This window comes from Lissotriton vulgaris, unplaced genomic scaffold (genome assembly GCF_964263255.1).
Source record: "Lissotriton vulgaris unplaced genomic scaffold, aLisVul1.2 SCAFFOLD_2699, whole genome shotgun sequence".
Classification (NCBI taxonomy): domain Eukaryota; kingdom Metazoa; phylum Chordata; class Amphibia; order Caudata; family Salamandridae; genus Lissotriton; species Lissotriton vulgaris.
In genome coordinates, this window is record NW_028245175.1 from 127,246 (window position 1) to 271,424 (window position 144,179).

The 144,179-nt window shown below is 47.7% G+C and overlaps 1 long non-coding RNA gene across 1 annotated transcript; it reads right to left on the reverse strand.

Moving 5' to 3' along the window:
- Positions 1-18,537: 18,537 nt before the first annotated feature.
- On the reverse strand, positions 18,538-112,434 carry LOC147666506 (uncharacterized). Its single transcript, XR_015304760.1, has 5 exons — positions 112,281-112,434; positions 102,200-102,255; positions 85,059-85,109; positions 83,777-83,895; positions 18,538-19,474 (listed from the first exon to the last, which is right to left on the reverse strand). It is a non-coding gene; the product is annotated as an uncharacterized LOC147666506 (long non-coding RNA).
- Between the last annotated feature and the right edge of the window lie 31,745 nt (positions 112,435-144,179).

Here is a 144,179-nt window from a genome sequence, read left to right on the forward strand (position 1 = left end):
TTGAGATCATAGGAGTACCATGGCGCGGAAGGCGCAGACAGATGGTTAGTTTTCAGTCTAAAAGGCCCTACTTGACAAACTGACTGGTAACAATGTGCGAGGTGATTAGCCTTGAGTAGCTCAAGACTTTCACTGATCAGAAGTAGCTCTCACCTCAGAAAAGGTTGAAGACCCCTGTTGTAAACACTTAGGAAAACGGGACTGCCCGCCTTAAGGGCGGGGGCCCAGCGTCTGCATTAGGATGCGCCCACCACAGTTGGGGGCGCATCCCCCATTTTTAACATTGTGGCGGGCGGTGCTCACAGCATCGCCTGCCACAATGTTAAAAATGAATGCGTGCATTTGCATAAACAAAGTGGCAGGCACCGCGCGGTGCCTGACGCTTTGTTTATGCAAATGCTGGGGGGCACCACAGTACCCCCCCCCATGTGCATCCCCACCCCTCCTTCACTCTGGGGGCCCGCAGGGGGCCCCCAGAGTGAAGACCGCATGCCTTTGCGTCCGATTTGGCCCATCATAATATGGCTGGCGGTGTCTATTAGACACTGCCACCATATTAATCCTTTTCAGCCCCGGCCGCAAGGCGACCAGGGCGGAAAAGCGGCGGACAGTCTTTCCATCTGCAGCGGTCACCCCGCCATACTAATATGGCAGGGGGACATTTGGGAGAGGATGTCGGGCGGATTGCCCCCGCTAGGCCGGTGGTAACTACCGCCAGCCTGGCAGGGGCAATCGGTCCGACATCCTAATGGGCCCCTTAATGCCCAAAATCAAATAATTTGAAAACTACAAAAAAACTGAAATGTGCTACAAAACAAAGAGTTTCTGTTGGGCTAGGCCTGTGAAAGGGGGCCTGTTTTCACACTTGCAACGATTGTCTAGGATAGATAGGGTAGGCATGATGCAAATTGTGAAAGGGAGATGGGCACACGTTACTTCCACCCTCTGCAAGTGGGATTTCAAAAATATGGATCCATCCCACAAGGTTATGAGTTTCCCAGAAGTGTACTGAGCCCCACACCGACCGGAGCCTTGAAGCAGCAAGAGTATATTGTAGTTACCAGACAGCCCAAGAGCTCTAGAACCAGCAGAATCTACCCTCCAAGACTCTATACAAGAACAAAAAGAAGTTAGAATAGCCTATCCCTTTTCCATGTTACCCTACCCCACAGCACTGCCACCAACCCCACCCACCACCACAGCCCCTTTCCCCAAAACACGGCCATCATCCGTTCCAACAAAACACTGGCCTTTTCTGCTTGCCCTAAAGCTACTCACCCACACTGCAATCTACCATCAAATCACTACATGGCTACACTGTCTACTTCTGCCATATCACTACCCTCTATCCTGCCACCCCCACCCAAAGTGACCCCTACCCTACCATTGTCCCTATTGCCAAACACTAGCCTCTACACTCACAATTGTATCCTGAAAACACTGGACCCCCACCACCAAAACAGTAGAGAGATAAAGCTGGATGAGAAGGGGTGAGTGGGAGCCACCAAAGAAAGGCCAGAGGGCTCAATCAGTTTTTAGGTCTTGCCTGTCAATGCGCTTGCGCATTGAGCTTGCGAGAATATAGGGGCTTAACGAGAGTTTAACGAAACGGGCGATTTGATGCAGTGCCCGTGAAAAGCAAGCTCAATGCGCAAGCGCATTGACCTAAAGCGCGTGCACATGAAAGCCAGCCATCTGCCGCCAGCCATCTGCCGCCAGCAGCATCCGCTCCGCCCCCTGCTGCATCAAAGGCTTTTATTTTGCACTTGTCACGGCCGCCAGGCCGTGTTGCATTTCTCCTCCCCCCTCCCCACAGCAATGCCAAGAGCTTGTTTTTTTAACTTGTTTCTCAAGCCGCCCGGCACCCCGCGCTTCAGCAGTGCTGCTCTCCAGGACTGTCTCTCTGCCTGCCCTCTGCTCGTTATGCCTGTGTCTCTGTCTGATCTCCGTGCCCGTCTGTCTGAGTGCACTATGCTCACCAGGGCTGCCTCTCTCTGTCTGTCCTCTTCCTCTCCTCTCAGTGACCGTCTGTTTGAGTGCCTTCTGCTCTCCAGGGCTGTCTCTCTGTTTGCCCTCTGCTCTTCATGTATGGCTGTCTCTTTGTCTGTCTCCTTTCTCTCCACTCAGTGACCGCCTGTCTCAGTGCCCTCTGCTCTCCAATATCTCTGTCTGTCCTCTGATGTTCATATCTGGCTGTCTCTTTCCCTTCTCTGTCCTCTCAGTGGCCGTCTGTCTGAGTGTCCTCTGCTTTCAAGGGCTTTCTCTCTGTCTGCCATCTGCTCCTTATATCTGGCTGTCTCTCTGCCTGTCCTCTTCCTCAGTGACCGTCTGTCTGAATGCCCTCTCCTCTCCTCCAGGACTGTCTCTGTTTGCCTTATGCTCTTCATGTCTGGCTGTCACTTTGTCTGTTCTCTTTCTCTTCTCTCAGTGACCGTCTATCTGAGTGCCCCCTCCTCTCCAGGACTGTCTCTCTGTTTGCTCTCTGCTTTTCGTGCCTGGCTGTCTCATTGTCTGTCCTCTCCTCTTCTCTCAGCGGGCGTCTGCCTGCCTGTCTTCTGCTCTCACGGCCGCAAGGCCGTGTCTCGTTTCATTTTAACTTTTTTTTTAACTTGTTTCTCAAGCCGTCCGGCACCCCGCGCTTCAGCAGTGCTGCTCTCCAGGACTGTCTCTATGCCTGCCCTCTGCTCGTTATGCCTGTGTCTCTGTCTGATCTTTGTGCCCGTCTGAGTGCACTATGCTCACCAGGGCTGCCTCTCTCTGTCTGTCCTCTTCCTCTCCTCTCAGTGACTGTCTGTTTGAGTGCCTTCTGCTCTCCAGGGCTGTCTCTCTGTTTGCTCTCTGCTCTTCATGTATGGCTGTCTCTATGCCTGTCTCCTTTCCCTCCACTCAGTGACCGCCTGTCTCAGTGCCCTCTGCTCTCCAATATCTCTGTCTGTCCTCTGATGTTCATATCTGGCTGTCTCTTTCCCTTCTCTGTCCTCTCAGTGGCCGTCTGTCTGAGTGTCCTCTGCTTTCAAGGGCTTTCTCTCTGTGTGCCATCTGCTCCTCATAGCTGCCTGTCCTCTTCCTTAGTGACCGTCTGTCTGAATGCCCTCTCCTGCAGGACTGTCTCTGTTTGCCTTCTGCTCTTCATGTCTAGCTGTCACTTTGCCTGTTCTCTTTCTCTTCTCTCAGTGACCGTCTATCTGAGTGCCCCCTCCTCTCCAGGACTGTCTCTCTGTTTGCTCTCTGCTTTTCGTGCCTGGCTGTCTCATTGTCTGTCCTCTTTCTCTTCTCTCAGCAGGCGTCTGCCTGCCTGTCTTCTTCTCTCTATCGTCGCCGTCGCTTCTCTGTCTCTAAACAGCTTGACAGGGCCTACTCATTGACACTGTCCCATCATTCACCGTTCCCCAGTCTTTCGGTCGGCTCACAGTGTTTCCCCAACATGGCACTTTGACATCAGCCTTACTAGTGTGCCCCCAAGCTGCCTCTCACTTTTACCCTTTACTGTGGGCTCATTGGGAAGTGAAAATAATAAAGTCACGCCACTGCCTGTGGGTTGCTGCTCTCACATCACCTCTCCCTTTACCCCCTTCATTCACCCGTGGCCAGCCCTTCATGCTTCCCCAAACATGTACCTCCCTGCATCTCTGAAGCTTCCCCAGTATGCGCTCGGCCTCAGGCATTCAAACTTGAAGGTTCCCAAGCGCGCGCTCAGCCACACTTCTCCTCCCCCCTAATTCACCCCTGCTGTTGTTGCCCACGGCTGTATTTCACTTTAGCTCTAGCTCATTATGCCGAGAGCTTAACTTCAAAGGGGTCTCAGGATGGCTTCTTGCAGTAAAAGCAAGCCGACCTTTCTTTGAAGAGGGTAGACTGCGCTGCCTGTGCAGAGCAGTTGAAGCCCTTTCGTTAATAACTCGAAACAGCAGGCATCGATTTGTGATAGTCCTCTCGACCCAGATGACTAGTAAAACACTCGAAAGTTCTCGCCCAGCCAAAAAGCTCCTCCCTTCTCCCCCTCTCTCCCCCATGCCCAGTGCACGTAATTTAATACTACTCCGGAGGTGGCCAAACCTTCAGTGACACGTGGCAGCCCCCCTCTCTTTGCTGTCACGTTTGTGTTAGAAGGGGCCTCTGCTCTCTCTTCCACGAGTCTACGATACGATTTCTCCGCCTCTCTGCTCCGTTACTGAAGTTACTTTCCAGGCCTCAGTGCCGTGACGGTCAATGTCTTAGAACCGTCTAGCTCTGGGGCACACTCTGCTCTGCTTGTGATCTTCAGCACACACCACTCTGCTCTCCGTCTCCTCTGCGATGCTCTCACATTCCATTTCATGGGCCACCCCTTCTTGTTCGTGCCTTCTGCTCCTCTGATTGTACTCGTTTTTTTTCTTGCCTTCTGCTCCCCTGATTGTACTCGTTTTTTGTGCCTTCTGCTCCCGATTGCACTAATTTTCTTGAATTCGGCTCCCCCACTCCATCCATCCATCCATCCATCCCCCCCACTCCATCCATCCATCCATCCCCCACTCCATCATTCCATCCATCCCCCACTCATCCATCCTTCCTCCCACTCCATACATCCCACTCCATCCATCCATCCATCCCACTCCATCCATCTATCCATCCATCCCACTCCATCCATCCATCCATCCATCCCACTCCATCCATCCACCCACCACTCCATCCATCCATCCATCCATCCATCCATCCCCCCACTCCATCCATCCATCTCCCCACTCCATCCGTCCCCCACTCCATCCATCCATCTCCCCACTCCATCCATCCATCCATCCCCCCACTCCATCCATCCATCCATCCCACTCCATCCCACTCCATCCATCCATCCATCCCCCCACTCCATCCATCCATCCATCCATCCATCCATCCATCCCCCACTCCATCCATCCATCCATCCCCCACTCCATCCATCCACCCCCACTCCATCCATCCATCAATCCATCCCACTCCATCCATCCATCCATCCCACTCCATCCATCCATCCATCCCACTCCATCCATCCATCCATCCATCCATCCATCCATCCATCCATCCATCCACCCACCCCACTCCATCCATCCATCCCCCCCATCCAATCCATCCATCCATCCACCCACTCCATCCATCCATCCATCTCACTCCATCCATCTATCCATTCCCCCACTCCATCCATCCATCCATCCCACTCCATCCATCCATCCATCCCCCCCACTCCATCCATCCATCTCACTCCATCCATCCATCCCCCCCCCACTCCATCCATCCATCCATCCATCCATCCATCCCCCCACTCCATCCATCCATCCCCCCACTCCATCCATCCATCCATCCCCTGATTCCATCCATCCCTCCCCGCCCCACACTCCATCCCTCCCCCGCCCCACACTCCAATCCCTCACCCGCCCCACATTCCATCCCTCCCCCGCCCCACACTCCATCCCTCCTCCGCCCCACACTCCATCCTTCCCCCGCCCCACACTCCATCCCTCCCCCGGCCCACACTCCATCCCTCCCCTGGCCCACACTCCATCCCTCGCCCAAACTCCATCCCTCGCCCTCTTGCCCTGCCTCTATCTCTCACCCTGCCTCTATCTCTCGCCCTCCCTCTATCTATCCTTCGCCCTCCCTCTATCTATCTATCCTCCTCACTATCCATCGCATCACCACAGCATCACTCAGGGGCACCACAACATCACTAAGCGCTACAACAGCATCACTGAACGCCACAGCATCACTCGTCGCCGCCACAACATCATTTAGAGCCACCACAGTATCAATCTGTGCAACCATTCAACAACAACTGATTCAAATATGTTCTCTCAATGTTTCAAACTTTATTACAAATGTCACAAAAAAAGTTAATATTTCACTTCTGTTCTTGTATTTTCATCACAATAAAATACACTAAACATAATCTTCCAAAAAGTTATTTGCAAAAGTTTAAGCTATTGCCATTATAAATTACAATAACTTTTATTTAAGTATTAAATATTGGACAAAATACAACCCATTGTTATTTTTAATATTAATACATCTAAGTCATGTAAATACAACACATATTGCATTACAAATGCTATAGGTGTCACGTTTGCAAAAGTTAACACTATTGGCATTGTAAATGACAAAGTTATTAATTTTGTTATTTTCAAACAAAAACATAAAAAAATGTGTCATTTACAATACTAATACCTCTAACTTTACTAATGCGAGCCCTATTGCATTGCAAACGTATTATTTATAACATTTTAAAAAAAATTGTGATTTGTCAAATCAATACATGTAAGACAGGGGAAAACTAAACATGTACCTTTACTAATGCTATAGATGTAACATTTGCTAAATTTATAACTATTGGCATTTAAAATAACAAAATTAATACTTTTATAATTTGCAAAACATAAACAAAAATTAAAAAATATTTACATTTACCACACCAAAAGCTCAAACTTTTCTATTGCGAGACCTATTGCATTTCCAATGCTTGTTTTTCAAGCAGTGGACAGGGCACTGGCACGTTTGGTGGGCCCCTTTAGAAAAATATTGGCCCACTGGGCCCGGTGTTCCACTGCATTTAAATCTTGCCTTGTCCCCGGTCCCACCACATCCCCCATGGGAGCTGGGCCCCTGCATTAATATACTGCCCCCTTTTAGGGGCCAATATAACAAAACAACCGCCATGACTGAGAATTTCACTTGGCCAAATGAATAATTCAAATAAATAGCTGTTTTGAATAAAGCAAAAACAACTTGCTTAGAACATAGCGACATACACATTTTTAATACTTATTTTTGGTTTTCTTCACCTTTTTAGGACACTTATTTTTTAGTGCATGGAAATACAAAGTATTTTTTATGTACACAATGTATACAACATTTACAATAATGAAAACTAATAACATTTACACACTACAAACATACTTGGCCTAGCAATCATACATAGCTCATTCAAACACAATAACAAAAAACGGGTGAATAAGAAAGATGAGTAGGTCCCCAAATCTGGTCTGTTGTTAAGAACTACTGGAGAAAATCCGTTTGCGTTTTGCCAATATTTAAAGTCTTTTCAAACGCCACTCAACAAGAGAATTAACTTCTCTAACTTGTTATGGGACCGTTGTAGAAAGTTAGAGTTAAGCCAGATGCGGGACCAAGCTGGTCGACGCGTTTCGAACCCCTGACAGTTGTGGGGTTCTCCTCAGGACCAAAACAAGGCCTGTAACAACAGGAAAGACACTATTTTAGAAATATTGAAAAAGAGACTAGCTCCCTGTGTCTGTCATAACCAATAGCCTAATCATACCTTGATATCTTGACCCGTGGTCTGAATTGTCAAAGACTAGTATTTCCAATAGAAGTGCGCGGGCTGTGGAAGAAGCAAAATAAAAAAGCGCATTGCATTTAGACACCATTCATTCTCAGGAAATCAGTCTAACTAAGCGTGTGCGAAGGATGTTTACCTGCTAGGAATCGGGCGTCCCACTCGCCATTGTTGTGATACAGGCCTTGTTTTTGTCCTGAGGAGAACCCCACAACTGTCAGGGGTTCGAAACGCGTCGACCAGCTTGGTCCCGCATCTGGCTTAACTCTAACTTTCTACAACGGTCCCATAACAAGTTAGAGAAGTTAATTCTCTTGTTGAGTGGCGTTTGAAAAGACTTTAGATTTGGGGACCTACTCATCTTTCTTATTCACCCGTTTTTTGTTATTGTGTTTGAATGAGCTATGTATGATTGCTAGGCCAAGTATGTTTGTAGTGTGTAAATGTTATTAGTTTTCATTATTGTAAATGTTGTATACATTGTGTACATAAAAAATACTTTGTATTTCCATGCACTAAAAAATAAGTGTCCTAAAAAGGTGAAGAAAACCAAAAATAAGTATTAAAAATTTGTATGTCGCTATGTTCTAAGCAAGTTGTTTTTGCTTTATTCAAAACAGCTATTTATTTGAATTATTCATTTGGCCAAGTGAAATTCTCAGTCATGGCGGTTGTTTTGTTATATTAGTTCAAGTTGACTCAGCCGTGCTGAGTAAGGAGTCAAGGCCCTCTTTTGTTGTTTTGACTTTAGAGCGGGCAATTGCTTGCGAGGTCCTGTTGTGCAGGCGATTGGCTGCCTCAGGGTATTAGTTGGTTCTATACAAACTTTCTTAGCCCACTGTGTGTGGTTTCCACTCTTTGTTTGATTCCTTTTCTCACGATTTTTTTGATTTGTTTCACTTTATGCTTGTTTTGTGTGTTTTTATATGTGATGGCTGAAAAAGACACTCTAGCTTATAGCGAGGAGCATATACAAAATTTGATAAGAGACCCCCCCCCCCCCCGTGTTTGCTTCGGCTGCCCTTAGCCTTACAGCCAACACCCAGAACGAGTCAGACAAATTAATCTGGCTACGCAAAAAACAAATTTGGACGGACCTCCATGGTCACTTCCTACTACAGCATTTACGATCAGGAACTATCCCGGCAGGACTTCAAATTCGCAACATCCCTGTCGTTTTCACTGAAGATCCCGACTACAAAAAAGGTTTTAGTGGAATTGAAACGAAATGTAGTCGGGACCTCATGCTCCTTACTATTGAGACCGCGCATAGAATATCTCTTAAGGAATTAGAGGAAATAGCAACACTACAAAGGGAAATTGAGAACAACCAATTGATCACGGACTCTAAAGCACTGCTGGACAAAATTGACAAAGAAATCTTGGAATTTAAGGATTTCACGGTAACTCAAAAAAACAATATATTCGAGCTAGACAAAAAGAATTTTTCACTTGAGTCGACCTACCCTTATTTGAATAAGGACTTTTATACACGCTCTGACTCACGCCGTTTCCTACAAGACAATCAAGGACGTTCACGCCGAAAATTTGTGACATTCTCAGATACCACTTCATCCTCAGAAAGCGACTCGGACAACACTAGTAGGCCCTTTCAGAATAGAAAAGGGAATCCGCCGGAACATCAGCAGCAACAACAACAAAATCAAACGCCTTTTTTAGGGCGAGGCCTACAGAGAGACAGAGGCCAAATTCGTTTTCCCCAGCCATGGGAGATGAGAACACGTCGACAATATTACAGGAGCTAAATAAATCACCGATCTACAATTTATCTGACAGGATCCTTACATCAGCGGAAACAGCAATTTTGACTAAAGGGCTTAATTTCGTGCCATCTAGACCGACCGACTTTGTTAGGATGAAACTTGAGACTTTAGAATTCTGTCGCAAGATTCGGCTTAAAACATTCTTTCAAGAATCTGATGTAGATCAACATGAGTAGGTCACTGGCCTCAAGAGAAAGTCATCCTTTTGCCCCAAAAGGCCTAAAATTCCTAAGGAGGTGATAATATTTGAGCGTACCGTATTATCCGGAATTTCATCAATTGAAAAAAAGAAAAATTTTGTGAAATACAACTTACCTAAAGCTGAAAAAGAGGCTTTAGCAACTATAAAAAATGACAATACAGTGGTGGTGAAGCAGGCCGACAAAGGCGGAGCTATCGTGATCTAGGACATTGCCAAATATAAAACAAGAGGTCCATCGACAACTTAATGATAATAACTGCTACAGGCGCATTGGAAAGGACCCTACCATTGAAATAAAAAATCAAATGTTTGAAGTGATCCATAAAGGCTATGAGCAAGGCTATGTTGGGCCCAAAGAGTTAGCCTTTCTACAAAACAAAAATCCCAGAACACCAGTATTTTACGTGCTTCCTAAAATGCACAAAGACGAAATAAACCCACCAGGCCGCCCTATAATTTCTGGCTGTGAGTCACTTTTCGAACCAGTGGCCAAATACATTGATTTCTTTTTAAAACCATTCATTGATTCCATCCCAGCCCATTTAAAAGACACTACCGCCTTTTTGAACAGAATAGCCACCATTCACTTTGATAGTGAGAGACAGCTTCTTGTGACACTAGACGTGGTGTCACTTTATACTCAAATTCCGCAAGAACAGGCACTTGAAACATTGTCAGTCTTTTTGGAGAACAGGGAAAGACCAGTTAGAGTACCTACTGACTTCATTTTAGATCTGGCGCGCTTTGCATTACAGAAAAACTTTTTCACTTTCGACACTGAGTTCTTTTACCAAATAAAGGGGGTGGCGATGGGTTGTCCCTTCGCCCCTGAACTAGCAGTGATGTTTATGGGACTATTTGAAGAGAAATTTGTTTACAACAATAACCCTTACAGTAACTGCATTTCCAACTACATGCGTTACATAGACGATATTTTCTTTACCTGGACAGGAGGATATGAAGAACTAAACCAATTTGTTGGCTGGCTTGGCACAAGAACTGCCGATATTAAGTTCACAGTTACGGCATCTAATGAATCAATTACATTCTTGGACGTGAAAGTTGAAACCCATGAAGGAAGCCTAAGTACCACCTTGTTCCGAAAGCCATCAGACAGGAACAAAGTTTTACACTTCACCAGTAACCACCCACGCAGCCTAAGACAAAACTTACCATTCGGACAATTTCTCCGAATCCGACGAAATTGTTCAGGAAAAGAAGAATACTTCAAACATGCTGGCATTTTAAAGGATCGTCTTATTCAAAGAGGTTACCCCAAAAAACTGCTTAAAAACTCCCTCAAAAGGGCATGGTGGACCCCACGAGAGACCTTACTTGAAAAGAAAATCAAACCCGATCTGAGAAGACTGGTGTGTGTCACTACCTTCTGCCCAGCAGCAAATCAACATAAAAAACTTATAATGTCAAATTGGCATCTATTGAAAGATCTCCACGAGGACTTCACCACCCCCCCACTATTTGCGTACAAAAAGGAGAAAAGTGTGGCCAACCATATAGTTAGAGCTGCCCTCCCAACTGTCAAAACTCCAACTTTGAGAAGCTTATTCGGACTACCTCCTATTCAAAAACATCACAAGTGTGGCACTTGTACCTGTTGTGATGAGACTATAGAAGACTCAATTTTCACATATGATAACATCCATTGGAAGCATGAAACTTTTACGAACTGCAAAACCAAAAATGTGGTTTACGCCATGGTCTGTCCTTGGCCATTGGTTTACATTGGGAAAACCACACAAGAAGTCAGAAACCGTATCACGCAAAATAAGTCTCGCATTCGCAGAAAAGTTGATAATGCACCACTTGTAAACCACTGGAATAATCTCAAACATGAACAGACCGATCTGAAATGGACAGTCCTCTCCAAGGTGGAAATGGATCCACGTGGCGGTGACCTTGATGCCAAGCTATGCCAGCGCGAAGGGCTGTTAATAATGAAATTTAATACAGCATTGAGGGGCCTGAACGAGATCTATGAAATATATAAACCTAACAGTTAAAACCCCCAACTTCTCTGCCTTTGAACCGCCAGCACCTTTGAATCCCAACTGAACTGCACCTTGATATTTCAAGTCCTTCTCCTTCATTTTACCCCAGGCTCCAGTCAACACGCAGACTAAACCACATTTCCCAGAATCCCTCACTTCAACTACATATCCCAGCACTGCTAATGTCGGTTTTCCAACCAGGAAGTCACAGTAGCGGCAGATCAGCGAGTGAAGGTGATTCATCCCGCACGCTCGTTCTAAGTGCCAGAGCTGCCTCTAATCGGTATGTTAACTTTGATCCGGTGACCGCGATGTTCCCACAGCGGTTTAACATGCAACAGGCTGACTCATTTCCTCTCCGCTTTGCTTACAGCCAAAACCCCTCAGCAACGAGGAAGGCTTTCACAACAATGGCGAGTGGGACGCCCGATTCCTAGCAGGTAAACATCCTTCGCACACGCTTAGTTAGACTGATTGCCTGAGAATGAATGGTGTCTAAATGCAATGCGCTTTTTTATTTTGCTTCTTCCTCAGCCCGCACACTTCTATTGGAAATACTAGTCTTTGACAATTCGGACCACGGGTCAAGATATCAAGGTATGATTAGGCTATTGGTTATGACAGACACAGGGGGCTAGTCTCTTTTTCAATATTTCTAAAATAGTGTCTTTCCTGTTGTTACAGCACTTGTTTTGGTCCTGAGGAGAACCCCACAACTGTCAGGGGTTCGAAACGCGTCAACCAGCTTGGTCCCGCATCTGGCTTAACTCTAACTTTCTACAGCGGTCCCATAACAAGTTAGAGAAGTTAATTCTCTTGTTGAGTGGCATTTGAAAAGACTTTAAATATTGGCAAAACGCAAACGGATTTTCTCCAGTAGTTCTTAACAACAGACCAGATTTGGGGACCTACTCATCTTTCTTATTCACCCGTTTTTTGTTATTGTGTTTGAATGAGCTATGTATGATTGCTAGGCCAAGTATGTTTGTAGTGTGTAAATGTTATTCGTTTTCATTATTGTAAATGTTGTATATATTGTGTACATAAAAAATACTTTGTATTTCCATGCACTAAAAAAAAAGTGTCCTAAAAAGGTGAAGAAAACCAAAAATAAGAATTAAAAATTTGTATGTCGCTATGTTCTAAGCAAGTTGTTTTTGCTTTATTCAAAACAGCTATTTATTTGAATTATTCATTTGGCCAAGTGAAATTCACAGTCATGGCGGTTGTTTTGTTATATTAGTTCAAGTTGACTCAGCCGTGCTGAGTAAGGAGTCAAGGCCCTCTTTTGTTGTTTTGCCCTTTCAGGGGCCATCATCCTGGTTTGCCCATGCCCGCTTTGATTTCCTTGCCTAGGGCATCCAGAGCCCTTGGCGAGGATAAGGAAGAACGGGCAAGCTGTAGAGTGGAGGAGACAGGTGCACACTGCTGCAGCATGCCAGTATAACATACATGATATTCTTTTTGATGCCCGTTCTCCGACGTACAGTCTGTTCTCTCCTCTGGCTGGAGAAGAGTCCATGCTGCAGCCAGGAAGGTCCTACTGTCTGGTGGTGGAGTCCGAAGCCCTCCAGATGAATGCAAATCAGCAAGCAGGCCAGTGAGGAGTAAATAAACAAAGAACACATCACTTGCCTGCTGCTGAGACTACTCCTTTTATTAGCCCATTGGCGAGCGCTGGATCAATGCAAGAACGAGGTTGCATTCACTGGAATTTTTATGAAAAATGCAGACTTGTTACAAAACTGCCGATTTTTTGTTTTGCACATCACTAAATCCTGGAGGGTCTGAATGACAATGCTCCCAAATATAATCATGCCCTGTGGGACACAGTGGCCCAAACTCTGCCGGCGAACACAAGCTATTCAGGATAGATGTGTTGCAGCAAAGTTTGTACGATGTTGTGACTTGGACATAGCCTATTGCTTGGGTTAGGCGATTGGTAGTGTAGAACTACAGTGCATTGCCAAGAATAAGTCTATTTGGTTCTCCAAAGATAACCGAGCATCGTTAATGGACAAGGTATTCGATGGCTCTCACCTTTTAAGCAAGAAAGCGGACTAGGCCCCAGACAGATTCCTTTGGTCTGTCTGCCTCCGCCCCGCAACTTCATCACAAATCTCGTCCACTTTTGTCTACAGTAGGGTTTTTCAACACTGCCAGCGCCAGACCCTGCTGCAAACCCAGCAGATCTCCCAGTTCTTTCATGGCCATGGCACACAAAGGCAACGTCCAGGACATCATGCCACTGCGTGACCTGCCTCTACAACTGGTGCAGCTGCAAAACCTCTTTGTGCCCTGCTAGACACTGACTCACTCTATTAAAGGCAGTATCCAACATATTCTCCAGTGAATTAGATTATGCAAGTGGCAGACCCCTCTCCCTATTCCATCCAGACTTAACAGTGGCGACGGACGTACCACGTCTGGGATGGGAAGGCCATATGGGAGACAGAGATTAGGATACCCTCATCACCAGCAGAGACCCAACTCCACATCAAGCTCTTGGAGTTGCGAGCATTTCACTTGGCGGTGAAGGTCTTCCTGCCCACCATCACAGGAGGGCGGGTGCAGCTTCTCGCAGACAAGGCAGTCAATGACAGTGGTCTCATCAGGAAATGTGACACAAACGTGTTTGACATCGAGCCGAGGATTCACTGGCTCCCAGGTACGCCGCCCCGAGATACAGAACAATCCTTACTGGATTGTATTGAATATAGTGTGAGAAGCATATGGGAGAGACGGTGATCTACCATCCTGATGAGTCCACAGTAATTAACTTGAATGGTTGAAACATTGACTAAACAGGGACTATTTCATATAAATTATGTCCTCTAAGAATCGCCTTTGCTTAACTTGTATTGTACAAAAGCAATTTACAGCCCTGTTTTTGTGAACAAAATGTGGATCGGACGGTTTTATCATCATATCACTTTCATCTTGAGCACTGCACAGTCATCACTCAACAATTTATATATACCCTTGCTGCTGAGAATACAAGTAGAATTTTTGGAAATGAAAAGACCTCATCTGAATTCTAATCATGATAAAAATGGTGAATTAATATCTGCCCAGGGCCTGCATATGTGATACAGACCTGTGAGATAATGAACTCATAGACCTCTGTAGTTGTTCGCAGTGCGCATGGGAAGTGCTTCTATGCATCTACGCTTGTCACTTCTGGAGCAGAATGACGTTGACACTGAGCTGCGGGATGTCTCCTACTGCGTGCAGCAGAACTGCTTTAAAGTTTGAGGATCCAGTCTGGCACGTGGGGAATATTCACATGGTAAGGAATCTGCAGGTAAAAGAGTATCCACCAGAAAGAGCGTTTTCGAAGGTAAGTAACTGGTTTGTTATGTTTTTCTGCTGTCGTATATTATCTCATTCTGGGTGGTGAACTCTGCTGTCGGAGTTTTCCGTACTCCGCGGATTTCGCATAGTTCCTAAAAACTCTGCTCCAAGGAGCGTAGCGAGGTTTTTTTCTACGCTCGCGCTCTTCAACGTCATGTGCCGGAGCGGGGAAAATCCACCTCCTAATGAGATTTTTCCTTGCTCGCGCTCGCCATAGTCTAATTGGCGAGCAAAATCAACCTCCTTGGGCGATTTCTCAAAGCGGGTCGTCGGATTTCTCAATGCGAGTGGTCGCGGCAGGTCACAACCACTCGCGTTGAGAAAACTTCCTTTGCATTGACAAAGCTGCCGCTCAAGTAGAAGCAGCTGCACCCTCTTGCACTGCACATGGTGCCTTTCGCGATTATTTTTACAGGGCGGGACAAACACCAGGATATCAAAATCACCACAAACGGCATGACCCTTACGCACTCCGCTGCTCGCGGAACTCCGCGTAGACCGCCAGAGTTTTTTTGTCACTGTGCGGAGGAGTTCTTCATTGAGGAACTCCGCATATGCTTAATTGTATCATGAAAATATAGATATCAGTCATATTATAAGAAACAAGGGTGAATAGAAACCTTTTGGGTGGAGTAAAATTTAAGACATTATTATTGTGATTTTTTGGGCAATTAGTTGATTTTTGCAAGCACTAACACTTCTCTGTGTAAAGTAAAGACCTTGAGAGTTTTGTAACTTTCAGATACTCAAATTGTGGATTCTGTTGCAATTAAAAATATTTCCAGGCCTGACATTTCTTTGGAGGTTGCATATGGGCAGCCTAAGTTATCCTGCAAGAGTTTCTTGATGAATCCTATCGCAACTACAATATGTGCTCTCTCATGTAAAGTCAGGTTGTTAGAAGCTTTTCTGCAACTCAAGATACGCCTTACTTTTCACCTCATGTGGATGCATTTTTCATGTTTAGTGAGATCTCCTTTTTCAGTAAAACGTTTCTGGCTTTCCCCTCCTGTATAAGGCTTTAGTCCAGTGTGAATTCTCATGTGAAATTACATTGTATTCAAGACTAAACCTTATCTGACATTCAGAACACACCAAAGGCTTTATTCCCCCGTGTGAGTTCGCTCATGTCAAGTGAAAAGTAATTTGTAACCAAAACTTTGCTTGCATTTCGAGCACTCATAAGGTTTTTCCCCAGAGTGGGATCTCTCATGAAGCATAACACTGTCTTTCAGATTCAAGCTTTTATGGCATAAGGATTTTCTCCAGTGTGGAGTTTCTCATGGTGAGATAGCGTTTTTCTCTGCAGCTCTTCTGGCATTCAGAGCACTCATAAGGTTTTCATCAGTATGGAGTCGCTTATGGTTAGTGAGGCTGTGCCTATCAAATAGGAATTTCAGGCATTCACAGCGTTGGTAATGTTTTTCCCCTGTGTGCGTCTGCTCATGTAGAGTGAGATTGAGTTTAAAATTGATGCTTTTCTGGCATTTGGAGAACAGAATTATTTTTGATGGTGTGTTTTCTTATGGCGCTTGTAACCATCTCTACCTCTGAATCTTTTCTGACATTTAGAGCACTGATACATTTTTTTCTCCAGTGTGGATTCTCACATGCTCAGTGAGATTGCATTTTTGGCTGAAACATTTTTGGCATTCGGAGCACTGATAAGGTTTTTCCCCAGTGTGGATTCTTATATGCTTAGTGAGACTGCTTTTTGCACGGAAACATTTTTGGCATTCGGAGCATTGAAAAGGTTTTTCCCCAGTGTGGGTTCTTATATGATGAGTGAGACTCTTTTTGGAAATGAAAGATTTCTGGCATTCGGAGCACTGATAAGGTTTTTCCCCAGTGTGGGTTCTTATATGCTGAGTGAGACTGATTTTTTGACTGAAACATTTGTGGCATTCAGAGCACTGAAAAGGTTTTTCCCCAGTGTGGGTTCTTATATGATGATTGAGACTGTTTTTTTGACTGAAACATTTGTGGCATTCAGAGCACTGAAAAGGGTTTTCCCCAGTGTGGGTTCTTATATGCTGAGTGAGACTGCTTTTTTCACTGAAACATTTTTCGCATTCAGTGCACTGATAAAGTTTAAACCAAGTGTGGGTCCTTGTATGTTTAGCGAGTCTCATTTTGTCAATGAAACATCTCTGGCATTCGGAGCACTGATAAGGTTTTTCCCCACTGTGGGTTCTTATATGCAGTGTGAGACTCCTTTTTTCACTGAAACACTTCTGGCATTCAGAGCACTGATAAGGTTTTTCCCCAGTGTGGGTTTTTGTATGTCGAGAAAGACTTCTTTTGCCACTGAAACATTTCTGGCATTCAGAGCACCGATGAGGGTTTTCCCCAGTGTGGGTTCTTATATGCTGCGTGAGATGGAATTTTTCACTGAAACATTTCTGGCATTCAGAGCACAGATAAGGTTTTTCCCCAGTGTGGGTTTTTATGTGCTTAGTGAGACTGCTTTTTTCACGGAAACATTTCTGGCATTCAGAGCACTGATAAGGTTTTTCCCCAGTGTGGGTGCTTGTATGCCGAGTGAGATAGATTTTTTCACTGAAACATTTGTGGCATTCAGTGCACTGATAAGGTTTTTCCCCAGTGTGGGTTACTGTATGTCGAGAAAGACTTTGTTTGTCTCTGAAACATTTCTGGCATTCAGAGCACTGATAAGGTTTTTCCCCAGTGTGGGTTATTGCATGTCGAGAAAGACTTTCTTTGTTACCAAACCTTTCCTGGCATTCAGAGCACTGATAAGGTTTTTCCCCAGTGTGGATTCTTGTATGTACAGTGAGTTTGCCTTTGCAACTGAAACATTTCTGGCATTCAGAGCACTGAAAAGGTTTATCCCCAGTGTGGGTTCTTCTATGCTGAGTGAGACTGGATTTTTGACTGAAACATTTCTGGCATTCAGAGCACTGGTAAGGTTTATCCCCAGTGTGGGTTTTTATATGCTTAGTAAGATTGGTTTTGTAAATGAAAGATTTCTGGCATTCAGAGCACTGGTAAGGTTTTTCGCCAGAGTGGGTTATTACATGTCGAGAAAGACTTTGTTTGTTACAAAACCTTTCCTGGCATTCAGAGCACTGATAAGGGTTTTCCCCAGAATGTATTCTCATATGTTCAGTGAAATAAGATTTACGGTTGAAACTTTTTTGGCATTCAGCGCACTGGTAAGGTTTTTCCACAGAGTGGGTTAATTCATGTAGATATAGACTCGCTTTGATACTAAACCTTTTCTGGCACTCAGAGCACTGATAAGGTTTTTCCCCAGTGTGGATTCTCATATGCTCAGTGAGATAAGATTTGCGCCTGAAACTTTTTTTGCATACTTTGCACGGAGAGTGGTTTACCCCAGTGTGGATTCTCATATGCTCAGTGAGATAAGATTTACGCCTGAAACTTTTTTGGCATACTTTGCACTGAAAGTGGTTTTCCCCAGTGTGCATTCTGTCAAATTCTGAGAGATAAGATTTATGGCTGTATCTTTTTTGTCACAAGTAACTTTTTTCCCCAACTTCAGTTATTTTGCCTCGATTGAGGCGGGTTTGAACACTGAATTTGTTCTCACAGTCCGTGTTTTATAAGGTGTATTCCTAGAGTTAATATCTCTACATTTAGTTTTCTCTTGCTTATATGCCACAGTAAGAGTGAACCTGATTTTAGAGTCGGGCTTGTTTAGATAATGCTCAGCATTTATCTCTAAAATAAATTGTGTGTAATCTTCTTAACACTTGAATTGAGCAAAACATGTCTGGAAGCAGGACTGTAACACCTGTTGAAATTGTTCTAGCAGATAATAGTCTTTAGGTAATAGCCTCTCCGGCAGCAACTTAAATTGTGACTGAAGTTTTTCTCCAATCTATTTGTATAGGTTCTTAGCAATGCAGTAATAAGGTGTTGGTTTGATATTTAATGATTAAACTGATAAGTACCTTTTTGCACTGGTGTAATGGCAGTGACTGAGGGCGTTAGAACATGCACAGTAATATTGTGGCTCATCAGTCGCAGAACAACAGTTCCTTTTACCCGTTCTGTGTTTGGTGTAAGGTTAAGGATTGTAGTTCTGAAGACGAGGATTTATTTACATTAGCTAGCGCAACGGTGCTCATCTAATTCATTTTTATATTTAACAGTTTTACATATCACTCCTGCACAACAGATAATGTTGAGGCGATTTACATAGAATTACAGAACAGTACACAATAAAAAGGAAACAATATGAGATGGTCATGAACACAATAAAGTGGTGAATGTTTAAGGTTGTCCCAAGAGTGAGCAGTGTGGGTCTTGGTGTTCTATCCAGAGGCAGATAGTCTCAAACCCCTGCGTAACTGGTTAAAAATGGTTGTTGAACAAAGGTGATTTTCCAATCTTTAGCTTGTTAACGTGTCAGCTTCAGAGTCTTCTTTCAGCGACTTTTCTTTGATGGTATGCAGAAGATACCTTTTGTTATAACTTTCTTTTATGCAGTGTGTGCTTCCTCTCTGGAATTACATGATGCTTTAGATGAACCTTATTCTGTTATGCTGATGCAATTTGTCTTTCTGATAATATTTCAGATGAGGATGCTGAAGTGGTCTTTCTACATTATTTCTGATGCCTTGTGCACAGATATGGCTTTGCTCTGGGTTAATGAAATGCAAAATTAGAGACTTCACTTACAGGTATAGTACTTTCCCTGCCACACCTAGATTTTTCGAAATTGTTTAAACGGAGAATGCTGGATGTCCTTCAGTTTTTCAAAATAATCCTTCTTATGGCACTGACATTCAGTTGCTTAGTGCTAAATCTTGCTTTCTTCGTCCGTAATTTCAATCACCTATAGTATTAAAATTAATTAGTTAATACATGTACATTTCCAAAAATATAATTTACAAGCCAAATCAATGCAGAATTTTGAAAATGTTGTGCTGTTTTTCAGACAGAGCAGAGTGTAGAATGGTAGCCTGAGAGTACTTGGATGTAGGAGTGAGGATTTGTAGAATTTTCAACATTTTATTAAGCTCACAAAGGATACATGTACCCTATGGAGTTGTAACATAGAATCCCAAAGGCAGATATTAAAGTCATATGGACTGGCACCAAACAGATATATAAAAATATATACTATTAATTAATTTGTAATGTAGATTTCTGGGATGGGAATTACTAGTCCATGGACAACAGGTGTTTTCCCCTGCCCGGAGTTACCACCTACTTGTATCTGGTTTCCTGACTTTTGAGTTTTGGCCTCTGCCTCAAGCAAATCCATTGTGTGCTGCGAGGACTATGCCTAGACCAATCCCTCAACTATGGTCCAGAGTATGAATCAAGGGCAATGAAATTAAGGCGTACTTTCATGTGTTCATTTTATTCCACCTGATTATCAGTGGTTAGGTTTTTCTGCACCTGGACTTACTGGGTGCAGAAAAACCAGGACTCAATTTTTTCCAGACAGAAAAATTAGACTGCAAAGACGCATAAGACTCTGGGTGCAGCAGAAGCAGCCAATATAAGCTCAAATACATTTACATTTACACATACAATTCTTCCCTCTGTTGGTGTTCAAAGTCGTTATCGGCCTGTGATTCGGCATTGAGTGCAGAGCGTATCGATTAGAGCAGAGGGGCCGAGCCGAGGAGGAGTTGACGAGCAAGCGGAGTGCAGCCTGGGATGACTGCCCGGGTTTGTTATGTGACCAGTTCCTGCTCCCGAAGGTTTCTCCCGCTTCACCCGAGTCCTGTTATACGGGCGCTTTAAGATCTACAGATCTGCTGTGGGGGCAGGAACGGCCGCTGCCAGCACCACGGTGCTAAGGCGCTGCTAGTGCTGCTGGTGCGGCGGCTGCTGCAGGGGTCGAAGGAGCCTTGGCCTGCGGTGCTGCTGGTGCGGCGGCTGCAGCAGGGCACAGAGGAGAACAGAGGAGCACAGAGGGCACAGAGGAGGCTTGGCCTGATGCCTGATTTTACGTATTTACTAAGCATTGAGCAGAGCAGAGCAGAGCTGAGCGGAGGAGTGGAGGGAAGTGCCTACATCTGCCGTCTGTAGTGGGACTGGCTCTGGATCCCGCTCTTGCTCCTGAACGATTGCCAGCATTCTCCCTTGTACTCTTGTCTGCGATGAATAGCAACCAACAAGCAATGAACAGTGAGTGGTGAGTGACAAGTGGCAAGAGGTGTGTGGAGTGTGGCGGGTAGCTAAGGTTGATCGGTCCGTAAGTCGCTGAGCCATTGGAGTCTGTAATAAGTCTGTAATACAAAATCTGAGAAATTATGCAAAGGGGAAAGTGACAGTAGACTTTGACCCTCTTGAAGCACCCCTCGACCCCTGAATTACTTTGCATGCCTAGACTACAGCCCTACCCAGAGCCCGGTATTTAATTAATCGGTTAATTAATCAATTAAGTAACCAGCAGTATCGGCAGATTCTGCACCGAGGTGTGCTTTGGGGGTGTTTGCCCTTGGAGGTGTTTGGTGGTGTTTTTGTCCTATCAAAGCACCCTTTGGTCTTGTCACTGGCCCGTTTGATTCTCTGAAAGAAGCAAGACTTCTTCACCTTAGAGGGTGTATTATGAGGTCAGGAAAGGAGCGGCCACCTTTCCCTCCTAGCAAAAGGAAAAGAAAAATACAACACACACTAATACTAGATACGTTTAAAATAAAACAGGCAGGTGACATATAGTCCTTTAAATCATCTAAGGTCCATACATTTGAGAAACTAGGAAAGTCGCCATCAAAGTTTGATTTTATGAAAGATCCAACTGGTGCTATGCTAACATTGCTAACTAACCCATGTGATCTTCAAACTCCAATTAAACCACTTAGTAGAACAAATATTATATCCCCTAAGCAAGGAGTAAGTGAACCAGGCCACCCTGAGTCTGAAGCTGAAGTCGAATGAATGTCAAATTCAACTAAGGACCAAGTCAACCATTGGGGTCAAAAAACGGACCTAGAAATGTTAACTATTCCACTAGATACACAGCACTTACTACAAAGTAGGCAGCCAATGCCAATAGAAGAGCAAGTAAAAATCAGAAAAGCTAACGGGATAGGGGAACCATCTAATTTGGGACAAATAAATCAACGTGAGCAAGAAGCTCCAAATGAACTAAATGGTGGGGTGAAAATCATAAGGGAAGCCAATACCCCACTGAAATCGGATCTTACTCTGTCTAAAATAAATTAATTTAAAAAACAGGACCAGCCAAAATGTAAACGAAATAACGGATCTCAAATTAATAAGGACGAATATAACAGCAACCCAGAAACTCTGCAGCGTTGGAGTACTCCGTATCTAAAAGACGTTTTGAATAGTAGTCCACAATTCATTAATTCTTGTGACGAGGGACATGATTTTCAAGAACCACAAAAAGAGGAGTATAAGGACCTCTCATTCATAAATGGGCAACACCACAGCCCAGGTACTCCGGTACTAGGAAGTGGGAACGTGGGAGCAATTTAGGATTTATTCTTCAAAACCTCACAATTAACTCTGGAAGCTTTAACATATAAGTCCAACAAAAAGGAGGTCCAAATTGATCTCTTGAGCGCTACGGCATCCTCTGTTGCCAGAACTGAGCAGAAGATAACACAAAATAATTTAATAGTAAGGGCACAATCTCAGCCAATATCTACGTATGCAGAGTGTAGTTGTGCCTCACTAATTAACAAACTGACTCCCATTCCGGATATTTTAAAAACAATAATTGACAATGTAAAAGGGAATTTTCGTAATGTGGAATGTGACCGACTGCCCCTCTAAAGATACAATAAAATGTAAAGACAATACTGTTAAAGAAAAAATAGATGATAAAACAAAAGATCAAGAAGTGATAAATCTATGCTCAACACAATAAACAATGACAGACGCAGCTCCGGAAGTTTACCTATCAAAAAGACAGAGGAAAAAATACAACAACAAAAAGCAAAAAATAAAGCTTCTAAAAGTATAAAAAAAAATACAAATGCATCAGATATAGTGAGATTGAACACTGCAAACAACCATGACCAAATATCATATTGTGAAGGTGAGGGTAAACAAATGTCTCCAACAAAACCCTTTTACCCTCGATTTAATAAAGATCTATCGGAGGTACAAGCAGTTATGAAAAATAAATGCCTAAACAAGCAAGCTGATAGTATAAAAATGATAGAGTATGGGAAAATTCAGTACTTAGAAATGCTGCAAGTGGAAGAATGTAATGAACAGGTGGAGAATAAGCCATCACAATTGGAAACACATAGAGCAAAGAACGAGAGTATCAGAGAGGATGAAACGAATAGAGATTTGTTAAGAATCTGGAAGGATATTAAATTACCACAAGATCTCGAAACCGAAACAAATCAGTTACATAAACATCGACAATCATGGTCTCAAACTGTTAATAATCATAATGGAAGGTTAATTGTGCATGCTCAAGCTGAAAATAGCTGCAACAAATTAAATAAAATAACCGAGATCAAAAAGGAGTGGTGCAGGTAATTTCTACGCCGGAATATACATCTAGTGGTAATAATGATATCTTGACTTGTGGAAACATATTAAAATTGTGTAATGCAATACCCTCATTAAAGAAAATTAAATGTACCGACATAGAATCAATTGAATTCCACACATCAAGAATAATAATCGCGAATCAACATTAGTAATTTAGACATCTTCTACAGCTGCCAGCCTTATCATGCAAGAACATAATCTCTTTCAGGAGTGGGGAATAAAAATAACAACCCCCTTGCAACCTTCCTATCCTAGCCCTTTTGTTTCAACAAAATTACAAAATCATAACCAAATGAGAACCGAGAATAATAAGAAATACCCAATATTAAAAAAAACATAGGTATGACCAACGGGCATCTTTTAAAATTATTAGAGGTAAAAAAAGTAGACCTATTATTTGACACTGTCAAATTAGGTTGGCTAACAGCAGCCCTCCATAATGTCAGGCAGGATTGACATCTATAATCTGAAGTTCCTTTAAGGGGGCCAACAATTATGAATAAAAGGGTCAGATTATGTTCGTGGAATATAAATGATGTTCAAGCAAAGATTCAGAATAACCAATAAACTACTTTGTGCTGTTTTGAAATCATTTGTTTACAAGACACTTGGGCTTTAGTTCTTTTTAGATTGGAAGGGTATAGGGTTATTACTCATTAGCTAAGACAACAAGTAACTATGGCAGACCTTATGGGGGTTTGGCTATTTTTATATCAACTGAGCTAAAAATGGAAAGTGAAATGGACGTCCCAAGTCAAAATGATTATCTTATTGTCAAAATACGATACAAGGAACAAAATATAATTACATCTCTTGTAGTAATCAACGTATATAATTACGAAGAACAATGGCGACCAATTTGATAATTATGATATTGCAGCAATTGGACAATGACACCCAACCTGAGATTATTATTACCGGTGGTTATAACATGAATATGCTATGGTCTTACGATAGAGATGTTGAAATACAACGGCAAAATTACTTATGGTCAATTCCAAGTTTTTCCATCAACAATGGGTATGAGGGAACAAAAGAATGAAAACATCGTCAAGACCCTTGTAAAAGAAATAGAAACCATAGGTCTAAGATGTCAAAATGGGCGATTTCCTCAAGATTGGCCAAAAGCATGGACTTTTCAAGCAGGGGATCATAGTGCTAGAATAGATTATACCACAGCATCATTGAATCTATTTCATAAAATGTTGTCTTATCGGATAGAGGGAATATATATAAATGACCACGATCAACAAATAAACCTAAAAGGCCTAAGATTTGAAAACTATAGGTCACTTCCGGGAGAAATAACGACAGTAAACTATAAGAAACTTTATTGGTCAGATAACACCAAAGATTCTTTACCAGTCAATCTCAACAATATGCTAATAAAGGTCAGTGGAGGAAAAAACACAGCATGTTCGTTGGTGAAAATTTCGTTTGAAAGCCATCAATTAAAAAAAGGACGTAACAGAATCCTGAGATCGGTAAAAAAAGTTCGAAGTTAATTTAATTTACAGAGTAAAACTTAAAAAGATAAATAGAGGAGTAAGGAAAATGATCTGGAAGGACAAAATGCAAAAAAAGCAATATTTGTGGGCAAAAGCTCTATATGCTTGCAAAAGGAGTAAGTCAAGAGGCTTCTGGATTCTATTAAACAAATTGAGTAGATCTAGTAGGAAATCTATTTCATCAACAGTAACTGAATCTGAATGGGTATCGTTCATAGATGTGCATTTGAATCCTACTCCTAACATGGCTGTGAATTCTCCTGATTGGGCTATAAATAGAATAGGAGGAGAAAAGAATAATAACTCAGTAGAGATAACAGAAAAACAAGTATATAAATTAATAAAGAATCAGAGATCCAATGGTGCCCCGGGCCCAAATGGGATTCCCGCTGTGTTGTATATGGAGAAAGCATCATATTAGTCGAGCTATCTAACACCAGTATTTATTCATGCTCTCCAATCCGTCCTCATGGCATGGAAGGGATCTATAATTTCTCCTATATATAAAAGTCGGGACTGGTCCCTCCCTTCCAATTACAGATTAATTACGCTCCAAGATATCGAAGCTAAATTAGCTGCATCTATTCTACTTAAGGAGTTAATTGATTGGGCTAATGAAAACCATTTAATTCCACCAAACCAATCAGGTTTTGTACACGGTCAAGGTACAACAACAAATGTGTTAACACTGGGAATTTTAATGGAAAAATTTAAAACAAAAAACAGCCATTATATTTATGTTTAGTTGATTTTAAAGCTGCCTTTGACTGTGTAAATAGGCAGATTTTATGGAGGAAACTGGATCGTTATGGCACTAGCTCCAGCCTTTTGAATGCAATACAATTGTTATATACTGATACCTGGACAAGAGTCCGGCTAGGGAATGGCTCAAAGCTTGAGAGGGAAATTTAAAAAACTCAAGGCCTAAAGCAAGGGTGTGTTTTAGCTCCATATTTATTTAATCTATTTTTATCAGACTTTACCCTTGCAATGAACAGTTAGCAGACTCACCAAAGCTGGCTGAGAAACAAATATCAAACTTATTATACTCGATGCCGTCGTCCTGCTAAGCCAAACAAGGATGGTACGGCAGCAATTAATAAACAAAACATCAATGTATTCAATTGAGAACAAAATGACAATAAACGAAACAAAAACAAAAGTAATGGAAGTCAGTACCAAGAATCGGAAAGGCAGTCAATACAAATGGTACCACCAAAAGCGAGAGCTAGAAAAAGTTCAATGTTATAAATATCTTGGGATACTGTTTGACGAGAAAGGATCTTTTTCATACCATAAAATGGAAATGAAGAAGAGCCAAAAGTCTACAAGGGGCTTTTCACCTACTTTATAGCTCCTTGGGAGGCCCAACCTTTACCCCATTAATAAAAGTAATAAAAGCGATATTGCTCCCGAGGCTTATAAGGAAGTGAAATACTCGTGGCTTGATGCCGCCCAGGCGGCGTGCCACAGCCCTGAGACGCTGGCGCTGCTTTGCCAAAAGCATACCGAATTCTCGGATGAAGCCGGCCGTAAACTGTCCTTCCTTGGTAGAGAGGGTCGAGCGCGCCGCTTTGGGGAGGTGGACTGCCCGGGACGTACCCTTGCTAACCTCCTACCTCCACTGTGCGTTGCCTCCTATATACCTGCTCTCAGTGATGGAGCCTGGACAGGACCACCTCTCCGGTAGATATTAAATTCCGTTTTCTCAACTTTTACTCTCACCTCTATTGTACCGGCACTCCCTTGCCACTGGAGGAGTTCGACCAATGTTTTGAGTCCTTCGCCCTCATCCGGCTCGAAGTCTACCATAGAATAGTTCTTGATGAGCCATTTTCCAGGGAAGAAATATTGGCAGACATCAACAGCTTACCTAGCGACAAGGCCCCTGGCCTGGATGGACTGCCTGCCTCGTTCTACAAATTGTTTGCTGACATCCTGGAACCGCATCTGGTGGCCATGTATAATGAGTCTTTCGACACCGGGCTATTCCTGCAGTCCCTGCACAAAGCATTGATAAATTTGCTCCTTAACCCTGACAAGCCTGCCGACCGTCGTGACTCCTACCGTCCATCGTGACTCCTACCTTCCTCTTTCCCTAATAAACATACATAATAAAATCTTTGCCAAATCTCCCAGATCAATCTGGCTTCATACCTGGCAGGGCAACCTCACATAATCTTCGCACCATTTTCTCTGTCCTGCATCAAACTTAATCCTAACTTGCCGGCAGTGGCCACACTACTCGACGCACCAAGGCGTTCGATACGTTGGAGTGGCCGTTCCTGTTCAACATTCTACCGCGTATGGGGTTCAGCGCTCACTTTCTGCGTAATATCAAACTCCTTTACACCAGTCCCTCCGCACGTCTCCGCATTAATGGTCAGGTATCTGACCCGATCATCATTGCCTGTGGCACTCGCCAGGGGTGTCCGCTATCGCCCATGCTTTTTGCCATCGCCATGGAGTCCCTGGCTGCCAGGCTACGGCAGCACCATACACACAGGGGCATTGGTTTCCCTTCCCGCTCTCTCCTGGTCTCAATGTATGCGGATGACGTCACCCTATATGTCCGCCACCCCCAGGAAAATCTTTGCAATCTGGTTCGGTAAATCATATATTTTGGCGGGTTTTCAGGCATCCAGATAAACTGGAGTAAGTCGGTCCTATTTCCCCTGACTGATGCTACTGTTCCCTTCACACTGGACTTTCCATTTGTGTGGGCATCCGGCCCCATGCGCTATTTGGGCATCTGTTTAAGTAGAGATTTGGATGAATTGTGGAGGTCGAACTTAATGCGGGCTGATGATTGGCTTGAATCGAGAATCCCTTCGTAGAGCCGACTTCCGCTATCCTTGGCTGGCCGTATTGCCATAGCAAAAATGGTGGTCCTGTCTAAATTCCTCTATCTCTTCTTGAATATACCTATCCCCCTCACCTCTCATTTCTTTCGCAAACTTGGCTCTCTAGTCATTTCGCTTATTTGGGCAGGTGAACAACCCAGGGCGGCCTACGATATCCTCACCCTCCCTGCCGGTGGGATGGGTGCGCCTGACTTTCGGATCTACGCCTTATGTGCCCAGGCCAGCTTCTTGCATTTCTGGACCCACCCCATGGAATTGACATTTTGGAGGCCGACTGGTTGTAATCAAACTAAAAAGTTGTCCCCGAATTACCGGCTCCGCCTGATCCACTTCAAGTACTTGCACAAACTGTATCGCACCCCAGTGCTGCTCCACCGGTTCGTGCTCACCAATGGAGATACTTGTATGCGTTGCGCTGCTCCCGCTGCAGACTTTACCCATGTAGCTTAGCTCTGCCCCAAGGTCTCAGAGTTCTGGCAGGCGGTGTGCTCCACCGTCTCTGACATCACCGGTACTGCAGTGCGCCCAGACCCTCCCCTGTGCATTCTTGGCTTTGTTAAGTTTTGCCCTGATGCTTCCCGCCACCTGATTTCGATGCTTTTGGTCCTCGCCAGACGTAGGGTGGCCATGTGTTGGGGTCGGCGGCCCGCTCCTAGGGTCGAGAGTTGGTTGGAGGATGCCTCTCAATGCCAGACTCCTCTCTGAGTTTTTGGATTTAATGCCTGCCAGGTCCAGCCCTGTCGACATTTGGGCCCCCCTGGTCGCCTATCTCCTTTTCCCGCTCCCACCCCAGCGGCACTACCTCTCCCGCGCTCCTCGCCGGGCCTGGGTCCGCAGCGGCTGCCGGTGTTGGTTAGTGAATGCTCCCACCTCCCCATCTGCACCCCTGCTGCTTTAGACTTTCATCTGTTATTGTGCTTCTATGCATGCTTCCCCTTGGGAGGCTGTAGCCCTGGACTGTGGTTCTGTGACTTTAACATTCCTGGTTTTACTGAATTGCTGTAAACGTAACCCAATTGCAACTCAAAGTATGTATTGTAATTTATCTTGCTACCGAGCGTGGCGGTTCTGCACGGGGTATTGTGTCTGCCATGTTGATATTCCTTAATAAAGGTTTTTGAAAATAAAAAAAATTAAAAATGTCACTTTTAAAAGACAAAGAACTGTTTATTAAGAGATCCCACGCTTGGATGTTGGTCCAGGAATATACGAGTCTTAAGGTCAAACCATAATTAGAAATACCATGGTTTCTACAAATCAAAAACACCTTTATGAAAGCACGATTCGGCAACTTACCCGGCTTAAAACATGCAGTGCCCTGGTTGAGACCATCTAAGCCGACTATGCAACCTATAGGACGAAAGTATTTTGCATTTTGTTGTATATGTGTAGTAATGATGGCGGAAAGAAAACGATATTTGAAAAAACTGCTTCATTGGCAGAGTTGTTCGTACCTGCAGACATGCAATAATAGTTTTTTTAGACCATCGGGTATTAAAATGAACGCCAATTTTACTACATTTACAATACTTGTTAAAAAGAAGTTGGATACTTGTGAGTTGCCCACAGTAAATCTGGAAGTCTAAGATAATTAAGGACAACGCGTACGTGATGCCAGCGAGGTCACATAAGTCCCACCCTGGCGTGCCTAGAACTTTTCCGCGCCACAATGCGGAGCCAGCAGAGAAAGGAAGGGCGTGCCGTGAAGGAATCTGCGGCTAGAATCGTCCCTACCAGATACATCGTTACCGAAGGTAAGTAACTCGTACATCTGATAGAGACTACTAGCCTCAGATTCCTTAACGTAGAATATCCTAGCCGAATCCACGGGAAAGGAGGGTCTGCGGAAGGACCCCACCTGCCTGGACATAACAGAGGGTCCCACATGGGACTAGTCCAATGGACAGGGGGAAGAGCCCCGTCCTCCCAGGCAAGGGGGGGAACCCCCACAAGCAGAAAACCACTGACCCCAAGAGGAGTGTGGGAAGAAGAAGAAAGAAGAAAGAAGAAAGAAGAAAGAAGAAAGAAGAAAGAAGAAAGAAGAAAGAAGAAAGAAGAAAGAAGAAAGAAGAAAGAAGAAAGAAGAAGAAAGAAGAAAGAAGAAAGAAGAAAGAAGAAGAAGAAGAAGAAGAAGAAGAAAGCCCGTTCACTCTCAACAGAGGAACCAAGGGCAAGGCCAGGGAGGCCGAAGCACCCTACGCCCCTACAAGGCAACAGAGCTTCGATCCAATGAAAGAGGCAGAAGAAAAAACTAGAGGGGCCAAGCAAACAAGTAAAAAGAAGGCGAGCCCACCATAGATGGAAGTGGTACAAAAGTGGGTGGTGATGGACGGAGCATCTGAACCAATCAAACACTCACACCCAGTCAACAGATCTGGGTTTAATCCATCACCGTTCTTGAGCCCACTCTGCCACTCCAGTTCAGACATGGCCATATGCAAATCAGTCTGACCCTGTGCCTCATGGGAACAGTCCAGCCCGAACTGCCAAGCCATGCCTTCCCTGGACCGGAAACAAGCTTCCGAGGACCGGTTTCTGGCATTTCAGGCGTCTTCAGCCCGGCTTGCTTGAATCCAGTGGAAAAGTGAGCTAGGGACTCACGTCTGAGCATACCCTGCCAACTTATGGCGAACAAAGTGGTACAAAAGGGGGTGGTGATGGACGGAGCATCTGAACAAATCAAACACTCACACCCAGTCAATATATCTGGGTTTAATCCATCACCGTTCTTGAGCCCACTCTGCCACCCCAGTTCAGACATGGCCATATGCAAATCAGTCTGACCCTGTGCCTCATGGGAAGTGTCCAGCCCGAACTAGCAAGCCATGCCTTCACTGGACCGGAAACAAGCTTCTGAGGACCGGTTTCTGGCATTTCAGCCGTCTTCAGCCCGGCTTGCTTGAATCCAGTGGCAAAGTGAGCAAGGGACTCACATCTGAGCATACCCTGCCAACTTATGGCGAACAAAGTGGTACAAAAGGGGGTGGCGATGGACGGAGCATCTGAACCAATCAAACACTCACAACCAGTCAACAGATCTGGGTTCAATCCATCACCGTTCTTGAGCCCACTCTGCCACCCTAGTTTAGACATGGCCATATGCAAATCAGTCTGACCCTGTGCCTCATGGAAACAGTCCAGCCCGAACTGCCAAGCCATGCCTTCTCTAGACCGGAAACAAGCTTCCGAGGACCGGTTTCTGGCATTTCAGCCATCTTCATCCCGGCTTGCTTGAATCCAGTGGCAAAGTGAGCAAGGGACTCACGTCTGAGCATACCCTGCCAACTCATGGTGAACAAAGTGGTACAAAAGGGGGTGGTGATGGACGGAGCATCTGAACTAATCAAACACTCACACCTAGTCAATAGATCTGGGTTTAATCCATCACCGTTCTTGAGCCCACTCTGCCACCCCAGTTCAGACATGGCCATATGCAAATCAGTCTGACCCTGTGCCTCATGGGAACAGGCCAGCCCGAAATGCCAAGCCATGCCTTCCCTGGACCGGAAACAAGCTTCCGAGGACCGGTTTCTGGCATTTCAGCCGTCTTCAGCCTGGCTTGCTTGAATCCAGTGGCAAAATGAGCAAGGGACTCACGTCTGAGCATAACCTGCCAACTTCTGGCGAACAAAGTGGTACAAAAGGGGGTGGCGATGGACGGAGCATCTGAACCAATCAAACACTCACAACCAGTCAACAGATCTGGGTTCAATCCATCACCGTTCTTGAGCCCACTCTGCCACCCTAGTTCAGACATGGCCATATGCAAATCAGTCTGACCCTGTGCCTCATGGAAACAGTCCAGCCCGAACTGCCAAGCCATGCCTTCTCTAGACCGGAAACAAGCTTCCGAGGACCGGTTTCTGGCATTTCAGCCGTCTTCAGCCCGGCTTGCTTGAATCCAGTGGCAAAATGAGCAAGGGACTCACGTCTGAGCATACCCTGCCAACTTATGGCGAACAAAGTGGTACAAAAGGGGGTGGTGATTAACGGAGCATCTGAACCAATCAAACACTCACACCCAGTCAACAGATCTGGGTTTAATCCATCACCGTTCTTGAGCCCACTCTGCCACCCCAGTTCAGACATGGCCATATGCAAATCAGTCTGACCCTGTGCCTCATGGGAACAGTCCAGCCCGAACTGCCAAGCCATGCCTTCCCTGGACCGGAAACTAGCTTCCGAGGACCTGTTTCTGGCATTTCAGCCGTCTTCATTCCGGCTTGCTTGAATCCAGTGGCAAAGTGAGCAAGGGACTCACGTCTGAGCATACCCTACCAACTTATGGCGAACAAAGTGGTACAAAAGGGGATGGTGATGGACGGAGCATCTGAACCAATCAAACACTCACACCTAGTCAACAGATCTGGGTTTAATCCATCACCGTTCTTGAGCCCACTCTGCCACCCCAGTTCAGACATGGCCTATGCAAATCAGTCTGACCCAGTGCCTCATGGGAACAGGCCAGTCCGAAATGCCAAGCCATGCCTTCCCTGGACCGGAAACAAGCTTCCGAGGACCGGTTTCTTGCATTTCAGCCGTCTTCAGCCCGGCTTGCTTGAATCCAGTGGCAAAATGAGCAAGGGACTCACGTCTGAGCATACCCTGCCAACTTATGGCGAACAAAGTGGTACAAAAGGGGGTGGTGATTAACGGAGCATCTGAACCAATCAAACACTCACACCCAGTCAACAGATCTGGGTTTAATCCATCACCGTTCTTGAGCCCACTCGCCACCCCAGTTCAGACATAGCCATATGCAAATCAGTCTGACCCTGTGCCTCATGGGAACAGTCCAGCCCGAACTAGCAAGCCATGCCTTCCCTGGACCGGAAACAAGCTTCCGAGGACCGGTTTCTGGCTTTTCAGCCGTCTTTAACCCGGCTTGCTTGAATCCAGTGGCGAAGTGAGCAAGGGACTCACGTCTGAACATACCCAGCCAACTTATGGCGAACAAAGTGGTACAAAAGGGGGTGGTGATGGACGGAGCATCTGAACCAATCAAACACTCACAACCAGTCAACAGATCTGGGTTTAATCCATCACCGTTCTTGAACCCACTCTGCCACCCCAGTTCAGATATGGCCATATGCAAATCAGTCTGACCCTTTGCCTCCTGGGAACAGTCCAGCCCGAACTGCGAAGCCATGCCTTCCCTAGACCGGAAACAAGTTTCCGAGGACCGGTTTCTGGCATTTCAGCCAGCCGTCTTCATCCCGGCTTGCTTGAATCCAGTGGCAAAGTGAGTAAGAGACTCACGTCTGAGCATACCCTGCCAACTTATGGCGAACAAAGTGGTACAAAAGGGGGTGGTGATGGACGGAGCCTCTGAACAAATCAAACACTCACACCTAGTCAACAGATCTGGGTTTAATCCATCACTGTTCTTGAGCCCACTCTGCAACCCCAGTTCCGACATGGCCATATGCAAGTCAGTCTGACCCTGTGCCTCATGGGAACAGGCCAGCCCGAAATGCCAAGCCATACCTTCCCTGGACCGGAAACAAGCTAACGAGGACCGGTTTTCGGCCTTTCAGCCATCTTCAGCCCGGCTTGCTTGATTCCAGTGGCAAAATGAGCAAGGGACTCACGTCTGAGCATACCCTGCCAACTTATGGCGCACAAAGTGGTACAAAAGGGGGTGGTGATTAACGGAGCATCTGAACCAATCAAAAACTCACACCCAGTCAACAGATCTGGGTTTAATCCATCACCGTTCTTGAGCCCACTCTGCCACCCCAGTTCAGACATGGCCATATGCAAATCAGTCTGACCCTGTGCCTCATGGGAACAGGCCAGCCAAAATGCAAAGCCATGCCTTCCCTGGACCGGAAACAAGCTTCTGAGGACCGGTTTCTGGCATTTCAGCCGTCTTCAGCCCGGCTTGCTTGATTCCAGTGGCAAAATGAGCAAGGGACTCACGTCTGAGCATACCCTGCCAACTTATGGCGAACAAAGTAGTACAAAAGGGGTGGTGATTAACGGAGCATCTGAATCAATCAAACACTCACACCCAGTCAACAGATCTGGGTTTAATCCATCACCGTTCTTGAGCCCACTCTGCCACCCCAGTTCAGACATGGCCATATGCAAATCAGTCCGACCCTGTGCCTCATGGGAACAGTCCAGCCCGAAATGCCAAGCCATGCCTTCCCAAGACCGGAATCAAGCTTCCGAGGACCTGTTTCTGGCATTTCAGCCGTCTTCAGCCCGGCTTGCTTGAATCCAGTGGCAAAGTGAGCAAGGGACTCACGTCTGAGCATACCCTGCCAACTTATGGTGAACACAGTGGTACAAAAGGGGGTGGTGATGGACGGAGCATCTGAACCAATCAAACAGTCATACCCAGTCAACAGATCTGGGTTTAATCCACCACCGTTCTTGATCCCACTCTGCCACCCCAGTTCAGATATGGCCATATGCAAATCAGTCTACCCCTGTGCCTCATGGGAACAGTCCAGCCCGAACTGCCAAGCCATGAATTCCCTGGATTGGAAACAAGCTTCCAAGGACCGGTTTCTGGCATTTAAGCCGTCTTCAGCCCAGCTTGCTTGAATCCAGTGGCAAAGTGAGCAAGGGACTCACGTCTGAGCATACCCTGCCAACTTTTGGTGAACAAAGTTGTACAAAAGAGGGTGGTGATGGACGGAGCATCTGAACCAATCAAACACTCCCACCCAGTCAACAGATCTGTGTTTAATCCATCACTGTTCTTGAGCCCACTCTGCCACCCCAGTTCAGACATGGCCATATGCAAATCAGTCTGACCCTCTGCCTCATGGGAACAGTCCAGCCAGAACTGCCAAGCCATGCCTTCCCTGGACCGGAAACAAGCTTCCGAGGACCGGTTTCTGGCATTTCAGCCTTCTTCAGCCCGGCTTGCTTGAATCCAGTGGCAAAGTGAGCAAGGGACTCACATCTGAGCATACCCTGCCAACTTATGGCGAACAAAGTGGTACAAAAGGTGGTGGTGATGGAGGGAGCATCTGAACCAATCATACACTCTCAAAAGATACATAGACGGAAGGCAACAGACCAGACAGAGCGAAGGCGGCAGTAATGAGCCGCCGGAATCAGGAAGAACAGCCCCGGGACCCAGGAAGACCGGGCAGGCTATGCCTGACAGAGGGAGAAACACAGAACCAACCCAGGCTCCAGGAGAGGAGCATGAAGGCGAGGAAATGCGCGGACACACTACTAGGAGGGGTCCGCGCACACGACCCAAAGAAGCATCAGCAACATATATAAGTGCCGTGGAGAGCAGAGACCCGAAGGCCACCAGAACTCCGTAGCAAAGCGCACAGCTACTACTACCCCACATCGGGAACCCTCTTTGGAAGAAACTTCCGCAGCAGAGGAAAAAATGAAAGAGCCACTGGGGAAAAAAACCTGCAGAAGGCTTGTCAAGCAGCCCAAGAGAAAAACAGAAGGCCTAATCTCAGGGCCAATTCTGTGCGGATAACTCAAGCAAAAACAGACACAGTCAACAAAGGTCAGTTCAGCAGCCAACAAAGCCACAGTCTCGGCAACGAGGACTCGAGTGGCCATACCTCACAGCTAGGGCAACCTACCCAAAAGAAGGTCCAAGAACCAGATCAACTCAGCAGTCACTAAGGGGGAGAAGGAGGAGGAGGAGAAGGAGAAGGAGAAGGAGAAGGAGAATTAGAAGGAGAAGGAGGAGGACAGAGCCCTGCCAAGAACCTCTGGATGGCGGAGTCTGCCGAGGCATGGAATAACAGAGTGCTATCGAATGGAAGATCAACCAGCCGCTCCCGAACACATCAGGGAACACACCGTCCTGAAGCCAAGCATGCGGACAGAGGGCGACCGAGAAAGCCATGGCACGGCCCAGCACCTCTGAGATGTCAAGAGCGGAGCTGAGAATAAACGCTGCTAGCTCCCGGCCATCCAACGCATGATTCCGTAAGTCGACCTGAACAGTCTCCTGTGAAGTGGCGCATTCCAAGGACTCAGCCGAGTCCTACAAAGAAGAGGTGGCTCTAGCCACACACATAAGGTGATAAGGGCTCGCAAAGCATTGCTGGTCGAGGCGAATATGTTGCGCCCCCGAGAATCCAGGGGCGCCTCCCGGGACGGCGGAGACAACAGTGGCGGCTGGGAGGAAAAAGCAGTCCTCAAAAGTTGACTGGAGGCAGAGAGGTGGAGGGAAAGACATGCCGGGTCACGTGGCGCTGGAAGGTGCCAGTGCAGGAGGTGTTGGGGCACCGGATCGCCTGTGGTGGGACGCTCCCAGGTCCCCATCAGGGAAGAGAGGAGCGACAGGAGAAGGGTGGCTCACTGGTTAGAGGAGGCAGACCTGGAAGCAGAGGTCAGCCCGGGACCAGGGTTAAATTCCCAGCTCGGCGGGGTCTTGAGTCCTAAAATGTCCACGGACTCGACAATTCTCGCTCCGGTGCCTACTCGATTCATAGGTTCACACTCTGCGACTCTGGGCAATAGCTTGCTTAATCTCCACAACGGCCCCTCGCGGTGGGATGCCTGGCTTTCACCTTGTGGATACCCTGCCGGGGTTATCTCACAGGGGAATACCAGGACGGGTTCCCTAAGCAAGTGCCTAGATTCCGGGTCGGTGATTTACGCTATATAAATACATGTACATTTACATTTACATTTACCCTCAAAGGGTAGCAATAGCTCCCTCCCACCAGAGCCCTGGTGGAGAACCTCCAAAAGATGGTCTGCCGGGAAATTAGCAACCGGGTCACCCATGCGCAGAAACCCACAGCCGTGGACCCTGCGTGAGCAAAGGCTGCACCCGCCTCCATAGGGCCCCGCAGTGGAGAAAGCAGCTCCTCTGTGGACGACCGCTGTAAACTAAGGTGGCCGTCCCCGAAGCCAAGTGGGGCGGGCAAAGGCCAGACCTGGAAATTAGAAGGAGGAACCAAAGAGTGGGGGACCTGTTGCACGTCCGGCAAACATCGCGGACTCTAGAATGGCGGGGAGCCGCCTTTTGATGACACTGGTGAAAAAGCCACCACGCGGCGGCCTGCCTCCGGTGAGGATGACACTAGCAGGAACCCAACCACCGGAGAAGAGGGAGCGTCCGAAGACGAATCCGCGACTAGACGCCTGTTCGGCGCCGTAGAGTCTGTAGCCTGAGGCAGGACGTCATCACCATCCGGCGCCAAAAGAGACGCCGGACAGGGCTCCTCCAAGTCACGCAGCGCTGGGGACCAGAGCCGAAGTGGCCAAGGGGCAGCGCCGGAACGGCACTGACTCGACCCCAAATGAGGCAGCCGACTGCGTGGAGGGATGAGAGGGACCTGGGGAGTGACAAGAAGCCCTCCGCCAGCCTCGGCACAGAATGTGACGTTGGTGGTCTGCCAACCCATGCGGCGCCACCGGGGCCGATTCAACCTCCGACTCGACATCCAACGAGGCAGCCGCCTGCATGGAGGGACGAGAGGGGCCTGGAGGGGACGGAGGGTCCCCGTCCAGCCTCGACCCAGAGCGGGATGAGGGGGGTCTACCGACCCCTGTGGCGCCGCCTGGGGCAGCAGGCGGCAGCACTGTAGCGGCATCAGCTCAGCCGTGGACAAGCCGTCGCCTGTCTAGAAGGCCGAGCAGGGCTTGGGGATGCGACCCGAGCCCTGGTGACCTCCCGCGACACCATATGGACTCCCGCAGGAGTTTGCGGCGAGGCAGAGGCGTCGTGGTCCGAAGGAGGGACCCCCGAAGGGCCAAACCCCAACACCACCACATCCTCCAAACCTGAGCCGAGCCAGTCGACGCCGGCGATGCTGCGGAGGGCCCCGCCAATACAAGGGATCTGCTGACGTCCCAGGAGGGGAAGGAGGAGGAGACGCCAGCAAAGCCTGCAAAGCCGCCGCATATGTCTCCATCTGGACTCTCGATGCCCCCTCACCAGGAAATGGTGGATGGGAGGACGACATCCGGGGACGCATCACCTGCGGAGAGCCCACACCCCTGGCAGGCCTAACTCCAGCCCCCAGGGACAAGCTGCGACACTTACCCAAGCATCGCTCGTGCGACATTGGGGAGGGATGAGGACGCCGACAAGGATCTCCGCCTCTAAAACCGTCTGCCGAGGCCGATCGAGGGGATGTAGCCGATCTTGAGAGACGTGCCGAGAGTAGTTTCTTCCGGCGCTACTTCGGCTTCAACTGTTGGCACACCTCACAATCAGTGGTGTCGTGCTCTTCCCCCAACACCACATGCAAATGAGGTGAGGGTCCGTCGCTGACATAAGGCCCCCCTACGACGTGCAAGTCTTAAAGCCCGAAGGCATTCACACACTGTTCCACCAAAAGATATCACAATGATGAAAGAAAAAGGCCCGAACAGACACCGGATCAGCGTTGCACGCGGAAAAGGAAAAAACGGACGTAGGCGCGCCAGGGTGGGATTAATGTGACCTCGCTTACGTCACGTACACGGAGACGCCTGGGCGGAGTCGCGTGATGCCATCTCCCCGGTGTGCATGGATGCTGTGGCAATAAGTTTTCCGTATCCAGTCTCACGCCTGGGAATAATTCTACGTTAAGGAATCTGCGGCTTTTAGTCTCTATCAGATACTGAGGCTTGTGTGTTTAGTACAGGTTTAATCTTACGGTGTGTGGGTTTATTTGAACCCTGTGGTTTAATCTGCACTTGTTGTTTATGCGGTGTTGTCACACCCTTGTAATTATAAAAGGTATGTTACAGGCGACCAGGTGTCCCTTGCCCGTGACTTCTGAGGAAGTAATGGTGCACAGTTAACAGCAGCAACATTGCAAAGTGTCAAGAGCCCGACTTAGAGTTCGCTGGCCGGGTGACTGGCCGGGTTACTCAGACAGAAACGTGACGGATATCCTGGCTGGGGTATTGCAAGCACTACTGAATATAATATAGGGGAGCCTTGTTTCTTTCTTTCGTACTTTCTATTTCTCTTGTTTTTATTATCTTTATTTTGCTCTTTTTTATTTCTTTCTTATTGCTTTTTCTGTTTCTCTCTATTCCTGGTGTATCTTTCTTTCATTTCTTAATTTAAGAGTGCTCAGCCTCCTGAACCATTTTATTTATTAATTTGTACTTCTTTTTTCCTGTCATGCGGATGACTGCACAGATATCCTTACTAGTAGGATCTTCTGCATTCTGCATGAACCTATTTACTAATGGTCCTAGTTGAAGGTGCCATTTAGAAGTTAAATATATGTTTCTGATGTGAGGTAGGGTGGGTATGAGTGAGAATGTGTGTGTGAGAGAGAGAGAGAGACAGAGAGAGAGTGTGTGTGTCTGTCTATGTCTGTGTGTGAGTACTTGAGCATGGGGAGCCGGTCTCACTATGCTATACAAAAAATAGGTATAGTGTGCAGAGAGTCCAGTGGATCCCCAGAGATTTTGCAGAGGCAAAAGTAGATAATACTTATGCTCTTTTGTGGTAGTGTGGGGGAGCAGTTACACATATACAAGTGAAGTTTTAAGCATTTGTTGTACACACAGTGGTAATAAATGACACACACTCAATGAATAAATCTGAGAACAATTTATAAAATGACACTTGGTTAGATTTATTTTGCGGAACCACAGAATTTCATCTTGAGTAAATAAGTTTTGCAATAGAAATTCTGGTCAATATAAAAAGTGGACAATTAGTGCAATTTTCAGACTTTCCAATGTTAACCTATTGGGTGAAGAAAACATTCAACATACGTAAAGGCAACATCTCCTTACAAGACCATTCTTCGGAAGTTAAGGTTAGTATTGGACAAGGTTCAGTTCAGAACCAACAGTGCACCACCAGCGGCAATGGGGCGTCCAGGTGCAAGTGCAAGTTCAAGGTTGGAAACCCAATACAAACTAAGGGGGACTGGGGCAATCGGACAGAGGCTGCTTACAGGTAAGTAACAGCGGCTTGGGGGAACTAGTCTCTGGGGGTTGAGGCCAACACTGGACATGGCCCAAGGCAGCACCATGAGAACACCACACCACCAGCGGCACGGGGACACAGGGTGCAAGATGCCAACACAGCATCAAAGACAGGCCAAGTTGGAAAAGGTCTGCAGGCTCGGGCCAGGAGGTAACATCGAGGAGTCCATAAGAGGTCAGCTAATGGTGGACTCTCACTCTAGACTGCTTGGGATCGATCCTCTAGAAAGGAGCTAATCCAGCTAAGGGATGAGCCCTGAATTCCAGCCTACTTGACACGATCCACCAAGATACCATGGTCGACCGTGTCAAAGGCGGCAGAGAGATCCAACAGCACCAGGGCCTGAGGAGTACCCCTGTCAGACTTCTCTCGCAGGGAGTCCAATAACGCCAGAATTACGGTCTCCATTGAGTGGGCAGGCTGAAACCCAGCTTAATGTGAGTCGCGATAGTTGGATTGTTCAATAAAATTGGACAGGCACTTCACCACCCACTTCTGCTTGACCTTTAGTGGTACGGCGTATTGTCCTGAGCAGAATAGACTACTGTAATGCACTCCTACTGGGTGCTCCAGGCTCCTTGTTAAAGAACTTACAAAGAATACAGACTGTGGCGGATAAATTGGCAATGACCCGGCCACGTGGAGCCTCGGCCTCTTTGGCCTTAAAAGATCTCCACTGGCTGCCTGTTGTACAGAGAGTACACTTTAAGGCACTCTGTATTGTCCACAGGGTTGTACACAAAACTGGGCCTAAAATCGTACAAAGGAAATTTGTATGGTATGCCCCCGCCAGATCCCTGCACTCTTCCTCTGCGCATCTACTTACAAGACCATTCTTCGGAAGCTACGGTTAGTATTGGACATGGTTCCGTTCAGAACCAACAGTGCACCACTAGCGGCACAGGGGCGCCCAGGTGCAAGTTCAAGGTTGGAAACCCAATACAAATTAAGGGGGACAGGGGCAATCGGACAGAGGCTGCTTACAGGTAAGTAACAGCGCTTGGGGGAACTAGTCTCTGGAGGTTGAGGCCAACACTGGACATGGCCCAAGGCAGCACCATGACTACACCACACCACCAGCGGCACAGGGACTCCCGGGTTCAAGATGCCAACACAGCATCAAAGACAGGCCAAGTTGGAAAAGGTCTGCAGGCTCAGGCCAGGAGGCCGGTCGAAGGAAACCAAAAGCTGTCATCGTAAGTTTCGATTCTCGAAAACGTAGCAAAACCTTTTGTCCTCTTCACCAAAGCCCAGGACGGATGGCTGCAAGGGTGCATTTTGGTGTCAGAAAAGGCATACCAGAGCAGGTCACGGTTGAGGGGGTCTCCTTGCAGATGCTGCAGGTAACGTTGAGGAGTCCAGAAGAGGTCAGCTCATGGTGGACTCTCGCTCTAGACTGACTGGGAGCGATCCTCTAGAAAGGAGCTAATCTAACTAAGGGCTGAGCCCTGAATGCCAGCCTCCTTGACACGGTCCACCAAGATCTCATGGTCGACCCTGTCAAAGGCGGCCGAGAGATCCAACAGCACCAGGGTCTGAGGAGTACCCCTGTCAGCCCTCTCTCGCTGGGAGTCCAATACTGCCAGTATTACGGTCTCCGTTGAGTGGGTAGGCCGGAAACCAGCTTGGTGTCAGTCGAGATAGTTGGATTGTTCAATAAAATTGGACAGGCACTTCACCACATGAGCCTCCAGTACCTTTGCCAGGTATGGGAGCAAAGAAATTGGGCAGTAATTCAACAGGATATGGGGTCTGCCCTTTATTTATTCAGAAGGGGAACCCCAATTGCCTCTTTAACTGCCTTAGGGACACAACCCTAGAATAGGGATTCATTCAGAAAAGAGAGGGCTGGACCCGGGACGCCGGTGAAGGCTTCTTTTAGGACTTGTGGTGGGCAGTGGTTCGTAGATGATCCAGATTTTACTTTAGACAAAAGGTCCTGGAACACCTGTGTACAGTAGTTCTCTACAATCTTCTCTGCTGGTGCACATCTTCTTAGGTCATCAGGAACTGAAGTTCATGGACTGGGGATGCCACCTAAAAACTAGATTTAAGGGTGTTACAAGGGAGTGACAGGTGGTGTCCAATGGGCCCTTTGCCTGGGGTGTCTACGCTCTCTAACATGCCCACCTTCTGGGAGAGGAGGACACAGTCCAAGCCCTAACTGGATAAGTCCCATCATCTTCAAGATGGTGGGCACTGAAAAGTGTACTTGACCTAGCCTCCAGCACCCGAGTGCTGGAGTTGCCAGAGGCACTTCTCTTCTTCAATCACAGGTTTCCCACCTGTCCTGCTGCCAAAATGGAGTGAGGACAGGATGGAGGCCAGCTCCTTTAAACAGGAGCGGCAAGACCTTTGAAGCTCCCCACCATGGATGGCTCTTCCTGTCCAGGGGAGACGTGAACACCTCCACCCAGGTAAGGCATTGTTCTCAGCCTCAGGCACTCTCCCCTGAGGTCAGAACACACTCTGGTGGTAGCAGGCTGGCTCAGGCAGTCAATGACCACACTAAAGATTGGTAGGTTTCAGGAGACCCCTCTAAGGGGCCTTCTGTGTGCAAGTTGTAATACAATCTACACTGGAATCAGTGCAAGTTTATTATGTTGAGATGCTTGGTGGCAAATATCACATATTTCAGTGAAGCCTTCATGGAGCTGGCGAACTCATAATGACGAGAGTCCAGCCTATGTACTCACTATGACTTCCCTGGTCACTTACAATATCCAGGAATCGACTAGGAAGGATATTGCAGGGGCATCAGGGGCATTTCATGCAGATATGCCCTCACAGGGGGGATAAGATGTGGTGCAGCAGCCAGACCTGCCGACTCGGGAACTGGGGATTCGGGTTCAAGTCTCTGCTTCAGTGCAGCATCCTATGATTCAGGGCAAATCACTGAATCTCCCGGTGCCCATAGACAGTGTCTGTAAACCCTCCCAGGTGATGAGCTGGAATGTATAAATCTGTGAACTTTAACTCACTGCCTGCGATATGTGTAAGACATCTCTCTAGCAGTGTTCATGGGAATGGCACACAGGTATGTGTGCCAGGTCAGCTCTTCAGTTTTGTCAGTAGGTGACAGAGTCTGAATTTAATAATTGTCCCACTCAGTAAGGAGGGCTCTATCAAGTCAAGTCAAGTCAAGTCAGAGAATTTATATAGCGCACTACATACCCAGAGGGTCTCAAGGCGCTTAGAAAGGGGAGGAGGATTACTTGTCAAATACCCACGTTTTAAGTTGCTTTCTGAATGCTAGGTGGTTCTGGGTAAGGCGAAGGTAAGCGGGGAGTGAGTTCCATGTTTTAGCAGCCAGGTATGAGAAGGATCTGCCTCCCATGGTGGTCTTGTTGATGCGAGGTACAGTGGCGAGGGCTTGGCTGGAAGAACGTAGTTGGCGGGAGGGGGTGTAGAAGGACAGTCGTGAGTTGAGGCATTCTGGTCCGATGTCGTAGAGTGATTTGTGTGCGTGGGTTAGCAGTCAGAAAGTGATCCTCTTATTGACGGGTAGCCAGTGGAGGTCTTTAAGGTGACCAGAGATGTGTTCGTTGCGTGGGATGTCTAATATGATCCTGGCTGAGGCGTTTTGGATTCGTTGGAGTTTCTTCTGGAGTTTAGCGGTAGTGCCTGCGTAGAGGGCGTTTCCGTAGTCCAGTCGGCTCGTGACCAGAGCATGGGTGACTGTTTTCCTTGTTTCGGTGGGGATCCAGCGAAATGTTTTTCTGAGCATGCGAAGAATGTTGAAGCAGGAAGAGGATACGGCGCTGACTTGTCTGTTCATTGAGAGTGAAGAATCCAGGATGACGCCTAGGTTCCGTGCGTGGTCTGTCGGGATGGGTGCTTTTCCGAGGGCTTCCGGCCACCAGGAGTCGTCCCATGCAGAGGGGGATGTACCTAAGATGAGGACTTCTGTTTTGTCTGAGTTCAGTTTCAGACGGCTTTGTTTCATCCATTCGGCAACTTCTTTCATTCCTTCGTGTAGGTTAGTTTTGGCGGTGCTGGGGTCATTGGTGAGAGAAAGGATTAGTTGAGTGTCATCCGCGTAAGAGATGATGTTGAGGTTGTGTTGGCGGGCGATGGCCGCGAGGGGGCTCATGTATACGTTGAAGAGGGTGGGGCTGAGTGAGGATCCTTGTGGTACGCCACAGATGACTTCAGTGGCCTCGGACTTGAATGGTGGGAGGCGGACTCTCTGGGTTCTTCCGGTGAGGAACGAGGTGATCCATTCAAGTGCTTTTCCTTGGATTCCGATGTTATTGAGGCGTTTTAAAAGGGTGCTGTGGCAGACTGTGTCGAATGCTGCAGAGAGGTCGAGGAGGATGAGGGCGACTGTGTCTCCATTGTCCAGTAGAGTTCGAATGTCGTCTGTTGCTGCGATGAGGGCGGTCTCAGTGCTGTGTTTTGCTCGGAAGCCAGATTGTGAGGAGTCGAGGGATTTGTTGGCTTCGAGGAAGGCGGCGAGCTGGTTGTTGACAGCTTTCTCGATGAATTTGGCCGGGAATGGAAGGAGCGAGATGGGGCGGTAATTTTTGAGTTCGGTGGGGTCCGCTGTGGGTTTTTTCAGAAGGGCGGTGAGTTCAGCGTGTTTCCAGTTTTCCGGGAAGGTGGCGGAGTTGAAGGAGCAGTTGATGACGTCTCGGAGGTGCGGTGCTATGACGGAGTCTGCTTTGTTGAAGATGTGGTGAGGACATGGGTCTGTGGGGGATCCTGAGTGGATGGAATTCATCAGGCGGATTGTGTCCTCAGTGGAGATTGGGTTCCAGTCGTTAAGGGTGTTCACGGGGGGAGAATGTTCAGCAAATGGTAGGGTGGGTTGGTTTCCGGGTTGGTTGTCGAAGCTGTTGTGGATGTCTGCAATCTTGTTGTGGAAGAATGAGGCTAGGGAGTCGCAGAGGGCTTGAGAGGGGGTGATGTCGTTGGAGTTGGCCGAGGGATTGGAAAATTCCTTGACGATGTTGAAAAGTTCCTTGCTGTTGTGGGCGTTGTTGTCAAGTCGATCCTTGAATGCTGTTTTCTTGGCCTTTCGGATTAGTTGGTGGTGAGTGCGGGTGGCGTTTTTGAAGGCGTCCTTGGTGCTAGTGGTTGGGTCTTTTTTCCAGGCCTTTTCAAGGGAGCGGCAGAGTTTCTTGGACTTCTTAAGATCATCGTTGAACCATGAGGCCTTTTTGCTGCCAGGTTTGCTTTGACGTTTTTTCAGTGGTGCTAAGGTGTCGGCGGTGTTGGATATCCATAGGGTGAGGTTGGCGGCGGCTTCGTTTGCGTTAGAAGAGTGGGCTGGGGTGTTTAGAAGGAGCGATGCGGAGATCTGGTCCGTGGTGATTTTGTTCCAGTTTCTTTGCAGAGTTGGTTGGAGGTGGTTGGTGGGTTTTGGTTTGTTGTAGGTGAAGTGAACGCAGCTGTGGTCAGTCCAGAGGAGATCCGTAGTGTGGCTGAAGGAGACATGATTGCTGGAGGTGAAGATGGGGTTGAGTGTGTGACCTGCGATGTGGGTGGGGGAAGTGACTAGTTGTTTAAGTCCGAGGTTGGCGAGGTTGTCTAAGAGGGTGGCGGTGTTGCGGTCGTTGATCTTTTCAAGGTGAAAGTTGAGGTCTCCCAGAAGGATGTAGTCTTTGGAGGGGAGCGCGTGTGGGGTGATGAAGTCTGTGATGTCTTCACTGAATTTTGCGCGGGGTCCTGGTGGTCTGTAGAGGAGGGTGCCTCTGAGTGTGGTCTTGGGGTCGATGTGGATCTGGAAGTGAAGGTGTTCGGAGTTAGCGAGGTTGGCGTCAGAGCTGGTTGAGATGCGGATTGATTTCTTATGGACGATAGCGATTCCTCCTCCTGTGTGGTCGGTGCGGTCCTTGCGTGTGATCTTATAGTCTTCAGGGATGGCAATGGTGATGTCTGGGGCGGAGGAAGCGTTCATCCACGTTTCTGTTAGGAAGGTGACGTCTGGAGAGATGGTGTCTAGTAGATTCCATAGGTCAATGGCGTGTCTGTGGACCGATCGAGTGTTGAGAAGGATGCACTGTAGGTGGTTGGGGTCGGGAATCTGTGTTGTGGTCGTAGCGGAGATGTTGTCGGTGCCGATGAATTTGCAGGAGTAGCAAGAGAAAGGTCCATGGGTGTGTCCAGGGGCGGCTTGGACGCAGTTGGGGGCGCGACCGGGGTTAAGGGCTAGGAGGGTGGCGGCATCGTAGGTAATGCGGGGGGCTGGGAGGGACGGGGGCCAGGGGGTATGGCGCTGGGCGCGGTCCAGGCGCGGACAGGCGTAGACGGGCTTACCTTTGGCGCACCTTCGGCGCGACTGGGGCGCGATCGCTGCGCGTGAACGCTGCACGCAAAAGCATCTGTCATATATGGATAGTGGAGGGGGAGGGGCGAGGGAGGGTCAGCAGGGAGGCGGGAGCGTGATTGGAGGAATGGGCTGGGACTACACAAACAACAAAATGGCAGCAGCCGTAAACAACAGTGGTCAGGAGCAGTGAGCACAATAATACAAGCACACAGCAGCGCTATAGTAACAGCGCGTTAAAGCAGAGTGCAGCGCTATTAAAATGAGGCAAAATTAAATGCAGACACTGCGCAGGAAGCGTCTAATCACAGGCACAATGCGGCGAGATTACAAGAAGTTAAAGATCACAAGTAGCGTCTAGACACTATGCACAGTGCGGCGCTATGAAATGAGGCTAGATGCAATGCGCAGCTAAATGAGCTAAATGATGAAAGCAAAGCCCAGGCAGCGTGGAGAAAAGCGCTACGATACCAGGAGGAATTGCGGGAGCGGCCGATTCTGTGCAGGACAGGACTCCCCTTCTTCTCTGTCGTCGTCAGTTGTGTGTGCGTCCTCCGGGTGATGAGACATCAATGCCACCGAAGGGGGAGGCCTGATGATCGATGAAGGCAGAGGAAGAAGAGTCTGTGGGACAGATGAGGCAGACTCCGAGGGAGGAAATCGGTGGTAGTAGTCATTAAGCACATGTTGCAAATTAGAGATGAGAGACACGGGTATCTGCACAGTTGGATTCTCAAGTGGTGGTTGAGTATTAGGCTCAGGTTAATAATCATATCCTTGCTCATCATAAATATCTTGCCATTTGATGAGAAGCTCGGAAAGAGTACGAGCACACGGAACCGGTCATCCTCTTCCGAATCCTCCTCATTAGCCCCATAGTCAAAAAGCTCCACAGAAAGATTTGGAGATGGTTGAATTGGCAGTAGATCCAAAGAAGAGTTCCTACGTTGAAGTAGGGAAATATACGTTGTTCCTGAAGGCAGCAAAAGTGTTGCTGAAGATTTCAAGGGGACTAGAGACATCAAAGTTGAAGGTGGAACCAAGGATGCTGCAGCCGACTCAGCGGTCGATGATGAAGAGCATGGTTGAAGTTCCATAAGGGAAGTCTTCTGTGCTGTCAACGAGGCAACTGTTGACGAGGCAACTGTTGACGAGGCAACTGCCGATGAAGCAACCGTCGACGAGGCACCCATCAACGACGAGGCAACCTTCGACGACAAGGCATCAGTCGACGAAGTAGGTAGAGCCTTGAGAGCCATCGACTGTTTCGTCGGCGAGGAGGCATCCATCAACGACCGACCGGAGACAGTTCTCTTTTTCCTCAACGTGATGGAGGTGGCAGACAAGCGAGGCTTCACCGACACCATGACAAACATCGACAGAGAGGGCGCCGATGACATAATCATTGTAGGTTGAGGAGAAGAGAAGGTGGAAGTCATCTTTGTAGCAGTGGCGACAGAAGTCTTCATCGGCGAGGAACCCATTTTTTTAGGCAAATTTGTCTCAAGAAGAGACTTAGATGCCTGAGACTTAGATGCAGATCTTGGAGGCGTAGAGGGCATAGGTAGTCCCTTAGAAGGAGCAGGAGCCCTTTTTGAGGAAGAAGTCTAGCCTTCATGAGTAGAGGTGTGGTCTTTCCTGAGCACCTTAGCCTTAGCAGATAACATTTCTGCCTCACCAGCCCTCTTCTTAGAGATGACAGTCCTGAGAGAGGAATCACTCTCAACATCTGATAAGGGATTATCCTTGGTGTTGAGTTTCTGTAAGCACAGAAGTAGACGTCCCTCTCTGGCTCTTAAAGTCTTTTGAGGAAAAGTCCTGCAGATTTTACAATCTCTCACCTGATGTTCAGGGTGGAGGCAGTAGATACACTTTTTGTGGTGGTCTTCGGAATGAAGCTGGAGTTTCCCACAAGACTCACAGAGTCGGATGAGTGACCTCTTTGTAGTAGACAAAGCAGTGAAGATATTCTGAAGAGTTTCTAAAGAGAAAAGGTAGAGGTACTGAGCAGAGCTCAGGGAGGCTCCCTTCACACGACGTGCAGTAGAAAATCTGGAAGCCTGAGCCTCTGAGGAGAAGGTTCCAGAGGGTGCTGTTTCCTGATTGGCTAGAGTTTGTACCATATCTAATGACATGGATAAGTTATTAAAGTGACAAGTTTTTTCCTATTAACCTCCATGTTACAATACTTCCTATTGCTCTTTTAGCTATGCTTTCGCTATACTATTGCTATATTGCTATTCTATGTACCGTGGGAATCTCACTTCGACGTCGGGAAATAATTCAAGCATGTGAATCTATGAAAGATTCCCCATTACTGGAGAACAGCAGATGTCTCACAACTGAAGCTCTTACCCAAGTTGCTTGAGCCTTAGTCATCTCTCACATTGACTACACTAACTCTTTACTTTGGCATTCCGGCATATCAATCTAAAAGACAGCAACTAGTGCCAAACCAGACTGCTAGATGAATCTATCGCCAGGCAAGAATGCAGTATGTCACCCGTCTTATGACAAAGTTACATTGGCTTCTGGTAGTCGAACGCAGTGCATTCAAGTTGGGATGCCTTCTCTTTAAAGCGCTCCATGGCAACTGCCCAGTGTCTGTAACTAAGCATGGGCGGAAAATCCGTTACGCTCGCGGATTTTGCGGATTTTCGGGAAATTCGCAATCCGCGAGATTTGCGAATTTCCCGCAAAATCCGCAAATTCGCACGCAGCGGATTTTTTTTGCGGCGCGTGGCGTTGGTGACACAATTTTTGCGGCACGCGGCGTTTATCATCGTTTGCCGAGTTGTTTTTCTCGATATTTTGCGAGTGCTGCGCCATTTTGGATCTTGCTGTGTGATCCCGCGGGAATTTGGCGAGCGCGATTACGTCATCGCGGCTTGCCAACTTGCACAGCGAGAGTTTGTCAACGCGAGTACGGCGAGATCACGTCTCGCGGTACTTCGCAATTGCGAGATTTGAGATGCGGCGAGCAGCAACAATCTCGCACAAGCGAAAATATTAAATTTGCAATTCTGCACAAGAAATCCACCAGCAAGCAGCATAAACCTTCTTGAAATGATGATTTTTATCTGAATAACTCCTTAGGTTGACATTTGCCTGCACTTTTTTAGCGAGGAGTCCATTTTGGGGAGGGGGTGAGGGGGTGGGAGGAAGGAAGTGCCCCACAGTCTTCAACTTCCTGTTCCTGTCCAGCAGGCTCCTCCCAGTGCTTTGTCCATCTCCTGGTCACTTTTCATTTGGATCTGGAGCTGGAAGGATTACTTTTTGTGCATGCTGCTGGATATTTGGATTTGAGGCCTTTTTGACTTTCTTTGGATCGCTGTTGGATTAGAAATTTTACAAGTAAGTTTGTTTGGGGCATTACAGTTGCTGCAACTAAAATTTTGGAATTTTCGATTTTTGGGCTGTTTTGGGGCCTTTTGCCCAGGGGTACTCAGTGGTGGGTGGACTGAGTCTTTCTGTGGGTTGTCTTGAACTTAAACATCATGGAGGGCATGGATGGATTGGGATTGTGCTGATTTTTCAGTGATTTTCGTTTTTTGGGGCTGTACTTGTGGCCTTTTCACCAGGGGTATTTGAGTCTAGCATGGGCCTAGTCTTTCTGTGGGGTGTCTTGAACTTAAACATCATGGAGGGCATGGATGGAATGGGATTGTGCTGATTTTTCAGTGATTTTCGTTTTTTGGGGCTGTACTTGTGGCCTTTTCACCAGGGGTATTTGAGTCTAGCATGGGCCTAGTCTTTCTGTGGGGTGTCTTGAACTTAAACATCATGGAGGGCATGGATGGAATGGGATTGTGCTGATTTTTCAGTGATTTTCGTTTTTTGGGGCTGTACTTGTGGCCTTTTCACCAGGGGTATTTGAGTCTAGCATGGGCCTAGTCTTTCTGTGGGGTGTCTTGAACTTAAACATCATGGAGGGCATGGATGGAATGGGATTGTGCTGATTTTGCAGTGTTTTTCGATTTTTGGGGGTGTTCATGGGGAGGGACAGGCCATGTGGCTGGGGGCCATTTTGAGTGCTGCTACAGGCCCTGGCCATGTGCTGGGAGGCAAGTGGCCATTTTGAATGCAGGCTTTGTTGTTAGGCCTGCAAACATTTTGCCTACTTTTCAACCTTTATGCCCAGGGGTAGTGAGTCTTGCATGGGCCTAGTCTTTCTGTGGGTTGTCTTGAATTTAAAGATCATGGAGGGCATGGATGGATTGGGATTGTGCTGATTTTTCAGTGATTTTCGTTTTTTGGGGCTGTACTTGTGGCCTTTTCACCAGGGGTATTTGAGTCTAGCATGGGCCTAGTCTTTCTGTGGGGTGTCTTGAACTTAAACATCATGGAGGGCATGGATGGAATGGGATTGTGCTGGTTTTTCAGTGATTTTCGTTTTTTGGGGCTGTACTTGTGGCCTTTTCACCAGGGGTATTTGAGCCTAGCATGGGTCTAGTCTTTCTGTGGGCTGTCTTGAACTTAAACATCATGGAGGGCATGGATAGAATGGGATTGTGCTGATTTTGCAGTGTTTTTCGATTTTTGGGGGTGTTCATGGGGAGGGACAGGCCATGTGGCTGGGGGCCATTTTGAGTGCTGCTACAGGCCCTGGCCATGTGCTGGGAGGCAAGTGGCCATTTTGAATGCAGGCATTGTTGTTAGGCCTGCAACCATTTTGCCTACTTTTCAACCTTTATGCCCAGGGGTAGTGAGTCTTGCACGGGCCTAGTCTTTCTGTGGGTTGTCTTGAACTTAAACATCATGGAGGGCATGGATGGATTGGGATTGTGCTGATTTTTCAGTGATTTTCGTTTTTTGGGGCTGTACTTGTGGCCTTTTCACCAGGGGTATTTGAGTCTAGCATGGGCCTAGTCTTTCTGTGGGCTGTCTTGAACTTAAACATCATGGAGGGCATGGATGGAATGGGATTGTGCTGATTTTTCAGTGATTTTCGTTTTTTGGGGCTGTACTTGTGGCCTTTTCACCAGGGGTATTTGAGTCTAGCATGGGCCTAGTCTTTCTGTGGGGTGTCTTGAACTTAAACATCATGGAGGGCATGGATGGAATGGGATTGTGCTGATTTTTCAGTGATTTTCGTTTTTTGGGGCTGTACTTGTGGCCTTTTCACCAGGGGTATTTGAGTCTAGCATGGGCCTAGTCTTTCTGTGGGGTGTCTTGAACTTAAACATCATGGAGGGCATGGATGGAATGGGATTGTGCTGATTTTTCAGTGATTTTCGTTTTTTGGGGCTGTACTTGTGGCCTTTTCACCAGGGGTATTTGAGTCTAGCATGGGCCTAGTCTTTCTGTGGGGTGTCTTGAACTTAAACATCATGGAGGGCATGGATGGAATGGGATTGTGCTGATTTTTCAGTGATTTTCGTTTTTTGGGGCTGTACTTGTGGCCTTTTCACCAGGGGTATTTGAGTCTAGCATGGGCCTAGTCTTTCTGTGGGCTGTCTTGAACTTAAACATCATGGAGGGCATGGATGGAAAGGGATTGTGCTGATTTTGCAGTGTTTTTCGATTTTTGGGGGTGTTCATGGGGAGGGACAGGCCATGTGGCTGGGGGCCATTTTGAGTGCTGCTACAGGCCCTGGCCATGTGCTGGGAGGCAAGTGGCCATTTTGAATGCAGGCATTGTTGTTAGGCCTGCAACCATTTTGCCTACTTTTCAACCTTTATGCCCAGGGGTAGTGAGTCTTGCACGGGCCTAGTCTTTCTGTGGGTTGTCTTGAATTTAAACATCATGGAGGGCATGGATGGATTGGGATTGTGCTGATTTTTCAGTGATTTTCGTTTTTTGGGGCTGTACTTGTGGCCTTTTCACCAGGGGTATTTGAGTCTAGCATGGGCCTAGTCTTTCTGTGGGGTGTCTTGAACTTAAACATCATGGAGGGCATGGATGGAATGGGATTGTGCTGATTTTGCAGTGTTTTTCGATTTTTGGGGGTGTTCATGGGGAGGGACAGGCCATGTGGCTGGGGGCCATTTTGAGTGCTGCTACAGGCCCTGGCCATGTGCTGGGAGGCAAGTGGCCATTTTGAATGCAGGCATTGTTGTTAGGCCTGCAACCATTTTGCCTACTTTTCAACCTTTATGCCCAGGGGTAGTGAGTCTTGCACGGGCCTAGTCTTTCTGTGGGTTGTCTTGAATTTAAACATCATGGAGGGCATGGATGGATTGGGATTGTGCTGATTTTTCAGTGATTTTCGTTTCGTTTTTTGGGGCTGTACTTGTGGCCTTTTCACCAGGGGTATTTGAGTCTAGCATGGGCCTAGTCTTTCTGGTGGGTGTCTTGAACTTAAACATCATGGAGGGCATGGATGGAATGGGATTGTGCTGATTTTTCAGTGATTTTCGTTTTTTGGGGCTGTACTTGTGGCCTTTTCACCAGGGGTATTTGAGTCTAGCATGGGCCTAGTCTTTCTGTGGGTTGTCTTGAACTTAAACATCATGGAGGGCATGGATGGAAAGGGATTGTGCTGATTTTTCAGTGATTTTCGTTTTTTGGGGCTGTACTTGTGGCCTTTTCACCAGGGGTATTTGAGTCTAGCATGGGCCTAGTCTTTCTGTGGGTTGTCTTGAACTTAAACATCATGGAGGGCATGGATGGAATGGGATTGTGCTGATTTTGCAGTGTTTTTCGATTTTTGGGGGTGTTCATGGGGAGGGACAGGCCATGTGGCTGGGGGCCATTTTAAGTGCTGCTACAGGCCCTGGCCATGTGCTGGGAGGCAAGTGGCCATTTTGAATGCAGGCATTGTTGTTAGGCCTGCAACCATTTTGCCTACTTTTCAACCTTTATGCCCAGGGGTAGTGAGTTTTGCATGGGCCTAGTCTTTCTGTGGGTTGTCTTGAATTTAAACATCATGGAGGGCATGGATGGAATGGGATTGTGCTGATTTTTCAGTGATTTTCGTTTTTTGGGACTGTACTTGTGGCCTTTTCACCAGGGGTATTTGAGTCTAGCATGGGCCTAGTCTTTCTGTGGGGTGTCTTGAACTTAAACATCATGGAGGGCATGGATGGAATGGGATTGTGCTGATTTTTCAGTGATTTTCGTTTTTTGGGGCTGTACTTGTGGTCTTTTTACACCAGGGGTATTTGAGTCTAGCATGGGCCTAGTCTTTCTGTGGGCTGTCTTGAACTTAAACATCATGGAGGGCATGGATGGAATGGGATTGTGCTGATTTTTCAGTGATTTTCGTTTTTTGGGGCTGTACTTGTGGCCTTTTCACCAGGGGTATTTGAGTCTAGCATGGGCCTAGTCTTTCTGTGGGGTGTCTTGAACTTAAACATCATGGAGGGCATGGATGGAATGGGATTGTGCTGATTTTTCAGTGATTTTCGTTTTTTGGGACTGTACTTGTGGCCTTTTCACCAGGGGTATTTGAGCCTAGCATGGGCCTAGTCTTTCTGTGGGGTGTCTTGAACTTAAACATCATGGAGGGCATGGATGGAATGGGATTGTGCTGATTTTTCAGTGATTTTCTCTTTTTGGGACTGTACTTGTGGCCTTTTCACCAGGGGTATTTGAGTCTAGCATGGGCCTAGTCTTTCTGTGGGGTGTCTTGAACTTAAACATCATGGAGGGCATGGATGGAATGGGATTGTGCTGATTTTTCTGGGTTTTTTTTCTCGATTTTTTTGGGGTGTATAACTGAACTGATGTTCCTCTGTCTTCCATTGTTTTGAGGTGCACAAGACTCAAGAGAACCACCAGTGCCAGGAAGAAGTCCTGCAGCGGTGTGTGTGTGCAGCATAACGTCACGCGACGTCACGTCTGGCCTCAGACAACTCTACAATTCGTGCAACTGCGGCCTGCTGTCTGACCTGCTCTGAAGAAGATGGCCCCAAAAAAAGGTGTCCGTAGCTCCTCTAGCAAGAAAGTTGCTAATAAGGAGCAGAAGAAGCAAGTTAACAAGGAGGCTGGTGTGCCAACCGCCACGTTTTTTGGGAGCAAAAAAAAAAGTACGCCTGCAGCAGCAGGATCTGCTGGGGACCAAGCTGGGAGCAGCACCCCCGCTCCATTGGTTTCAGTGCCTCCACCACCACGCCAACTTAAGTCAAAGCCCTTGAGTGCTTCAGAGGCAGTCAGTGTACTTCTCCAATCACCATCGACCAGTGATGTTGGCTCATCGCAAGAAAGTAGCAGCAATGTCCCTGAATCAACACAGGTTGTTGTAACTCATCTGACAAGTGTTGAACAACCACAGCCGCAACAACAACATGTGGAAGTAGTACAAGCCCAAGTACATGTGGAAGGAGAGGCAGCACAAGGAGATGCGCAAGTAGAGGTGTATGGAGGGTCACAACAAGTTCCCACAATAGTTGTCCCTCCCGAAGTAGGGGCACATCAGGAAATCGACAATCAAGCCGAGGTATCATTGGAAGCCACTTCTCCTGATGATTATTCATTGTCTTCCACATCCCTAGCAAGGAAAAGATCAAGGTTGGTGTCTACATCTTCTTCAAGCCCACCGCCTTGTGATGATCTGGATGACGAATGGGTACCACCACGGCAGCCTGAGAGTGAGGCACACCATGATCTGACAAAGATACCTAAGCGTAAAAGGAAGGTCGTCGAAAAACTCATACCTATGGAGTGTGATGAGGCTCAACAAGAAGTGACGCATACTGCTGCTGATGAAGCCCTTCAGGACGACGATCCAGTCATCATAAAGGTCACTGCAGCCCCAGCGGGCATGCAGCAAAGAGACATTTTGACCCTATCCCGAGAAGCTGCTGAGCGTGATGATGATGTCGACGAGGAGGCAATGGAAATGGAAACACAACAATCATTACATTTGGAGTTAACTAGTACACCAACACCTACCGCTTCCATATTTCTTCCTCGCAAGAAGGGACCTCCATCCACCTCGACCTCAATTCGTGGTGGTGAAAGTGCAAAACGTACCAAAGTTCGGCAATCCACATCCTCCACTTCATCTGGCATTAGCAGCAGGACCACCACCACCAGTATTACCTCCTCCTGGCTCCCAAAGACATTTCAAGTCTCCAGTTTGGGACTTCTTTAGTGTTTGCCCAAAAATGGAAAACGTAGCCATTTGTAGCATTTGTAAGCTTCGAGTTAGTCGTGGTAAGTTTGGTACCAACTATGGTACCGGAGACCAGAGAGGTCATCTTAGGAGAGCGCACCCTGTCCAATGGTTTCCGCACCTAGTGGCGGTCAAGGAAGCCGGAATTGCACGTAATGAAAACGTTGATTTTTCATCTGATGATGACGAGGAGGAAGAAGACGATTCAAACACTTCACTTACACCCAGTACCCCTGTCAGCAGCACACCCCATGTGAGGCACACTAAGAGTGTGGGAGAGAGTGAAACATCAATGCGGAAAAGTTCATCAGCGAGCGTAACTGGGTCGAAGATATCATCATCATCCCGTAAATCCTTGGTCCAGGGCAACATTAAAAAGATGTTGTTTACAGAAGCGCAATATGAACGCAACCACCCACTGACGCGTCTGTATAACACTAAGCTGGCTAAAATGCTAGCTCTGGACCTTCTCCCTTTTTCTTTTGTAGAAGGGGTTGGTTTTCTAGAATTAGTGGCAGAGCTCTGCCCTAAATGGAAGGTTCCTAGCAGGTTCTATTTTGCCTGAGTTGCGGTTCCAGCACTACATGAAGATGTTCTGAAGGTGATTGGGGCAGCTTTGCAGAAGAGTGCTGTTCACACTATACATCTGACAACAGACATGTGGACCAGTGGCGCAGGCGCTGATTACATGTGCATCACTGCACACTGGGTCTCTTTTTCAGGGGCTAAAGCTAAACACAGGTGTTGACATGGACATTGTTGTTAAAGCTGCTCGGAAACATGCAACACTAGCCATGTTTGGTTTGGATAAACGTCACACAGCAGAAAACATTTTGGATGTCTTTAACACAAAGGTCCTTAACTGGCTGTCCCCACTAAAACGCCAGGTTGGTTATGTTTCCACGGACAATGGCGCCAATATAGTTAAGGCCATGAGGAAGGGTAACTATTTCAGAGTGCCGTGTTTGGCGCACTGTATAAACCTGGTTGTCCAAAAATTCTCGGGTAATAAAGGCAGTGCAGCGTACAGAGTATTGGACACCTGCCGAAAAATGTGCAACCATTTCAGCCATTCTATTAAGGCCCGGAAGCAGCTGAGGAGCCTGCTATATCAACGTCAAATGCCAGTGAAAGCACTCATCCAGGAGGTGGTAACACGTTGGAACTCAACCTTCTACATGCTTGAGCGTCTGTATGAGCAGTATACGGTACTCGATCAATATTTCTTGACAGAGGGTACAGAGGACCTGAGGATGGGTGCGGCGCAATGGAACATAGTTCAAAGCCTGACACGCATGCTTCGTCCTTTTGAGTTCTTCACGCGTGCAGTCAGCAAGGAGGACTGTAATTTGGGAAAAGCTATCCCATTGTTGTACATGCTGGAGGACCAACTGAAGGAGGTGTGTTCTGTGTTTGAAAAAGATGTAAAAAACCAAGACTCTTTTGTTCTGGCTGAGAAATTATTGGAGCTCCTACAAGGTGATGAACGTCTTAAAACGATCCACTCAGAAGAGCATTACATTTGTGCTACTATTCTGGATCCACGCTACAAAAAGGCGCTGGCAGGCCAAGCATTCTTTCCTTTTGATGATGAACATGTTCCAAAGTACAAACATTGGCTAGCCTTGTCAGCTAAGAGGTTTGAAAGAGAACGGCTGAAAATTGAAGGAAATGGCAGTACATCAGCAGGCCATCCCCAGTCAAAACAATCCACTTCTGCACCTGTGGCTGTGGCACAAGTGACCTCTCAGCCGTTAAAGACACCGGCAACCGGATCATCTGCACCAGACACAACAGAAACATTGGAGGCTGAAGAGGATTGGCTAGCTCTGCGTGGGTTTGGTTCTCAAAAGGTCAGAGGCACAGCAAGAGCTAAGCAAAGTGGAGGAACCTTGGATGAGGACCTTGAGTCGATGGTGAAGGACTATCTGAATGACTCAACAGAGGTCTATGTTAATTCTGACCCATTGGCGTATTGGCATGGGAAAAAAGAATTGTGGCCACAGCTCACCAACCTGGCTTTAAACTACTTGTCTTGCCCACTCGCAAGCGTGTCTTCTGAACGTGTTTTTAGTGCTGCTGGTGGCATTGTAACTCCCAAACGGAGCCGCCTCTCGCCCAAAAATGTGGAGAGGTTAACAATGATCAAGATGAATCAGCACCTCATACCACCAGATTTCAAAGTACGAGAAATCGCGCCGGGTGAAGACGAGGTGGCCAGCAACATAGATGAGGGAATTTCTACTCTGTCAGGTGACACTGAGCTCACCCTGCCTGAATTCGCAGAGTATGATGACGAAGCCTTATTCTCATTCCTGGACCGTGATACTGAGCCCTGAAAATGAGACAACGAATCAATAACTTTCTTTTTCGTCCTTATTCACTTTTATTCCTGTGTGTCTGTCTTTCTTTGTTGTGCACAGTTAATATATTTCAAACTTTAATCAGATAATCACAAAAACAAGCCCATCAGCAGAACTGTCTTCACTGGTTTGCTAATTGATTTGAAGTTGCCGCAGTCTGCATTCCTCAGGTTCACAAGTTCAGAAGAACATGCTCCTCTATCCTCCTCCTTCAGACTCCTATTTCCATCAAACCAGAGGGCTGGTTTACGCCCAATGAAGAAAGACTCAGCACTTGTGGGGGTGTTGTTCTACCTCTTTGCAGGTGAGTTGATGGCTCTGGGACCATTGTTGGGAAGCTCTAATACCGGATAAAAGTGTTTTGGACCAAATCCGAGGCGCACATTTTTTAGTGTTTTTGCTGACTTGCTTGACTTTGAGGTGCTCATAGGGGGGTTCCGTCTGTTTGTGGGTGAGTTTCGGGGTCTGGGAGCACTGCTGGGACACTCTAATCTTGATTGCATTTGCTTTTCAGGAAATCCGTGGTGGCAACCCCGACTTATGGCCTAGCTACGCAGCGCGTTTGGACCGAAGGCCGAGAAATATTGCAAGTATGAGATTTTGCTTTTGGCCTGTTTGGGGGTGTTATGCTTCTTGGCGGGTGGGTTGGCGGGTCTTGGGGCATTCCTGGGAAGGTCTAATACCGGGTAGAAGTGGTTGGGACAAAATCCAGGCCGAATTTTTTTTTGCTATTTCTGACATTTTGCTCAATGTAGCGTTTTCGGGGGCCTGTTTGGGGGGCTTCCTGGTGTTTGTGGGTGAGTTTCGGGGTCTGGGAGCACTGCTGGGACACTCTAATCTTGATTGCATTTGCTTTTCAGGAAATCCGTGGTGGCAACCCCGACTTATGGCCTAGCTACGCAGCGCGTTTGGACCGAAGGCCGAGAAATATTGCAAGTATGAGATTTTGCTTTTGGCCTGTTTGGGGGTGTTATGCTTCTTGGCGGGTGGGTTGGTGGGTCTTGGGGCATTCCTGGGAAGGTCTAATACCGGGTAGAAGTGGTTGGGACAAAATCCAGGCCGATTTTTTTTTTGCTATTTCTGACATTTTGCTCAATGTAGCGTTTTCGGGGGCCTGTTTGGGGGGCTTCCTGGTGTTTGTGGGTGAGTTTTGGGGTCTGGGAGCACTGCTGGGACACTCTAATCTTGATTGCATTTGCTTTTCAGGAAATCCGTGGTGGCAACCCCGACTTATGGCCTAGCTACGCAGCGCGTTTGGACCGAAGGCCGAGAAATATTGCAAGTATGAGATTTTGCTTTTGGCCTGTTTGGGGGTGTTATGCTTCTTGGCGGGTGGGTTGGCGGGTCTTGGGGCATTCCTGGGAAGGTCTAATACCGGGTAGAAGTGGTTGGGACAAAATCCAGGGCAAATTTTTTTTGCTATTTCTGACATTTTGCTCAATGTAGCGTTTTCGGGGGCCTGTTTGGGGAGCTTCCTAGTGTTTGTGGGTGAGTTTCGGGGTCTGGGAGCACTGCTGGGACACTCTAATCTTGATTGCATTTGCTTTTCAGGAAATCCGTGGTGGCAACCCCGACTTATGGCCTAGCTACGCAGCGCGTTTGGACCGAAGGCCGAGAAATATTGCAAGTATGAGATTTTGCTTTTGGCCTGTTTGGGGGTGTTATGCTTCTTGGCGGGTGGGTTGGCGGGTCTTGAGGCATTCCTGGGAAGGTCTAATACCGGGTAGAAGTGGTTGGGACAAAATCCTCGCGGAAAAGCCTTTTGGCACTTTTTGTAACTGAGGGTTCGTTAGGGTTAGCCCTAGCAGCAGGATTGCATGTGTTTCGGGGTGTTCTAGAATTTTGCAACTGAGTTCTGGGGTCTTAGAGCACTCGTGAGAATGTGTAATTTTGGTTGCAAGTCATTTGAAGAAAATCCATGGTGGGAAAGGGGGGGTTTTGGCATAGTTAAAGAAAGCCTTTGCCACTATTCTTAACTTAGGGTTCGTTAGGGTTAGCAGTATTTCTATTGCATGTGTTTGGGTGGGGGGGGGGTTTCGAGTCTTGGAGCGATGCTGGCTATGGATACTTTTGCTTGGTTGCTTGCAAGTGGTTTGAATGCAATCCACGGTGGGTAAGGGGGTACTTGGGCCTACTTTTACTTTCAAAGTACGTTTTGTCACCAGTTTTCTGCTAGGCCTAGTTTTTTGAGATTTGATTGGGGGTCTTCTACATTTTTGCGACTGGCTTTAGTAAGGGTCTGGGTGGGAGCACTGCTGGGAAGATCTAATTTTGTTCTAAAACACAGTTTACAGGACACCTAGCTTGAGGGGAAAGATCCGCTACATTAATTTGCCCATACTTATTTATCCTTCAAAAGGTGACTCTGACAGAGTACGCACTTTCAAAAATATAGTACTGTCTACTAGGAAAATCAAAGTGTGACTTTTTGCACTCCACAGCCTACATACCTTATATTTATTTATCAATGGTGTTGTAATATTATATCACTTCCTGTTTTTCGTTCAATAATTACAGGCCGGGTTTCAGTCTGTGCAATGGGGAAAAAAGGATGGAGTCAGGCTTCACATTAGCGAGCCACAATTCAGCATCAGGCAGGCAGTGGACAGGGTGTCTTCTGGTCACCAACATCGATGGACGAAGCGTCAGCTGCATTGGAGGAGTGCCGCTAATAAGAGGATTTTTTTTCTGCAGGCAACTTACTTACCAAATTCAACAGGACAACTACAACAACATACAGATACAGTATCCTTTGTCTTTTTCTCTGACTGTGACTGCATTTCTTGGATCTCTCTCTGCTTCTAAGTTGATCCCTTAACACATCACTTAGTCCACTCCACTATCACATCTGCACCACACATAGTCATTTGTAAGTGCTCCTACGTAATCCGCAAGTCGCAGCACGCCCCAGCCCGTAGAGGACTGGGATGGCCCCAATGATGAAGCATGTCACCAAGGGGCAACCCTGGTGAGTGAGGGGACACCTAGAAAAAGAGTAATTTCTCCTTTTCTATCTATTATACCTTCCAGACCAACCCCATTGAGTGTTGTGAATGGATTTATAGTGACCAGCAAGGCTCTCAGGTATCTGGCAACAGAGACCTTATGTTGAATATAATTATCAATAATTCCACACACGCCCTGTACTGTCGCATTCTTTCTTTCACAGTTGTCGAAAGTACTACTTACTTTTCACTGACATGCATCCAGTAGTGCATGCACTTTCAAAGATTGATGGATAGGTTTGTACCCAAAGATTTGTTTATGTTCAATTGTTTGTCCATGCTGTGCTTTTTTTACAGGGTGTCTTCTGGTGGTGACCAACATCGATGGACGAAGCGTCGGCTGCAATGGAGGAGTGCCGCTAATAAGAGGATTTTTTTTCTGCAGGCAACTTACTTACCAAATTCAACAGGACAACTACAACAACATACAGATACAGTATCCTTTGTCTTTTTCTCTGACTGTGACTGCATTTCTTGGATCTCTCTCTGCTTCTATATTGATCCCTTAACACATCACTTAGTCCACTCCACTATCACATCTGCACCACACATAGTCATTTGTAAGTGCTCCTACGTAATTCGCAAGTTGCAGCACGCCCCAGCCCGTAGAGGACTGGGATGGCCCCAATGATGAAGCATGTCACCAAGGGGCAACCCTGGTGAGTGAGGGGACACCTAGAAAAAGAGCAATTTCTCCTTTTCTATCTACTATACCTTCCAGACCAACCCCATTGAGTGTTGTGAATGGATTTATAGTGACCAGCAAGGCTCTCAGGTATCTGGCAACAGAGACCTTATGTTGAATATAGTTATCAATAATTCCACACACGCCCTGTACTGTCGCATTCGTTCTTCCACAGTTGTCGAAAGTACTACTTACTTTTCACTGACATGCATCCAGTAGTGCATGCACTTTCAAAGATTGATGGATAGGTTTGTACCCAAAGATTTGTTTATGTTCACAATTGTTTGTCCATGCTGTGCTATTTTTTCTTGTCTCCCAAAACCTTTCCCAAAAACTTCCGTACCCATCCATTTTTCAAACCCTAACCCTCTTCCCCCGGGCTGTGTGGTTTTCATTGATGTGTGACTAAATTACAGCAATAAATCCACACACTTGCTGGGGAGGATAAGGTGATAGCAACAGGCTGGGGAAGAAATCCGAGGATATATTCTTACTCTGATTGACAAAGACCCATGGCTAATGTCAAAGAACTTCAACCGAATTAGTTATACTTTAACATTTGTTAGGCTACAATGTGGCACTGTTCTAGTGTACTTCTGTCACCTGCTATATTCTCTATTGTACCGTTGTATTGCTCAGGAGGACAAACCAGATTTCATTTTCTTTTTTTTTTTCATAGGCATGCAACTGCCACTGTGTCACACCACTAGTAACACCGCTATGAGGAAATTTTATCCGCCCAGGATTGCCAACCTTATTCGCTGTTTCCCGTGCAGCCAGCCCTTGGCCTAGCTCTACTTGCAAACAGAAATTACAGGTAAGATAGGCGTTTGGTTGGAGGTAGTATAATGGAGTATTAGGAGAGAGGAGAGATTGGATTGACGGTAGTACTACTAAAGTCCTAGGACTATTCAGGAAAACAAACTTACTGTTAAACCCCCACCCACCAGACTCAAAAGCAGTAAAAAACAGGTATGGTCAGATAAAGTTTCAAAAAGTATATTTTTATAGCCCTAACAAAAGAATCTCCCGCAAGACCCTCCCTAACCCCAACGATTGTCCTTCAAAAGTCCCCAAAAATCCCAACTCCCAATTCCCACCCCCCAAAAGTCTCTAAAAAAAGGGCAAGGGACACTATGGCAGGGTGCTGTTGGAATTAGCAGCCAGGGCATCATGCTCCTTGCGGAGGGTGGCAAGTTCGAAGCGGAGGCCCTCCACCACGTTCTTATAGTTATGGACCTCCTGCTCCAGGTAGGACAGTCTGAGGGATAAGCGGCGCCGGTGGGCCTTGCAAATCCTGTGAGGGGCAGCTGCTTTCTTTGCTGCTGGGCGGTGGCGTTTGGCTTTGGTAGCCCGGCTCCGTACCGCTGGAGCACTGCGCTGGCTGGCAGCCCGCACGGAGGAGGATGCAGCTGTCCCAGTGGACGTTGTTGTTGTACCAGACTGCGTCTCCTCCTCCTCCAGGGCCACCAGCCGCCGATATTCAGCGACAGTGGCATCCAGCCTCCGTTGCCGGGCCATTCGAGCCAGCTCCTTCCTCCTTGATGGTGTCTTGGATTTGGAAGGAGCAACTACATGAAAAAAGAAAGACATAGTCTGTAACCAATGCTCCTTAAGATTAACACAAAATGATTGAGCAGAAAGTTGTCACAGTACAAGTAGCAAATTGAAAGCACAGTACATAACTATTGAGGACAGTATCTATTTAACCTCCGACTTCTTCATCCTTGCTCTAACATTAGTGGGAGTTTCAGGAACAAATTCTACGAGCACTATGGACTTCCATTACAGTCGACTATGAAAGTACACAAGCTCTTACTTTTCTATTACGGGTGGCACTGAGAATACTCTGTTAAAAGGGCTACTGCTTAATTAATTTAGCTTTCACCCTACAGTGCAAATGAGTATTAGAAAAGGAAAATGAAGAAGCTAAATTATCTGATTATCTATCACTTCACATGGGATGTATTTGATGACATATGGGATGACTTTAGGTGCTTTGCTTATTATTGAGTGAACAGTGATACCCCCACACATGAATGACGTACTACTACTAAACTAAAGTTATTAAGAGAGGTAGGGAGTGTCCACCGTAATAACCGGATATATGCTGTGCTTGCAGTTGCAATACAAACTACTGCTACTATTCATGGTAGTATTTGGACAACGTTACAACTTCTTTTCCTTGCCTTTCCTACACTGGAACGGACGTGCGGGTGCGGTGTTACATGCTCTTCAAAGTAACACTTAGTTCATCCAGTGACCATCTACTCTCTCTAGATACACATATGCTATCTAAGAGTCAGATAGTACCATGAATGATCCAGGCATCCATCCATTCAAAGTATATTGCACACATACAGTTTCTGTCTCACCCACCCAGGCTGTTCTCCTTCCACCCATCCTTGCTTCATCATTCACCCAGCCATGCACCATACCATTTTCTTACCTTCCCAGCCACCTCGGGGACCAAGCAAACACATATCATTCTTCTTTGCCAGTCATCATGACATTTCTCGTGCTTCCACACTTACTTACACCCTTCTTTCGCTTTTCGTTCATCCCATCCACCAAGTTCACCTCAGATCTGATTGGGATTCTTCTCGCCAAAAACTTCACAGCTAAGTCGAAGTACATTTAGAGGAGGCTACTACCTGCTTTTTTTATAATACACCCGTGCAGAAAGCACACTCTGCAGTCTTCAATCTCAATGACTAAGGAATGTATAGCTTACCTCTGCCCGCCACCACCGTGTGAACCCTCACAGGCATGTCCTTGTCCGGCACTTGCACCGCCTCCTCCCCAGAGTTGTCCTCCTCGTCCAATGCCACCACCACCTCCGCGCTGGCCCCGTCTCCAGATGTTCCACCTACAAAGTACATTTAATAATGTTAGAATACACCACTCACTACTATATAATATTTGGTCTAGGAGGAAGAAAGAAATGTGAAAAAAACAGTATACAATTTAATAATTTATGACTGTGTACTCTAGAGTAAAAATGTCCCTTTTTTCAGGGAAGGCTGTTGTCTTGCTGCACTTTTTGGCACAACTGATGAATGTTTGCTTTTTACTTTTTAACACGCACCACTTTTTCTCCTAACAGACAGAACCTTGACTTCTAAGAACACGAGCAGGATCAAGTTCAAACCAGGTGAGAGCTCGGCTCGACCACAAGAAATGTGTCCAATTAATCGTCAGCACTAAGCACTTTTCCATTTTCAGTTACACGTTCACTTTTATGACAAACTTGAATTTAATAAATGTGTTTACTTTTAATAAAGCTTTTAAACTTAAATAGACTCTGTGGTTTTTGGTCCTCCAGACTAGAGTGGATGAGCTAAAGGTTTTCGAATTTTTGCAAGCATGAGTCCGTGCCTCTGCCATCGGTGACTTTGGGAGCTACAAAGTCTGTTATCACTGAGGTATGTGGAAAGTCTAACAGTTACAGCACCTATTATAATTGATAAGCTAAGCGATGCATTATTTAGTGTCCATATTTCTGTTTGTGCAGATTTGTCCCTGCAACAGTAGTAGAATGGATTGTCCTCCTATCCAAACCAAAAGTAAAGTAGTATCTTATTCTTTCTTGGTGGTCATTCACCTTTTTATTGTTGGCAATGGTCAAAGCATAAACATTTAGAATACTTGAAAAGACATTATGGACAATCCCAGAGGACTGCACTCAGTGCATAGAGCTATTGCTGACTAGAATGGGAGTCCAATGGAAATGCCAAATGTGCAATCTTAGTTAGCTACACAGACAGACTAATAAGAATAATCTAGTAATACCACACGGAGTCATAGTCGAGGCAGGATAAGAATTTAGATACTGTCTACAAGAAGATCAAAGACGATTTAGAAAAAATCGAATGAGGAACGCTAGGAAAAAATAAGTACTCTGATGGGGGCGTGGCTTGGCGGGCGAAGATGGCGGTCGCAGCCTTGTAGAGCTCCCGTCGGCCCGGACTTAATCCGTTCATTTATCCTGGCCCCCGAGCCCGCAGTTGGTACCCAGTGACTGGCACCGATCCGGTGGAGTCCCCTGCTTGCTCCGGTGTATCGATCCTGCGCTTTTATCTCTCCTGAGACCAAGAAGAGGCGGCAGCGACATGCAGCCTAGTGACCGGCTGGAGACCAGGGTCCTCGAGTTTCGAGACGCCCGGTGGCGGTTGCGGGCTCGCGGGTGGTGGTGGCATCCACTGCGCAGCTCTTGGCTCAGCTCTACTGCTACGGTTGCCCACGGATCATAGCGACGCCACTCATTCCTGCGCCTTGGGTGGACACTCGTGGGCGACGAGGCGTGTTGGAGGCCTGTCCCGCCCTGGTGAAGCTGGGACCTCGAGTTTCGCGACCTCGGGCCTGTGCCGGCCTGCCCACTTCCTTCTTGGGGACTCCTATATCGACGTTCCATCCCGGGGCCTGGGGCCTCCAGCGCTCGTGGCAGTTCCCAGGGGTTCCTGAGCCTTGTCGGGAGTGGTGCCCGCCCTGCCCAGTGTGCGGTCCCGGCGAGCCCGCGATCGGCCTTGACCAGGGCTGGAGGAGGCGGCCCGCCTAAGCATGGCCCTATCGATAAATTCACGGGGCCTAGTGGTGGCTCTGGGGCGGCTGGTGGCAGCGGCGGCCCTGGGCCGGACAATGCAGCGATCCTGGCGGCCCATCACCCAATCCCGGGACATGCTTGATGCTAAAATTGGGGCGGTAGGAGCGGACCTTACACTGCTGCGCCAGGACCTCCGCAATGCGGTGGAGCGGATCACCGAGGCCGAATCCCGAATCACGGTGACCGAAACGGACATTGGCGCCCTGAAGAAGAGGATGGCGGAGGTGGAGTGTGTCCAGAAGACGCTGGCGGCCCGAGTGGAGGACGCCGAAGGGCGCGCACGGAGGAACAACCTCCGCTTCATTGGGTTTCCGGAGCGGTGCAAGAAGGACGATATGGAGCGGTTCTTGACCCAGTGGCTGGAGAGCTGGCTCCCCGAAGGGGCACTGTCCACGTGCTTTGTGATCGAGAGGGCGCACAGGGCCCTGACCCAGCGGCCGCCGGAGGGTGAGCGTCCTAGGCCAGTCATCGCCCGGCTGTTGAACTATCATGACCGCGATGTTATACTGCGGGAGGCGAGGAACAAAGGCTCGCTCACCTTTGAAAATCATACCATCATGATCTTTCCCAATTACACGAAGATGGTGCAGCAGCAGAGACAATCCTTTGTGGCCGCTACAGCTAAGTTGCGGGGCCTGAAGCTCCAATACTCCCTCCTGTATCCGGCCCGCCTGCGAGTGGTGTACCAGTCCCGGACACATTTCTTTGATTCGCCCGAGGAGGTATTCCGTTGGACCGACGAGGCAGTGCGACTCAGGCCACATGCCCAGCCGGGGCTGGACCCGGGCAGGTCCCAGGGATAGTCGCCGGAGCGGACGAACCGCCCGAACCGGAAGGGTCGACACCGGAGGTCTCGATCGCGGAAGAGGTCGGCCTCCGCCAGTGCATCGCAGACGGATGGTGCGAGGGACTCGGAACACTCTGATACCGGCAGCTGAACATAGATGGGGACTGGACCTTGTTTGCCGGGTACTGAGTTGCCCTACATTGGCTGGTGAGACTGTTCTGTTATGACTTCTTTATGCCAGTCTATACACATCTGAGGAATCCTATGACTTTTAGCGGGAACGCAATGGGGCTCGGGAGGCGCCTTCTGTGGGCCTCAGACCCTCACGGTTGTGGGTGTTGTGGGGGGGTGGTGAGTGTGTGCTAATCGGGGTGTTGGGATCCATTGGTATGGCGGGCCCTGGGTTCTCCGTTTTGGACCCGGGTCTCTCCATGCCGCGACAGATACTTCAATGTTCTCTGAGGTATTGGGGTGGGGGGAGCGGGGCGTGGGGGAGTGTTCTTCTGCTGCTGATGTTTGGGGGGGTTTGGATCTGGAAGGGTCTGCTGAGTGTTGGGGTTGGGGGGGTGGGACCACACGTGTATATTGCTTTTGATTTTGTTGATTTGTGGGGTGCGCCGGGGTGGCGCGGAGGGCCGGGTGCTGGGCACTGTGTTGATAATGGCTGATCATACGACTGTGTCTCCTCATAAGACCCTTCGTGTTGTGACGTGGAATGTGAGAGGGATTCTGGATAAAATCAAGCGTGGGGCCGTGCTACGTTGGGGGAAAAGAGAGATGGTGGATGTGCTGCTGCTTCAGGAGACCCACATGCTGGGCTCTAAGGCCCTTAGCCTCCAGAGGTTTGGCTTTCAACAGGTGTACCATGCGGGCTTTACGAGGGGCTCGCGGGGTGGCTATCTTGGTCCATCGCAGGGTGGCTTACGTGCATGAAAAGCAATGGATTGACCCTCAGGGCCGATATATTTTCATCAAGGGCCTGCTGGGTACTGAGCAGGTGGTTTTTGGTAGTGTGTACGCCCCCCCCCCCTGCAATGGGCCTTGTCTGAGCGGCTGTTTGCGTTGTAGGACGAGATTCCGGAGGTGCTGACCCTGGTAGGAGGCGATTGGAACGAGGTTATGGATGCGGGCTTGGATCGCCTGAGGCGGGTGCCGGTTGTTGTGGATCCCCCCCCTGCTGCTGCTCCCACTAAACTGCGTGCAACTGTGAGTGGCCTGGGCTGGGTCGATGTGTGGCGACATTTTCATCCTGCTGCGCGTGAATTCACATATGTGTCGGCGGTGCATGGGTCCTTCTCGAGACTTGATTATCTGTTTGTGCCGGGTGCCTGTCTGAGTCGAGTCAAGGATGCTGTGATACTCCCCAGAGGTTTGTCTGATCACTCCCCTGTTCTGGCTACCATAACCCTCCCCTCAAGGAGACAGCCGTTTCGCTGGCGGATGTCGTCTTGGCAGTTGCAACAGCCTAAGTATGTGCATCACCTGCGTGAGGCGATTGATCACTATTGGCGAGAGAACCTAGTGGGAGATGTGGATGCAATGGTGGTGTGGGAGGCGCTGAAACCCACGTTGCGGGGCATTGATATCGCTTGGTGCGTGGCTGCTCGGCGGAAGCATCGGGAGGCCATTGTGATCGCCGCCGCCCGCGTGGAAGAGTTGGAGCAGCGTGGCCGTGTTGGGGGCGACGAAGGCATAGTACGGCAGCTTCTGCAAGCCCAGCAGTTGTACGCCTTCGTCCTTTATGACGAAGCCTGGCAGGCGTGGCTCGCCACGCGCAGCAGGGTGTATCAGTGGGGCGACAAGTCCTGTACTATGCTTCACAGGTTGTGCCAGGTGACCTTCCAGCCCCTTGTGTTGCCGGGTCTTACGGCGGAAGACGGCTCGGTTATGACCGACCCGGACTTGCTCGCGGCCAGCTTTGCCCGCTATTACGAGATGCAATACGCCCCCCGTGATCACCTGGAGACGGGTGAGATCTCCGCCTATCTTGATGACCTGCTACCGCAGGCCGTCCCCGATGAGACCAGGACCACTCTGGACGCCCCGCTCACAGCTGAGGAACTCGGGGAGGCCCTTGGTCAACTGAATACTGGAAAGGCGCCGGGCCCGAGCGGCTACCCATGCGAATTCTATAAAAAGTTTCACCTCCAGCTGGGGCCTCACTATCGGCGCGCACTGGAGGCGCCGCGGACCCAGGGGGAACTGCCACCGGACTGGTGCCATGCCGAGATCGTGGTCTTCTTGAAGCCGGGCAGGGCGCCAGACAGGCACGACTCCTACCGGCCAATTTCTCTTTTAAACATCGAGGCCAAGATTCTGGCTAAGGCCTTGGCGAACCGCCTGTTGCCCCACATTGCTGACCTGGTCCACCCCGACCAGGCTGGATTCATGCCTCGTAGGGCCACTCGGCATAATATCCGATGGGCGCAGGCGGCGGTAGATGCTATGAGTACTAGAGATGAGCAGGCGGCACTCCTACTGGCGGATATGGACAGAGCCTTTGATTCTGTGAGCTGGGCATACCTGTTTACCCTGTTAGCCCGCCTCAACCTAGGCCCGGTTTTCTTGTCGTACGTCCGCCTGCTTTACACTAACGTGACAGCCTCGGTCCGAGTGGCCGGGGCTACCTCTGGGCGCTTCCATATAGGTCGGGGTACTCGACAGGGCTGCCCTCTGTCCCCGTACCTATTTGCCCTTGCCATGGAGCCCCTGGCGTCGCGGGTGCGAGCGGATGCCCAGCTGCGTGGTTTTGTCTGGAATGAGGACCTGGTGGATAGGATCGCGCTGTATGCGGATGACGTCCTCTTCTTTCTCACCGACTTACGGCTCTCGGGTCCCCGGGTTCTGGAGATCATGCGTGCGTTTGGCGAGGTCTCGGGTCTTCGACTTAACCTTAATAAATCGACCCTGTGGGTGCTGGGTGGCGGAGTGGTTGCTGACCCCTGGGCTGACGGGTTGCGAGTGGCGACGAATGGCCTGAAATATCTGGGCGTTTTCCTCTCGGAGTCGCGGGTCGTGGCCTGGGCACGTGGAGTCCTGCCAGTGTGGGAACGGGTCCAGGCTGATGTCAAGACTTGGTCCAGGATGCCGCTCACTATCTTTGGGAGATCGGCCATCTTCAAGATGGTGGCGCTTCCGCGTCTCCTATACCAACTCCAGAATTTCCCATACCCCATTGGCCAGGAGTGGTTCCGTCAGGTTAACTCAGTGCTGGGCCGCTTCCTGTGGGATGGCGGTGCGGCCAGGGTGGCATTGAAGACGTGCTTTTTGTCTACGTACTGTGGTGGCCTGGCCACCTCGGACCTCCTCTCCTACTACCAGGCTTCCCAACTGCTTGTTCTTAACGAATGGTGGTACGGCGATAGGGGAGACCCGGCATACGCCCTGGAACGATCGCTCATGGGTGATCGCACGCTCCACACCATCCTATATTCGGCTCGCCTGCGCCGTGGGTTGCCTTCGGTTACCAGGGTGGTCTTTGCTGTGTGGCGACAGGCACTGCGCCGCATGGGCTGGTGGGGCAAGTTGACGGCTGAGACGCCGCTTTGGCATAATGGTCTGCTCCCGGAGCTGGCGGCCCTGACCGGCTTTGAGGGCTGGGAAGCCATAGGTGTTACACAATTGGGCCAGGTCATGTCCGGCACCACCCTCAAATCCTTTGAGGAGCTCCGCGCGGAGTTCCAAATGCCTCAGTCCCAGTTCTTCCGCTACCTCCAGCTGCGCCATGCCCTCACCCCGAGCATCGCCGGTCTCGATTCCTTGCCGTAGTTTAGCCCGGTCGAAGCTAAAGTGTTTATGGGAGATCTGGGGGACAGAAAGGTCTCCAGGATATATCAGACGCTAGTTATCCACTGCTCCTCTACCCTGCACTCTCTTCGGGCGGCGTGGGAAGTGGACGTTGGCCCTCTTGATGAGGACGATTGGAGGGAGGCGCTGGAATCCCCACGTGGAACCGCCATTGCTGTCCGGCTCCGGCTCATCCAATTTAAATACTTGCACCGCGCCTACTACACGCGTGAACGACTGTGGAAAGCTGGTTTGATTGCATCTCCGGAATGCTTGCGCTGTGGGTCGGTGCCTGGGTCCCTGATGCATACTGTGTGGACGTGTGGCCGGCTGACTGGGTTCTGGAGGGGTGTGTGGAGTTGCCTGTCCGAGGTCCTGGGCTGGGACCTTCCCCGTACCCACCGGCTAGGACTACTGCACATTATGGAGGGGGTTGGGGGTAACATATATAAACGCCACTTGTTGCTCTTGGGGCTGGTCGTGGCTAAGCGGGATCTGGCCCGGGCATGGAAAGCGGTGAGGGCCCCCCCTGTCTGCATGGAAGGCTGGGCTGGATTATTTCATGGGTCTGGAAAGGCCGATCTTTGAAGCGAGGGGCTGCCCGCGCAAACACTACAAAATATGGAAGCGATGGGCCGACTACCGGGGTCTGTCCCTGGATCCCCCGGCGGAGCGAGAGGAGGACATTTGACCACAGTGACATTGTTGGCCTGAAGCAGCGACGCTCTGGTGGCACTACACCTGCTTATTTTACTCTATTGCTTTCTATACACGTGTGGTAGGGGGGTTGGGGGGGTGTTTGGGGCTGGGGGGGGTGGAGTTGTGGGATAGGGTGGGCCACTGGGGGGTTTCTATACTGAGCCTATTCTTGAGTCTGTTTCATCATTTGCTGCCTACGTGATTTACTGTATTGATATTGTCGTGGTGATCTTCGGTTTTGGAGATGCCACGTTCTGACTGCTCATTTGCTCAATAAAATTGGTTGTGGAAAAAAAAAAAGTACTCTATATTAAAATTAAAACTTACTGGGGCCCGCAAAGGAGCCCTCGCCTGCCCGGTCCTGGCCTGCATCGTCAACAGCACCCTCCTCCTCCTCCTGTGTCCTCCTCTTGCCCCTGGGGGAAGCTGATGTACAACATGAAAGAAAGAAAAACAGAAAACATGGATGATATTTCTCAACCAAATCAAACATTTCAAAAGAACTAACAAAGTAACAAAATATTTTTGCGAAATAGCAAATAGGGAACTACTCCACGGGATATATTATTGACCAATCTCATGTGGTCGACTACGTCATTACTTTAGTATTGCTTGATTTGCGGACCGTCGAATTGGAAACTACCCTATGTAACTCACTAAACAAAGTACTAAAAAGGTTTGCCTAGGATTGGCAGGCAGCAGTCCGCAGCACGCGAAGTGACAGCCAAAGTCCATCGTGATTGAAGATCAGCGACAACACTAAAGTTTCCTACTACATTAACCAGTCATTAAAATACTCAAACTATTAATCCACCACCACTATTTCTTCTTATCGCCATGTGTACAAAGGAAGGACTGGACTTGAGTCTGTAGGGGCTGATTTAGAAGGCCCTTGCGGCTCTTTTGCTCCATTGTTGCGTGACTTTTGTGACGCAGCGACAGCACAAAAGAGGCGCAATGGTGCGGCGTATATTAACAACGTGACGCATATGGGAGATGCATCACGTTGTAAAGCCCTGCGCCAATTGGGGGCGTTCCGGCGCAGGAAAGCATCCTAAAAGTGGCTGAGGGAAATCTACAAGATTTCAATCAGTCACTTTGAGGACAATGATGCGTGACTCAAACCCTGCGCCTGCTTGAAGCACACGTATGGCTTGACGCAGCATTGGGGAGATAGGGCACCCCAGAGCATTGATGGAGCTGCACCATCGTTGCGACGCAACTCCAGCAATGCGCCGCCTTTACGGCACAGATGCGTAACGCTTTGGTGACGTTTTGGGCCCATGGTGCGCCACATTGTAAACACGGCGCACCATGGGTGATGGTGGTGTGACGCACAATTACTGGCGCATCTCTGCTACTTTGCAGGGATGCGCCGGTAATTAAAAATCTGAACCTTAGTGTGTAGCATTACGCAGTTCTTTCAACTACACTCATACATAATTTCACAGGCCAATGAAATGAACACAAAATCTAAAACAAATAAGCATAGTAGCAACACTACTGAGAAGAAGGAGAGCAGTGTACCTGAAATGCACAGAAGATTTTGAAATATAATTTACCTACAATGTAATGAGCAGCATTATTGCTTTTGGTAAAAAACAAAAATTTGCAATATAATAACACAGCAGGAGAAAACATAGTAGTAAAGACATAGCTACTACTACTCACCAAGCCCGGGGATCTCAAGGCCAAGGAGGTCGAGCAGATCTCGCTCACGGGTCAGGACATCCGTCCAGCAGTGGGTGGCCTGGTTGTAGGTGCGCCAGACCCGAGAGTGGTGGTAAATGGCCTGGCACACCTTCTCCCACCGCTTCCGGCGCTCCCGGGCCCCGTACCCGGCACTGATCTTGCCGCCTCCCATGATGGCCCTGGGGAGGCGGCGCTGAACATAAAAAACGAGTTGGCCCACCTCCTCCGGGGTAAAGATCTCCCGTGGCATCACTAGCTCCCCCCTCAAACGCCCGCACGGGAGCCGGACACGAGGTGCGGGACCCTTCCCCTTCTCGGGATGCTTCCCGGCTCCCTTCACCATGGTCTGGGCGGAAAGGAATAAAGAAAATAGAATAGGGAAGAGAAGAAAAAAAAAGAGTTTACAAAAGTAGTTTAAAATTAACCAAAAGTAGCAGTAAACACAAAAATATAGGGCTAGAAAAATAGAGGGATAGATAATAAGTAAAATAGATCAAAAAACACTTCAAACAAGCAAAGGATGGCAGAGATTGACAGAGGATAAAAGACCATGCCCAGAACCATAGCAATGAAAGGGGAAACAAGATGGCCGCGCCCGTTCACGACCGCGCGGGTAAGTTCGCGCAAGATTTTCCTTGCGAACACGCGCGAAACTGTACTGGCAAGCTGCAGACTTTGCGAGATTACACTTCGCGCCCGGAAACGGAAATACGTCAGGCAAACAAGATGGCTGCATCCCTTGAACGACCGCGAGGGTAACTTCGCGCCTTGCGCTACGAGCGGCTCGCAAAAACGCAAAAAACCTTGCCAACTAACACGCCGCAAAAAAAACAAATTGCATATTCGCACGAATTTGCGGCTTCCGAATCCGATCTTGCGCGTATTCGCGCCCCGCGAACCCCGCGAAATTGCAGAAAAACGAGTTTTTCAAAACTGAAAGCACTCGGCAGGGGCAAGAGTTCAAACTCATCATTAGTAACAATTCCCGGTAGTGCTTCCTGACTGGGGCCCCTCCAGAATTCAGTTGCTAGTTGCAACAATTGTATGACCCTGCTCTGACCCTCACAGTAGGCTCATAGAATAGCTACAAGTAGGCCACAAAGGTCCTGGGGAAAAAAAATGCACTGCAACAGAAAGCAAAATTACAGATAAGGAAGCAGGTGCCAGACTGGAATTTTAAAACAGTGACACATTAATAAACTAACCCCAAATTAATTCATCTCAGTTGAAGCAGGGCTGGTGTGCTTGCTTTTCCCCCCCATAATCTACAGTAATGATGGACCAGAGGGTGGCATTGATGTAACAGAGGGTTGCAGTGGTGAAACAGAGGGTGCTGGGAACCTGTGATGATGAACCAGACGTAGAAACAACATAATTCGCGACCGTTGCGCGCCGAAATGTAAGTTCGCAACTGCGAACTGGTACGAAACCCTCGCGAACTGGCAGAAATCCTTGCGAACACAAAAAAAATCCGCAAATTCGCGGATTTTGCGGATTGCGAGTTCGCAAATCCGCAAAATTCGCGAACGCGAGATTCGCAAAATTCGCCCATACTTATCTGTAACTACTCGGGTCCAGAGATATATCCACACTCGGGATCTTAGGTCTTCCCATTTAAATCCCCTAGCTACTCCATCCTTTAAATGCTAGAAATTGGGGGGGACTAAGATTTGCGGCCCTGGCTCCTACATTTTGGAATTCTCTCCCTCAGGACACTAGATAGATGATATCATATCCTCAATTTTGGAAACTCTTAAAGTCTTGGCTATTTCGCCAGGCTTATGAATGATTCACTTAGAGGCAGGACTCCCTTGTCCGCAGCGCAATGAAACCTTGTGGTGTGAGCGTGCTTTATAAGTATTTTTAACATAACATAACATTTAATGTCGAACAGAAGGTAAAGCAGCCCACCACGCAGCCATCCTCAGGAAAGTAAGAGTAGCAATGTAAGGAGCTGTCATTTGAGTAGTTGCACCCTCCCGCAGCAGGCAATCGAATTATGATCAACCACCCAAAACCCACCATCATAGGTCCATAAAACAGTTATGCCTGCCAACTTATGCACTAGGACATAGACCATCTGAATAAAGGAAAGAAACAGTTAACAGTGTGCAAAATGGAAATGTTGCCCCACCAAGTCAGTGGAGCCACCGATTTGTAGTATCAATCAATCAATCAATCATCGTATTTATATAGCGCACTACTTACCCAGAGGGTCTCAAGGCGCTGGGGGGGATCTGCTACTGCTCGAACAACCAGGTCTTGTGTTGCTTCCTGAAGGCGAGGTGGTCCTGGGTCAGGCGGAGGTGGGTGGGGAGGGAGTTCCATGTCTTGGCGGCGAGGTAGGAGAAGGACCGTCCCCCTGTGGTGGCTCTACGGATGCGGGGGACGGCGGCGAGGGCGTGGCTGGTCGATCGAAGCTGGCGTTTGGGAGCGTAGAAGTTGAGGCGGCTGTTGAGGTATCCTGGGCCTTGGCTGTGAAGGGATTTGTATGCGTGGATGAGGAGACGGAAGGTGATTCTCTTGTTGACCGGGAGCCAATGCAGATCTCTCAGGTGTCTGGAGATGTGGCTGCGACGGGGGATGTCCAGGATGAGTCGTGCTGAGGCGTTTTGGATCCGCTGGAGTCTCTTTTGGAGTTTGGCGGTGGTTACGGCGTAGAGGGTGTTGCCCTAGTCCAGACGGCTGGTGACGAGGGCCTGGGTGACCGTCTTCCTGGTCTCAGTGGGGATCCACCAGAAGATCTTACGTAGCATGCCCAGGATGTTGAAGCACGACGAGGAGACAGCGTTGACTTGTCTGGTCATGGAGAGGGAGGAGTCCAGGATGAAGCCCAGGTTGCGTGCGTGGTCTGTTGGTTTAGGTGCGCTGCCTAGGGCGGGGGGCCACCAGGAGTCGTCCCAAGCGGCGGGTGAGGATCCCAGGATGAGGACTTCCGTCTTATCTGAGTTCAGTTTCAGGCGGCTGTTCTTCATCCATTCGGCTACCTCTTTCATCCCTTCGTGAAGGTTGGCTCTGGCGGTGGCGGTGTCGTTGGTAAGGGATAGGATCAGCTGGGTGTCGTCGGCGTAGGAGATGATGTTGAGGTTGTGCTGGTGTGCGATGTCTGCGAGGGGGCTCATGTAGATGTTGAAGAGGGTTGGACTGAGCGAGGAGCCTTGCGGGACGCCGCAGATGACTTCGGTAGCTTCAGATCTGAACGGGGGGAGGCGGACTCTCTGTGTCCTTCCGGCGAGGAAGGAGATGATCCACTCCAGTGCCTTCTCCTGGACTCCGACGTTGCTGAGGCGTTGTACTAGGGTACGATGGCAGACAGTGTCGAAGGCCGCGGAGAGGTCGAGGAGGATGAGGGCCGCTGTTTCTCCGTTGTCGAGCTGCGCTCGGATGTCATCGGTGACTGCGATCAGGGCGGTCTCGGTGCTGTGGTTGGCCCGGAAGCCAGACTGCTAGTACACAACAACACAGGGCCCATGTACTTCTCACAGTTCGCTCATCAACGTCAGACGTGGGAGTTGGCCCTTTGCGGCACTTCTGTAGGGATCTTGTATGTTCCATCTCCATGTTCCATTGCCTGCCTCCCCAATGCGTAGCCTCGCTGGGTAAAGCATGGCATATGGTATCTGTTCTTTGAGTAGCACCTTCTTGACATTCTGAAACTCCTTCCGGGCCGCCTGCACCTGTGCCGTGAAATCTGGATAGAACGATAGGGTATTGTTTTGGTACGTGATTGTTTCCTTCTGGCGAGTGATCCGTAAGACAGTGTCCCGGTCTCTAAAATTGAGTAATCGAGCGATTATGGGGCACGGTGTAGCACCTGGAGGAGGGTGCGCCGCCAAGGAGCGATGAGTCTGCTCCACCGCAAACATAGGTGACAAGTCATCCGCGCCGCATATCTCCCGCAGCATCGCCTCCATGTAATCTTCAAGGCAGCCCACATTTGTTGATTCCAGAAGACACAAAACTCAAATATTATTGCACCTCGATCTCGCATCAATGTCCTCATTCTTCACTTGTACGACAGCGAGAATTTTCATGATATCTGTAGCCTTCGCCGCTACCTGTTGCGAGCCCATCCTCTGCGTCTGATATTCTCTATTCCGCTTCCCCAGTGTGTTCCGCATGTTTGTTGAGTTTGGCCGAAAAGTGATCCATTCTCCAATTGATGGCCTCGATCTTACCGTCATTAGATTGAAGACTGGCCTGAATGGCAGCTAGCGATTTTCCCAGTGTCGAGGGTCCCTGGGAGGCCGATTCCAGCTCTGAGTCAGAGGCCGCGTTTTGAGTAGGTTTGCCCCCTTACGCAACTCACAGGTGAGGCGTGGTTGATTCTTCTCTGGCTTTTCCATTATGGCCTCACCCTTCAACAGTCGGCAATATGCAGACCACAAGTACTGCCCCTTGTTGTATTTAAACTATTCACTCTTAGAGGCCGGTCAGAGGGAGTAGTGATGCCATCCAGTTGGTCCCAACTACTAACTGCTCCACAATCAGTCCACAACATCAGGGAATGTTCAGCAGGAGACTGTGAGTGAGACACTTGAACGCTGCGCACCATACAAACAGGTCAGAAGGGTGTAAGGAATCCAACAGTCAAAGGTGCCTCGCAGCCCAGTACGGTGCGCTCGCCCGCAGTGCAAAGCCACAACAACAATCCAGCTGTCTGAAGCAAGGTCCGTTATTCAAAACCGCGAGGAGAACCGCAAGAGGGGACCCGCTCCCAGGGGGCCAGCGCAGTCTCACCATATCCGCGTCCAAGTCCCAGCACCGCTAGCCACTCCGCATCCCCCAAGAGGTCCGGATCATGAAGGCGCCACCTCTCGCTACACCCAATTCGGTCTCCGAGGGCACCAACTGGGCAAAGGTGAACGTGTGCAGCGTTGCTTGTATATACCACCAGGGAGAGATGTAGATGTGGGCGGGGGCTAATCTTCTGAGGGCCTCAGCAACGAACGACCGCTCTGACACCACCGCGCCTCACGAGGCCTAGGCGCGGCCTAGTCAGCCAGCCGCAAGCGTGTCTCCAGAGCCCAGCACGGCCGGCCGAACCCCGGTACGGCACAAACTAGTGTCCGCAGCCCCCCGACAGGTCACTTATCTGTGGTCACGGCACAGCTGCAGTGTGCAGATACTCCGTTATGTCCCAAATCAATCTCCGCCTTCCCAGATCGCTGCCACAGGCAGTAAGGGGCCACAGCGCACTGAGCCAGGAGAGTCATGCCGCCATTACACCTGTGCAGACGGCTCGCCCCTCTCACGGCCTAACGCTCCTCCGGGCATTCGCGCGATCGAAAACCACCTCAGCCCATCAGTCGCTACATCAGCTACAAAGCTCCAGTGGCAAAAGCCATGGATGGCGTGGTGAAGGCAGGATAAGTGAAGGATATTTATCGGCGGCCGGCAGAGCAACACTATAGTGCGCCCATCTTGCCGATCGCCAGGCAACGCCCCCCTCCCTGGGGATTAGCCTTCTACTGATGAAAGCCAGTAGCTGATCTTGACTTTGGGCATGTTTTTGGGATAGCACTGCTCCTATACCATGTTCAGAGGCATCGGTCTGCACAATGAATTACTTGACATAATCTGCAGATTTTAGAACAGCTGCAGAGCACATTGCTACCTTCAGCGTGTCAAGAGCCTTTAGACAGATCACAGTCCAGTTCACTATTTGTGGCATTCGTTTGGAAGTCAGTTCTTTGAGGGGTGCCACAATGGTGTAATAATCCCTCACAAACCTCCTATAGTACCAGGGAAGCCAAGGAAGGCCCTCACTTGAGTCTGGGTAGTTGGAGCCACCCAGTCCAGAATGGTCTAGATCTTGGGATATAAGGGTTGAACCTGGCCTCCACTCACAAGGTGACCCAAGTATGCAACCTTTCCCTGCCCTATCTGGCACTTGCATGCCTTGATAATGAGGCCGGCACTTCTCAGAGCCCCCGGTACTTTCCTAGGATGGATCAGGTGATCCTTCCAGGTGGAGCTAAAGACAGCAATATTGTGTAGAAATGCTGCACTCAAGGATTCCAATCCAGCAAGGGCTTATTTCACCAACCTTTGAAAAGAGGCAGATGCATTTTTCAAACCAAAGGGAATTACAGTGAACTAAAAATACCCATTTGAGATTGAAAATGCAGATATTTCTTTTGCTCCTGGAGTCAGACCTATCAGCCAGTACTCTGATGTGAGATCAAACATACTCAGATACTTGGCTGCTCCCAACCTGTCAATAAGTTCATCTGCCCATGGAGTTTGGTATGCATCGCTTTTGGTCACAGCATTCACGCCCCAATAGTCCACACAAAACCTCATTTCTTTCTTACCATCCTGGTTATGAGGCTTGGGGATTAAGACAACTGGGCAGGTCCAGGGGCTCTCAGAAGGATTTAGAACTCCCAATTCCAGCATCATGCTTTCTTCAGCTTTGATGCTCTCTTTCACATGTTCAGTCTGCCTGTATGTTTTATTCTCGACAGGTAGTCTTTCTTCAGCGTCTACATCATGGATACACCAGCCAGTCTGGCGAGAGGTCAAAAAGAAGAGCTCAGGAAAGTGATTTAGGACTTGTCTGCAATCAGTCTCCTGATGAGCAGGTAGGGTGTCTGACAAGACTACACCTTCCACTGACCCACCTTTAGGATAGTTGGACAGCTTAGGGACAGGTTCACTCTTTGCTTCCTGATCCTCATCTGGAACCATGAGCATGGTCACATCTGCCATGTCATAGTAAGGTGTAAGGCGGTGGGCATGGACGACACTCTCGGGACTCCTGTCAGAACCAGGGTCTACCAGGTAGGTGACCGCCCCTTTTCTTTCTAGGGTAGGGTAGGGTCCACTCCACTTACCCTGCAGAGCCCAAGGAACCACAGGCCCCAAAACCCACACCATCTGCCCTGGCTGGAACTCAACCATAGCACCCTTTTGGCATCACCAGCTAGGCTTTCCTCAATGTTGTGGTTGCTTTTTCCACGTACTCATACATACTGGAGCAAACGCCAAGCACATAGTCCACTATATCTTGCAATGGTCAACAAGAGGTTTCTCCAAACCCTCCTTCACAAGGCACAGTGGTCCCGACAGGAAATCCCAAACAGAAGCTAAAATAAGGAGGACCCCACTCCTTTCTGTGGCCCTTCCCAATAGGCAAAAAGCAGGCATGGCAGTAAGACATCCCTTCTTATTTTGAGTTTTTCAGGAAGTCCACCGATCATGCCCTTCATGGTCTTGTTAAATCTTTCAACAAGGCCATTACACATAGCTTTGGCCACACTGACCAGGACGTATGCAGCGGGGGATTGGAGGTCCCACATTTCGACCCCTAATATTATGCCGTTCAATTGCAACATGCAGCTCGATCGCTCAACACAGTCCCTAGTTGGGAAATGCGGCTCTCGGCAGGAATGGTGGATGCTGGTTGTCTTCCAGATCTGTTAATGGAGGAATCAGGTACACCAAGAGATACTCCATATATTGTGCGACAGACGGCCAGAGTATGGCAATGGTTTGCCACCGCACCATTCCATAGGGAGCTCCCAATCTGGATATAAAAATCAGGCAGATGGCACTCAGTATGTCCTTCCAGGCATGGAGTGAGGGGGATGTGAGCAATAGGGTGAATTATACCAAGTTGAGACTTATCCCCTTTAAACATGACCGCAAAGAGTTTGGTCTAAGCCAGGGGCAATTTTTACAGCATGCGGGCTTGGCAGACACAAACAGGCACACCTGGCCATGCTATCCGACAGCTCCTCCGGAAACTCAAACCCTTGAGATACTGCTAACGTGTTTACAGAACAATGCAATCAGATACAGTAGGCACTACACACGGGCCTTACATTCCAATGGAAGATCAAGACTGGCAGCGGGCCTGTGAACTAATACGCATGGTTTCTAGTAATGCCCATTTTCGACTGATACATTATAATTTTCTGCAAAGAACCTACTTAACGCCACAACACCTTCATCGAATGGTCGGGTCTTGCCCAGATATATGCTTGCGCTGCAACACTGTGGGGCCTGATTTCTTACATTAACCATGTTCCTGCAATGAAATACACTCCTTCAGGCAACTAGCTGTTGAAGAAATGGTTCATGCCACATAATTAAGTATTGAGCTGACACCCAAATACTGTTTATTAGGCCTATTTAGATGCCAGAAGGGCGCAAGATAACCTATACATTTGGCCAGTCGCCTATGGAACTGGCATGACGTAGAATTGCAATCACATGGCTGCCCCAGATTGCCCCAACGATTGCGCTCTGGCATAGAGATGGGCCTCTTCTTCTATGGTAGATGCTTCTATCTCGTCTTGTTCAGATTCTTCCCCGAAGATATCCAGAGTGTGTTGAATGCTTTGACGCTGCCTCTCTCGTCATCGAGCCTGATGATCGGGTAGAGTCGTCTTGGACTAAAACGACTTACAAGCTATGCAGGCTTCCTCCTTTTGCTCCGGAGAGAGGCATAGGTTACAAACTTGATGTACGTCGCTGCGAGGGTACTTGGCGTGGCACCCAGGACAGAAATAGAATGGAGTCCATTCCATTTGCAGATGGCTGGCCCAAAGCAGCAAAGCCCGACGGTTGCCCACGAGGTTTTCTATCGAAAATGGAGAGTTTGTCGATCTATTTGAAACGCAGAGAATAGGGAAACGGGTACTGAAACAATACAGTTGAGGGTAGAGTGGACTGCGGGGAACCCAAAGAGCGGTTTCGGAGCCCAGCAATACACATCCGAACCCGTTTGGGGTAAAAAACAATCTATCAATGGAGTCGATGCCCATGCGCACTATCACCGAAAGGTGGAGTCACCTTACCTCGTGACTGGAAAGACTTCTTCAAAGAAAAACAACTTGCAAACATCCAGACCCAACACAAGATGGGCAGGAGTATGTAAAGCATGTGCATCTACAGCACACAAGCCTCGAACAGAGGATTAATGGCCCCAAATCCCTGCCGGGGTATCTTGTCATGTTGTGGCTGAGTGTGCCATGTGATGTGGCAGGCTATAGTGCTTGGTGTGATTTGGTCATTTTCATTTTTGATAAGGTGGAGTGCTGAACGGTTAGGCAAATTTAGATTTTCTTTGTTTTTGGGATCGTGTGAAATAAGTGCGGTACCTACCGTATGCTGTAAATAAATTACATTGCTAATATACCATAAGGATGTGGGGGAGAGTGTTATTAGGGCAGAAGCCTTGCTGATTATATGCAGAATAACAAGTCTGGGAGGTCACTACTGACTAGGGCAGGTTAGCAGCTGCACAGGCCTTGGGCATTGATCCTATTGAGGATAATATGTGACGGGCCACTGGTCACTGGAGCTGGCTAGCAACAACGCTGGCTTCTGTTATTCATTACAAGTAGGGTAACAATACATGTCAATATTGACTGGAACTGGTTGGCAGTAGAGTTGACCTCTGGTTTTGAATATTTGCAGGATTTAAGGTACAGGGGTCACTACTGACTGGAGTTACTTAGCAGGATAATAGGTCTCAGGGGGCCAATACTGACTGAAGTTGGTTAGTATGATCACTAGTCCCAAGGTGCTACTAATGACTCAAGTTGGCTAGAATGATAACAGGTCCCAGGGGCCAGTACTAACAGGAGCTGGCTAGTAGGCTTACATACATGCCCAAGGGGCCACTACTGACTGGAGCTGGCTAAAAGAATAACAGGCCCAAGGGTGGTGGGGGTACGAGTGGCACCAGTGACCGGAGTTGGATAGAAGCATTGACAACATTTGGTATTGATTAAATACAGGATTCCAGGTCACAGGAGACACCGCTGACTACAGCTGGATAGCAGCAGTGGTGGCCTCTAGGAAGAAGGAATTGAGAAAGCATAACTGGATATACTGGTTTCTTTAATACCGATAATTGGTTACACATGAATGCCATAACGTGCATTGATATATTGCATTACCAAATTACAATATTCTTATATTAATTTGATGTGACTGTTCGCCTTAATATGCCTGCAAAGTTACATGATTCTATTAGGGCCCAGAACCCTTTTTTTAGTGATGTCAATCAGCACACTTTCCTGCATCTTGTAGTAAATTGAACATTGACAAACAGAAGTGTTATTTCCAGAAATAGTGAATTCTGCAGCTTGTCTGTGTATCTTTTATCTGTACCTCACGGACTCCTCACATTCCTCTCGAGAGAAGATCCTGCCTCCTACTCATTAGTGTCGTTTCAGTAACTGTTTCTATCACGTGTTCATGTTCCATTGACTTTTATTAGGAGAAAAGCGTATAAAAATACATTGTGTAGTATTAGCATTACATACTCCAACTTGCTTTAGGGTGGATGCTCTCGTCCATTGCAAAGACAATTGTCACTTGTTAATTTGCTTGGCCTTTTGCTATTTTTACATTTAATGTGTGATAGATTTGTTGGCCTCCCGATGTGTTGTGGTTTTATATCACAAGAGATGACGAGGAAAATGACAGTCCAGTATACACATTCTTCATATAAATCAACTCACAGTATACTGTTCTGGAGGTTCAGTCCCACAGACATTATCTCTAACTAACGCAGGCACCCTAGGAAGCATGTGCTTTTCAAAACAGTTTCCCTCTGATGCGGCGTACTCGCTATTGGACAAGTCAATATGCCCTGAATTTTAGGGTGGTTACCGTATCTAGTGCACTCTGTTAGACAGCGCTCACCTGTGGTAGTAAGATGGTACTAGGCATCTTATCTCCTATGCACGGTGCAGGGCTTTGAGATACAGAGCTCCTCATGCTGTGGAGAAGATTAGGTCACATTTACCCATTTTCCCATATTTGGTCCTGATGAAATGCCAACAGATTGCTCCATGACTACACAATGCATGAAAAAAGTTGACCTGAAGTATAGACCCCAGCTTACCAGCAGGTCCATAGGTGATCGACACTTTCACACAGTTATAGGGGCCATTAGTTCCTCAATTTCTCTGCCACTGTTTTTAATCTCAACATGGGCCAGGAAGATCACATTAACTATATTGCAGCAACTGGCCGATAGTTGATCTTATATTCAGACTTTCACCAATCTCACATCTTATGACACAACATCCTCTGTCCTACTATGCTCATCCAACGTACTTATTAAAAGATCTCCGACAGAGTGCCCTCTAGTGGTGCCCGCCAGGCATTGTAGTACCAGCCTGGTGACGAGTATAGCCCAATGATAAAGCATGTCACCTTTAGGTGAGTGAACGCAACTTGTCTTAAAAGCACATGCTTCCTATGGTGTCTGCGTTCAGTTACAGATAATGTCGCTGGGACTGAACCTCTGGAACAGTATACTTTGATTTGACCGTTTTATTTTAACAAATGTACATAGCAGATATTGCCCCTTCCTTGTTTCACAAAAATGATCGGATACCTGCCTCGGAGCGCACTTCTTACAGATGAGTATGGGGTTATCATGTTGCTGCTACAAGCTCCTTACCTGTGCGAGTTATCGGGAACGATGCAGGGGCAGACCCAAACCAGTCACATGTGGAGATCAATGACAAATACTGAAGAATTAGCAGAGCTTCCAAGCTGGTGACCATTACTTAATTGACCCTGAAAATAAAAGACACGTTTTTAGTATTCTGGTGACTCATGACCATAAAAAACAAAGGTTATAAATTCAATATTGTGTCAAATACTTAAAACATTGAACTGGATGGCTGAATCGGATGTTGTCCCAGGTCATGTCTGACACCTTCCACCGCTATTGATTGTGGGACTTGTAGTTTTGTTTTTCTCATTAAAAGGATGGGCTCTAAAGTCCCAGTGTTCTAAGCGATGTTGGCCAAAATCAGAGGCCTGACGGAGGATGAAGCATGACATGGCTCTGCTTAGCAATGAGATGAATGACAGTTCCCCAGCCCTTCCATTCTTTGACCTACAGAGGCTCGTTGGCCATTCATAATTTTTTTGAAACGACAAAGAAACTTATCTTGCAACTTGTGTCAACTGAAGAGATAAAACTCCGGGGCGTGTTTCATTAACTACTGACAAACATGAACAATCAAGAACATGAGTTTCTGGAAAACTATCAAGCACCCAATCAGAATCAGCCGCCCTTCACACCCAGGAATTCTTGAGGCTTTGGAGAGGGTGAACTGCACGTGGTATAAGAGGACCACTACATCGACTCAAAGCTCACTTCTCAGGGATGTACTGAACTGCCAGGTTCATGGAACACTTAGCCAGCTCTTCGCCTCCTCCTCCTCCTCAAACTGTTGACCAGCTATCAGGGCAAATGAGCCTGCAGCAAAGCATCGCTGGCTTGGTTCCACACCGGACCAGGCAAGGTGGTCAACTCCATACTCCTCCAAGTCAGCAAGCACTCTGGTCGAGCCAGTCCTAACCCCACATGAATGTTCCCCATCACAACTATTTTAATGGTACTAAGTTATGTTTCTGCCAAATGATTGAGTCAAAAATTGAAAGGTTTTACTATGAAGTGCTGAAAGACAAATCATGAAGTACACAGGAGCATTATTTCTTTACAGCAGCAAATCATGTATGTATGTAGTTTCCAGGATAAGCAAATGATGGTAATGAAATGTAAACCGCAGCATTAAGGTCACACACCACAACATCTTTCCCTTTAAACCGAAGATAACAGCCTACAATAAAAAACTAACCAAAAAGCAACAAAACTAGAAAATGCATTTCCAAATGCTGCAAAAGAGAAACAGTTAATACAAATGAACAATATTAAACTTTGTTGGTACCTTAGTAATATGCTTACTTCTTGGCTTCACTCCATCTGCAGCAATAACGCTCTGAAAGGAGAAAATACTGCTGTGAGTCTTAGAGTCTTCAGTGTTACTGGTCTCAGTCACGAAGACTGCGGTGTCGGAAGATAACTTTCTCTTATTTGGCTTTATTGTTCCACCAATCACGCCATCGCTTTTAGCAGACACGCTACTGTCAGCAGCATCATAACTTCAGGCAGATCAGCCAAGCGGATATCACCACTCACATTGGGTGAACAGACTTGTCTCTGCTACATACATCCACTCTGTTCTCAAATTTGCTTGGGGCTGTCAAAATGCAAATAGCTGCAATATATTCCTCACACTTTCCTGACTACCCTATTTTAAAAGGGTGTGACATTCAAGCGTGATCCTTGGTTCATCTGCAAGCTGAATATTTTTAGAGGTTCTATTGCCACACAATACTAGTCCCATATTCCAGTTTGTCCACAGGGTGTTTCAACCCTGGTAGGTTATCAACTGCCTGTTTTGCAGATAATTTCAGATAGTTTCTGTAAGAAACTGAATTATTATTTGTGGTAGATGAGGAACAATCACAACCGTTGTCAGAGTGAACTTTCAAAGCCATTCAATTAACCTAGGATCAACCCCCTGGTACCTAAACACCGAACAGGCAGGCTTAACTTAATGTAATATGTAAAATATTTATAAAGAAACCAAAAAAGTAAAAGTCAAAATGACACTAAAATGACAAAATCCAATAGGGGAATAAGATATGAACTGTAACGCTGTAAGAATCACATGGTGCCAATGGATGAGAGGCCCGGGCATGGATTAGTCTCTCTGGAGCTGACTGCTAAGTCAGAGGAAACCGGAGGCAATGGCCTGCAAGCACATAGTGCAGGAATTAGCTGCAGTGGTCCAAGAAGACATCTAGTGCTCCAGGCTCAGATAGGGCGGCTGGCCTACAGGGGGATTCACGGCAGGTTCGGGCGCAAAGTGCTTAGAGTATTGAGAACAAGCAGCAGATGCCCAGCAGGGCAATAGCAGACGGTCGAAGGCAGCAAGGCCCGGACGAGACTGAAAGGGTGTGACAACTATGGCCCTCACCATCATGCAACAGTGTGAGGACAACCCGATGACAGCCACCCACTGGGGCTGGGACCCCCACGACAAGGCAGGCCGATCTGGTGATGTGGTAAGAGATATAGGAGCCATGTCCTCAGCGAGAAGCAAGAAGGATCAGAATCTAAAAAAGATGCTAACCAAGCTCCCGATGACCGGCAGCAGAGAAGGGAGGCACAAATCAGCCAATGACACAAATCAGCCAAGATGCAGACACCTCTGAAGCCCCAGTTACCCACGCCTTTTTAGAGTCGCTATTCAATGCATTACGAGGCGACTTGCAGACGCTGAAAAGGGAAATAGCGGGGAGATGAAGGAGATAACCAATGGAGGCCACATGTTCCTAAATGGCATAAACATCCCGCCTTATGATAAGGCGGGACGTCGATGCCATTGGAGACCGCGTTGCCTCCATCGAGGATCAGGAGCAAGCCCGGGAAGAGGAGGTGGAGCATCTACAGCAAGAGATACTCCGGCTCAGGGCTCAACATAGCAATCTCCAGGCACACACAGAAGCCCTGGAGAATCAGTCTTGGCGAAACAACATCAGCGTTAAGGGAGTTCCCCCTAAAGAAGAAGGTCCATACTTCACACAATACCTGCAGGGTCTCTTCAGGAGCATACTGGGCGCCCCCACCGGATATTTTGGCTTGCATTCCAGACTTTCAACTAAAAGAGTGTATCCTACGTGCTGCCAGGGACAAGCAACGACTAAGATATCAGGCCCACTACATACCTTTGTACCAGGACCTGGCTCTAATACCTCTTCAAAAGTGTTGGGTGTTCCGAGTGGCAAACACGCGTCTTCGAAATCAGGGAATACCGCATTCTTTGGGTCACCATTTCCGGCTGATTTTCATATGGAAGGGCAAACTCCTCCAGCTCAGATCCATGCAGGACACATGCCAGGTGCTGGGCATTGAGAATCCAATTCATACACAAAACCTGATCCTGATATCTATAAGCTTTATATTCCTTTTCATCATCTGTTGTTTCGTGTGTGTGGGTTCACTTACTCCTATCACTCACTATGCCTCTTATAACAGACTGTGCTTATCTCTATGATGTCCTCGTAACAACCGTGTGTCTTTCCGGTGTGTCTGCCCTACTCACTCTCAGGCACTAATGTGTGTCCACCAACAAGAGTAAAGTAAAAAGTGTGGGCGGGAGGAAGGAACCTCACGGGAGCAACCACCAGGGAACTGCTGACTGGTACTCGTCAGTATGTTCCCCTTCTCATCATCGGCTCCTTCCCACCAAAAAGAAATAGAATTTCAAAAGAGGAAAAATACCAATGGGAAAAATAATAAACAACTCAAAAGTGTAAAAAGTAAATTGATACTAGTATAGCGCACTACTCACCCGCAAGGGTCTCAAGGCGCTTGTATGAATACTGCTGTGGAACCCATCCTGGCTTTCCCTGTGAGGTGTCCACTCCTGGGCACCCCCAAGGTGGAGGCCAGGCATCCTTAGAGTTGTGGGTGCCGTTGTGGAGATTAAGCAAGCTATTACCCAGAGTTGCAGAGTGGTACTCCATGATTGGAATAGGCACTGAGGTGAGAATTATCAGGTCCGTGGAATTTTTGAGCCCAAGACCCGCCGAGGTAGGGAATTGAACCCTGGTCCGGGGCTAGACTTCTGCATCAGGGTCTGCCGCTCTAACCATTGAGGCTTGCTCTCCCCACCTCTGCGAACGGGAACGGGAGCCCGATGAGAGATGGTGTACAGCACTATTGACGGTAAGAAGGAAGGACGACTGGGCAAACATAGGAGACACAGCTCCACTCCATAGATTGGCATAGAATGAGGTCACGACTCTTTCCCCAGCAGTTCTTTTCTTCTACCCTGGATAAGAAGGCCGATGGCTATTTTAGTAGCCAAACGTTTTAAGGGGACAGTGGGGGTAAAGGTGGCTGGAATCAAAGAGGTTGATGGGAGCAGGGCCATCGATAGTGAATGGGTTGATATGAGTATTTTAGATGCTGAAATTGTGTGGTAAACCGCCAGAGTTACTGCTCCCGCAATCACCCTTCACCCGATATACAATCAATCCAGGGGCTGCGTCAATTGCCTATAGATAGAAACGGCTCCTCCACCCCCACAACCCACCTATACCAATAACCATTTCAAATACCAACCCCACCAGGGATGGTGCTAATAGGTTAAACAGGCCCAGGGGCTCGAATCAGAACAGTTTGTCTAGTACCTCGTGCATTAATGTTCCTGCTGCCCCAAGTATCAATGGCTAATCAGGATGTCCTGAGTCTGCCGCCCGCTGCTTGCCCTTATGTGTTGGTACTGTCAGGAGTATCTACTTTAACCCCTTCCATGCTCATGACGAGCTCAGCTCGTCATGCAGTACACTGCTTGTGTGCTCATGACGAGCTGAGCTCGTCATGATCCATGGAATTTAACAATTTCCAGCACAGGAGGGGAATTGCTGTAGAAGTCAAGGTGTTAAAGAGGGATAAGCATGAGTCATGGGACCAGCTACGCAATAAATGTGCAGACTGGCTATCAAGGCATAGAAGCGTCCATGTATCCGAAATAAAGGTTATTTTTATGGCACGCAGGGTTGGGTGAGTCAGTGCATCTACAAAAAATATAGAAGGGGACAGTATTCTAATGAACTTTCGCAGACCTTCTTTGGTGAGACACCTACTAAGGGCTTGCTAATTCATTACACCTAATAGTACTAACATATGCGCACTACCCTTTGGTTATTTCTACAAACCAAGTCATGCTCCTTTCACCAACAATCCCTCTTGAATTACTACCTCTAATAGGTTCGAGGCCTTGTCTGGATTAGAGACCCAAGACTGACTATCAACTTTTGGGGAAAATACTGATCCTGCTATTAGGTTACCTCATGCTCTGCCAGTAACTGAGTGTACTATTCCCACAACCCACTTATCCCCACTATGCAAACGAAGGCCTCAGCAAGTTCAGACCTCCGTATCTTAAGCTGGAATGTTGCAAGGTTGTACTCTAAACTTCACCAGCCAGATAGGGTACAACTTATTAAAGACCAAGATATCCTTTTTTTTCAAGAAACATGGACCACACAAGAATTGCATATTGAGGGGTTTGAATGCCATAATATCCTAGCAACAACCCCCAAGCAGGGTCGACCATTTGGGGGTTTATCAATCTGGGTCAACATTAAGACAGGGGGGTGCATAAAAACTGTACATATAGACAACAATAATATTTTAGGCATATTATTTAATAGGGGAATTTCCTTTTGGATAATTCATTTTTATAACAATGATTTTCATTCTGTTCCAAATATGCATTTTATAAATGTGTTTAATTTTATTGCATCTATTGGAAAATCCAAAGACTCCATTAAGTCAGTAGGAATCTGTCTTGGGGCGATTTTATTGCTAAGCTAACTTACTCATGGTCAAGCGAATATTCACATAGCAGCAGACAAACATGCAATAGGGGTAGAGAGCTAATGGACCATTTGAACACCCATAACTTAATTAATGTTATGGAAATTGATGCAACTACAAAAGATAATGCACCCCCTGAACCGACATTCAGAGGGACAATCTGTTCATTTGAAATTGATAATGTTTTTTTATCTCCCCCGCTTTAGAAGCAAGCTTGCTTAAAGCCGAAATTATGGCCACAATCTTTGGGGACCATAACCCAATACAAGTAACGTTACGGATGTCTCTAGTTCCAACGCCTCAGACAGAATGTGGTGCTGGAGATCTATCACCATCGACAGATAACCGCAGACTGGTATGGCGAGGCATTAATTATGCAGACCGATTCAGTTCTATGGTTAGTGGAAACATGAATCTTATTAACATCTGTTTAGAGGCCCTGTTGCACACCCAGTGGCTATCAGCACCTTTACCGAACTCAGTGGAGCCATTAAATCCTTGCTGTCTAAACCCATTTGTACAGTACTGCGCGAGCCTAGATGGTTCAATCAGCAGTGCACAATTGCCAAAAGGAAGCTCCGCAAGGCCCTATCTCAAAGCCCTAGGTGTAATGATTCGGTCAAGTCCTTAAGGTTGACATATAAGTAGGCTATTGCTAATAGGAAGGAACAGTTATTAGGTGAGCACTGGGATGCGCTCAATGGGACAACCGTTCACTCCCATCAGATGCAACATAATGAGCGCTACCTGGGAAAGTCACTTTTCCACTATTTACCAAGAGCCTGCTTTTTAATCCGACCCTTTTATTAATAGGGTGCCCCTGGAGTCTCATTATCAATAAACATACGTCAGAGTGCGGGCAATAAAACACCACGCCCTGATGGGTTGGCCATCGATCTTATTAAACATAAACCAGATTTCTGGGACCCACTGTTGTTAAATATTTTTAATATTCTAATCAGTGCCAAAGTGCCTAAGATATGGTCTACTAGCACGATCGTTCCCATTTTTAAAAAGGGCGATTGCACACAACCTTGTTGCTGTAGACCGATCTCCCTCATAGATAACACCCTTAAAATTTTAGGCAGCGTTTTATACACAAAAATTTTAACCTGGATAGAGGACAATCAGATTTTACAAAAATGCCAACTAGGTTTCAGGGGTAAAGTTTGCACAAACGAGCAAAGTCTTAATCTTAATTTGATGATAGGGAAGTACACTATTGCACAGCACTCGCCACTTTACTTCGCTTTTATGGACCTGTCCTCAGCTTTCGATTTTGTCAATAGGTCCCGTCTATGGTCCATCCTTTTAGAATATGGACTGGATGAGGCCCTTGTTCATTTTTTGGCCTATCTCCATACGGACCTGAAAGCGCGCGTCAGGATTGGTGGTGGGGAGAAGTTTCCAATTACATCAGTGTAGATAGAGGGGTCAGAGACTTATAAGGTCCCAAAGGCGAGACCTACTGGCTATGCCAATGCTTCTTTACCTGATGGGCATTGGCTGACCGCCACCTGGTTGCTGAGGGCTTAGTGAGGTTGAGACATATTAGGGGGAGTTTTAGCCACATCAGATGATGCTGTGCACGCCCAAGCCTAGGTAGCAATGAGGCGTAGTCGGCAGTGCTGACTGTGAGTGTTTTCTTTCACTTTCAATTGACGGGGCTGCCCCCCTTTAGTCTGGTGAAAGCCAAAAACGGAATTCAAGTCGAACTTTTCATCACACAGACTTTTCAGGCGAAAAAAATGGCAATGTTTGCTGAGGCCCTTCAAAATAGTTACCCAGCTCCAAAAATGAGGGTCAATGAACATTCATTGCAAAGACAGTTTTGATGAGATGCACACCTTTTTTGTTGTTCGCTTCTAGCTTTCTCCATATTCATTCATTTTTAACCTTTGTTCGGCGTTCAAGCTTGCTCCTCGCTCCGCCCAACTGCACTGCAATTGTGAAACCAAACTGAAGAGGAGCCAATTATGCCCCCACCAAGTCCAATAAATCCATATTTACTCAATTTTTATCAATCTTTTTATCCTTTGTTTTCTTCGACTTTTTTTTAATCATTTCATTTCTTTGTCAAAGTCTTTTCACAACAACACAGGAGAAACGTGTTTCCACAGGTCACAATTTATTCAAGAACACCCAATGCATTTCGGGATTACCCTTCGTAAGGGGTTTATCTGGGGTAAAATATATACACAACTATCAATAAAATCCAACTTCTAAGTTTCTGTACATAAGCATCAAGCCAAGTGTAAAGCGTCATTTATCAGTGCTATCTACTACAACAGTCAAACAGTGTGCAACATTTCACTGCTCATTTTTCAAACTCCACAGCTCGGTCACAATACCCTCCTCAATTTAATACATCAGGTGGCTCCCTTTTTGATGAGGAAACTAAACCGTTAATATAATTTACATGTTAGTGGATTGGCAATCGCATCCTTTGTGGAAACTTTAAAGTACATCAAGACCCCCAATTTCCCCGAGCCCTCCATCTAATCTCTGTTCTAGTTTAAGCAATCGAAGAATTAAACCCCATACCCCACTTACCGTGACTAGTGTTTGTAGGCTATTTAAAAGCATCGTTATAATCCGCTTTACGCGTTTTATCAGAAGTTTCCCGTACCATCTCACGGTCTATCTGCGGTTACCCCCGTACTCCTTTACAATCAGTGTCATGATCAGGGGTGTCCATAGATAGAGGGCTTACAGATTCGTATTGGTAAAGAGCCAGGTCTTCAAGGCCTTACGAAATGAGTGTCCAGAATCAAAATTGAAAGCGGAAGGGAGTTCAACAAATTGTCTGCAGCAAGCGAAAAGGACCTCCCCCATCTAGATATTCTGAATCTAGGTACAGTCACCGAATTACTTTAAACTCAATTCTTCGACCCAAAGGAAGCCAAGGAAGGCTCTTGATGGTAGCCGCAACAGAGTGGAATTTAGGAGGGCCCATCACCAGCCTGGCAGCAGCATTCTGCACAAGTTGGAGCCGGTGTAGGAGACCCTTATTGATCCCTACATAAAGGGCATTGCAGTGATCCAATCTGGACAACACAAGGGCTATCACTGCCTGTTTCCACGCGGAAGGGGGAGAGAAATTGACATATCTTTCTGAGGGTTCTTATCATTCCGAAGCAGGTGGAGACTTCTATTTATTTGGGGGCCCAAGGAGAGGCAGGTATCAACCATGATGCCTAGATTTTTGGCACTGAAGTCAGGGCGAGGGCAGAATCCAAGCGTATCTGGCCTCCAGGCCTTGGACCAAATTTCCTGATTGTCTCCGAAAAGTAAAATCTGAGTTTTATCCCCATTGAGTCTTAGATAGTTGTCTGCCATCCATGCAGCTTCCTCCTGCATGCAGCTTTAAAAATTTGCTGCTGGGAGGGGGCGTGGCTTAGCGGGCGAAGATGGCGGTCGCAGCCTTGTAGAGCTCCCGCCGGCCCGGACATAATCTGCTCATTTATCCTGGCCCCCGAGCCTGCAGTTGGTACCTTGTGAGTGGCATCGGTTCGGGAGAGTGTCCTGCCTTCTCCGGTGTCTTGATCCCGCGATTCCATCTCTTCTGGGACCCTGAGGCGACGGCGACGACGTGCGGCCTAGTGACTGGCTGTGAACCGGGGACCTCGATTTTCAGGACGCCGGGTGGCGGTTGCAGGCACGCTGCTGGAGGTGGCATCGGCGGCGCGGATTTCGGCCCGGCCTTACAGCTCCAGTTGCCCACAGATCGCAGAGGTGCCCTTTATTCCTGTGCTGTGCCTTGGGAGGACACTTGCAGGCGACACAACGTGGTGGAGGCCTGCCCTGCCCTTGTGAAGCCGGGGCCTCGAGTTTCGCGACGCCGGGACTACCCTGGCCTGGAAGCAACCCCTGTCACTCTTTCCTTTGAGGACACCAGTGCCGACGTCCCAACCCGGGGCCTGAGGCCTCCTGCGCCCATAGCTGCGGATTTGCTCCCGAGGGTCTACTGAGAATCGTCGCGGGTGGTGTCCGCCCCGCCCAAGGAGAGGACCCGCTGAGCCTGAGAGCGGCCATGACCAGGGCTGGTGGAGGAGGCCCGCCTAAGCACGGCCCCATTGATAAATTTACGGGGCCCAGTGGTGGCTCCGGGCAACTGGCGGCGGCGGCGGGTCGGGCCAGACAATGCAACATTCTTTGCTGCCATCACCCAATCCTGGGACATGCTCGATGCTAAAATCGGGGCAGTGGGAGCGGACGTTACACTGCTGCGCCAAGACCTCCGCAATGCGGTGGAGCGGATCACTGAGACCGAATCTCGAATCTCGGTGACCGAAACGGACATTGGCGCACTGAAGAAAAGAATGGCGGAGGTGGAGTGTATCCAAAAGACTCTCGCTGCCCGAGTGGAGGATGCCGAAGGGCGCGCACGGAGGAACAACCTCCGCTTTATTGGTTTTCCGGAGCGGTGTGAGAAGGATGGCATGGAACAGTTTCTGACCCGATGGCTGGAGAGCTGGCTCCCCGAAGGGGCACTATCCGCTTGCTTCGTGATCGAGCGAGCCCACAGGGCCTTGACTCAGCGGCCGCCGGAGGGTGAGCGTCCTCGGCCAGTTATTGCTCGGCTTTTGAACTACCACGACCGCGATGTCATACTGCGAGAGGCAAGGAACAAGGGTTCGCTCACTTATGAAAACCACAACATTATGATCTTCCCGGATTATACGAAAATGGTGCAGCAGCAAAGACAGTCTTTTGTGGCCGCCAAAGCTAAGTTGCGGGGCCTGAAGCTCCAGTACTCTCTTCTATACCCGGCCCGCCTGCGGGTGGTGTACCAGTCCCGGACGCATTTCTTTGATACGCCCGAGGAGGTATTTCGTTGGACCGACGAAGCAGTGAGACTCAGGCCGCATGCCCAGCCGGGGCTGGACCCGGGTGGGTCCCGGGGATCGTCGCCGGAGCGGACAAACCGCCCAAACCGAAAAGGACGACATCGGAGGTCCAGATCACGCAAACGGTCAGCCTCCGCTAGTGCAACGCAGACCAGTGGCACGAGGGATTCTGAACATTCCGATGCTGGCAGTTGAACTCTGGTGGGGCCTGGACCCTAGTTCTGTCTGGTAATGTGTTGCCCTACTTTGTGATGTATCGGCTGGTGAGACAGTTGTATTGGGACTCCGTTCATGCCAGTCTGTATTCGCCTGAGACACTCTAAGGCTACTGGTGGGAATGCTGTGGGGCTCGGGAGGCGGCTTCTATGGGCCTTAGACCCTCACGAGTTGTGGGTGTTGTTGGGGGGGTGGTGAGTGCGTGATGACCGGGGTGTTGGGATCCATTGGTATGGCGGGCCCTGGGTCCTCTGTTTTGGACCCGGGTCTCTCCATGCCGCGACAGATACTTCAATGTTCTATGAGGTATAGGGGTGGGGGGAGCGGGGCGAGGGGGGGGGTTGCTCTGTTGTGGGTGTTTGGGGGGGTTCGGGCCAGGGGTGGACGTCTGGGTGTTGGGGCTGGGGGGGTGGGACCACACGTGTATATTGCTGCTGGATCGAGTGGATGGTGGGGTGCACCGGGGTTGCGCGGAGGGCCTGATGGAGGAAACTGCTTTGATGATGGCTGATCGTACGACTGTATCTCCTAATAAGGCCATTCGTGTTGTAACGTGGAATGTGAGGGGGATACTTGATAAAATCAAACGTGGTGCTGTGTTGCGCTGGGGGAAAAGGGAGGCTGTAGATGTACTGTTGCTTCAGGAGACCCATATGTTGGGCTCCAAGGTCCTTAGCCTCCAGAGATTCGGCTTCCAGCAAGTGTACCATGCAGGCTTCGCGAGGGGCTCACGAGTGGTGGCTATATTGGTTCATCGCAGGGTGGCGTATGTGCATGAAAAGCAATGGATTGACCCTCAGGGCCGCTATGTTTTCATTGAGGGGCTGATGGGTGCCGAGCCGGTGGTCTTTGGTAGCGTTTATGCCCCCCCCTCCCATGCAGTGGGCCCTGTCTGAGAGACTGTTTACGTTATGGGATGAAATCCCGGATGTGTTGACTGTGGTTGGGGGCGATTGGAACGAGGTTATGGATGTGGGCTCGGACCGCCAGAGACGGGTGCCTGTTGTTGCGGATTCCTCCCCTGCAGCCCGCACACTAGACTGCGTACAACGGTGGATAGCTTGGGCTGGGTCGATGTGTGGCGCCACTTTCATCCTGCTGCGCGTGAATTCACGTATGTGTCAGCGGTGCATGGTTCCTTCTCGAGACTTGACTGTCTTTTTATGCCTGGTGCCTGTTTGAGCCGTGTGAGGGACACTGCGATACCCCCCAGAGGTCTGTCTGATCACTCCCCGGTTGTGGCTACTATAGACCTCCCCTCGAAGTGACAGCCGTTTCGTTGGCGGATGTCTTCGTGGCATCTACAGCAGCCCGAGTATGTGCATCACTTGCGTGAAGCGATTGATAATTATTGGCGAGATAACCTTGTGGGAGATGTGGATGCAATGGTGGTGTGGGAGGCGCTGAAGCCCACGATACGGGGCGTTGATATCGCTTTGTGCGCGGCTGCACGGCGGAAACATCGGGAGGCCATTACGGCCGCCGCCGCTCAAGTGGAGGAGTTGGAACAGCGTGGCCGGGATGGGGGTGGCGAGGACGCGGTACGGCAGCTCTTGCAGGCGCAGCAATCCTATGCCTCGGTCCTATATGACGAGGCCAGGCAGGCGTGGCTCGCCACGCGTAGCAGGATTTATCAATGGGGCGACAAGTCCTGTACGATGCTTCACAGGTTGTGTCAGGCGACCTTCCAGCCTCTCACTTTGCCGGGTCTCACGGCGGAAGACGGTTCGGTAGTGACGGACCCGGCCATACTTGCAGCTAGCTTTGCCCATTATTATGAGACGCAGTACGCCTCCCGGGATCACCTAGAGACGGAGGAGATTTCTGCCTATCTCGATGACCTGCTGCCGCAGGCCGTCTCTGATGAATCTAGAACTGCGCTAGACGTCCCGCTCACAGCTGAGGAGCTCGGGGAGGCTTTGGGGCAGCTGAATACGGGGAAGGCACCGGGCCCGAGCGGCTACCCGTGCGAATTCTACAAAAAGTTCCACCTCCAGCTGGGGCCTCAGTACAGGCGCGCGCTTGAGGCGGCACAGGCCCAAGGGGAACTGCCGCCCGATTGGCGCCATGCCGAGATCGTCGTTTTCCTGAAACCGGGCAGGGCGCCGGACAGGCATGACTCGTACCGGCCCATTTCTCTTTTAAACATCGAGGCCAAAATTCTGGCTAAGGCCTTGGCGAACCGACTGCTGCCCCTTATTACAGACCTGATCCATCCTGACCAGGCCGGATTCATGCCCCGTAGGGCCACTCACCATAATATTCGGCGGGCGCAGGCGGCGGTTGACGCCATAGGCGCTCGGGATGAGCAGGCGGCGCTCCTACTGGCGGATATGGACAGGGCGTTCGACTCTGTGAGTTTTGGCATACCTATTTACACTATTGGCCCGCCTTAACCTTGGCCCGGTGTTCCTGTCGTACTTGCGATTGCTATACACCAACGTCACGGCCTCAGTCCGAGTGGCCGGGGCCACTTCCGGGCGTTTTCGAATTGGTCGGGGCACTCGACAGGGCTGCCCGTTGTCCCCGTACCTGTTTGCCCTTGCAATGGAGCCCCAGGCGTCCCGAGTGCTGGCTGACGCCCAGCTACGCGGGTTTGTCTGGAATGACGACCTGGTGGATAGGATCGCCCTCTATGCGGACAATGTCCTTTTCTTTCTCACCGACCTACAGCGCTCGGATCCCCGGGTTCTGGAGGTCATGCGCGTCTTTGGCGAGATCTCCGGCCTTCGACTCAACCTTCATAAATCGACCCTGTGGGTGCTGGGCGGCGGAGTCGTGACTGACCCCTGGGCTGCGGACTGCGGGTGGCGATGGATGGCCTGAAGTACCTTGGCATATTTCTATCGGAGTCGCGCGTCGTGGCTTGGGGTCGTGGCGTCCTGCCAGTGTGGGAACGGGTCCAGGCCGATGTCAGGACTTGGTCCAGAATGCCCCTTACTATTTTCGGAAGATCGGCCATTTTCAAAATGGTGGCGCTTCCGCGTCTGCTATATCAACTTCAGAATTTCCCGTACCCTATCGGCCCACAGTGGTTTCGCCAGGTCAATTCTGTGCTGGTTCGATTCCTATGGGCTGGCGGTGCAGCCAGGGTGGCGTTGAAAACGCGCTTCTTGTCTACTTATTGTGGTGGCCAGGCCACCTCTGACCTCCTCTCCTACTACCAGGCTTCCCAACTGCTTATTCTTAATGAATGGTGGTACAGTGATAGGGGGGACCCGGCGTATGCCTTGGAACGGTCGCTTATGGGTGACAATTCGCTCCACACCATTCTGTATTCGGCTCGCCTGCGTCGTGTACTGCCGTCGGTTACCAGAGTGGTCTTCGCTGTGTGGCGGCAGGCCCTACGCCGCATGGGCTGGTGGGGCAAGTTAACGGCTGAGACGCCGCTCTGGCACAATGGTCTGCTCCCGGAGCTGGCGGCCCTGGCCGGTTTTGAGGGTTGGGAAGCAATAGGTATCACGTTACTGGGCCAGGTCATGTCCGGCACTACCCTTAAGTCGTTCGAGGAACTCCGCACAGAGTTCCAAATGCCTCAGTCCCAGTTTTTCCGCTACTTGCAGCTGCGCCATGCCCTTACCCCGAGCATTGCCAACCTAGACTCCTTACCGGAGTTCAGCCCGGTCGAGGCAAAGGTATTTATGGGGGATCTGGGGGACAGAAAGGTTTCCCGGATATACCAGACGCTGGTCATTCATTGCTCCTCTACCCTACACTCTCTTCGGGCGGCGTGGGAAGTGGACGTTGGCCCTCTCGATGAGGACGATTGGAGGGAGGCGCTAGAATCCCCACGCGGAACCGCCATTGCTGTACGGCTCCGACTCATCCAATTTAAATACTTGCATCGGGCCTACTATACCCGTGAACGATTGTGGAGAGCCGGGTTGATTGCATCCTCTGAATGTTTGCGCTGTGGGACGGTGCCTGGGTCTCTGATACATACTGTGTGGTCGTGTGGTCGGCTGTCTGGTTTCTGGAGAGGTGTGTAGAGTTGTCTGTGCGAGGTCCTGGGCTGGGACCTCCCCCGCACCCATCGGCTGGGTTTATTGCACGTCATGGATGGCATCGGTGGGAACATCTATAAGCGCCATCTGCTGCTTTTGGGGCTAGTTGTCGCCAAGCGGGACCTGGCCCGGGCGTGGAAGGCGGTGAGGGCCCCCCCCTGTCTGCGTGGAAAGCTGGGCTAGACTACTTCATGGGCCTGGAAAGGCCAATCTTTGAGGCGAGGGGCTGCCCGCGCAAACACTACAAAATTTGGAAGTGATGGGCCGACCACCGGGGTCTGTCACTGGATCCCCCAGCGGAGCGAGAGGAGGACATTTGATGGCAAAGACATTGTTGGCCCGAGTCTGCGACGCTCCAGTCGCGCTGCACCTACACCTTTTATTCTATTGCTATGTGTACACGTGTGGATGGGGGGTGGGGGGGAGTTTGGATGGATGGGGGGGGCGGGATTGGGGAGTAGGGTGGGTTGGGGGTGGGTTTTCATACTGAGCCTGTTCTTAAGACCTGTTTGGACATTTGCTACCAATGTGATTTATTGTACCACATTGTTGTGGTGATCTCCGGTCTTGGGGGTGCCACGTTTTTATTGCTCATTTGCTCAATAAAATTTGCTGCTGAAGCTTCAACACTCTCAGTGATGGTAATCATGATTTGAGTGTCATCAGCATAGGATAACACTTCTAGGCCAAAAGATCTTACAACCCTGGCAAGCGAGGCTTCATAAAGGTTAAAAGGGTGGGACGCAATGAGGATCCCTGGGGAACTCCGCAGAAAAGCCGTTTAGGAGCAGAAAGGAATTGACCCATCGTAACTCTTTGAGCCTGTTCCGTAAGGAAAGATGAAAGCACATTAAGGGCGGAGCACTCAATCCCTATTTCCCGGAGCCTCCCAGCCAATCTAAGGGGAGAGATGGTATCGAAGGCTGCCGTTAGGTCCAGAAGGGTCAGTAAGGTGGTGTGACCTGCGTCGACCTGTTGTCGAATGTTGTTAAAAACAACGGTTAACGCCGTCTCGGTACTGTGCTCACTTCTGAACCCATGTTGAGAGCCATCGAGCAACTGATGATCCTCAAGATAGGTGCTAAGATGGAGGTTCCGGTGTTTTTCCAAGATTTTAGCTGGGACAGGCAACAGAAATTAAACTGTAGTTCTTTAGTTCCGCTGGATCCAGAGAGGGCTTCTTTAAGAGAGGTTTAACCACAGCCGTTTTCCAGGCAGTGGGATACTGGCCAGAAGTAATAACGACATTAAGAACTACAGTCAAAGGAGGAACAATAGCGCCCATTCCTAGTTTCAGGATCTTCAGGGGACAGGGCTCCATAGGGGAGCCAGATCTAACTCCAATTAACATCCGCTCCGTGTCTTCTTGAAGTATAGAGGGAAAGGTGCTCAAGCGGCAATGCTTTAGAGGAGCTACCAGAGAATCCGAAGGACGATTGGCCTTTGACCCTCCGACATTGGATATCTCCAGGGAGGAATATATGTCCTTGATTTTGTCAGTATAAAAACATGCCTTTTTATCACATAGCTCCTGGGAGACTTCGGTGTTTGCAGAGGCCGAGGGGGCTAGGAGGGAATTAATCACAGCGAAGAGTTCCCTCTGGGATTTGATGGATTCCGTCATCTGGAACAGCAGATAACCTTTTCCTCATTAATAGCTAGCCTATATTCCTTCAATCTGAGTTTATGCAGGTCCCTTTCGGCTGGGATAAGCTTACGGCGCCATATTCTTTCCTGCTCTCACCATACCTGCCTACGGTTTCTCAAACTTTCGGTGAACCAGGGCGCCGAAGGGTGTTTTCTGGCCACATAATGCTCCTTAAGAGGGGCAAGAGAGTCCAGAGCCACGAAGAGCCAGTTGGAAAAATCATCATAGATTGAGTTAACATCCAGGTGGTGGAGACAACAATAATTGCAAAGCTTAATTAGAAGACCCTCCTTATTTATGCGGCTACGGTTTCTCTTCATCTCCACCCTGTTCTTAAAATTGGGATCAGGGTGGGATTCTGCAATTCGCCGAAAAAATGGAATGGTGTAATGATGAGACCAAGAGAGTGGGATGGGATCATTCACCTCTATCCTCGGATCGTTAGAGAAGATCCCGTCCAGAATGTGTCCCGCCGTATGAGAAGGGCTCCTTACCAGCTGAGGAAGGCCACAGGAGTCCATAGCTTCCAGGAAAACTGTGTTTCAGAGCACATACTTTTCTCCAAATGGAAGATAAAATCACCCAAAAGAGTGACAGTGGATCTAGCCAAATAAGGCTCAATCCGATTGCTGAAGTCCTGATTAAACATTCCTCTGGGTCCAGGAGGTCGGTAGCTGACCACTCCCACAAAACTATCAGTGCGTAGGATCTTCAAGGAGAAATATAGGTCCTGGTAGGGATCTGAGGGAATGGTGAGGGCCTCAGTGAAGCACAAGAAGGTGTCTTTATAAAGTACTCCCAAACCCCCCTATCAAGTCTGGACAGAGCATACCCTGAGGGGATGGCCTTTACCAGGTCAGGCTCTGAGCAATCTCTAGCCCAGGTTTCAGTAATAAATACCCAATCAGGCTTACGGGAGGAGACAAAATCATTAAATTATGCTCTATGTTTAATCAGAGATCAGGAGATACCCTTAAAAGGACTGCTTCATGGGTAATGGCACACGTTTCCCCTTGGGTTTTTTAGCTACCCCCAATGAAATGATGTCTTACAGCTAACACACTCATATAGCCCAATGCTCACAGTTCATCGACCTGCAGTGCACATCCTTCTATCCTTCTCTCCTTGAAGCTCAAAGAGCTGTCCTCTCGGGTAAACAAGGGGCTTACCAGGGTCTACAATAAAAAGGACAGCGTCCCTGGCACAAGGCGTAAACTTGGCCAGACGGACACAGACAGGCGTGCCTTTGGCGCGCCTGCTGCGTGCGTTCACCGGCGTCCGGCCGGCATTCAGATTAAATAGCTGGGCCAGTCAGGAACAACTAGAGCGCTGCCCATCGATCTGGGACAGGAAGTGGAGTAGAGCAGCAAGAGTGAAACACTCACTTCCCTCCATACAATTGGCGAGCCGAGGTGGACCGGGGAAGGAGCAAAAGACCCCCACAAGCCCCCCTCCCCGAGATGAAGAAAAAAGCAGAAGAGTGCCTGGAAAGAATGCAGTAACCCCACACAAGTAGGCAATTATAATCGTTTTTAAAACATTCCCCCCATTAGACGGCACACAATGATTCAATAAAATTTTAAAATCACAGTCACTTTCTAAACGCAGTAGACGCGCAACAGCGTGGCAACTCTAATCAGGGTGAACCACCATCACGTGGTGTAGAGGAGGAGACAAATGTGATAATAGTTAAGGAACTGCTGGGCAAAACTGACCTAAAAAGGAACTGGGCCTGCACTGCACCCCCCAACATGTGGCTCCATTATATTATTATCAGAAGTTTGATAACAACAAGAATAGTGCACAGAGAGAGTCAAAAGTTGAAGTAAAGAGACAAAAAAAACAGAGATTAAGAAAGGGAAGAGAGAAAGAAGAAACAGGGGAAAAGGAAACATAGAGTTATAGGAATCCTTACCTTTTTGTTCCCCCAAGGGTGGCAGCCACGCTGCACTGCCTGTCATCCCAGAATACCTTCAAAGGAAGTAAAGAAATAATTTTGCATCAGACGACAATCACACTCCATCACATTTTACAAATAACCGTCCTGGATTTACAAAACAACCGAGCCCAGGGAGAACCAGAGTCTGACTTTAGCCTCCTATCACAGCTATTGCTGTGAATGTTCCCCAATTAACCGCCGTGTTCCCGCATGCGGCTGTTAACTGTTCAAGTTTCACAGCAACAGCTTTGAAAAAAAGTTTTCAGAGTACTGGAGGTGTTTCAACCCCCTCGGTCTCTGGGACACCGTTGTTTTATTGATTAACACATTCTGCCCTCATGGGGCAAACAGTGCAATGACCTTATAGTCAGCCGTCGCTGGCAATACAGCCCCTTAAAGGACCGCTCCCTTGGTAAAGGCCCTTGCCTGTGGAGCTACATCAAGCTTCAAAGCTATAATAAAGGTTTCAAATAATTACTGAAGACATAAATATGGTTACTCAGTCAGAGAAATAATGATCATAACATTTGCAGGAGGATCACATAAAGGTAACCTCTAAAGGGGACGCGACTTAATTCGGTCGCGCGTCGATTTCCCGGACATTGACTGCGGCGGATTTGGCCGAGTCGTAGGGATACCTATTTGATATTACGCTTAGGTACACATTTTGTTCCATTGCAATTTGGACTGGCATTATATACTTGGAACTGACTGGGGTGGATTCCCATCGAGAATATTTGAGAAGATACTAACTAACATCTTATAAATAGGCCTGCTGCTGAAATTATCAGGTCTTTGAATTATAATATCTGTCGACCTACAACTGCTACTAATAATTGTGTGACAAATATAACAGCCAGTCTGAGTTATCCAGATATTGTATATTGGATTTATTTTGCGTTTTTTGGAAGGATCCTACACCTGTCAGTGGCATTCACTGTTGGTGTTCTCTACAATTGCACACGCCCTGAATAAGTTCTGGTGGTTCAGAACGAAACGCGTTGGCTGATGGTTCTTTTGAATATAAGAAAATAATAAAAACTGAACTGAGAAAATATCAAGACTCCTAATTTTGGATTTGGACTCAGAGAAACTTTGAACTGATTGTTGATGATTGGAGTGGTGCCCTAAACTGGATGATAAACGTAACCTCTAAAGTATATCAAAAGCCAGAATCAGAAATAACTCTCGATGTAAAGTCAATAGACAGACCACACACAACAAATGTGTGCTGAGATATAAGAAAACATTTTTTTATAATATCAAATAGCAAACTTATATAGAATCTGCTCAGTTAGGAATCAAGGAAAAGTTCTTAAGTTTTTAGACAGAGAGAACACATTATTGACATGGTTCACGATGAGGTAAAAATGACAGCAATCAATGAATGTTCTTGAAAACATGGCACAACAAAATGTAATTTAATAAACCACACCTACAAAATGAATAATTAATTGTGACTCTTCCCCAAAAAGCCACAAGTCATTTTACAAGGTAATTCCCTAACATAATAACTGGATCTTAGTCACAGTTTATGTTTGTGGCCATTCATCATTGACCCTATTTGTACGGGAACATTTACTGACAGCTTATTAGTTGTTTATTAGAAACGCCTACAAATTGGACTCTTTTCCCAAGAGGGGTGGGTTGGGAGCTCCCGTCAGTGTGACTGTGGAACGGGAGGGAGGCACATTTATTGATTAAAAGAGATGCTGGATTCCCATTTACTTCTTCTACAAAAGGGCCACTCTGGGTGACCTCTAGGACTACACCAAGCATGTAATCCTTCTCCCGTCTCAGGCACCGTCATTGAGTCTGATTCATTCCAGTAGAAACTCCTAGTGTAGGAGGAAGTTGGGGAAAATCCTTATTAATCACTGAAGGATTTTGTTGAAATCCTGAATTTCTTGAGAACTTGCCATTGTATTCTGCACTGGGCTGTGGGACCATCGGGACTGAAGGCATGCTCCAATATATCTGCCTTTGATTCTGCATGCTCGGCACAGAGGCCAGTTGGGCTGGGACCATCGGGACTGAAGGCTTGTTCCAATATATCTGCCTTTGATTCTGCATGCTCGGCACAGAGGCCAGTTGGGCTGGGACCATTGACTGAGACATCCCATTCTGGCCATCTGATTCATGTTCCAGTTTCCTGCAAACATCGCAGGGAGCGTGTCTTATTCTGCACACTATTAGTGTTTGAGGTATTTAAATTGCCACTGTCAGTAAAACCTACACCCTGAGCAGGGCCGGACTGGCCGTAACGGGCTTCGGGTGTTTCCCCGGGGGGCTGGAAGAGTGGGGGCTGATTCTTCAGTGCTGGGAAACATATTTGTTACTGGGGGCTGGTTTTGCTCTGGTGCTGCTATATCGCCCCCCCCAGCAACAAAAGAGGCAGGGGGCTGGTCCGTCAAAATTGTCAGGCCTGGTTTGCGTTCCCAGTCCGGCCCTGACCCAGAGGAACAACATTTCCTCCTTGCACATACTGAACATCATTACTCTGCACACCAACGCCGTGCATATCCAAATTCACCCCAGCAACAAACCCAGAATCAAAACGAGAATAAAATCCGTGAGACCCACTTTCGTCACCAGTTTGGAACATTTTTGTCTGAGCGCTCATTATTTTTTCTTTGATATTTTTCTGCTTAGTAACAAAATTCTCCCAACAGAACTTTGCATAAAACAAAATCTCTTCCGGAATGTTAGTCTGCAGCCCCTCACATTTTGCTGGATATGTGAACTAACCTCTGGATAAAACGCTCAAAAATGCGCCCTCTTTTACCCGGTCTTTGCCTTTGCAATATTGTCTGTGACTCTGCATTAATCTCTTGTAATATAATAAAATGTTTTGAGGCGCTTCACTCTGTGGCTCTTCAATTGGCCAGTTTACAAGCAACTTACACTCATTCCACAAATCTCTTGGGATAACAATCAACAAACTTAAACTCAGCTCTCGACCACCCCGCCTGGATGGACAGGTCTCATCTCCACTGCATCCCTCCTGGACAGGCCCCACCTTCTATGAACCACCCAAACACAGGACAGGTCTCACCTCATCTGCACCCCTGGACAGGCCTCTCCCCCTCTGCACCCCTGGACAGGCCTCACCTCCTCTGCACCTCTGGACAGGCCTCACCTCCTTTGAACCACCCAAACACAGGACAGGCCTCACCGCCTCTACACCCCCCTGGACAGGCCTCATTCACCTCCTCTGAGCACCCTGGACCAGCCTTGCTTCCTCTGCATCCCCCCCGACAGGTATCGCCTCCTCTGCGCCTACCTCCAAACAGGCCTCACCCCCTCTACATCCCATGGACAGTCCTCCCCTTCTCTGCACCTGCTGGACAGGCCTCACTTTCTTTGCGCCTCCCCCTGGACAGGCTTCAGCGCTTCTAACCTCCCCCTGGACAGGCCTCACCTCCTCTGCACCCCTGGACAGACATCCCCTCCACTGCAACCCCCTGGACAGGCCTCCCCTCCACTGCACCCTGGGACAGACCTCACCTCCTTTGCACCCCTTGGACATTCCTAACCTCCTCTGCACCCCACTAGACAGGCCTCACTTCCTCTGCACCCCCAAGCTCTGGACAGGCCTCACCTCCTCTGCACTACCTTGGACAGGCCTTGCCTGCAGCACCCCCCTTCCCTGACAGTCCTCAACTCCTCTGCACGGTACCACACCACAGAACAGGCCTCTTCTGCAACCCCCCACCAGAAAAGCATCACCTCCTCTGCACCCATGGACAGGCCTCACCTCTTCTGCACCCCTGGACAGGCCTCTCCTCCTCTGCCCCCTGGACAGGCCTCAACTCCTCTGCACACCTGGACAGGCCTCACCTCCTCTGCACCCCTGGACAGGCCTCGCCTCCTCTGCACCCCCTCAGGACAGACCTCATCTCCTCTGCACCCCCAACCCTTGCAGGACATGCCTCATCTCGTCTGCCCCCACATGGGCAAATTGAGAAGTTGGCCTGGTATATGCTGTCCACTAGTTATAATGGGCACCTTGTACCAGTCCAAACAACCCTTATTGATGATAGCTATGGAGAGCAGCCTTCAGGATAAGTGTTGAAGGAATGTAAAGCAGCTTTTTTTACCAGTCTATAATCTCATGAATGACCAAATGAAAGGAGAACCACACCAGCTATATATATAAAATATATGTATTTATTCTAAAACACACCCCCTAGTCTCTTTATGAGGCTAGAAGTCGAAGTACACAAGTCACAAGTCATATACTACAGTAAATAGCACAATAGGCACCAGGGGAGGACCAAACCATATTCTAAAATAGTGATATAAGAACCACAACTTTACTAGACACAAGGCCTAGAGCCTGTATAATCATGAGACCCCTTCAGAACCACCCAAGGTAGTGACACAGGGGACCCACGGGGGACGCGTGCAGTGTGGGAACACAGCCGCAAGCGCTGTTAGCTTCTATGGGGAAAGTCGCGGTAGGAAATTTAAAGTTTCAGGACACTTAGGAGAGGACTAGGAACAAACCCTTTTGGACTTAGATGGTTCTAGGGACAACACCCATGGGAGCACTGGAGTACTCGTGTTACCGAACCCAGGAAAGCCGGGAGCATATGGCGACCCAACACCAAATGGTGTTGGGTCGCGTCGTCATTTTCAATGGTCAGTTGCTGCAAAGTGCTGCTGACATGAAGAGGAGAAGTGTCCGAAGAGATCCAAGTCTGGATCAAAGATGTGAAGAACCTGAAAGCAGAGGGGACAGAGTCTCCATCACTAGTCAGTGACCAGGGGCACAATAGTCGAATGCTCACCGATGACGGGTACTTCAGGTGAGATGAGGGAAAGCTTGACTCTTCAGCCACGAGGACCAGGAGGAGTCGACGACAACCAGAAGCAGGATTAAAGCTCGCCCACAAAGGATGTCAAATGCTGTAGCGTCGGTGCCCGGATTGGACACAACAAGCCTTGGCAACAGCAACCGACACAGAAAGAAAACGATGGCTTTGGAGTGGACCAGCAAGGTCCAGGCAACTCACCAAGCGATGGAGAGTCAGGGCACATCTGAAGCAATCAGGGAAGCCCTAGGAAAATCAGAATTGCCTTCTCAGGTACCTACAAGTCAACAGACAAGGGATCGAGAAGGTACCTCGAGCTGAATCACAAAATGACAGCCCTCGGTACGCTCGGAGTGTGTAGGCCAGCAATCTTCAGTGGATTCTCTGCTCGGGGTCAGGCTACAAGTAATCCAAAGCACATCATCGAAGAACGTCGAGAAGCTGATGTACTTGCAAATGTGCATGGTGTCCAGGGGTTCCAGTTTCACATTACCCACAATGGCTACAGGTCTCGGCTTTGCTGGGGACTCAGATCAGCCTCGGGGAAGTCTGGAAATCCACCTCTGGTGTTGCAAAGTCTTTAGCGTCTGGCGGGAGATTCGGAGATACAGACCGGTCAGATGCGTCTTTGGTGCCTGCCAAGCAGGGGAGTAACTCCTTTACTCCAAGGGAGATTCTTCAGTCATATGGCGTTGAACAGATCGTCGAAGGTCCAGGATTCAGTTTCAGAGTTTCGTCCAGGGATATCTAAAGTTCTGGTTACAGAGGTTCCTTCATTATACCCAAGGAATCGGTTGGACTAGCTCTAGGGACCCACCTATGGGAGGGTTTGGAAAGAGGAGGAGCTACACCCATTTCCTTTGTTAGTTTTGCACCAGAGCAGGGGCTGGTAGCCCCTGGGGCTGGTTTGAACTGGACTATGCACAGGGACACCAAATGTGCCCCCAGCGCAGACCTCAAAGCACTCTTGGAGTGCTCCCACCCAGTCCCAATACACAAAAGCCTGTCTGGGAGGTGGTTACACCTCCCTGTGACAGGAAAACTATTATCAAGGCCTCCCCTGCCGGAGCTTCGGTCAGCAGCAGGAGGTCAGACTTGTGTCTGTACCTGCAGCATCCATTTTGTGATGCCAGGGCTCTTTTAAGCTGAAACAGGGTATACCTGTGCTGTCATGTCGCTTCCTCTAGAAGGGTGGGATCAAACTCCCACACCAGTTGCTGGTGTGGGGGTATGATTCCAAGGTGTTTGACACCAAACACAACATGTTTCCATGCAGCCAGTCCAAAGTTAGCATTCACCGCAAGGTTATAATGCACTTAAGAGTAGATAAAGCCAGGCAGTGGCATTTGATTTAGGTAACAAAGCACCACATAGAATAATTACACACATTATTTTAAGGAACCCAGTATTTGAAGGTGCTAAAGGGTGAGGAGAACCACCCCACTCCTCAGGATAGGCCTCTGGCTTCTAGAACAAATGACACTCCTTAGCACACGTCTCACTTATAAAGTAACATAAGTATGTAACACGTTTCCACAAATTCAAAATTAAATAATGTGCAAAAGATTAGTCTTCCTTCTTCTTTGTTGGTCACTTTATTATGTGCAAGTCTTCCCACAAATTCTCTACAGCCAACACGTGTTTCATCGCAAACGGGAGGTCGTCCCGCGACTTTCTCAAGGCTGTGTGATTTAGAAAAAAAAAAAAAAAGACCAGTATATATATTGGGAAAAACAGTCCCATTGATAACAAACAAACCATACTATATCAGTATTGGGAGAGTCACCAATCAAGTGTAACTCATGCTTGTGGTGGGATAAGAAATCAATACAAAAATACAACAACACAATAACACAGAATATACCTCTGTGAAACAGTAGGTCTCTGAACCTAATAGCGATGGAGAGACCAAGTAAGTGCGCTTAGTATAGTAAGAGCCAGCTAAAACTCTCCCACACTAAACGGAGTGAGAACTTTCCGCTGATAGAGCGATCGTGAGAAGTGTGAATCATTATGAGGGCTAAGGGTCAAATTAAAAGAAATCTGAAGCGTGCACTGAATAGGTAAAATAAAATAGTGATGTGAGTAAGGGAAACTTAGACACTAAAAGCAAGACTTATATGAGGTTATATAAATACCTATAGCCTGTATGAGAACTGATTCAGTAAAACAAGCAGAAAGATTTGTATATATCAATCCATAATTTGAAATTCAATGTTTGAGATTAGCTCTAATACTAGTGCCTTTAAAATGGTCCTACTTATTATGCGGAGATAATTCCAAACCGCAATGGGTTTCAGGTGTGGTAGCGTCTATGATTCCGAACGATTTCACTGGTTTCTCTTTCTTCCAGTAACAATCTTCTTAGTGCTGCAAAAATGTGAAATCACTAAATAATGCTTATTTGGAACCGTATTTCCTACTTAAGTCACTAATCATTACTAGCAACAAAGTCCTTGCTATTCTTTATTAAAAAGGCTTCAGAGCAACTGACGTGTTGTTTAAATATTATAGTTTGCTTAATGAACATGCAGATTGACAACTCAATCGAAATGAAGTATCCTAACCCAAAAGAAATGCCAACGAAAACCCATGCAGTATACTGTTTGTAATGAATACCTGCATATTTGGGCCATAGTTACCAAAATCTGCCTTCTTATGCTACGTGCAAAGAAGCATATTGTGAGCGGCATAGTATTAGTTTACCGTCGTATCGCAACCATAAGTTGGTGGATGTGAAGAGCCGGTGTAGTTAGAATGGCCGCCAAGTTTGAATAGAACGCTAAGACATCCTCTCTGTTTATACCATGAGAGTAGGGAGTGAATTCACAAACAACGTGAACACGCTGTTTACACTTTTGGTATTCAAACTAGTTTGGGAAACTTCTTCGCACAAGCATACTCGGCATCGAAGATACATGGTGGCATCGCGGAGGATTCTCTTAAGAGTGGAACAAGGTAAAAAATAAAGCTAATGCTGAGGTGGTAGCACGACTCAGGAATTCTAGATTCTTCTAATGTTGAGTTTGCGATAACATTAACATCGTTATATGTCTTCATGACAACTTTTAAATATTTAGTTTTTTTAAGGGGGCATACTATAGCAGTTGGTGTTTTTGAGCGGCATACATAGGTACATTAGGAAGAATGTGTAATTTTACGTGTCACCTCTTGTTCTAACATTAACAAGATGTAGCTCTCAGAGTGTTTAACATTCTAACTGAACCGGCACTTCACAACCACCAACTTATGGTTGCGATACGACAGTAAACTAAGACTATTTTTTGGTTCCTCTCGAGGTACCTTCGCGATCCCCTGTCCGTTGACTTGTGTGTCCCTGAGAAGGCAGCTGCAACTTTCTTTGGGCTTCCCTGGTTGCTCCAGACGTGCCCTTACTCTCCATAGCTTGGTGAGTCCCCTGGACCTTGCTGGTCCACTCCGAAGCCATTGTTCTCTTCCTGCATGGGTTGCTGTTGCCAAGGCTTGTTGTGTCCAATCCGGGCACCAATACCTTGTGGGACAGCTCGAATCCAGCTCCTGTTTGTTGTCGACACCTCCTGGTCCTCGTGGCCGAAAAGTCAAACTTCCCCTCATCTCACCTATAGTATCCGACATCGGTGGACATTCGACTATTGTGCCCCTGGTCACTGGCAAGTGACCCAGACTCTGTCCCCTCTGCTTTCAGGTTCTTATCATCTTTGATTCAGGCTTGGATCTCTCCGACACTTCTCCTCTTCCAGGAAGCAGCACTTTGAAGCAACTCGTCATTGAAAATAACGATGCGACCCGACACCATTTGGCACCTATGCTCCCGGCTTTCCTGGGTTAGGTAACACGAGTACTCCGGTGCTTCCGTGGGTATTAGCCCTAGAACCATCTAAGTCCAAAAGGGTTTGTTCCTAGTCAACTTCTAAGTGTCCTTAAACTTTAAATTTTGGACAGTGACTTTCCCAATAGAAGCTAACGGCGCTTGCGGCTGTGTTCCCACACTGAACGCGTTTCCCGTGGGTTCCCTGTGTCACTACCTTGGGTGGTTCTGAAGGGGCCCAGCGATCCTACAGGCTGTAGGCCTTGTGTACAGTCATGTCGTGGTTCTTATACCACTATTTTAGTATATGGGTTGGTCCCCCTCCGGGGCCTATCGAAAACTGTGATATTTACTGTGAATATTTGACTTGTAACTTGCGTACTTCGACTTCTAGCCTCATAAAGAGACTAAGGGGTGTGTTTTAGAATAAATACATGTATTTTATATATATACTCGGTGTAGTTCTCATTTAGTCATTCAAGAGATTATTGACTGGTAAAACGAGCTGCTTTATATTCCTTCAAGACTTAGCCTGAAGGCTGCTCTCCACAGCTACCACTAGGACAGCTTTCAATAAAGGTTTTCTTTAATCTATCATCAATAAGGGTTGTTTGGACTGGTGCATGGTTCCCACTATAACTAGTGGACAGCATATGCCAGGCCAACTTCTCACACTCACCTCCTCTGCACCCCTGGACAGGCCTCTCCTCCTCTGCACCCCCTGGACAAGCCTCACCTCCTCTGCACCCCTGGACAGGCCTCTCCTCCTCTTCAGCCCCTGGACAGGCCTCACGTCCTCTGCCCCCTTGACAGGCCTCCCTTCCTCTGCACCCCTGGGACAAGCCTCACCTCCTCTGCACCCCTTGACAGGCCTCACCTCCTTTGCCCCTGGACAGGCCACTCCTCCTCTGCCCCCTGGACAGGCCTCACCTCCTCTGCCCCTGGACAGGCCTCTCCTCCTCTGCCCCCTGAACAGGCCTCACCTCCTCTGCCCCTGGACAGGCCTCTCCTCCTCTGCCCCCTGGACAGGCCTCTTCTCCTCTGCACCCCTGGACAGGCCTCTTGGTGCTTCTCACAGGTCTCTCAGTGAAGGATTCATATTAAGGACAGAGGGACCCAGAGTTCATTCCCCCCATACAGCGCCTCTGACTCCGCCCTGAGCCTCGGGGCACTATGCACAGGGCCCGAAGAGAGACACTGCTCCCCTGGACAGGCCTGACCTCCTCTCCAACCGCCTGGACAGGTCTCACCTCCTCTCTCCTCCTCTGCACCCCTGGACAGGCCTCACCTCCTCCTTTCCTCACTCAGGCTCATCAGCAGGAAGAGTTGAGCTCTCCTGACGTCACAATGAATGCCAGGGGCGGTTGGGGGGGGGGGGAATCTGATCCATGGATTCATAAATTGCAGCCAAGTGAGTTAGCAACTCTCCTACCTGAGCAGAAACCTGTCCAGGCTCTCTCCTCCTCATGGGGGTCGCAGATCTGGGGTTGAGGGGGGCGGGGGGAGCAGGTCTGGGGTTTGAGGGGGGGCAGAGGCCAGATCTGGGGTCTGTGTGGATCTGAAGATGGAGGTAACGGCCCACCAGACAGGGCTCCTTCCTCCTCTGCAGCAGGCTGCATTCACGAGGAGAGGCTGGAAGTGATGTCACCACCGCTGCTTGTGCTGTCTCTGCCGCCGCTGACCCGGAAGAGGAAACACTCCTCCTTTTCATTCAATGTGTGCTCAGTGGGTTTCATCGTCAGGCGAGAAGCGCCCTCTGGTGGCCGCTGACGGAACCGCCGCCTCCAGGCTCCAGCAGTGAATACATTTCACACAAACAAGCACTTATACCTGTAAAGACCTGGGATTTCAGATGTCACAGACATGAATGTTTTTGAGGGTCAGACAGTTCAAGTACAGGGCCTCACACATGGCTGCTGCTGTGGAAAAGTATTCATAGCTTCACTTCAGATGAGCATCTTCTAAACACTGACGTAAAGGACTTGAGAGTGTTTACAGAAAGGTGACAACTGGAAGTGCCAGTCTGTATTTCAATGAATATATCTGAATTTCAATTAATATATCTGTATTTCAATGAATATATCGGTATTTTAATGAATATATGAGTATTTCGGTCAATTTTGCAATCAAGCTGGATAGCTTATTTATTCTTTTAAATCATTTATTTGCAGTTTTTCAAATCCACAACGTGCTAGATAGCAAAGTAAACAGAGGTAAATACCATGGAGTTTTAAACACCAGATCAAGTACAATGTAGCATAGGTCATGTGTCAAAGCGACAATTGAAGAAACAGCTTATTTCTAATTTTCCTGTGTCTGTGGCCTATTCCTTATATTTGATACGGTTTTATATCCTCAAACAAGACTGAATTGTAAGTTCTAATTAGGTTTTGAGTTTCTGGTTTAAGATCACAACTGTCTCCTAAAATATTAAGATAGCGGTCTCTTCCAGGCTTTGTTGTTTTGTTTACAGTAACCACCTCACTCTCTCAACAAAGATTCACTGACAAAAAATAAAGCAATTTATCTTTGAAACAACTAATTCCTAAGATAGAGATATCAAGTATAAACCAGAAATTTCTCACACAGTTTGCATTGTATCATAAAAATGAGTGGGTGTTACTGGTCTGAAGAACAGGGGAGGGGCATTTCCCTACTCGAAAATATTCTACTCCTTCACATAGGCCCAGTGGTACTGAAAATTCTGGACCCGTGTCATATACATCGTCGTACCATGACGATTTTGGTATCGGCAGACCGGTAATGGTTCGAATACTATGCACAAGCATTTCCGTCATGTTCGAATGACGGAATCACCCTGAAATCTGATTTTTCGTCCGGAACCATCAGGTTCCATTTTGTGATCGGCAGCAATTTTGTGATTGCCCTCACATAAGGCAATGACTAAAGGCCAAAAACGACCTGAAGGACACGTACACCTTTACTGACTCCTCTGTGACCTGGGCAAGCTGACTCCACTGCCTGAAGCCAAACCTGTCCGGCCAGGTTCTTTCCCAGTGGCCGAGCGAGATCAGAATCAAGGCACAACATGTCATAAACCGATCATCGCACACAAACCATGCCTAATCTCACACACACCTGTCCCTGTTTCTTCTTTATGACCTGTTTTACGAGGAGGAGGTGCCCGTTTTTATTAGGGGTCCGCCAATATCTGATGAAAGTTCTGGGCCTTGCCGGGTAATTGATTATGGACTGGACAAACTGAAATGTGGGCTTGTCATCATGACTCTACTTTTTCTTTGTAACGAAAATATGTGAATGGTTTACTGTAAAATAAGGAATGTTTGCCTGAAGCATATTATTTTGTATATAAGGAGAAGTCTGGCTTTGTAACTTTGAGCAGTCTCCTGAGAACATACATGCTGCTGTACTTCTAGGATACCTGTTACTGGCTGCAGCCAATAAATACGATCTTTGACTTCGCCAAGAAGACTCTGTGTTTCTGTAGTCTGAAACAGGAAGGACTCGAAGTCTTTGGGTGTTCTCCCTGGCACCGCTGGGTTCTTAAAAACCCGGTACTTCAGTTGGCACCCAACGTCGGGCGGTATCAGCGATACCGGTCCAAGCCAGAGGTTCGTGAGGAGCTTCGTGTGAAAATTCTGGAGGAAGGCCGCCACTTCATCGACCCCTGTATGTTGACGTGGTCCGAAAGTCTTTGCTGCGAGGTTCCCCGCGTCCCGACGGCTACGAAGGACTGCTGCCCTGACTATCGCCCTGTTTTGGACCCTTGATGATTGGTAGAGCGAAACGTTAGACAAGTCTTCTGGTGACGTCATCGATACCTCAGTTAAGTATAAGTGGAGCGCCTCGCAGTCCTTAGTTTTGATTGGTATCCCTTTGAGGATCGCTTTGTTTGGAACTTGCAAGTGCCAAAACCAAAGGACTTGTGTATTCACGAGACTATCGTATTCGATAATCCTTTGAAGTTTGAAGCTAGACTAGAGAGCGAAGATGCCTGGTCTTAGCAGACTTGGGAATTTGTTTTGTCTTGGTTGTAATAGGGATTCCCGATTGGAGGACTCGTGTCCGGTTCCTCTGATTGGAACTCCAACCTACGAACTATATGTGAAACACGGCGTAGGCCCCGTTGCATATAATGAAATATGGACCCGTTACACCAGAAAAGATGGTGTTATAAAATGGCCCCAATACGGTAGTTTTGACACAGAGATGTTGAAGTTAAACTTTTTAAGAAGAAAGCCCGGCCGGCAATGTTTGACTCTTTTCGCATATGGCACAAAGAAGCCAAACAGAAAGAAATCAAATTAGCGAAGAAAAATAAACGAGGTATGTCAATGGTACAAGCTGCTGTCGCGTTTAGGGATAATGAGGAAGAGCAAGAGAGCGAACAAATGCATAGGATTAGGAAATTAGCGATAGATAAGTGCTACCCAGTTTTGCCAACTAAAGAACAGGAAACGAGGAAAGATCTTGAGAAAGATCTATTAATGTCACATCTTTTGAGTTCGCCACCCCCTTATGCACAGAATGCTACGGCACCACCGCCACCAGTTGTGGCCGTACAACCTCCGATTGTTGTGCCACCTGCAATTCCTCCACAGCCAGCTCCTCTTCCGTTGGCCCCTATTCCTCCGGTGCAGCCTCCTCAAGGGCCACCAACTCTGTTACCTGCTCTGCCTTTAACTCCTCCAACACTTCCACCTATTCTTGCTACCTGCCCTACTACTGCTCCTACGTTAACCTTCTCTCAATCTGCTTTATCTCCGGTCTTGTCAACATCTCCTTCTGTTCGACAGAGAATGACAAACGCTGTTACTGGTCTTCTTCCTTTTCTTTTCGGGTCGCCCAGTACGACCCCTGATGCAGAACGTAAGCAGTTGCGTAGCCAACTGCCTGACTCAAGAGAGAAAGAAATATTGGACCGCCTGGCGGGTAAATGGGCCACCCGCCCTTTAAGATATGATGTGGAGTCTGTTACGGATATCTTCCATCAATGGAAAGCGCCGAAGCAGAGATATGTTTTCGATAAAGTTTGTACTTTCCTTCGTGAGGAGTGGGAAGATGATGATGTGGGACAAGCTCCTTCTGAGTTGACCAATATACAGTCTGAGTTTGCGAAGGGAACTATTGTGGGTTCCGAGGTTGGTAAAGCAGTTGCGACGTTGTTGTCATTTAGGAATGAGTCGCCTTCTCAACCGATGTTTGAGCCGGATCCTTCAGCTAGGAGGAAAGCACGACAATATCCAATGAGAGAGGTCCCTCCGGTGTGGAAAGAAGCGGTTGTCGCTGGTGCAGGTAATAATCCACCAGCTGTACCGGCTCATTTCCAGCGTGTATGGGTGCATGTCCCCTGGAAACGCTCTGAAATCTTAGCTATTAAGCAGTCTTTACCTGACCCGCGCAAAAATCCGGCAGGGTACTATAAAGAGTTGACTCAGACTGTGAGTTCATGTATTATGAATTTGGCGGACATCGACATGTTGTTTGGAAATGTTGTTCCACAACCTATTTGGAGTAAGATTCGTCACACAGATCATGCGCAGGAATTGGGTGAAACATGGGTTAATCTTAGAGATGCCGACAACGGGCAAGTAGGCGGTGCTAAGCCTGACGATTTGATTGTTGAACTCCCTGGTAGAATTATTACTTATATGAAAACTTTAATGCCCGAATTGCGTGTTAATTGGGACAAGTTGTCTGCATGTAAGCAGAAGAAAGATGAAACTGTGTCCGATTTTTTCACACGGTTTGAAGAGACTTTTGTAGATCCTAGTGGTCAGGATATGGCTACCGAGGGTGGCCAGAGATTGTTTGTCGACAAATTTGTGCATAATTTGCTTCCTGAATTGTGCAATAATTTGAAGGATTCTGAGAGTGCTTGGGCTGTTTCCACGTCAGCACAGATTCTGGCTACGGCCCAGTACTATGAGAATAGGCGCAAAGATGAGTTAGAGGAAAGCGGATAAGAAAACTAAGGAATTGAAAACTAAAGTTCTTCTACAGCAAGCTTATCCACCCCGTACTAATAGTCAGCGCGATTATCAGCAACCTCAGCAATATTAGAGGAACTCGCAAAGAAACGAGTCTTCTCAACAACGTTTACTGTATGGGCCCAATCAGTGTGCGTATTGTAAAGAAGAAGGTCATTTCAAAAGTAGTTGTCCGGTTTTGTTACAGCGCACGAATGGTACTTCTGGTGCAAGAGGTCGAGGTGTTCAACAAGCTCCTAGAGGTAGGAGACGTGGAAATTTCCCCCAGAATGCTCGTTCCTTCCCGCCTCAGAATTCAATGAATAGTTTTGACCAGCAGAATAACGCGTCTGGTAGAACGGCTCAGTAATATGCTGATGACTACTATGCGGAAGAAGAGGATATGAATAATAATGATTGCTAGGACAGCCTTGGACAAAGAGAGGGAGTTGTTTCAGTTCCAGTAGATCAGAGTGGACCTTATATTGAGGTGATTACATCAGGTGTGTCAGAACCTTTTCTGTTGGATACTGGTGCTACAAAGAGTTCTATAATGCACTCAAAACTCCCTGGCGCACCTTTGTCTGGCGAAATGAATGTTTCAGTAGGTTTTTCTGGCGCCCCGGTTAGGAACCCGATTTCTAGTCCTATGTCCCTTTCTGTTGGGCCTTGTGAATTCGAAGCACCCCTTATTCTTAAAACAGGTTGTGGGGAAAACTTTTTGGGATTGGATCTGTTGAAAAGATTATATGCGACTTTGTACTGTTCTGGACGGACCATTTCCTGGTGCAGATCTCTGTTAAGATTCCAGCCAGCTTTGGGGAAAAGCCTCCTCCCCCTCTTTGGAGACGAGCATGGCAAAAACTTGATGGGGCTCTGTTTGAGGCTAGACTAATAAACTCCCAGCCAGATTGGCCTGTTAACTTGGATGAGGCGGATCTAGTCTACAGAGAATGGATCAATGAGTACTTGGATTATTTTATACCTAGGAAATGTCAAGACCCAAACGCAAACAGTCCCTCTTATGGTACTGTGAGGCACTCTCAATCAAAAAAAGCAGTGCAAGGTACTTGAACGTATCTGGAGGCGATCGTATGACTCTGGTGCCAAATCCAATTTTAGAAGTGCCACTAAAGCCTATCATAGGCTTATAAAAAAGACCAAGGCTAGTTATTACACTGATCTGATCAATGCAGCACTAATCGCGCTAAAACTATCTTCGCGCTAGTGAAGGAGCTTACTAAACCACCTGTCGGGACTAATAACATCATAGTGTCTGACTTACAATGTGAAATCTGGCGCACTTTTTTATCAACAAAGTTCAAGGGATCTATAATACATTCAATTCTGGAGGCCCGTCTATGACTTATAGATCGGTCACAGATCCACCAGATCTTCCCTATTCCCTCGTAACTCTTCCACACATCTCTCAGACAGATATGGAACTCCTGACTTTAAGAATTAAATCGGGGTCCCCGGAAGATCCTGTCAAACCAGAGATGTTTAGATTGTGTAAGAACTCCATCATGACGGAAGGGCGGGAACTGATTAACAAATCTCTGCAGTCAGCCACTATCCCGAAATCGTGGAAGCACGCCAAGGTGATCCCCTTGTTAAAAAAAACCACCCTGGACTCTTCCAAGCCAGAAAGCTTCCAGCCTATCTCCTTGCTTCCGTACTTGGCCAAAGTTACGGAGGCTCATGTAAACTCCATCTTGACGGGTTTCTTGGAGACTAACGGGATCTTGGAGGAGTCTCAGAATGGATTCCGTGCCAAACATAGCACGGAGTCGGCCTTACTGGCCGTTATGGAACATCTAAGGGTGGCATAGGACATGGGCAGCACCTCAGCTGTGGTGCTGCTGGATTTGAGCGCGGCGTTTGACACCGTTTCTTATGGGATCCAGCTTAGGAGACTGTGGGAGATAGGTGTCAGAGATGAAGCTCTGGACTGGTTCGTGTCATTTCTATCTGACCGTTCCTTCCAGGTTCACGCTCCCCCATACTCATCCAGCAGTTATCCATTAGGCTGCGGTGTCCCACAGGGCTCTGCCCTCAGCCCCACGCTGTTTAATGTGTATGTCCGCCCCTTGGCCATAATGGCCAGGGAACGTAACATCAAATTAATATCCTATGCGGATGATACGCAACTGATTTTTACCTTTTCTAATAACACCGTGGGAGATCAAGCCAAATTTCAAGAGGACATTCTGGCCATTTCCAGCTGGCTAACAGAGAACTGCCTTCAGCTAAATTCATCTAAGACTGAAGTCCTCCTTATTGGCACTGTTACTCAAAAGTGGGATGAGCAGTGGTGGCCCCCTACATTGGGCCCCCCTCCCACGCCCAAGAGAGAAGTTAAAAATCTGGGCGTGATTCTAGATGACGCACTCACCCTGGATTCCCACGCAAAAAGAGTCGCTGGTACTTGTTATGGTCGCCTGCGCTCTTTGAAACCTATCCTCAGCTTCTTTGAACCTTCCATCCGTCAGACAATTGTCCAAGCTATGGTCTTATCCCATCTAGACTATTGTAATGTTCTTATGCTTGGGTCCAATCTGACAGTCGTTAATAGACTACAAAGAGCCCAGAACGCTGCAGCCCGTACTTTGTTCGGTCTGCCGAAACGTTGCCCCACTTCTCAGGTCTTACGTAGACTCCATTGGCTGCCCGTCAAACAGCGCATTCAATTTAAAGCCTTGTGTGTTATTCACAGAATGTTGCATTGTCTAGGTCCCCAAATCTTGCAAGGAATTTGTTCCTTTTATGTCCCGCCACGTGCCCTACACTCTGCGGACCTTTCCCTTGCCTGTACCATCAAGATCCGGAAGTGCAGAGCTGGAGGCCGATCTTTTAAGTTTCTGGCCCCAAAGCTCTGGAACTCTATCCCTCTGGATGTGCGCTCCATCACTAATCACCTTCATTTTCGAAAACACGTTAAAACTTGGTTGTTTTCCTCAATCTAGGGCTCCTTTTGAGCAGGTACTTTACCGTATCCCTCTGGGTGTTATGTAATTGGGCTTGTCTGCAAGCGCTGGGACGCCTCGTTGCTGGGGTAGCAATGCGCTATATAAGCGTATTATAACATAACATAACATAACACACAACAAATAAAAGAAAATTTTTTTTTTATAATGTCAAATAGCAAACTGATATAGAATCTGCTCAATTAGGAATCAAGGAAAAGTTCTTACGTTTTTAGACATAGAGAACACATTATTTACATGGTTCATGATGAGGTAAAAATGACAGCAATCAATGAATGTTCAGGAAAGCATGGCACAACAAAATGTAATTTTAATAAACCACAGCTATAAAATGAATAATTAATTGTGACTCTTCCCCAAAAAGCCACAAGTCATTTTACAAGGTTATTACCTAACATTATAACTGGATCTTAATCACAGTTTAAGTTTCTGGCCATTCATCATTGACCTAATTTGTACAGGAACATTTGCTGGCAGCTTATTAGTTGTTTATTAGAAATGCCTACAACTTGAACTCCTTTCCCAAGAGGGGTGGGTTGGGAGCTCCCGTCAGTCTGACTGTGGAACGGGAGGCACATTTATTGATTATAAGAGATGCCGGATTCCCATTTACTTCTTCTACAAAAGTGCCACTCTGCGTGACCTCTAGGACTGCCCCAAGCATGTAATCCTTCTCCCGTCTCAGGCACTGTCATTGAGTCTGATTCATTCCAGTAGAAACTCCTAGTGCAGGAGGAAGTTGGGGAAAATCCTTATTAATCACTGAAGGATTTTGTTGAAATCCTGAATTTCTTGAGAACTTGCCATTGTATTCTGCACTGGACTGTGGGACCATCGGGACTGAAGACATGCTCCAATATATCTGCCTTTGATTCTGCATGCTCGGCACAGAGGCCAGTTGGGCTGGGACCATTGACTGTGACTTCCCATTCTGGCCATCTGATTCATGTTCCAGTTTCCCAGGTTCCTGCAAACATCGCAAGGAGCGTGTCTTATTCTGCACACTATTAGTGTTTGAGGTATTTAAATTGCCACTGTCAGTAAAACCTATACCCTGAGCTGGGCCGGACTGGCCGTAACGGGCTTCGGGTGTTTCCCCGGGGGGCTGGAAGAGTGGGGGCTGATTCTTCAGTGCTGGGAAACGTATTTGTTACTGGAGGCTGGTTTTGCTCTGGTGCTGCTATATCACCCCCAGCAACAAAAGAGGCAGGGGGCTGGTCTGTCAAAATTGTCAAGCCTGGTTTGGGTTCCCAGTCCGGCCCTGACCCAGAGGAACAACATTTCCTCCTTGCACATACTGTACATCATTACTCTGCACACCAACGCCGTGCATATCCAAATTCACACCAGCAACAAACCCAGAATACAATCCGTGAGAACCACTTTCGTCACCCGTTTGGAACATTTTTGTCTGAGCGCTCATTATTTTTTCTTTGCTATTTTTCTGCTTAGAAACAAAATTCCCACTACAGAACTTTGCGTAAAACAAAATCTCTTCCGAAATGTTAGTCTGCGGCCCCTCACATTTTGCAGGAAATGTGAACTAACCTCTGGATGCAACGCTAAAAGATGCGCCCTCTTTTACCCGGTCTTTGCCTTTGCAATATTGTCTGTAAATCTGCATTAATCTCTTGTACTATATAATAAAATATTTTGAGGCACTTCGCTCTGTGACTCTTCAATTGGCCAGTTTACAAGCAACTTACACTCATTCCACAAATCTCTTGGGACAACAATTAACAAACTTAAACTCAGCTCTTGACCACCCCGCCTGGACAAACAGGCCTCATCTCCACTGCATCCCTCCTGGATAGGCCCCACCTCCATTGAAACACCCAAACACAGGACAGGCCTCACCTCCTCTACACCCTCCTGAACAGGCCTCTCCACCCTCTGCACTCCTGGACATGCCTCACCTACTCTACACTCCCCTGGACAGGCTTCACTCACCTCCTCTGACCCCCCTGGACAGGCCTTGCTTCCTCTGCATCGCCCCGACAGGTCTCGCCTCCTCTGCACCTACCTCCAAACAGGCCTCACCCTCTCTACATCCCATGGACAGTCCTCAGCTCCTCTTCACCTGCTGGACAGGCCTCACCTTCTTTGTGCCTCCCCCTGGACAGGCTTCACCTCTTCTAACCTCCCCCCGACAGGACAGGTCTCACCTCCTCTGCCCCTCCCCCCTCTCCACAGGTCTCACCTCCTTTTCCCCTCACCCCCTCTCCACAGGTCTCACCTTCTCTGTACCACCCGGACAGGTCTCACCTAGGCTGCAGAGCAGGCCTTACCTCCTCTGCATCCCTGGGCCGGTCTCACCTCCAGTGCACCCCTGGACAGGCTTCCCCTCCACTGCACCCCCCTGGACAGGCCTCACCTACAATGCAGCTCCCTGGACAGGCCCCACCTCCTCTGCCCCCCTGGACAGGCCTCGCCTATTCTGCAGCCTCAAGCTCTGGACAAGCCTCACCTCCTCTGCACTACCCTGGACGGCCTGTAGCACCCCCCTTCCCTCTGCATGGCACCACACCACAGAACAGGTCTCCTCTGCACCCCTGGACAGGCCTCACCTCCTCTGCACCCCTGGACAAACCTCTCCTCCTCTGCACCCCTGGACAGGCCTCTCCTCCTCTGCACCCCTTGACAGGCCTCACCTCCTCTGCACCTCTGGACAGGCCTCTCCTCCTCTGCACCCCTGGACAAGCCTCTCCTCCTCTGCACCCCTGGACAAGCCTCACCTCCTCTGCCCCTCCCCTGGACAGGCCTCTAGGTGCTTCTCACAGGAGCTCTCAGTGAAGGATTCATATTAAGGACAGAGGAGCCCAGAGTTCATTTTCCCCCATACAGCGCCTCTGACTCTGCCCTGAGCCTCGGGACGCTATGCACAGGGCCCAAATAGAGACACTGTTCCTCTGGACAGGCTTGACCAACCCCCTGGCAGGTCTCCCCTCCTCTCACCTCCACTGCACCCCTGGACAGGCCTCATCTTATGAGAGTAGCAAAAGGGGCCAACTCAACGTCTCCTCTGCACCCCTGGACAGGCCTCACCTCCTCCTCTTCTCACTCAGGCTCATCAGCAGGAAGAGCTGAGCTCAAATGACGTCACCATGAATGCCTATGGGGGAGTCAGCAGCTCTCCTCCTGGGGTCGCAGGTCTGGGGTCTGAGGGAGGAGTCTGTGTGGATCTGAAGATGAAGGTAAATGCCGACCAGCCAGGGCTCCTTCCTCCTCTGTAGCAGGCTGCACACACTAGGGGAGGTCGGAAGTGATGTCACCACCGCTGCTGGTGCTGTCTCTGCCGCCGCTGACTGGGAAGAGGAAACCCTTCATTTCATACAGTGTGCAGCTAAGTGGGTTTCATCAGCAGGCGAGGAGCTCCCTCTGGTGGCCGCTGACGGAACCGCTGCCTCCAGGCTCCAGCAGTGGATACATTTCACACAAACAAGTGCAGTGCCTCACACTTGGCTGTTGCTGTGGAAAAGTATTCATAGCTTCACTTCAGATGAGCATCTTCCAAACACTGAAGTAAAGGACTTGAGAGTGTTTACAGAAATTTGACAACTGGAAGTGCCAGTCTGTATTTCAATGAATATATCTGAATTTCAATGAATATATCTGTATTTCATTGAATATATCGGTATTTTAATGAATATATGAATATTTCGGTCAGTTTTGCAATCAAACTGGACAGCTTATTTATTCTTTTAAATAATTTATTTGCAGTCTTTCAAATCCACAACGTGCTAGAAAGCAAAGTAAACAGAGGTAAATACCATGGAGTTTTAAACACCAGATCAAGTACAATGTGGCATAGGTCATGTGTCAAAGCGACAACTGAAGGAACAGCTTATTTCTAATTTTCCTGTGTCTGTGGCTTATTCCTTATATTTGATACGGTTTTATATCCTCGAACAAGACTGAATTGTAGGTTCTAATTAGGCTTTGAGTTTCTGGTTTAAGATCACAACTGTCTCCTAAAATATTAAGATAGCGGTCTCTTCCAGGCTTTGTTGTTTTGTTTACAGTAACCACCATCCTCTCTCAACAAAGATTCACTGACAAAAAATGAAGCAATTTATCTTTGAAACAACTAATTCCTAAGATAGAGATATCAAGTATAAACCAGAAATTTCTCACACAGTTTGCATTGTATCATAAAAATGAGTGGGTATTACTGTTCTGAAGAACAGGGGAGGGGCATTTCCCTACTCGAAAATATTCTACTCCTTCACATAGGCCCTGTGGTACTGAAAATTATGGACCCGTGTCATATACATCGTCGTACCATGACGATTTTGGTATCGGCAGACCGGTAATGGTTCGAATACTATGCACAAGCATTTCTGTCATGTTCGAGTGACGGAATCACCCGGAAATCGGATTTTTCGTCCGGAACCCTCGGGTTCCATTTTGTGATTGGCAGCCATTTTGTGATTGCCCTCACATAAGGCAATGACTAAAGGCCGAAAACGACCTGAAGGACACGTACACCTTTACTGACTCCTCTGTGACCTGGGCAAGCTGACTCCACTGCCTGAAGCCAAACCTGTCCGGCCAGGTTCTTTCCCAGTGGCCGGGCGAGATCAGAATCAAGGCACAACATGTCATAAACCGATCATCGCACACAAACCATGCCTAAACTCACACACACCTGTCCCTGTTTCTTCTTTATGACCTGTTTTAAGAGGAGGAGGTGCCCGTTTTTATTAGGGGTCCGCCAATATCTGATGAAAGTTCTGGGCCTTGCCGGGTAATTGATTATGGACTGGACAAACTGAAATGTGGGCTTGTCATCATGACTCTGCTTTTTCTTTGTAACAAAAATATGTGAATGGTTTACTGTAAAATAAGGAATGTTTGCCTGAAGCATATTATTTTGTATATAAGGAGAAGTCTGGCTTTGTAACTTTGAGCAGTCTCCTGAGAACATACATGCTGTTGTACTTCTAGGATACCTGTTACTGGCTGCAGCCAATAAATACGATCTTTGACTTCGCCAAGAAGACTGTGTTTCTGTAGTCTGAAACAGGAAGGACTCGAAGTCTTTGGGTGTTCTCCCTGGCACCGCTGGGTTCTTAAAAACCCGGTACTTCAGTTGGCACCCAACGTGGGGCGGTATCAGCGATACCGGTCCAAGCCAGAGGTTCGTGAGGAGCTTCGTGTGAAAATTCTGGAGGAAGTCCGCCACTTCATCGCCCCCTGTATGTCGACGTGGTCCGAAAGTCTTTGCTGCGAGGTTCCCCGCGTCCAGACGGCTACGAAGGACTGCTGCCCTGACTATCGCCCTGTTTTGGACCCTTGATGATTGGTAGAGCGAAACGTTAGACGGCTCTTCTGGTGACGTAATCGATACCTCAGTTAAGTATAAGTGGAGCGCCTCGCAGTCCTTAGTTTTGTTTGGTATCCCTTCGAGGATCGCTTTGTTTGAAACTTGCAAGTGCCAAAACCAAAGGACTTGTGTATTCACGAGACTATCGTATTCGATAATCCTTTGAAGTTTGAAACTAGATTAGGGAGCGAAGATGCCTGGTCTTAGCAGACTTGGCAATTTGTTTTGTCTTAGTTGTAATAGGGATTCCCGATTGGAGGACTCGTGTCCGGTTCCTCCGATTGGAACTCCAACCTACGAACTATATGTGAAACACGGCGTAGGCCCCATTGCATATAATGAAATATGAACCTGTTACACCAGAAAAGATGGTGTTTTAAAATGGCCCCAATACGGTAGTTTTGACACAGAGATTTTGGATAATCTTGAGGTTAAACTTTTTAAGAAGAAAGCTCGGCCGGCAATGTTTGACTCTTTTCGCATATGGCGCAAAGAAGCCAAACAGAAAGAAATAAAATTAGCGAAGAAAAATAAACAAGGTATGTCAATGGTACAAGCTGCTGTCGCGTTTAGGGATAATGAGGAAGAGCAAGAGAGCGAACAAATGCATAGGATTAGGAAATTAGCGATAGATAAGTGCTACCTAGTTTTGCCAACTAAAGAACAGGAAACGAGGAAAGATCTTGAGAAAGATCCATTAATGTCACATCTTTTGAGTGCGCCACCCCCTTATGCACAGAATGCTACGGCACCACCACCACCAGTTGTGGCCGTACAACCTCCGATTGTTGTGCCACCTGCGGTTCCTCCACAGCCAGCTCCTCCTCGGTTGGCCCCTATTCCTCCGGTGCAGCCTCCTCAAGGGCCACCGACTCTGTTACCTGCTCTGCCTTTAACTCCTCCAACACTTCCACCTATTCTTGCTACCTGCCCTACTACTGCTCCTACGTTAACCTTCTCTCAATCCGCTTTATCTCCGGTCTTGTAAACATCTCCTTCTGTTTGACAGAGAATGACAAACACTGTTACTGGTCTTCTTCCTTTTCTTTTCGGGTCGCCCAGTACGACCCCTGATGCAGAACGTAAGCAGTTGCGTAGCCAACTGCCTGACTCAAGAGAGAAAGGAATATTGGACCGCCTGTCGCGTAAATGGGCCACCGGCCCTTTAAGATATGATTCGGAGTCTGTTACGGATATCTCCCATCAATGGGAAGCGCCGAAGCAGAGATATGTTTTCGATGAAGTTTGTACTTTCCTTCGTGAGGAGTGGGAAGATGATGATGTGGGACAAGCTCCTCCTGAGTTGACCAATATACAGTATGAGTTTGCGAAGGGAACTATTGTGGGTTCTTAGGTTGGTAAAGCAGTTGCGACATTGTTGTCATTTAGGAATGAGTCGCCTTCTCAACCGATGTTTGAGCCTGACGCTTCAGCTAGGAGAAAAGCACGACAATATCCAATGAGAGAGGTCCCTCCGGTCTGGAAAGAAGCGGTTGTCGCTGGTGCAGGTAATATTCCACCAGCTGTACCGGCTCATTTCCAGCCTGTATGGGTGCATGTCCCCTGGAAATGCTCTGAAGTCTTAGCTATTAAGCAGTCTTTACCTGACCCGCGCAAAAATCCTGCAGGGTGCTATAAAGAGTTGACTCAGACTGTGAGTTCATGTATTATGAATTTGGCGGACATCGACATGTTGTTTGGAAATGTTGTTCCACAACCTATTTGGAGTAAGATTCGTCACACAGATCATGCGCAGGAATTGGGTGAAACATGGGTTAATCTTAGAGATGCCGACAACGGGCAAGTAGGCGGTGCTAAGCCTGACGATTTGATTGCTGAACTCCCTGGTAGAATTATTACTTATATGAAAACTTTAATGCCCGAATTGCGTGTTAATTGGGACAAGTTGTCTGCATGTAAGCAGAAGAAAGATGAGACTGTGTCCGATTTTTTCACACGGTTTGAAGAGACTTTTGTAGATCATAGTGGTTAGGATATGGCTACCGAGGGTGGCCAGAGATTGTTTGTCGACAAATTTGTGCATAATTTGCTTCCTGAATTGTGCAATAATTTGAAGGATTCTGAGAGTGCTTGGGCTGTTTCCACGTCAGCACAGATTCTGGCTACGGCCCAGTACTATGAGAATAGGCGCAAAGATGAGTTAGAGAAAGCGGATAAGAAAACTAAGGAATTGAAAACAAAAGTTCTTCTACAGCAAGCTTATCCACCCCGTACTAATAGTCAGCGTGATTATCAGCAACCTCAGCAATATTCGAGGAACTCGCAAAGAAACGAGTCTTCTCAACAACGTTTACCGTATGGGCCCAATCAGTGTGCGTATTGTAAAGAAGAAGGTCATTTCAAAAGTAGTTGTCCGGTTTTGTTACAGCACACGAATGGTACTTCTGGTGCAAGAGGTCGAGGTGTTCAACAAGCTCCTAGAGGTAGGGGACGTGGAAATTTCCCCCAGAATGCTCGTTCCTTCCCGCCTCAGAATTCAATGAATAGTTTTGACCAGCAGAATAACGCGTCTGGTAGAACGGCTCAGTACTATGCTGATGACTACTATGCGGAAGAAGAGGCTATGAATAATAATGATTGCTAGGACAGCCTTGGACAAAGAGAGGGAGTTGTTTCCGTTCCAGTAGATCAGAGTGGACCTTATGTTGAGGTGATTACATCAGGTGTGTCAGAACCTTTTCTGTTGGATACTGGTGCTACAAAGAGTTCTATAATGCACTCAAAACTCCCTGGCGCACCTTTGTCTGGCGAAATGAATGTTTCAGTAGGTTTTTCTGGCGCCCCGGTTAGGAACCCGATTTCTAGTCCTATGTCCCTTTCTGTTGGGCCTTGTGAATTCGAAGCACTGCTTATTCTTACAACAGGTTGTGGGGAAAACTTTTTGGGATTGGATCTGTTGAAAAGATTATATGCGACTTTGTACTGTTCTCCTTCGGGAGTACAACTTACACTGGGTAAGAAAGTGGTTTCTCTGAAGTATTTGTCGAAGGATAAAATTCCAACAGAATTGTCTTCTCTCCCGGATATTCTTTGCGCTACTGGTCCTAATATGTAGGTCTCTTGGAAATACCACCATATGTTGTGACATTGAAAGCCAATGTTAGAATGCTGCGCATTCCCCAATACAAGATCTCTAGCGAAGGTGAAAAGGCGTTGTTAGCGATCATTTATGATCTGATTGAAAAGGATGTAATTGAAGAGACAAGAGGCAACGTTTGTAACAGTCCTGTTCTGTCTGTTTTGAAGCGTACTGATCCTTCCCAGCCACCTGTTTACAGGTTTGTGATTGATCTTAGGGAGGTCAATAAAATAGTCGTGCCACAATTTCCAGTTGTCCCTGATATCACTGCCCTATGGACTATGATTCCAGCTTCCGCGACTTGGTTCTCGGTGATTGACTTGAAGAATGCTTTCTTCAGCATCCCGATTGCCGAGGAGAGCAGGGATATTTTTGGCTTCAGTTTAGGAGGCCGAAGCTTCCGCTTCAAACGTGCTCCTCAAGGCTACAGTGAAAGTCCATCAATATACAGTCAGGCATTAAAAACACAGCTTGACACGATTGTTTTACCTGACGGCGCTACTCTTATTCAGTACGTCGACGATTTGCTAATCGCTGCAGATACTGAGGAGATTTGTAAGGAAGCCACATTGCCATTGTTGCGTCATTTGTGTGATCTACATCAAAGCCTCCCGTCGAAATTGCAATATTGTCGACAAGAAGTGACCTACTTAGGTCATCTCTTATCGAAGGAGGGGAGGAAACTGACCCCAGAAAGAATTCAGGCAATTGCAAAATTGAGTGTGCCAAGGACACAGAGAGAAGTACGTGCTTTCTTGGGCATTATATCATATTGCAGACAATGGATACCGAATTTTTCCTTATTGGCCAAACCTTTGGTGGCATTAACTTGTAAAGATACACCGAATCCCATTCCGTGGTCTGAAGAGTGTCAGAAAAGTTTTTCCGAATTGCGCAATGCATTGTGTTCGGCTCCTGTGTTGGGTACCCCCGACAACAGTAAGCCCTTTACAATGTATGTCCACGAGAAAGAAGGTTGTGCATTATCAGTTCTGACACAGTCTTTTGGGGACAAACAGCGTCGATGCGCGTATTTTCGTCGACTTTAGATCCGGTAGCTAAGGCGTTGCCGAGTTGCTTGAGAGCCACTGCAGCTGCAGCTGTTTCTATTCGACAGTCTGCTGGGTTAGTGATGAATAACATGTTAATTGTGATGGTCCCGCATGCAGTGGACACTCTGTTAAACAGAACAAAGACACAGCACTTAACTAGTGCTCGATTGTCAGGTTATGAGCTGACACTGTTAGCGAGTCATGTGCACATTAAGAGGTGCAATACGTTGAATCCAGCCACGTTATTGCCGATTTCAGTAGAGATAGATGAGGTTGAAAAGCATGATTGCTGTCTTAGGACAGAAGAAGAAATGAAAGGGAGGATAGATCTTAAAGATACTCCTCTTCCAGAATGTGATGGTACTTTGTAGGTTGATGGTTCGTGTTTCAAGTTGCCGAATGGTGATACGACTGCAGCATACGCTGTGACGACTTTGCATACGATTGTTGAAGCTGCACGCATCCCACACAATTCAGCGCAAGCAGCAAAGTTGATTGCACTTACAAGAGCATGTGTGTTGGCGAAAGGAAAACGAGTGAATGTGTCCACGGACAGCCAGTATGCATTTGGTGTGGTTCACAGTTTTGGACGATTGTGGAAAGAACTTGGGTTCCTGACTTCGCATGGTGCTAAGATCCAGCATGGTCAATTGGTGAATGAGCTTCTCGAGTCACTGACCTTGCCGTTACAAGTTGCGATTGTGAAAGGCACTGCTCGCAAAAAGGTTACTGATGATGTTGGTCGCGGAAATGCGTTTGCGGACGAAGTCACGAAAGAAACTGCAAGGAATGTAATGAGTCGAATGTATGTTGCAGGCCCTGCACGATGGGTTTGTGACGTTGGTATGTGTGAAGATACGATTGAGAGTGTGAAATCCATTCAAGCTGAAGCTACAGAGAAAGAATTGAGTGTGTGGAGAGAAAGTACGGGTAAATTGGATGCAAATGGATGTTGGGTTGAATTGTCAGAGCATCAGCGATGGTTGCTACCCGATGCGTATGTGCTTGCAGTGGTGACAATGGCTCATGGAATGGCCCATTTCAGTGTGAAAGGGATCTGTAAGTTGTTGGCTCCAGTATGGCAAAATGCTGGAATCCCTAAGTGTGCAGAGAATGTGGTCAAGAATTGTATGGTGTGTCTGAAATACAATCCTGGTAAGGGTACCCCAACTCCAGCTGGTCATTTTGCGCCTCCAATGTATCTGTTTGAGGTTTTGCAACTAGATTTCATCCACATGGAAAGATGCAACAATTTGAAATACGTACTCATTGTTGTTTGTGCCTTTTCAAGATGGGTAGAAGCATATCCCTTACAGGATAATACTGCCTTATCCACAGCTAAAGCCCTCGTCAAAGAATTCTTCCGTATATTCGGAATGCTAAGAATGGTCTGGAGTGATAATGGGTGTGAATTTGTGGGTCGAATGATGAAGAAAGTGTGTGAAGGGCTAGGCATTCAACAAAAGTTCCACGCTGCAAATCACCCCCAATCAGCTGGACTAGTAGAGTGCTATAACGGCACGCTAAAACTGAAACTGGCCAAGATTCAAGCGAGCACCAGTCTTAAGTGGCCTGACGCGCTGCCCTTGGCACTCCTATCAACGAGAATGACAGTTCACTCGCGAATGGGACTTAGTCCTTATGAAATCGTGTTCGGCCGCCCGGCCAACATATGGGGAGTGCCAAGGCCAACCAAATTCAGCGAGATAGAACACCCTGTACTGCTTGATTATTTGTATGAATTGACGGCTAAATTGCGTGTTTTACACCAACAGGTCCACGACACTCTACCTCAGGCCTCTGAAGCTCCAGGACATCCGATCGATCCTAGATCCTGGGTGCTGATTAAAACTTTTCAGCGAACAAAGAATGACCAGCCCCGGTGGACCGGCACTCATCTAGTTCTTCTCTCAACAAGATCAGCTGTTCGAGTGGAAGGGAAGAAACACTGGATCCACGGCATTCATTGTAAGAGGGTCCCACTACCTCTTCCGTACGACCGTAGGGTCCAGGAGGGGATCGCTGACTCTGAAACTGAGACTGTGCCTCGTTTCCTATCTTTTAGCGATGCACGTGTAAAAGGAACAATTTCTGAACAGGAAAGCGACGATATTTTGCAAGAGGCCGTGCCTCCGTCAATTTGATTGAACACTACAGACCCTGAACTCTTATTCCAAGACCAGACAGCACCTGGAAGAAACCGTTACAATTTGAGGCCGAGAACTATGACTATGGACAAATGAAATATTTCTTTTTACTTTTTGATTGTGCAGCTCTCTCGTCTGAGAAACTTGCTTATTTTTGTTTTTCGAACCGCCATCCGGTTCTGCTGCTAGGGTTGCGGTTGCCCAAGTCTTTGAAGTGCAGCTGTAGACGTTAGGTCGACAGTTCTGGTCGGTCTAAGGGAGTTGCCCTGGACTGACAGAAGCATTCTTTAGCATAGAACACCCTACCACCGCGGGCAGCAAATTAGAGAGGATGGAGTTTTTCAAGATGGAGAGACCTGCCAAACAAATGAACTTTAAAGACAAAATGTGTATATATATATATGACGAAGAAAAGATATTTGATATTTTGTACTTTCATGTTGCTTGGTGTAATGATGTTTTTAATAGGATATGCTCTATTCACTTTTCATGTGACATTTGCACCCACTACACAGCCCGCACCTCCTCCTACTGTTTCCTCGCACTCTTTTCACCCTCTGCCTGAACATGAGTCCTCTAGAAGATTAGAGTTTTTGAATAACTCTTTCGTTCAACTGTTACACCAACACCAATTAGTAGTAAACACAACTAACTGCTGGGTGTGTGGTCGTATGCCGCCTACAACAGATAAGGGTATCCCATACTTGGTCTTACCATTTAGTTACAATTGTTCTTTGTGGTCGTTTCAGACAATGTTCATATTCGCCATCGAACCATACCCCCCACGTTCCACAAAAAGTAGCTCAAGCAACAAAGCATTGGTGGTAGGTATTACAAATTTGAGCAGAACAATTGACTCGTACAGAACGATTCCTAGGGATGAGTTGCAAGCTTACGTTAGATGGAACATAATAAAATATGGAGTTGCTTTGAGTGAGAACGAGCGAGCAAAGAGATCCTCCTCGATTTGGATTGTACCCCATCAGGGTCATCTATGTCATCTGCCATGATACAGCCTATACATGGTTGCCCCCTGATTTCTCGGGCACATGCTTTGTTTCGTTCTTGTTGCCCCCCACCTACACGGCCACGGCGGATTACCATAGGACAAGGATAGTTAGAGGTGTCATCAGTAAAGATGACACTGCCGGACAAGAATTTGGTGATTTTGTAAAGGGTTTTCTGCCGTTTTGGGGGCCTATGATGAACAGCAGGAACATAAGGCAATTGACAAGAGTGGTTGAATCCGCTGTCATCGAAACAGCTGGTGCCCTTAGTAATTTGACTGCTGAGCTCCAGTCGGATCGCGTTATGACTCTTCAGAACAGGGTTGCATTAGACGTCATACTTGCAGACCGAGGTGGGGTATGTAAAGTGATCCAATCAAGTTGCTGCATTTTCATCCCAGACAACGCTCCAACAGTATACCAGGCCATTTCCAAACTGCATAAGATCTCCGAATCCATTCACGTGGATAATGGAGACTGGTCTTTGATGGGGTGGTTCTGGGAACTGATATCTGCCTGGGGATGGAAGATTCTGCTAGTCATTGGGATGATCTTAGCCATTCTTTTCCTGTTCTATGTATACAATGTGCTCCTGCAATATGTGGCCTCTGTGCTACATCGTGTGTAAGGAAACCTGTATCAAGAAACGAGCTAAGTAATTGGATGATGCTACAGCAACATCTCAATGACTTTCTGAATATAGACCTGGACTCAGATTAGCGTGAGTATAGGTTATTGCCTATGTAAGGGCAAAAGGAGGGTCTGTGGTACTGAAAATTCTAGACCCGTGTCATATACATCGTCGTACCATGACGATTTTGGTATCGGCAGACCGGTAATGGTTCGAATACTATGCACAAGCACTTCCGTCATGTTCGAGTGACGGAATCACCCGGAAATCGGATTTTTCGTCCGGAACCCTCGGGTTCCATTTTGTGATCGGCAGCCATTTTGTGATTGCCCTCACATAAGGCAATGACTAAAGGCCGAAAACGACCTGAAGGACACGTACACCTTTACTGACTCCTCTGTGACCTGAGCAAGCTGACTCCACTGCCTGAAGCCAAACCTGTCCGGCCAGGTTCTTTCCCAGTGGCCGAGCGAGATCAGAATCAAGGCACAACATGTCATAAACCGATCATCGCACACAAACCATGCCTAATCTCACACACACCTGTCCCTGTTTCTTCTTTATGACCTGTTTTACGAGGAGGAGGTGCCCGTTTTTATTAGGGGTCCGCCAATATCTGATGAAAGTTCTGGGCCTTGCCGGGTAATTGATTATAGACTGGACAAACTGAAATGTGGGCTTGTCATCATGACTCTGCTTTTTCTTTGTAACGAAAATATGTGAATGGTTTACTGTAAAATAAGGAATGTTTGCCTGAAGCATATTATTTTGTATATAAGGAGAAGTCTGGCTTTGTAACTTTGAGCAGTCTCCTGAGAACATACATGCTGTTGTACTTCTAGGATACCTGTTACTGGCTGCAGCCAATAAATACGATCTTTGACTTTGTCAAGAAGACGCTGTGTTTCTGTAGTCTGAAACAGGAAGGACTCAAAGTCTTTGGGTGTTCTCCCTGGCACCGCTGGGTTCTTAAAAACACGGTACTTCAGCCCCTATATCATAGTTAGGGCTCCCAGTTTTATGGTATTTATTTTTTTGCCATTTTTTCTGTATTTATCCACATTTATTTTTGCCACAAGCAAAAGACGACGCTACAGCTAGTATTTTTCCACATTTATTTAAATTGACAATTGTATTAGTTTTCTAGTACACTATGGTATATATTGTACTAGAAAACAAATAACAAGCATTGGCATAGCCAATAGGTCTCGCCTTTGGGAACTTATAAGTATTTAGTTATGCAGCACAATATCCTTGGTGCAACAACATCAACTGTTGCATGGATAAACACTTATAAGGTCCCAAAGGCGAGACCTATTGGCTATACCAGTGCTTGTTAAGGTTTATGGTTCGATAATGGAGCCACTTTTATGTTGGTGCCAAGATAGGAAGGAAGTGCACGTGAAAGTGGCTCATACATGAATAAATGGAACTGTGCCAGCGCTGGCATCAGGCTATCTTGCTGTGCCAGGCCTCGCTGCCACTTACTAATTGTAACCGCTACAGCCTGTGATGCCCACAATGCTACAGACCTAGAGTACCAGCAGGCTAAGGGGTCCCTGCTCTCAGCAGCAGCGGTCCCTCCATTTAGTTAGTGCAGCCAGTGATCCCAACTTAAAAGGGGCTCCAAATCCGAGACAAAAATAAAATTAAAACTAACACAAAGTGATCGGCGTACCTATTGCATGGACTGGGCAGTCAGGTACCCAGTGTAACCAGGTCCACTATAGACATTTGTGTACTTCAGAGGGAACCAGGCAGCCAGGGGCTCCTCTGGAGAGTTCAGTTACTGGAATAGTACGGGTGCCTATGAGATGGTAGTGTGGCCAGACCCAGTGCAGTGTAGTGCTGTGAGACAGCCAGTAGTGTCAGGTGGCAGTCATGTGGATAGAACATAAAAGCTGCAGTGGATGAGACATCGCTTCAGTCCTTGAGATGTCTGTCTTCCTGACAGACTCGAGGTTCTGACGGCGCTCAAAAGGCGCGTGAGGCAGCTCCCGCACTGTAACGAAACCTGCTGCCTCTCCCGGGGTTTAGTCCCTTCTCTCTGTCTATTCACATGGAACCCTGTCTCGCCTATTGAATGTATGAAGGATAATTTCAAATAATAAAGCGCCATCATGCTGGTGTGCCAATTCTCTATGCAGCATGGCAATTGCGTTCATCAAATAACAATGTTTTCCCCAAACAAACCTGAACGCAGACATGCCCCAGAGCACACATAAATAAATGGTGTTTTCTATCAAACTGTTTCAAAGATTGAGAGACAAACTGATTCCGAAGAAAAATTATTTGTGTTGCGGGTCTCGCTATTAGAATATCAAAACCACAAAGGCAGTCACTATGGAAATCGCTGAGAAACAATTGATCTAAAGGGCATTTGCAATTTAGCTCTACTTGGCGGGTCTGATATCTGCGTATGCGAGAAGGGAGAGTGTCGAGGTGAGATTTAATAGTCCTTAGTCTTGAAAGAAAGCCATCATTGTGCCGCTGTACCAATTTTTGTATATTGCAAAAAGGTTTTTATAGTTGTCAGTGCGACGGAACAGCCTTGAAAAGGGAGCAATTTTAGGTTGCTGCAAAACAAAAAATCTTTAAGCTGCTGTTTGCCTCGGGAAGGAGAAGTTTGGTCTAAAGACGAAAAATGATGGCATTGGACCATCGGAAAGTATGTTCAAATCTCGGCCTTGACCCAACATCATGTGATTCTGGGTAAATCATTTAATTTCCTTGTGACAAAAAAGTTACATAGTCTGGTTCTTTTGTAAAGCTGTCTTATACCTGTGGGCCTGGTTTGCCCTATAAAGAAACTACATGTTAAGAATAGTTGCCAAATGCTTTCTGGGAGATGCAGTTTGGGTTCATCCTAGTGCTCTCGTTGAACTACAGTGATGCAAGAGTATGGCAGGAGGCATGGTGTCTTTAAACTCATGATCTTTCCAAAGGTCATGGGAGTTCTGCTCAGAGAGTGAGAGGCCCAACCTCTGCTTCAGCAAACAGCATAGATTGTAGGCAGCAGTGCTTTAAAAAAGGCTGTCCACAGCTGTAACATACAATCCCTCCTTAGGGCCTGATTCTGATGTGGTTAGGAAGGCCTCCTAACGGCATTTGCTATGTCCAAATCGGATCGGGAACGTGTCTTTCCAATTGAGGGCCCTATTACGATGAGATTAGGAAAGCATTCCCACCTCGGGCCCGATTAAGATGAGGTTAGGAACATAGGCTCCCATTGACGTTAATGGGAGTCCAACCAAATCATATCTGGAAGCATCCCGACGCATCATACTCGGTTGGTTGGACTCTCCCGATCCGATTTGGTTGGAAACCATTCCCAAACCCATTTGGTCGGGAAGCTTTTCACACCGCATCAGAATCGGGCCCATAGTGTCCTTGAATCTTTTCCACATCAGAGTATAACTCAACATTGGGGCAGTCTTAAGATCATAAGGGGGAGCACCCAGCATGTGTCGCAAGCTATGCATAGGCTGTCGATACTGTCAGTGATGCGATTGTGGCAGCCCATAATCACGCATGAGGGTAGCAAAGGGGGACAACTCAGACTATTGAAAGTGGTCACACATGTGAAACAGTGCACATCTTGGCTGATTCCGTGCTCTCTTGAACCCCTTGTTGAGTGTTGAGGCTGGGTAACCTCTATCTTTCAGTTTTTCGGTTAGCTCAGAGGCTTGCTCCTTGAATTCTTTTAAAGTACTACAATTTCTTCTCAGTCTTAGATATTGCCCGTATGGAAGATTCTCCTTCAAAGGGCGGGGGTGGAAACTGGTGAACTCAAGTAAATTGTTTTTAGCTGTAGGTTTGCAATGGGTTTTCGTGATTAGACTCATACCGGAAACAGAGATCACTACATCAATGAAGACGATTGCACTGTTGGAAGAAAAAACGAATACTCAAGATGAAATTCCACTCACATGTGTGACCACTTTCAATAGTCTGTCTAACGTCATGGAAAAGACAATAAACAAGCACTGGGACATCATTAAATCTACCAAAAAAGACTGTGAATAGCCTCTTTTTTCATTTAAGAAAGGTCAGAGTCTTAAGGACGCCCTGGTCCACACCCGCCCCAAAGAAAGGATCCCCCCAAGGATTCCCTCAGTCACGGAGGCATGGGGTTTACCTCAAGTCATTGGACATTACCCCTGCACAGATTGTAGTGTATGCAAAAACACTCAACTTGGAGCAAGGGAAGATCTGGACTCAGGTGTCACACACGAACTGTAACTCAATTAATGTTGTGTACCTGATCACTTGTCCTTGTGCCTTACGATATATAGGCATGACTACTCACAAAATTAAACAGCGTATTTGTGAGCACCGGAGCAATCTTAGATGCAAAAAAAAACGACGAAACTGAGCGGTCACTTCCTGTCAAACAATCATACGGCCAATGACATCAGATGGACCGTTATAGAGGTAATTACTGGTACCACTAACATCACAAGCAAGTTGTTTGAGAAAGAACAACGGTGGATTTATCGCTTGGGAACTAATCTAGTGGGATTGAACGATTATATCCCATGGAAACTGTACTGAGATAAAAAGTGGATTGTACTATCCCTCAAATTAAACTGCAGGAATATTTCAAATCCCTGTTTCTCTGATGAACTTATGCAAATTGAGTGCCTTTTTTATTTTTTTTCTTCTTTTTCGTCTCACCCCCTACATAGTTATGTATTGTAAAATCAGAGTGTAACTGCGATGATCTGGGTCAGTCTCCTATCTGTTCCCAGCCTTCTTAATTGGTTGCTTACGGAAAATGAGACCAAGCCATCATATAACAATCTGCTCCCTCTCTCTTTTTTATCAATGTATAGCACTTCCACGCACTCGATCGTGGTGTCCTTTTGCTGCAGCACGGCTTTGTCCTTTCGAAGCGTCTAAATAAAGCACTTGCTACTATGTCCGCAAAATGAGCGTACCGGTCACCATAGCAACATCCGTCTTCTTGCTCTAATTGGCTTTGAAAACCAAGCCTCAATTTCAGTACGACCTACGCCCACCGGCGTCATGACCATTGCGCTCCAAGCCTCTTTTCCGGCTCTACCACGCCCACACGGATGTGTACGGAACAACGCGGTATCCCTTTAAAACACACTAACCGGCCCCGCTCACTATCGTCGGGGTCCGGTTTAGAGGAGAAGCTAGGTGCCAAAGCGGGTGGCAAGCGTTGAGGGCGTGAGTCCTCTACTTAATTCCACGCGACCTATACTATCAAGCTAAGTATTCCGATCGCAATTGCATTCATATCTTTACCTTTCCTCCCACAGGATGTGCCAGGTACGCTCCTACCCCCCTCCCGAGACCCGTGGTGCAGCTAGCGCCATATTTTAAAGTGAAATAACGGTTTGAAATTACGAACTGTGTGGGGGGGTCACTGACCCTTTGGTCCATTGATCCTTCCTATGGAGTACTTTCACTCATATTTAAAATTCCCCTTTAGCTACTTAGCATATTTTAATCACTCTTTTGACACTCCACTTCCCAGAGCTAGTGGTATCATCCTTATAGGGTTATATGGATGGTGATAACTTTAGTGTTTATCTGCTGACACTAGTTTGCCACAGTTTGGAGCACTCTGGACAAACGATTGGACTTATGCCTATCATTGATTACGTGTTTGTCTTTTATGTTTGTCTGTGTTTTTTCCTCAACAGGTGCAGAAACACTCCTAAATCAGGAGTGATGGGAATGGGCTATTAGCTCTTCACCCCCCCCTTTTTCTTTTTGCACTTTTTCACTACTTTTTCACTTTCACATCCCCAGGTTAGGGTGGACGATTAGAAAGTCCATACCGCCGTGGTTCACACTAGTCCTGATGAATGCCTAGGTAAATTAAGACCACTTAAAAGGCTGAAACATGTTGACTGACTTAAATTCTGAATTAAACCAAACCATTACCTTTGGCTGTAAATTCAGACACATATGACCATTTTTAACCGTGTCGTAGGGATCTATTAATAAAAAAAAATTTCAGATACTCTTTAGACACTTTTATAGATATTCCTCACTGCACGCCCTATCACACAACCAGCTCGGCAGTCTTCTGGCGTCGTAGCACAACAAGGAGGCACTCGGCCTCTGAGGTGGGGCCCTATGATGAAGCATGACACTGACTAAGTCGGTGTGTGAGGGCTTTCTTATCCATCCAAATTGGGTGTGCAAACTTGTTCTTTACATGGCTCCGTCTCTGTGGCTACTGAGACACATGTAACCTCTCTTCTTGTGTTTGTATCTAATAACCGGGGACCAAGAGAGTGTTCCTTAATCTCCCTGCCTCTCCTTTTGTTTCTTTCTACAAATTTTTATAACAGATATGGCCCTAGCATGATAGTTTGCGTTCTGTCTGACAAAGTTCTGCAACCACTTCAAGGCTGTCCCTTGAATGCCACAGAAAGCTAGTCTCTCCATGAGCACTAAATGTGAGATGGTATCAAAAGCCGCGGAGAGATCTAGAAGGATCAGTATCCTCCAATGTCTATTTTCTGTCTGAACGAGGAATTTACAGCGAGCATGGCAGTCTCGGTACTGAAACCCGGTTGAAATCCGGATTGTGATTGATCCAGAATTTCGTTGTCTCCAGGCATAGACTTAGTTGCTTGTTAATTATACTTTCCAGCAACTTGCCCAATAAGGGTAGTAAAGAAATAGGGTGGTAGTTGCTAAGTTCTCAGGGATCCGCAGTCGGTTTCTTCAATATGGACGTACGAATGCTTCCTTCCATGTTATTGAATGGTACCTGATTGTATTGAATAATTATTGATACTTAGAATTGCTGGCACGCAACGAGTGGCTAATAGGGCCATTGTCTTTGGAGGACAAAGATCTTGGGGTGAGCCAGATTTTGAGAAGGAGAGAGCATTGGAAACTTCCTCAAGCGTGGTTAACTCAAAACAATTTAAGGTGCTAGCTGCCATTTTTTCTAAGCCCTCTGTTCCAGTAGAGGCTTCAAGGTAATGAGAGGTGATAAATGAAAAGTTGGCATAAATATCAATTATCTTTTCTTGAAAATAGATTGCTAACGAATTACAAAAATCTTGTGTTTCCATAGGCAATTGTCTACAGACATGAAGAGATACGAAGTCTTTTACTATATTAAAAAGGGCCTTTAGGACGTTACTGGCACGTTCAATTTGGTTAATAATAAATAGACGTCTGGCTGATTTTAAATTCAGATTACAGCTAGACAAGAATTGTTTAAACCGTAGTTTGTTTTGTGGGTCTTAACTAACTCGCGAAAGTCTCTCCAATCTCTTGCATTTGAATTTTTCATCTTTAGATGTAGGAAGCTAAATACAGGTCGGTAATGGCCAAAAATCTGTGAATTTTCCGTTACAGACTGATATTTAGCCCTTTCCAATGTAGGAGGCTGTAAATAAGGATTCGGTAATTTACCGATTCGTTATTTTAAGGAATTAGTAAAATACTTATTCCTTATTTTAAGGAATCAGTAAATTACCAAATCCTTAAAACCTTTGTAGGTAGCACTTAAGTGAGTGCATTTTTGCTTTAAGGATTCTCTATTTACCACCAACTACAAGTTGGTGGTAAATACCCAATACCTTTAAAAAGCAATTATTTACTTTTTTCAAAGTGCCATGTGGCAGACATACATGCCCTTAGGGCATGTATGTGCGCCACATATGCACACATGCACGATTCAGGGGTGTAACAGGGTGTCAATGTGACACCCTGCAACCCTTACATGCTCCTGCTATTACCGATTCGGTATTTACCGAATCGGTAATAGTGAATGGCTTCCTATTCATTCCAGGGCCATAGGAATAAATGGGAAGGTATTCCTCATTAACAAATCGGTATTACTGATTCGGTAATAAGGAATATTACCGAATCGGTAAATTTTACCTATTTTTTACCTACATCATATTTACAGATTCTAAAATACCGAATCGGTAAAATTCGGTATTTAAGAATCAGTAAATTGAGATTACCTACATCGGGCCCTAAAGGTATAATAAGTAGATAGCGATGCCGAATATTTTATTTCATACCAATCAAATTACTTCCTGTGTAGACATGGCGCACCAAATGCAGCAATAGCAGGCAGAAAAGGCTTACTTTAAGGTCCAGTGCCGTCTAATCTATGTTTCTTCTAAACACTAGGGGATTCAAAACTTTATTCGGCTTTATAAATGGAAAAGCCATAAAAGTCATAGATAGGATGCTTTTTTGCAGCATGCTGCTGGGGTTCTGGACAAGGAGATTGAACTGGCTATTAGACGATTATCTCGCTCACCTTTCCACCCTTCCCTAGGGGTTTCTTCTGTTGCTCCATATGCTGGTTCCCATACTCAGTCCCCTCAAGTAGGCTTGGTGGACATACCTCAAGATATGCCTCAAGACCAGGCTGGGGGTATCGTCCCCCTTACACCAGTTGTTGTCACACGGGTCGGTGCCCAGTCTCCAATTTTTAGGTCAGCCCCTGACATGACCCCTGGCAATGGGTGGGGCCCAGGAGGCGCTAAGAGGAAGCGCCCCTCAGTTGGGGGTCCTTGTAAACGCAAAAAGAACATTGGATCACAGTCATCTTCAGCAGTCCACCCAGAAGTGCCTAACCTGGATGCTATTTCATTAGACATGCTCAAAGCAGCCTTGCTGTCAGCATTTGGACCTAAATTGGACCCCATCCTACTCCGACTTTCTGCACTGGAAAGCAACCTGTCTGCATTGATAGCTACTTGCAAAGGGACCGTGTCCTTCTCATCACAAGTATCCCTCCTACAAGGCCTACGATCTCAACCATCATTTCCAGTCCCAGTGGTAGTGGCACGGGGGCAGGAGACAGAGCAGTGTCTATCACGAAGCAGCCTAGTCACGTGGTAGGAGATACAATGGCACCTATTGCCCAGGACTGACCCTAAAGACCGTCCAGCCAACCGGAGGGGGGCGGTGGTCACCCTGAACCCAGCTTCTTCTCATTCTCTGCAATCTCAGGGTTTCAAAGCAGGCGGATTGTACAGTTCCGATGATAGGTGGGAAGGGCTGGAAGCCATGTCCCCGGGGACTAGAATAACTATTCTCCTAGTTTGGATTCTGTTCATCTCCTACCAGAGTCCACGACGCTTGTTGTGGTGTTAGCTAGAGTACCATGCCTCAACCCCGGGACCAAGGAAGACTTTTACCAGCTGAACAATAAGGTGGTTCACTGGCTCAATTAAAACATTGCCCCTGGGCTTAGGGTTGAAAACCAAATTCTCATGGTGCGCCAGACACAGTGGGTTGGTAGCGCCAAGAAATACTGGCTGGGGGACTGCAATATCATCAATTTTAACAATCCAGTCATGGTAAACCGAATCTTAGGCACGGTTGCCCAGTCTAACTACAGGTGTTGGAACTCAGCAATCTTGACACTCCCGCTGGGATACTTCTACAGACCCAATTATTACCAACTACGGTCCCAGCGCAAGCTGCTCCAAGAGGTGGTCATAGGGGTCGTGCAGAGGGGATTATAGTGGTAAGCACAGCAAATAGGTTTACTCCTCTGAGCTCATAGGAAGATTGCGATTGATGATGAGTGGGTCCCTCGGACCCTGTGGCACCCGCATCCCAGGGAAATGTATCGCCTCTGGAACAGGTATCGAGTGTGAATGGAGGGTGTACATTTCTTTCTTGGAATATCGTGGGGCTGGAGAGTAAGATTGGGAACACCGAATGGTTGGCCCTTGTTAAGAGTTTTGATGTGATATGCCTCCAGCAAACTTGGGCTGGAGACAGTAATTAGCACCTGGATGGCTATAAAACCCTCTTTGTTCCAGCTGCCCCATCCAGGTCAGGGAGAGCCAAGAGGGGGCTTATCACCTTTGTTTCTCTAGCTGTCCTTGGCATCACGATGCGTAATCATTTCTCTATTGGCGCCGGGAGACCCCTTGTGGGTAGCTGCGCGCCCTATAAATTCAACTACAAATACAAATACAAATCTCCGCTCCATGTAGGAAGAAAAATGCTACTTACCAGTGTGCATCTGTTCTTGGCATGTAGAGCTACAGAGATTCACACTCTGTGCATAGATGGCCATCTGGTGTGGGGCTCGGATGCTTGCACCTTGTTGTTGTCTCGGAAGAAGTCTTTTGTAGTCACAAGATAGGTGACTCCTCCCTTGGACGACAGTGCGAATGGGCATCAACTTCATCCTCAGATTGTTTTTCGCCATGAAGGGAAATGATGGAGTTTGTAAGAAACAGAGATGTCCATGAGAAAGTATCTAAGATAACACTGGAACAGATACAGGTTCCGTGGAGGTGGGGGAGCGTGTGAATCTCTGCAGCTAACATGCCAAGAACAGATGCATACTGGTAAGTAGCATTTTCCGTTCGAGGCATATGAGTCGCAGAATTCACACTCTGTGCATAGACTGTACAGCCGTGTCTCCCCTAGCGGTGGTTGCCTGCATCTGTTGCAGTGGTTTGAAAAAGTGTTTGCCTGCATATCTACACAATAGTGTTTGGTGTGTGTAGTAGAACATGTTGCTGCCTTACACATGTCTTCTAGGGGAATGTTCCCTAAGAATGCCATGGAAGCCCCTAGTTGGCGTGTTGAGTGCGCTCTAGGGGGAATTGTTAACATGCATTTTGCTTTCTGATAGCCTATTTGAATGCATTTTACTATCCACATAGCAATTCCAGCATTGAAAATTGGGTTGCCTTTATGAGGTGGTGAGAAAGCCACAAACAATTGTTTTGTTTTCCTAAAGGCTTTAGTCCTGTCTATGTAATAAAGTAAAGCTCTTTTGACATCAAGCGTGTGAAGACCTCTTTCAGCTACAGAATCAGGGTTTTGGAAAAATACTGGTAACTCTACTGATTGATTAAGATGGAATGGAGAAATCAACTTTGGAAGAACTGTTGGGTTTGTTCTAAGAACCACTTTGTTTCGATGTATTTGTAAAAATGGTTCTTGTACGGTTAAAGCCGGAATTACACTTACTCTCCTGAGAGAGGTGATTGCGACAAGGAAAGCTACTTTCCATGTAAGGAATTGTAATTCACATTTGTGTAAAGGCTCAAACGGGGGACCCATGAGCCTAGTAAGAACATGGTTTAGGTTCCACACTGGAGATGGTGGCAGTCTGGTTGGAATTATTCTTTTAAGGCC